This window comes from Asterias rubens, chromosome 12 (genome assembly GCF_902459465.1).
Source record: "Asterias rubens chromosome 12, eAstRub1.3, whole genome shotgun sequence".
Classification (NCBI taxonomy): Eukaryota; Metazoa; Echinodermata; class Asteroidea; order Forcipulatida; family Asteriidae; genus Asterias; species Asterias rubens.
Window position 1 is genome coordinate 13,492,476 of NC_047073.1, and position 111,345 is coordinate 13,603,820.

Sequence of the window (111,345 nt, forward strand, 5' to 3'; positions counted from 1 at the left end):
ATTTGACTGCAGGATTGCCGCTGCTTGTTGGTCTCTTCATTATGCAAAGAGACTCTTAGAGACCGTCTTTGTCCATCGATTCTCCCATGCAACTATGCCAATCCTCAACATCTTCAAGGTAATAATAATAATGGCTTCTTATATAGCACCGATATCCGTCACAGTGATGCTCAAGATGCTTTAACATACATTCATAAATACCTCAGACGGTTTTGCTATTCCTATTGGTGGAGAGCACTTTATTGGTGGAGAGCACTTTATGTGGGGGTGTTTAAACGGTTGATAATAATAAGCTTGAGCTGTTTATAACCGGTTGTTTTCGGATACATTTAGATGCAAACTATGCGCTAGTCTTGGTGCAGGACGTTTCTCCTTAAAGGCAGTGGACACTATTGGTAGTTACTAAAAATAATTATTAGCATAAAACCTGATTTGGTAGTGAGTAATGGGGAGAGGTTGATAGTATAAAATACTGTGAGAAACGGCTCCCTCTGAAGTAACGTTGTTTTCGAGAAAGGAGTAATTTTCCACGAATTTGATTTTGAGACCTCAAGTTTAGAATTTGAAGTCTCGAAATCAAGATGTGAAAGCACACAACTTCGTGTGACAAGGTTGTTTTTTATTTCATTATCTCGCACCTTCAACAACCAAATGAGCTAAAATTTTCACAGGTTTGTTATTTTATACATATGTTGAGATACACCAAGTGAGAAGACTGGTCTTTGACAATTACCAATAGTGTCCACTGTCTTTAAGGGCGATGCAGGTGCTGTTGGTGAGTTGGCCGCACTGTGTGAAAGAAAAACGAGAAACGTCTTGCACCAAGCCTAACTACGCCACAAATGCATTCAAAAACTGTCTCAGTCATAAAAATGCAACACACGTACAGAGCTCGTTGGAAAACAGATTAGTTTTACAGAGTTTCTTACTTTATTCTGCCTTTTAATCATTCGTATGGGGGAGAGGTTGATAGTATAAAACGTTGTGAGAAACACCTCCCTCTGAAGTGACGTAATTTTCGAAAAGGAAGCAATTTTCCACAAATTTGATTTCGAGACCTCAGATTAAAAATTTGAGGTCTCAAAATCAAGCATCTAAAAGCACACAACTTCATGTGACCATGGAGCGCCACGGGTGTTTTTTTCTTTCATTAATATCTCGCAGCTTCGACGACCGATTGAGCTCAAATTTCCCCAGGTTGGTTATTTTATGCATATGTTGAGATACATCAACTGTGAAGACTAGTCTTTGACAATTACCAATAGTGTCCAGTGTCTCTAAAGTGGCTGTCCCGTCATTTGATGTTTCTTGGATCCGCCATTATATTGTATTGTATTGTATTTATCTGTTTGGATGAAAGTGTCATAAACATTACCATGACACTACAGAGTTATATAAGGCTTCTATTCTCTGCTGTCCCCAATTTGAGGCTTAACACGCAAATGGCTGACCGTGCAAATGGCAAAAAAGGTTCTACAAAACCACTTTAATGTTCTACTTTGATTTTGTATTTTCTTGTATTTTAGAATAGTATTTACTACTGGGGATTTGCTGCATTTGTTGCTTACTTCGTTAATCATCCTCTGTACACGCCGCCAGGTAAGCAAGTATGCTTAGCGCAGAGGAGCTTGCTAAGCAAACAAAACTGTCACATTCTCGAAAACCGATACTAGCTCCACCATGTGTTGCAAAGTAAATTATTTGATAAATCTGCTGTTTGAGTTGGTTATATGGCAGCATTCCCTCGTAAAGGGTTTGGGTAAGTTTTGTACAACAATAAACACATAAGTCCACACATTTACATATAACTTACAGGGTTTGAAGAAAATGATAGAAGAAAGCTTCCCTTAAAATATTACTTGCTGAGGTGCTGTAGTTTTTGAGAAATAAGTAAGACAATGTCACAAAAATATTTTTGTATAATACTTCGGTAAATACGTTGAACTTGCTAAAATAATTTTTGGAAGGGCACCAAGACCATGGGCAATAGAGGCTATGACATCCGTGGACTGAGTGAAATTCTAGGCCTGAGATTAAAATAAACACTGCAGTAACTTCTAATTTTTTTTTTCTTGAATTCAGCTGGTGGAGATATTCAGGTGTATGGTGGTCTTGCTTCCTTCCTGGTAAGCTCAAGAGTTGGCGCATAATCATTTCTAAATTTCCCCTTCAGGTTAATTGTTGTGAGAGAATGCAGCAGTGTTTTGATGACCTTGTGCAGAATAGACTTTTATTATGGGGCAGCCATCTTGCATTTGTCCTGCATTGGTTGTCATGGCCGAGCAGTTTAGAGGTCCAAATTCAAGACCCATTTTCATGGCTCTGCTTATTTACCGCTGAATTCTGTGCTTGCGTTCACAGTTCCCTGCTCACTGTTCAATGGTTGTTTTTTTGCGCAAGCTGTGTAAGCGAAGAATGCCTAGTAATGTGGAGTTCGCACGCACACAAGCAAAAATTCCCTGCTTACCCGCGAAAAAAACTTGACGTGAACACAGAATTTCCTGCTTCCGCAACACCGATTCCTTGCTTACGCTAAGCAAAGCCGTGAAATTGGGCCCGAGTTGTAAAGGCATTGGGCTTGATTTCTGGTATGACACTTCACTACGATTGCTTCTCTTCATCAATGGTATAAATAATTAGAAAAGCCTTGGAGCGCCATGGCAGCTCAGGGCTGTATATTCCCCCAGCCCAGGGAGCTGCGAAAGATTTCAGGAATGTTATTTGCCCAGTGACCATGGCAGTAAAGTAAAGTGCATTGGTACGTAATTGTACATAATAACTTATTATTATTATTGTCTAAATCAGTGTAGTTAAAATGAGGCTGTAAGGGCAATCAGTCTGGTGCAGTTTTGGTATTGGTTTGAATCAGTATGTATTATTAATGTTGTACACAGGGAACCAGAAAAAAAATGGTGTCAGCATGATGAAAGTCTATTCTCTAGTTCCATATTATTATTTCAATCATGCTTTTTGAGTATTACTTGTGTTTATTGCTAAGCAACTATTTATTGCTGTCTATTGCTAAGCAGAAACTGTTTGTAATGTTGCTGTTGTTTTGTTGTCCAGAGACCTTAGAGAGCCCAATTCAGTAAAGCTGTCAATCGCCCAAAAAAAATTGCATAGCAATGAAAAATCTTGCTTAACAGAAACAGATTACCAGCCAAAATACCATGTAATGTATATTGTATCTTACTGGTTCCCTGCTAATATTTGCCTAGCAGACACAGCTTCATGAATACAGGCAGACTTACTGGTAGTCTACTTTTGCGTAGCACCTTTGTGTGTTTAATGGCTTGATAGCAATAATAATAACATTTATGAAGTAGGAGTAAAAAATAAAATATATATTGATGAAAACCATGCCTAGATAATGTAAATGGGTACCTGTAAGGGCAGAAATGGTTCCTGTAATTGATTAAGCTTAGGCATATTTGTGGCACAGGCTGTATACTCCCCAGGGAGCTGAGGTGGTTTAAAGGCAGTGGACACTTGGTAATTACTCAAAATAATTATTGGCATAAAACCTTTCTTGGTGAGAGGTTGATGATATAAAACATTGTGAGAAACATCTCCCTCTGAAGTTTCAAAGTTTTCAAGAAGGAATTAATTTTCCACGAATTTGATTTCGAGACCTCAGATTTACAACTTGAGGTTCTGAAATCAACCATCTTAACGCACACAACTTCGTGTGACAAGGGTTATTTTTTCTTTCATTATTATCTCGCAACTTTGATGATCGATTGAGCTCAAATTTTCACAGGTTTGTTATTTTATGTATATGTTGAGATACACCAACTGTGAAGGCTAGTCTTTGACAATTACCAATCGTGTTCACTGCCTTTAAGGAATGAATTAAATGGCCAAGTGACCAGGGGTTATAATGTTGGAAGCGCTTTAAGACGCGGTGTAAAAGCGCTTAATAAAAACTGGTTATTATGATTAAATCTGTGCAAATTAAATCAACTCAAATTCAGTGAATTAAAAAAATATATAAAAAAATACTAAAAACGTTTTGCTCCTGTACTTTGACAGCTTTGTGAGTACGGAAACCTCTGCATCCATGTGGCGTTCCGTAATATGCGCCCAGCAGGAACCAAGGAGCGTCGTATCCCACAGCCCACCGGTAACCCAATGACGATGCTCTTTAGTATGGTTAGCTGCCCTAACTATACCTACGAGGCTGGCGCTTGGATTAGCTTCAGTATCATGACCCAATGTCTGCCAGGTAAAATGGAATCGTTCACAAAGTCTGTAAAATAGCGTTTACGTGAAATGTTAGTTTTAAAATATCAATAGGTCGTAGCAGTATCAGGCTTAAAACTTTGATATTGAACGAGCACAGGGAAAACTTTCTGTATCCTGCCACCATTTTTCACAAGTTAAAAAAAAAATATCAGTTAGGTAATTTAGATACTAATATATTTAAAATGTGATGGCAGAATAAGGAAACTTTTCTGATCACCGCAATTACCCTCTGGTGAGGGGCATGCTATGAGGAAAATGTTACTTTGTATTGGCACCTTTCAGAGGGCGCCAGAGCACAGGGCACCTGTGGAACACAAAACATAATGTTGGAACACAAAACATAATGTCCACAAATTTACGTTAAACTTACTCAGTTTGAAGATAATGATAGTAGAAAGCTTCCCTTAAAATTTTGCTTGCTGAGGTGCTGTAGTTTTTTGAGAAATGAGTACTAAAACAATCACAAAAAATAATTTTCGTCTCGATTTCAGTGAGGCAACAATTATTCTGTATTTAAAATCGTATTAATCAGTGGTATGTTATGGTAAAATACCATAACTGGTTAATTCGTTTTTACATGCTAAAACTTAAACTAAAATAATTTTTGTGACATTCTTTTACTCATTTCTCAAAAACTACAGCACCAAAGCGAGCAATATTTTAAGGGAAGCTTTGTATTATCATTATCTTCAAACTGTTTAAGTTAAATCTGTGGACATTGTGTAAAAAGTACCCAGACACTTTAAGGGGCTCTTTAAGCATAATTTATAAGAAATTATTGTTATTATTATTAACCACTCTGCCATGAAAACCTTTTTAATGATTTTTTGTTGTTTTGTTTTTCCCTTCAGCACTCTTATTCACCATCGCTGGATTCTACCAGATGTCCATTTGGGCTCTCGGAAAACATCGTAACTACAAGAAGGAGTTTGCATCTTACCCACGAGGGCGCAAGTCAATCGTTCCTTTCCTACTCTAACTCTTCCTCTCCTAAACGTCTCCATCCTGGGTCGATCAAAATCAATAATGTTATTATTTTTAACTTTTCAAAATGGTTCTTATATAATTATGATACAAATAGCCCATTGTTGAATGATTTGAATCATGATTTTATAAAACTGTTAAGCAGAAAAAAGGCTTGACAAATTTTTTTCCTAAGCAAATATTAAGTGGGGCACAAGACACAACAATGCAAGCTCAATGTATTATTGGTTGGTAACCTGTTTCTGCTAAGCAATACTATTCTTTGCTTAGCAAGTTTTCGTGCTTACAGGGTTCATGAAATTTTGCCCTGATGTATGTCAGGTCTGATCTGAAAGTTTTGACGAATAATACATTGAATGTTGAATACTATTTGCAGTTTCTAAGTTGTTTGAAGCAATTATGATATTGATTGTATACAAATATGATTTGACAAAAGTGCATATAGATCCTTCTTCACTGCTGAAACTTGCTAAGCACAGAAAAATCATGCTTAGCAGAAACAGGTTATCAGCTATAATACCAAAAAGTTCACAAGTGGCGTTGCATCCTGCGCATTTGTTTAGTAGCAAAATAATTTGGTAAGCAGTATTTCCTGCTAAGCAGCATTACGAAAGTGTGCCGTGCTGTACAGGCTTTGTACGCACAGAATTAGTGTTCAATTTGTATCCCACGTCAAGAAAATGTTTTGTACAGTTCAAAATTATTCCAGTATTGTGACAAATTAAATCTTATTGGAAATTGTTTGATACATAGTTACTGTTTTAGGGGCCAATGGTTTAAATTTTTGATAGATGTTCAATTTGCACCTGGGATTAGGAATAATATTATATGTTACCATTTACAGACGTGTATAAGCACTGTATTCTCAGTACTTTCCCCATTCCTGTGATAAAAATCGACAGGCATAATTTTAGGGTGGAATTCAAACCCACAAACCTTTTAATTCTAGGGCAGGGACGTTGTGCTACTATTATTTAGAATTATGTGATTTATACATTTTCTATTGGAATCTAAAGGGTTTGGAATAAAAAGTGCAAGCCAGAAACTTAAGACAGGACAAGTCAGGTCGTCTTTCTCAATTCAACATCTTTGTCTCACAAGAATGATGTTCAAATGTTGAGTTTGAGTCTCACAAAATAACTTTCAATCAAGCTGAGTATCACCCAAAACAGAAGAGATAAATCCTCTCTTAGTGTTCTTTCAAATAAAACTGTTAAGATGATAAAACTGTGTTCTCATTGTGATTCTAGTCTCTTCTCATTTTGATTCTGGTTTTGTAAATAAAGTCCTGGTCCAGTAAAGATTTTGAGCTGCATGTCCTGTGGATTTCACCCCCAAATTGAGGCCCGGTTGTTCTATCTATTTTTCATATGATCAGCGGAATTATTAAATAAGATTGGAGAAAATGAACTCTTCCAAAGACTCTGTACTAAGCCTGGGCAACTAGTGAAATTTACTTCTCGACTAGTTGCGCCTCAAATAATCACTAGTCGCGACTAATTTTTAATTCCCAAGACGCATTACGGCATAATGTTTGCCACAGGCGCAATAGTAAAATTCACGTTTTTGAAGGATTGTATCACTGATGTTTGATTGTGTTTCATGAGTAGATTATGTTGTCAATAGTCGTGAGCGACATAATTGGTTCACCAAACTGGTAGTCGAGTCTATGTTTGTTTGCAGTAGTCGTGGCGGTATGATAAACCAGGTAGTTGAAAAACGGTAGTCGAGTCATGACTATTAAGAAATCGATAGTTGCTACTATGACACTACTAGTCGCACTAGTCTCCCAGGCCTATTCTTTACAACACTGAAAATGCACATTCTAAGATTGTGTTTATTCTTTCAGCTGAAGAAAGATGACAATGAGCCTTTGTTGGGTGTGTCCAGGGATAACAATGGGTGATGATTAACCCATTGTTTTAATTTGACCATCATGTAATCACATTATGAAAGTGGGGAAAATGTCATCCCTTTATCTGTCTTAATTATCTTCCCATCAAGGGGAGCTTGGCAAACTCCCATAAATGGATAATGATCACCTTATCCGTCTTAAATGACCACCTTATCCGTCTTAAATGACCACCTTATCCGTCTTAAATGACCACCTTATCCGTCTTAAATGACCACCTTATCCGTCTTAAATGACCACCTTATCCGTCTTAAATGACCACCTTATCCGTCTTAAATGACCACCTTATCCGTCTTAAATGATCACCTTATCCGTCTTAAATGACCACCTTATCCGTCTTAAATGACAGGGATCTCCCAGTTAATGGGCGTATGGGGGTAATTATGTCTCCAACACTACAAGTTTCCCACTATGAAGATCTTTAAGACATAGTTTCAGTATAACGATTCTCCAATACACCTTTGCATGGTTGTAATAAGTACATTGTGGATAAAAAAAAACAATCTCAATTTGGGGTTGAACGAAGACAAATTTATAAGAGCGAGATTTTGATTTACATGCTGGTGCTCACAACCAACTGAGCTACTAGCTTTATGTTGGTGGTTTCCCTATTACATCTGAAAAGGAAGAAATAGGAGCAATAAGGTTGTTTGTTTTTGTGTTACCCAAGGGGCATATTGAGAAGCAGTTTTAATCTGTCTTTCTCTATTCTACTACCGCGGAGTAGATTTATCGGATGTTCGGGAGACTTCTCAGTTCTGAAAAGAACCGTCTAGTCCTGCTTTTTAACTACTACCTGTGCGAAAGTTCTTGAATTGGTCTCAACGTTTCGTTAATTCTTATTATTAATAAATCCACCAACAAAATTATTTCCACATTTTTTTCATCAACATGTGACAACTGAAAAATTATTTCCACATATTTTTCATCAACATGTGACAACTGAAAAATTATTTCCAAATATTTTTCATCAACATGTGACAACTTTATATGACTAAAACGATTTAGCCGACAAATGTGTAATCCAATTGTTTTCCCAAGCCGTCCCACTGTAAATAATCCAAACAGGAAATTTAGTGGAACTTTGTAATTGATCATCAATAGATTCACTGTCTGGCTTAATTACTCATTGACACTGAAAGTGCTTGGAAGAAAAAGAAAATAATAATCCAAGGTTTTTAGCTTTGAAAGGTTGACCAGGTGGTACGTTTTTAGCTATAATCCTTTAAGGTTTGGAAGTTAGGGGTCTGCCTCAAACAGAATGAAATGTTTGAATGTTGAATAACGTTATTCAGAAAATGTACATAATTATGCACTTTATCTATATACACTGGGCTTTTATATAGCCCCATTTCATTTAGATCACAGCGCTTTAGCAAGCATACGTGTACATTAGCATTGCAAATAATACAACAAATGAACAAAAGCAATTTACAGAAAAAACTAAGGAAAAAGATGTTTTTTAAAATGTACTCCTTGAGAATGTCATGAGGATTTAGGGTCTACCACAAATAGAATCAGAGGTACTGAATAAGGGAATAAAAGGGAAGTGACGAGGTCTTAAGCGGCTAATTTGATGAATGTTGAATAATGTCATTCATGAGACATGCTGCTTGTGGATAATGACATTTGAGTGATTTAGGGGTCTACCTCGGGTCATCCCTTTAGATTCATCCACAATCATCGCCTTCCAACAATACAGAGATAAGCATGAGAAATGAGATGATGTCATGTGACTGTCATGTGACAAGCTCCTATAGCAGATAATCACATCTGATAAAACCAAACCAAATTTATTTTAGTAGTCTGGATTTGTACAATCTTGACTTACATGTAATGACCATGCAAACTTGGAATTTGTATGTGTTTTTTCAGCAGATTCTTGCAAGGACAAAATGGTGGTGAATAAATAATTTGTTGCCATAGTTTGATTTTAATTGTAATTTGTCAGTTGATGTTGAGGTGTTGTTTTGGTTTCTATGCATTTTCCCACTTTACAAACCACTTATCAAGATTGTTTCAAAGTCGAGGACTTGATTTGTAATTATTCTTTAAAGAGAGGGTATAACTTTCGCTTATTACTCCAAAAATTAATCACCACAAAAAAGCACTTTACATGGTAAGACGCTCTGTCGCTGTTGATTATGTATAACTTAATTTTAAAAACAATTCCATGTAAAGGCTAGGGATGAGGTGTTGGAGAGAGAGGAATTTGAAAAACTCAGATTGTGTTTTCTAATTATGGATTATTATTCCTGCGTGGACAGTTACCCCTCCAGATTCTTCACAAAATCTTAAAAAACGCTACATTTTTACTTGAGGTTTTATGGATAATACCAATCAAACTCTCTTTAAAACCCAACAAAGGTATGCTTTCGTTCCCTTTAGAGGTAATACATTTATTCCAAAAAACACTCCTTGATTAAACAAATTGTTGTTTAACATTGCCAGTTACTTGTTGATATTTTGCCAAACGTGTTTCGGAATGTCTGTTTTTCATCTGGCAAAAGATGGAAAGATATATTGCAATTGAGATTGTTGGGCTGTAACCTGTTGCTCGGTCGTTGTGGATAATTACAACATTATGTGCCTCAGATTCCAGGAAGTAACAGGTTTAAGTAAAAATTATTAACTGCTTCCTCAAAGTTACTTCAGTCATTAGAAAACCGAGAATGTTGTCTGTAAAAATCTGACTGCAGATCCTGCATGTCCACAACAAGATGAGTTATAAATCATAGGGTCATGTTGTCACACTTAGCAATTTACTTGCAGACAGTTCCAGGGAATCTCCAAGAAGTAAAGACTAGTCTTATCTCGAGTTAAGACTAGAGTCCTAGGACTAGTCCAAAGTTATCTTTGTGAAGTTGACCCCTGGTAAGTTGGTCCATAATGAAGGGGCTGCGGAAGTAAGCCAAAAAGCCAGCCATTTCCATGGGGGAAAAAAAACAGTCAAAAATCTGAACATTTTGTTAAAAAATATAATGTACATTTATGTACATTTCGTTTTAATAAATTCAACAATCCTTTTCTTTTCTTATGGAGTATAATATATACAATATATTGTAGTTATAAACTAAAGGGTTACTTTGCATAAAACAGGTTTTACAAAAATTATGTTTAAACCAAATACTACGAAATAAATACAGCTCATTGCTAAATGTTTTTTTTAATGCCCTTCTAACGTTCCTTTCTATTAAAGCCATTTTAAATCTTTTGAAGAATACAAAACAAATCACTTTCGAGCTTTATGAATATCATGCGCCAATCATGAATTAAGCTACATGTTATAAGTTATCACACAAGCGCGAGTGGAATACGGAAAAATATAGTGTTCTGCATCTTTGGCCGAGTTGGATATGGGACGCAAACGCGCTATATTTTCCGTCTTTCCACGAGCGCGCGTGTGGTAACGTATTTATCTTCAAGTAAACTTGGCGTGTGACATAGAACATGCATGGTAGTGATATTAGCCGTGCAATATAGGTTTTTATCACCACTCCATTCTGCCAATCTGATTGGAGGATTAGCGCGTACTTGAAGATAAATAAAGACGTTAAACGTCAACTTCACATTCTACCCTCCCACGACCTACAGGTAGAACCATTTTAAAGTTTTCTATGCACAAAAGTTTCCTTAAAGCATGGAAGTTTTTTTTTTACAAACATATAAATATACAGAGCTGTTCATTTTCAGAGACTTCTTTGTGGCACATAACACATTAATGTCAGTCCTTTATGCACTATGACCTTTGTCTATAATTTTTAAATGTAAAAAATCACTTTGGTTCATGCTAACAAAGTTTTTAACCACAACACTGACCTTAGCTTTCTCAAAACTTAATACAAAGATAAGCTCTTAGATAGAAAATAATTACAAAGTCTTCAATTCATGACTATAAGATGATGTTTGAGACACTTGTTAAGTCAGCAGCTTGTATGATTTATGTACGTGAACTTGTACTTACTTTGTACAACAATCAAGGAGATATTTAGAAAACACATTCAATATAATGTTCAGAATAATAAACAAACATATACAGACCCTTTAATTGAAATAGTGCCATCATTTTGACCACCACAAAATAACCTCAAAAATGTCTTTCCTTGGTCTTTTGAGGACTGAAAACATTAACCATGAACTTCAATAAGGTGTTTATTTGTTTGAGTTTGTTTCCTTTGGTAGTTGTCAAAGACTAGTCTTCTCACTCGGTGTATCCCAACACAAGCATAAAATAACAAACCTGCAAAAATTTTAGCTCGATTGGTCATCGGAGTTGCGAGAAAATGATGACAGAAAAAACACCCTTCTTGGACGAATTTGTGTGCTTTCAGTTGGGAATAAAAGACTTCTAGCTAGAAGTCTTTTATTATTTTAGTGAGAAATTACCTCTTTCTCAAAATCTATGCTACTTCAGAGGGAGCCGTTTCTAACAATGTTTTATACCACCAACAGCTCTCCAATGCTCGTTACACAAGTCAGTTTTCAAGTTAATATTTGTTTTGAGTAACTACCAAACGGGTACCTTCCCTTTAATTGCACATGTATTAATCCGTGTTAAATAGGTAAAACATTTGTTGTAAACGTTTTAAAACAAATTATTTTTAGCCATCTGTGAGTGATACCCTGCTCATTACTTAAAACAGAAGTTTGTTTAAAAAGGTAATATTTTCTGCTTAAGCGGCTCTATGAAATTGAGCACAAGTGATTATGTATACGCTTAGCACAAACATATTAATCTGCAAGTGGAATACTGGCATATGATACTGGCCTGACGAAGGAGGGTGGGGGTGACCACACCCCCACCCTAAATTCTTTGGACATTGGAAGAAACTATTTTGCTCAATTTATCAATACATGTACAAAGTATTCAGCGTTGGTCTGGAATTACGTCCAACTGAGGACAAGTCGGTTTGCACTTTGCAAAGGGCACTTCAATTGGAGAATCTTAAAACATACTGGAAACTCTTTAAGGGGCATCAAGGCCAAGCAAGGCCAAGACCAGGGCCTTGAGACCATGTCTCTGTGGTCTGTGTATAAATTCCAGGCCCTATGAAATGAGTCATAAACCTAAAAAAAAAAAAAAAAAAACAGTCAGCTTAAATCATTTCCGGTTGAACTATTGAAAAATATCCTATCATTCTGGGATTAAGCCAATATTCAAAAGTTCAAATACCCAGATACCGAATAAAGGCCCGTTACTCAGACACTGGATCAGTTTTACCCTGAACACAGTTTCTGTATTGAACAAGAACGCTTTTAAAATACAACAACTCTGAAAACACACATCATGCATATAACAAATTACATGTTTGGATATTGAAAAAAAAAAGCTAAATCAATTTAGCTGTTAATTTAAAACACACACTTGATGACGCTATTTACAAAGTTAATGTACTATTCAAAAGTTTACTCATTTTAAGCATTTGTACTGTACATGAAGTACATGTATTTGGCACCAATTGCAGCTTGGCATTTTCTTTGATGCATAACTTGTAACTTAAGCACCCTACACGCACCCTTTCCTTTTTTATTAACCCGAAAACGGCTCACACCAAAATGCCCAAGATCTGACCTACATCCACTCTATATCAAAAAGGTCAAAGAAAAGGTCATGACCTGAATTTACATTTTCCTATGCTTCTCATAATAACATAGTATCTTAAAAGAAATAAAGAAATAAATAAATAAATAAACAAAGTTTATAAATTTTGGTTTTACCAAACACAGATGGGTATTAGCACTGTATACTCAGTACTATACCCAAGTTCTGTGAAAAAAAAGCACAGGCAAATTTCTCTGGTGGGATTCGAACCCACGAACTTTGCAATTCTAGAGCAATGTCATACCAACTAGACCATCGGGAAAGCCCGGTAGCTAGAGGCAGTTTGAAATCCTATATTTTAGCAGCGGTACAGCGGGTATCATCAATGAAATCAAGTTTATGACATAGGGTGTCCTTTACCAAGGAAAAAATGCCCTGGTGCCCTTGCCCCTTCAAAAACGAAGCATACAGGCCCGAGTTGGACTCTCTGCATGACCTTAGACATGCTACAAGAACTGTGACAGGCAATACTGGGCCAAATTGCATGGCTCTGCTTATTGCAAGCAAAGAATTGGCAAAAACTTTCGAAAACAGTGAACTTTGCGCTTTAACAGCTTGCGCAGAATTTAGCTCCTGCACAGTAAGCAGATAACAGTGATCGTAAGCCCATAATTCAGCAGCAAGCAGAGCAATAAAATTGGGCCCATAAGTGTATATATAATTAAGTGTATATAAAGACAATTTACTGGCAGCAAGTTAAAGGCAATCTCCATAAAGGAAATTCTGTAACATTTCAGTTTTCTCTTTATTTCCCTTTCTTTCCGAAGTGTTATCTTTTAAATGTTTTCATCCAACATATCCAAGAAGGTAGCTTTCAGACCGTTTTCTCAGAAAAAAACAACAGTAATTGTTACAAATAAATAAGATGACCAAATAATTAAATAAACAAATATACTAATACAAAACTAAATGAATAAATGATCACCTCAAGGGAGATTTTTTTTTGGTGGCAGTTATCATTTCTCTTTACAAAATTTAATCTCTTATCTTCATCAAAGAATTTCAGGTCTGTTTAAATCAACACTGTCCATTAGTGATGATATAAACTTTTGTTTTTACAGACGAAATAAAATATATTTAGTGTGGATGCTTTTCACAACAATCATGTTACAATCAAACTATCTAGAAACACTTCTTGTTGACGTTTGATCATGAAATAGCCAAATGTGTTCTCCCTCATTTAAATTAGGTAGACCAAAAAAGTGAAGTTTACTAACGGTTAGCAGTGTTAATGACATAGCAACTGTGCTAAGGATTCAACGTAAGCATCAAACCTTTACTACACCCATTGCATTACAACACAAAGTTCCACCCACTCAAACCAGCCTGTTCAGTTACATTGTACTGTTAAGTTTAACCAGCATCAAACATCTGATTATGAAGTGTTCTTTTCTCCTGAACAGGAAGGGCATAAGGTAGCGTCTCCTGAGACTGAATAACGATTCTTACTTTCTGATGTGGTTGTAAAAACTTGTCTTGGGAGTTGATGAAAACACTCTGGCTGCTGAAACAAGATGCAAGTCCTTGTGTATTTCCACAGTCACCAGAAAGATAATCTATGTCGGTTATTTTAAAACCACATTGGACGAGTTTGTGTAATAGTTCTACGGAAGGCAATCAGATATAACTTCCTTTGTCGACTTGTTAAGGTAATCAGGGAAGACGATATCAAAGTTGACGATCATGTCTCCTTTGCGCGAGGGTTGCTTGGGTAGAGGGAGCCCTTCCCCACTTACCCTCTTTGTTGAGTTGGGCTTGATGATTTCATTACAGGCTACAGACATTGTGCCACCGTTAATAGAGGGAACGCGTAGTGTGGTTCCTACAAGGGCCTGGAAGGAAAAGAGATAAGAAATGGTCAGCGTTTGTTTGAAATTTGTATCTTGGTTTTTTCTTTTTTGCCTGTATGTTCTGTTTTTGAAAGGGCAAGGGCACCAATGCATTTTCTCCTTGATAAACCTCAAGGGCAACTTTTGAGCAAATTGTAAATTTCTACTAGAGCATTTCAAGGGCACCAAGGCAATGACCAGGGGGCATGGAGTCGATCGCTTCATTGTCTCCATGAAGTGCCTGTTTTTTTAAAAGTTTTGTTCTGAAAAAGAAGAATCACAAGGGAGTCCACTGTTTTGAAAAATTCTCGGAAGAATCTAATGTATGACAGACCCAGTAACTGGCGCCCAGCTGTTCCGCTGTTGTTGCGGTATCGATACAGCTGATGTTTTATGGATGTAAATCAATGCCCGTTTAGCAGAACACTGTTAAAAGTTAATGGTTGAGTGTGCGCACTTCCTGCAGTAACCAGTGTGCCAGTAAACTGCAGTTGATTACGACGAAACAGCAGGGCATCCGTGAATGTTTTTGATACTAAGTGCAGAATATCTTTGGGGACTTAATACTTATCATCGTTTCTTTGATGATTAGACTTAAAAATCTCAATTAAAAGCACAGAAAATGATCGCGAGTACAATGAAATGACTGATGATTCATCTTTGACATTTGAGAATCTAGTAAGCGCTTTTCAAGCTCTTTTTTCCCCATTTTTTTTTTTTTGGGGGGGGGAGGTATCTTTTGTAGCTGGGTTGAGAAAAATCATAGCAAATTGCTGCAGGTGGCAGCTACTACAACCGATAAAGTCAAAAGTTTTTAAAGTTTTTTTTAGTACTGCGCCCCAGCTACTGGGTCTAGGGAGAACCCTGACGTTGGTGTTACTGTTGCTTACCTGTTTCAGTGAAACCTTGGCTTTGTAGTGCAAATTACTACCATCTCTCTGAAAATACTGATGTGGTTTGTCCTTCAATGTGAATACAATATCCGCTGGTATTCTGTTCGGTGACTGGTCGCCTTCTTTGGGAAATGTTATTTTTGTTCCAGCTTTCCAGCCCGGCTTGACGTTGATTTCTAGTACTTTGTCTTCAGTCTTTTTACAGCGTCCATCAGGATTCAACACTTGTCTTGAGATCTTCATTCTCTTTGTACATCCTCTGTTAATGTCTTCGAGGGAAACTCTGAGATCATGATGAACAGAAGGGTCCTGCCTCTTTCCGGCTGATTGCATACCTGGCATCCTTGGCATTCCAGGCATCCCAAACCCAGGGAATCCAAAATCATCGTCAACGTCCATCGGGTCACCTCCAGTGGAGGTCGAGAATATATGTTGACCCCCTCGTCCACCACTGCTTCCTGGCCCTCCAAAGTTCATGAAGATCTTGAACGGGTCCTCACCGCCGAAGAAACTCTGAAATGTGGCATTGGGATCGCCATGATACGTCCACTTGAAGTTACCACCACTTCCACCCCCCGATGCTGGGCCCGACCCTCCCTTGAGACCCTCCTCACCGTACTTATCAAAGATAGCTCTCTTTTCTTTGTCGCTCAAGACTTCGTAGGCCTCTGAGATTTCCTTAAATTTTTCTTCCGCACCTTTACTTTTGTTTTTGTCCGGGTGGTATTTGAGGGCCATTTTACGGTAGGCTTTTTTGATGTCATCATCACCAGCCTCACGGGCCACGCCAAGAATTTTATAGTAGTCCTTTCCTCCCATTGTTCTGCTGGTAAAGCTGATTCAACTCAATGAATAGAAACTTTTCAAGTAGAGACCTAAATGAACGGATGAAATGAGAAATAAAGTTCCATTATACAATTTATCATTTTTTATGTTCTTTTATGTTAAGAAGGAACTAGGCCTATAAATAAATAGTAAGCTTTCGGGTACATTCATGTGTAAATCTCTTATGAGTAAGTGTTAGTTTGAACTGTATACTCTGCTTGTCTTTGAAATGAGCCGGCTCGGTCGGTCTCGCCATTTCAAACAGTCAAGCAGAGTATACTGTTTGAAGCGTCGATACCGAACTGGCTCTTTTCAAAGCCAACACTCACTCATAACAGATTTATTGCACATGGTTGTACCATGGTTGTACTTCTAGAAACTATTATAAGGCTCCCCCGTGAGCGGCTCCCCCGTGAGCCTTATAGTTTCTAGAAGTACCAGGGTTGTACCCGCAAGTTTACTATTTATTTCTCCACACCATACAAAAACAGCAAAGCTTCAACAATAGCAGTTCTTATGAAATTGGTCCCTGACACCACTGTCCACAGCATGTCTGGATAATACCGGTCGTTGCTAATTCGGGTTAAAACAACCCTTTTTTACTATTAAGAATACAATTTTTTCAACAGTTTGAAAGTGATTTAGAATTATGCTCTGTTACACCATATATTTAACGGTTGACTTTGGTTCATTCAAACGACAAAGGTTCTTTTAAAGTGCATTTCAAAATTTGTTGTCATGAGTTGTCATGAGGGGTCGTGAGTTGTCGGTATTTAGTGCGACCGGGCCTGTGTGTCAGAACTCAGAAAGAGGGTCCTATTTCGTGCTCTTCTGCCTGGTCACTGGCACAGTTGCACTGCAGGTCGCACGGATCATCATATTCATATATGAATTTGTGATAGTGTTCTCACTGACAGGACTGACTCACTCATGCTATTTCACTACATAAATAATATCAGTATCAGCTAGTTTATCATGAACCAATTACTCGAAATAATAAAAACAATCAACCAACATTACCTGCTCTACTCAACTGTGGTTGAAATACCGTCGCTTTTCAACTTCCGGTTTCAACTGAGTTTTGACTGAATCGGTTTAAAACCCACAAGAAAACACCACCGAAATCTCCACTGTCCCACGTTGACTTTACCCACTAGTTGTCTATCCAAATTGACCGTGCTGTCTTCGATCTAGTGTCACTTGATACTAAAGAACCAGCCCGATTGTTACCTTTATATATTGACAAATAAAACTTCCGGACTGTCGTAGAAATTTCAGGAAACGCCTAATGTCACCGACGGACGTGTACTTTGTGTTTATAATTATTTCACTGGTGCTGCCAGCTGATGAACTCAGTGATAATGGAATGGAGTGGGTGATTGGGACCAGTGTATTCGAACTTTCTCGAAAACAAGGATGATGTCATAGGTATTCCTCCACAATTTAGACTTGCTTTTCAGTCGTTTGGCCAATCGCCCCCTCGCAGACCTCCCTATTATTTGGGGTTAAAAAATAAAAATAAAAATAAAAGTAGGCCAATAATAGGCCCTCTTTATTTTTGTTTTTATGCTAGTGTATATTTGTATTTTGTTCACCCCGTATTTTCTGTGTGTAACCTAATTAAGTTATTGGAAGAGTTTGCCTTGAAAAAACACAAACAATACATTGGGGGGGGGGGGGGTTACTGGCAGTAACGCTTCTCAGATGTGCAGTTCCATCATTTAAACCGCTTCAATCCGTTTCGGCATATTGAATATTCAAAGGTGATATAGTTTTGTTTGCTGGATTCAAGTCATCTAGGTCTAATGGGATTAAAACAATCAACGCCCCCCCCCCCCCCAAAGGGTTTTGCCAAAGAGTTGCAAAAAGGGGTATCCGGGAAGTTTGGTTTAAAGGCACTGTACACTAATGGTAATAAGTCCAAATAAAAAAAAACTACTTGTAAGAAGCAATGGAGAGCTGCTGATGAAACGTTGTGAGAAGCGGCTCCCTCCATGCTCTGAAGTAACCGTAGTTTTCGAGTAAAGTAATTTTCTCAGTGAAATATTTTAATTTGATTTCGATACCTCAAAATCCATTTTGAGGTTCCGAAATCAAGCATCTGAAAGCAAACAACTTTGTGTGACAAAGGTGGTTTTTCCCCCATTATTAATTATCTCGCAAATTCGACGACCAATTGAGTTCCAATTTTCACAGATTTATTATTTTGTGCATATGTTGAGATACACCAAGTGAGAAGACTGGTCTTTGACAATTTATTATTACTAAAGGTGTCCAGTATCTTTAACATGAACAAACTCAAGGCATGGGAAACTTAAAACTTACACTTGTTGTTTGAATATAAAAGACCCAACATAATTTTTTAAAGGCACGCGTGAACCTCAAATTTCTAGCAATTAGAAAAGAGAAAAAACCCTGAAAATAACAAACATATAAAGTAAACAGTTGCACAGAAAAGGGGAACAGAAAGAAAGACCCAAAATATAATGTCCTTTAATAACATGAAAAAACACATAGGCCTACACAAAACAGTTAGGCCAACAAGCTTTACTTCAAAATTTAGAGGGGTGAGGAAATAAGTGAATATTCAAAGTTTACTAGTTTTCTGTTATCTGTTTAATTCTATTTTTATAAGAGATGAATTTTACAAATCAAAGAACAAAACTGAGGCGAACTGGCCAAGCCCATCCACACCCCATGCCTGCAGGCATTTTATTTACCTGAACAATAGAATTGCCATCCTCAAAAATGTTCCTGATTTGTTGTTAAGGATTCCCATTTTTGAATCGATCTAGAAGAACATTCCCCATTGAAAATCACTATTAAACGACATTGGCAATTTTGATGTTAAGAATAAAATGCTGCCCGCAGACGGCAGACAAGCTATTTCCCGCCAAGACACTGGACTTTTACAAAAAGTACATTCAATGGAACGTGTTCACTTTGGAATGTCACCCCATAATCACCACATAAAGATCTTTTGTTATGCAAATTAGGAGTTTTACAGGCGCTGTTTTCGAAGACTCATTATGGGAGAATACAGTGTGGCATTTCGTGTCGTGCAATGGTGGAGGATGGAGTACAACATGGGCGTATCTCTCCCTTCAACGTGGGACCCGTTAGACATCTCGTTTCCTCCGGACGAACTTTAGTTGTAAAATGTATCAAAATTCATATTTTTGTGTATTTTCAAAAATATTTCGGCAGTACAATGTAGAACCAGTTGTGATATTCTCTATTAGAGGCAGAACCAAGACTGTCAGCCCTATAATATCTTATCCGAAAACCGTTGCATTTCATTTGTCACGGGCCACCAGAAACTAACGTTTTTTTTTTTTTTAACGTTGGAGTTGAGAGACTATTGCATGAATGGCTGGAGAGAGCTACATGGGGGAGCTGAAGCCTACCTGCTGCCGATAAAAACTACACTACTACATGTATACTAAAGCCGAATTGTTCCAACTACTTTCGACGCTAGCTTGTTGAGGTAATGGCTCATAATAATTACATTTTTACCAAAATCGTGAACGTAAAGTGTCCGGTAAGCGCTAAATAACTCCTTTGAGCTCAAACTGAACATCGATTTGCCTTTCCAGGTCAAAGACGGGGAACGACAGAGGCGGTGAGCGGTGGAAGTACCGAGCCGGGAGGAGTGAAGACTCTCGGGAAAACGGACCACAGGTCAACAGGTAGAAAATCGATTAAAATACTATTATTTTATTCCCACAACAACGAATACCACACCGGCATGCATTTTTCTTAACCAACAATCCCACAAAAGAGATTAACACAATCTTATCCTAAGTTTACTATTTGTTTATAGTTTCTTCCTCTGATTCTTTTGTTCGTTCTCCTCAACATGTTATTTCGTTTCCTAATAGGCCGGTTTCGTTTCCGTATAAAAATATTATTAAATTTCAAATGCGTTAAGAGCCTACTTCTTTATAACAAATCTGAAGGGTCATACCGCTTCCATCTTAGGTATTTTACAAAATATATCCTGTGCATTTCCAAACGAATTTTACATCATATTTATTTTATTTATTTTAAATCTTTAGACATGCACAATAGTTACAAGTTGTACAGGGGCTGTCAAGGTTAAAACAAAAGTATAAAACTGTCATCAGAAGATGTGTAAAACCAGACCCCTGCCAATGATAAAAATATAATTATACAATATAAAAAGGTGATTGCACTGTGAAACATTTAAAATCACACAAAAGAAGAGGAAAAGTTTCCGTATGGCGCCACCACTTTTTCATTCGAAATAAAATAATATAGTATCTAAATTTACCTGATTGATATATCCCTTTTTGTAAAAATGAGTGAAAAAGTGGTGGCGCCATACGGAAAGTTATCCAAAGAAAACATTAAAACACAAGCAAAACCAGACTATTGAAAACAAAAACTGCACCCACAACAAAACACCGCATCCTACTGAATTAATTCTTACATGCCAAGCTAACGTATCTAATTTTTTCAGTTGATTGGTTTTACCCAGTAATTGATTTATTTTCCTATATGTCTAGCATTTTAAGGCGTAGAAATACCCCGACTTAATCCAGATACTTGCATTTTACAATAATGTTTACATCTAGGTGACTTCTTTACATGCCAGCTATTGTCTAAGATAACTTGAGTTCTTTAGCCACAATAATGAGTATATTATTTTTCTAATTAAAAATCTAAGTTCTTTATGGCACGGGTACTTTAATCAATAATCCAATTATAGGCTAGTTATGTGGAATGGTCCATTCTGATATCAAGGAATTTGACTTCCCCAATCAATACACTTTGAAGAATTTGACTTCATAGTGATTAAGTGGTACCATCAATATCCCTTTTCCTAAAATGGTATTTGTTCTTCAAGTAATCATCTCGTTCCTCAACATTTTGAGAGACTGAAACAAATTATTTTGTAGAAACAAAATTGTATTTTTATTTCAAGGCTTAAAGGAACACGTTGCCTTTGATCGGTCGAGTTGGTCTTTGAAAAGCGTTTGTAACCGTTTGTTATAAAATGCATGTGGGTAGAAAGATGTTGTAAAAGTAGAATACAATGGTCCACACAAACATGCCTCTAAACTGCACGGTGTTCCTTTTACCTCGTCGACTAACACGGTCGGCCATTTATGGGAGTCAAATTGGCCGATCGTGTTAGTTCGCACAGTAAAAGGAAAACCACGCAATTTTGAGGCAAATTTGTGTGGATCATTGTATTATACTTTTAAGACATCTTTCCAACCATATGCATTTTATAAAAAATTGTTACAACCGCTTTTTATAGACCAACTCGTCCGATCCAAGGCAACGTGTTCCTTTAAAAGTATTTTTGAAGAAGAAACAAATTATTTATAATAATTTTACGAATTTTGGTTACCTTTTAATTGTTATTTTATTTTTATTTTTCAGGTGCTCGGTACAAGAGACCTACCAGATGAGAGTTAATCTTGTGTGTGGGTTTTGTCTATGGACCTTGACGTACATTGGAGTCCACCAAAGGACCAAGGTAAAGAGAACTTTGCCGTATATCCGACCTCCACCTTTTTTAGTTCTCTTTTGCGATTTGCAAAAATATTTTTATTATTTTGATCTCTTGAGCAACTGATAGTAAATACAATCAAGTAAAGTTTATGGAGAAAAACAATATTATTATTTTTACGGCTTCACAGTGGAAAACAAGTTTCAGTCAATAGACCTTATGCACATGACGTCATTTCAGTAGGGCGCCCTCACCTAGAGGTCAAAAGGAGGTTGTTCATAGGCCAATCCTGTGCGCCGCGCGTACAAATCTGTGCGTTTCGATTGTTTCGTCACCGTTTTTCCACTAAGATGGCCGCTTGATGACGTCAATGCATAAGGTATATAAATGAATTAAATTAAATGCACATGAAACCATCTCTAATGAGATTGTTCCCCAAAAGAATCAGTGGTTATTTAAAAAAATAATTCCATTGACCTTTCTATAAAAAAAAGTCCTGTTCATGTAAGTTTTCTGCTTGTTCGTAACTTGATAAAAAACAAGATTTGTTGGATTTGAAAAAGTGATAGTGGAGGTCGGATAACGCAAGTTGACCTTTCAAGATTCAAGATCAAGGCAAGATGAAGACTGCAAAGAGTAAGAGAAGATCTAACCCGTTCTCTTGCAGAGTCCCACCCCTCGTACTGCCCATTTCTCCCAAGAGGTTCTGTGATTTTGTTGATGTTGTCCTTGCTTGTGCAGCTTTCAAGGTGACGTCACACATTCTTGGTATTTCTTGATGTGCATATTGGTCGAACCCAATGATGCTTTTTAAAATATAGGTGACTAATCTAACTGGAAATCTCGGTCAGGGTTGATTCTTCAAGACATCAGATGTCATGTTTATAATATTGTCATGATTTAAATCATTTAAAAAAACTTAACACTATGAGTACCAAATCAAAATAACTTTTTGATATTAATTCTTAAAAAAAAATATCAGTGTTATTTTCAAGAAAACAATAGGCTCTAGGGTAATGAAACATTTAAAATTAAATTCTACACTTTCCCCATACTGTGATTTGTAATCTACGCACAACACCCATCACACTAAGTGTGCATGTTTTATAGGGTAATCATGCCGTCAAATTTGTTTAGTCCAATTGTACATTACATGGAGGTCCTGGAAGTGGGGGCTGGGTGAGAATGGGCTGAGCTAGGGATCAGAGGCTTTCGGGAGAGGTTAACAAAAAATCACCATTCATTTTGATGTATATTGTGTGATTTAGGAGTATATTGCATAAATAATTTAGACAAGCTAAATTAATATGAGCATATTCCTATTATCAGCGTATACATAAATTTAAATTTTTAACTCATAGCATAACTGCCTTCGCGTCGGAATAAATCTGACTTAAAGTGTATTCACATTACTCCTGTCAAATCTGCATTCATTATTAATATTGATGACCAATAGTTGATATAGGAGTGGTAAATAGATAATTTAGTCCAGCTAAGTTAATATTTACATCTTCATAATATCAAATATTGCAGTCAATTCTGAATGTAGACATTCTAAACTGAGCAGGAATAACATGAAAATTAAATTATTTGTTTAAAATAGATAAATAAACAATAAACAATAATTATAGCTTCGTCCAGTAATAATTTTGATCAAGGTAAAATAAAAATAAAAATATGAGGGAGGGGGAGTCTTATGGGAAACCCAGGTCCTGAAATGCTATTCATTTCATATATGAGGGCTCATATAGCAAATAACTTCCTTCAATTGCTTAGTTTTGAGCGCTGCGCTGCGACGAAAGGAGGGGAAAAGAAGACATGCAACAAGAGGAAAAAAGAGCAGATTGTCCCATGGAGTAAAATGATGTCGGTTGCCCGTATGGGTTTGAATGAATGGTAAGACAGCACAGGCCTAGAGATAAGACTAATAACTACTCTTTTAGCAGGTTGTCTGAAGTTTGATAGACTGCAACATTCATAACTCTAAAGTAAAAACCTTGAATTTGTTAAGAACAAATTAATGGTATATAGGCCTACACTTATCACTGAAAGAAGGGCGTTGACTCAAATATTTCTGACATTGTGCTGGCTGCAGCTTGTAACAGTAGCCCTGCAGTACCTAGCTTAATTGAACTGTGTTGGTTTGATCAGTGTAATAATTCAAAAGATCAGCTAATGTACAACAAGGGTCAATTGCATAGAGCTGCTGAGGCAGTTAATATTGCTCGCTAGCTACCATTGTCTGCTCAGCAAAGAGCAGGTTACCAGCCACAGATTATATAGGCATAATTTGTTGTTTTGGCTGGTATAGGCTGGCCTACGCCTAACTTTGTTCTGGCGAGCATAATTTTGTTCCTCAGCCAGATTTTGTACTTAAGCACCTCTGAAATTTGAAATTTTTGTAATTCATCAGTCTTTGTGAAATTAAAGATGCTATGTCAGATTTTTGGCCGATTTGACCCAAAAATTTTGATTTAAAATTCAATAGGTAGGGCCTATTTGATGGGGATCGAGAAATTTACACTTCATTTGAGCCATTGCCCGAAAAAGTCCGCCAATTATTAGTAGCAGTGAAATAAAGTGCTCAAAATTAGATTTTGTCGGGATCCCGACAATATATCACATGACCAATTCTTATGTGTTTTATAAGAAACGTTTTAATTTTGTTCATGGTTCCTGACCATTAAAAGTAAAAGTTAAACTTTTTTTCGTTAGAGCGGGTGATACTCTTTGAAATACCATTCACTTAAAAAAAATCTATTTTTTTATGTTGGGGGCCAAAAATCTGACATAGCATCTTTAATATTTAATAAAAAATTGTTAAGTTACAACACTAGCTAAACGTTATCGAGTGAGCCATAAAGCAGTATGAGAAAGCAAATCTAAAATAGTGTAAGCCTACACCTAATTTTAAATTGTTATAAAACTTATTCTTTACATTAATTGGGTTGAAAAAAGTGGGACTTGAACCTGCGACCTCCGGATTAACATGCTGGGTGCTCCACCTACAGAGCTATTGGGCCCTACTGTTGGCGGTTTCCATTTTGTCAATATCTTTTTGTGGGTTGCCACTCTGAAACATACACCCTATAGCTGTAACTGCCACTCTATTAGTGCTCTTTGTTCAACCCAAAATTATTTTGAATTTACCCATTTATCAGTTCCCTTTTGTAGTTTAGTACTTGGTATTTGAAATAAAATTTGTTAAAAGTTTTAATTAAAGGTAAGCAATGTCAGTTATACATTTAGGCTTAAAGTTGTAAATTTATGGTTACAGTTAAAACAATTACTTAACCTGTTTTATCTTAGAAACCCACAAGCTCAACAGGGGTAGAATTAAGTACACTTTTCAAAGTGCCAACTGTCTATAGATAATACACTAACCCTTATAATCGTGACATGTATTGCTAATCCTATACCCCAACTTAAACATTAGCCTATATGATCCAAAAAGCCTTTGGCCTGACCTGTAATCACTAACCCTAGCCCCCATAGAGCCCTTCCAATACCCCAAACACGTACCCTTCCCGTACCCTATACACATGTACTAGTCTAGGTTCCTAGACCATTGGTGTTGCGTGGTCACACACAACCAACGTTCCGATTATGCACGGCAAAAACTGTACACGCTTGTAATGAACGAACGCTAGCGGGCGCTCTGTTTCTCTGAGCACAGGAAATCAGAGAAACAGAGCGCCCGCTAGCGTTCGTTCATCACAAGCGTGTACAGTTTTTGCCGTGCATAATCGGATGGTTGGTTGTGTGTGACCACGCAACACCAATGGTCTAGGAACCTAGACTAACCCTAACCCTAACCCTAGCCTTACACTAACAATGACTCTATATAAACCTCAGCCTGACCCTAACCCAAATAATTATAAGCATAGCCTTAACCCTTAGCCTGAGCCTAACTCTAACCCTCTTACCGAACTCAATACATACAACCCATAACCACAACCATAAATCGTCAGCCGAGACTAAAGCTATACCCCTAATCCTAAGTCTACTCTAAGCGTATCCCAAGCCAAACCCTGCCTCACAATGATAAGGGTAAGTGGCGGGGTTATAAGGTTATCTAGCTCTCTTAAAAGAGTGAAAATGAGCACTCTTTGAAGAGCCATATGAGGGACAACTCTTTTTCGAGTGGTCTTCCAACCTTTTTAGATTGAAGTTTGCATCTTTTTGAGTGATTTTTCACTCTGTCCTGGAATGAAACCCCTCTAAACTTTGAAGTAACCACCACTCCTTTTAAAGAGCCATTTGAGGGACAACTCGAAATGTAAAGAGTGGTGTATTTTTCACTCTGTTACATTTTTATGTAGAGTTAATGAAGGGTCGGGGTTAGTTACCCAAACTATCCTTAACCGACCCTAACCCTAAAACCTTAACTCTTGCCCCAAGATAAACCTTCACCCCAACAATGAGCATAACTATAACGGTATACCCTCGCCCTCGGATCCTAATCCTTCCTTTCGATCTCAATTTAAATGTTTTAGCGCGAAGCTATAGGACCTGACATCCTGACCCACCTCTGATCATTAGAGTAGTCCTTACTCTATGCTCTGATGGCAGGTGACAACAAGATGGGCATCATCGCAGCCGCTGGATTTGCGTTCCTGATCTATTCGAAAAAGAAACGGTATGTATAGACTTTATAGTGATAGCCAATGTAGGCTAGGCCTACGCCTATATTGATGTGAACAAAAAAGTGAAAAATGCCCGCGTTCAGACATGGTCTCTGGCGCAAACTTGGACATTCCAGTGATGTGTTTTGCACGTTGTTGTGTGGCCCATTTTGAATATCTCTTATTGGTTTGCCCGCTGCTGGCGTGCTCGCCTTTGACTGATCCGCATCGTGGTGGTGAAGTCAGTATTAGTTTGGCAGAACGTCCTTGAAAAATGAAAAGGTCCACAAACTCACAACACGTGCACAATGTCCATCATGCTGCAAACAAATCCCCGGGTAGCGATGAATAGGCCTAATAGCACTGGCTCGTCGGATAAATTATACAGCCCCTGGTTTTGCGAGCTTCGTTCATGCGGAGAGAGTAAGTATGGTAGTTTATTGATTAGTCTGCTTTTACTTTAGCAATTATCCATCGACTCAGGACTTGGTGACATCATGGGTATAGGGATAACATGTACTTTATGAACCGGGATTTCCATCCAGCGTCGTGTATACTTATAGTGATGACAACCATTCACGTGTTCATTTTGCTGTGCTCGTTTTCATTATGCCAAGGAATTTATGGTAAGTGAAATCTAGAGTCGCTATACGGACAGAAAGAGAATCCATTCACCATCACTCATGACATTTCAATATAAATATTTGTCCAGGGATTGTTGTCATCATGTGAAGTCATAGGCCTACGTGGTGGTGATAAGTAGTGCGGGGCGTTCAGTATGTTCATGTCTGCCTTCCTCCTCCTAAAAATGCGAAAAGATCGGCACTGTGACAATGGACGGCTAGGCTACTTCTAGAAACTATAGGGCTCCCACCAGTGAGCTACGGGGGAGCCTTATAAAAAGTTATAGTTTCTATAGAAGCTCTGCAACACGAAGGGTGTGTGGTGGGCTCGAACGAAGTTGGGAAGGGGAATCCACCAGACTGCAGGAATTGTTGTAGCTCAGAATCTTGACTGGATTGGGGTTTTATTGACATTTCAAGACCAGGGTCCAATTTCATAGAGCTGCTAATCACACAAATTTGCTTAGCATGAAATTTCTGCCGAGATAAAAACAGGACTACCAGCCAAATTTAGACATGATTTTCAAGATGAGCAAACAACAGCTGGATACCAGTAACAAGCAATATGCAACAAATGGAGATTTGGTTTGTAATCCTGTTTTTATCAAGGAAGAAATTTCATGCTAAGCAAATTTTTGTTCTTAGCAGCTCTATGAAATTGGGCCCTGATGATAAATGAAAAGAGACTGAAATCAAACAAGAAAAAACACTGAGGAACATCTATAACTGTTTCATTTGAACGAAATAATAAATACTGAGAGAAGATGGATCTGCAAACATGAAAAAATGTGTGAGACACAAACTCGAAATTTGAACATCATTCTTTTGAGACAAGAATACATGAATTGAAGGGGAAAAACCAAGACCGGGGACATGTCCTAGGTCTTGAGCTGCTTGCCCGACCACTGAAATCATTGCCTCGGGCCAGTGCACCGTTGTAAACTTCAACCCCAGTGTGCAATTAATACTACCTGTAACTTAAACTTAATTGAATTAGGTTATGCAAGGCCAGTGTTTTTATCCAGGTTGCTTTAAGCCTTAATTACAGGTGATTCAATGATCAGAACCAAGGCCCTGCATTATTTATAATATGGTCGCTGCAGAACCAAGGTCGCATAAATTTAAATAAAGTTGTAAGCTTTTTTATAAGGTTCCGACTTTCCATAACTCATTCATTTTATTTCATAACATTTCAATGTGTGAGTTATAACTCAAAGCAATATGAAATTTCTCCTTATTTTCAACTATACTAAATTAATGTTGAAAGTGTTTACATTTTAGGGGTTTATTCCCTTTCAAAATCTCATCCTTAGATTGTATTGACTTGCAAAATTAGTCTTGTTTTTCCTTTTAGCAATGACTTGATTATCTTATTTTTGAATAATATTAAATAATAATTTTTTATTTTATTTTTAGTTTTTATTTATTATCTTATGTCTCCCCTGATCAATCTCTAATTCCAGAGATAGATTTGTTATTTTTGTATTTTTTTTGTTTTCTTTTTTTTTGCAGGGGGTGGCCACTTCTTGCAAAAAAAAGAAAACAGAAAAAAACCAAAAATAACAAATCGATAGGGGTTGAAATCCACAAGGCTTGTAGCTACACATTTTTACTGGAACATAATTAATTTTACAAGAAAAGAATCAAAAATTCAAGTTGAATTTGAACGAGCTCTCAGTGAAGACGCTACTCAACATTTTTACTGTTCAATCCATAATTTTCTTCTGTTCAAGATATTACACAGCGAGGTATTTTATTCAAAGGAAAAAAAACTGACTCATTGTGAGGGTTTACTTGCCCCACTTTAAAGGCACTGGACACTATAGGTAATTGCTTAAAATAGTTGTTAGCATAAAATCTTACTTGTTAGTGATCATAAACAGTGTGAGAAACGGCTCAGTCTGAAGTAACGTAGTTTTCGAGAGAGAAGTTGTTTCTCACTAAAATACTTTTAACTTAAAAGGTTTGATTTCGCGACCTCACAATTTGATTTTGAGGTCTCGAACTCAAGCATCTGAAAGCACACAACTTTGTGTGACAAGGGTGTTTTTTCTTCCATTTTTACCTCGCTATTTCGACGACCAATGGAGCTCAAATTTTCACAGGTTTGTTATTTTGTGCATATTGTTGAGATACACCAAGTGAGAAGACTGGTCTTTGACATCTACCAACAGTGTTCAGTGCCTTTAATTTCAAGCCCTGATCAGCCTGTTCTCATACGATATGTGTATCAATAAATCTCACTTCCAGCTTGTGTTATTTCCCATTCCAGGAGCAATCACTTCACTATCTCAGGCGACAAAACCAAATGCAGGACAACCAGTACCTCTTCTCTGTGAGGCAATGGATATGCCTTCAGTTCCTGGTCCCAATGCTCTGACCTTAACAGGGTCAGATGGGTTAGAGGTAACGGCTTCGGAGACAACTGTCGTCGCCAGTAACAGGAGGGTGACAACATTTATTGTAACGGTTGTGGATCTTGGCAATGAGTTTACCTGTTCTCTGCTAGACTCTGATGGGACAACAGTTGTTGATCGTCAGACCATCTCTGTCAATGTCTATGGTAAACGTTTAATAACAAAATGTTTAATACACTAAACAAAAACTAGTTGCTACACTACATGTAAGTAATGCTTAGATTAATTTGTAAAGGAGAATGGTTAGGAGAATTTTTTTCACTTAGAGGGGAAGTTAAAAGTTTGGTTATCAATCAATAAAACATTTATTTCCACATTCACATCACATGGAAGCATCATCCTAAAAGCCGAGGCTTGTGGCGGATGTGCCCGTTACAAGATTACAGAACAAACAGGAAAACAGCACTAAATTAGCCTTGCTCAAGGCAGTCGAATTATTCACTCCGAAAAAACCCACCCGTATTCACTGTGCGTAACATCGCACGACACGATGCCCCCATACACTATCCGCATGCGTCGGCCGTCAGGCCGACAGCCTTGTAGGATCTGTGTTGAAGCCACTGACCTCATTACTATAATAGGCGAAGAGTTCCCACGGTCAGCTCATTACCATAATGCCCGCGAAAGACGAGACATAGACCTTTTCGCAAATACCAATGCGCAAGCGCAGACTGTTGAATGAGGTGCATTGTGGGATATATGGATCAAATTTGGATACCAGCTAGACCACAATGCACCTAATTCCAAGCTTTACGCGCGCGCCCCGGTATTTGCGAAAAGGTCTATGTTTACATCACACACCACCACCACGGACGCCCTATAGGGTCACAAGGTCGTGATAAGGGAAGTGCGTGATTGGACGTCAAAATGAATAATTCATTTGCCTGACGGCCTCCGCATGCGGTTAGTGGTACTAGTGCGGATGACTTATGTGCACAGTAGTCGTACGATGTGACAGTGTGTGTACGGGTGGGTCATGCGGTGTGATCGCATGCACCACGCACAGGGTACACGGGTGGGTTTACAGCGGCGTCTTTTCGGAGCGAATAATGCGACTGCCTTGAGCAAGGCTACACTAAATAGACGAATAAATAAATACATACCACTACGGTAGATAACTACACAAAGGTTTAACCATGATTAAACAATGTTATGACTCATAAATCATGGCAAGAAAAGCCTTTTGTTAAAAGGTAGCCTACAGCAGTGATAAAGCGTTTTGAGAAACATTTCACTTTGAAGTAATGTGTTTGTATAAAATGGTTTATATTCCCAACAATTTTAATCTAAGAAGCGTAACATGCACTCTTCTCAGATCCTGGTGTTTGTGGTACATTGCCAATTTGTTTTCTCAAAAGTTTGGCCGTGTCCGAAAGGGCGACTTCGGCTACAGCTACGGCTAGATCGCGCGCATCTGCTATTCTTCAACACTGGTAGACGCGCTGATCTAGCCGTAGCTGTAGCCGAAGTCGTCGTTTTGGACACGGCCTTTGTTTAATAGTGAAACTTGCAGACGGGTGCAACAAAATGTGCCTATTTTACCTACATAAAATGGCACCGGAGTATTTTACATATTGTATGTAATCTAAACTTTGTGATCACTCTTTGCTCATCATCCTTTTTTTCTTCTCTGAAATACTAGTTAAAACTTTTTGTTTTTAATAAAGTTCTGCCATTCTTGCAATCACCGCCTACAATTGTCTTGGACTACCTCGTAAGCACTGAGCTGACCGTCTCTTGGCTACCATGGGCAACGGACGGTCTCGGCGATGGACCTGTTTTACGCTACGAAGTCGTTTATCGTAACAAGACTAATGTAGAGGGTGATACTTCATATGACTACAAGCTCGGGTTGGATTCGAACCAGACGACAACGGCAAGAGTCACAGGGCTTCGCACTGAGCAGGAGTATGACTTCGCTGTGGTGGTCGTGCGAGAGGGGGAAGGAGGAGCAGGGAAGCCAAGCAACAAAACAACAATAACAACAAGATGTGCAGGTAGTAAGAAGCCAAATTCTTTCAAATTCTTGACCAGATTCATAAGGGTTGTCCATTAAAACTTCAGTAAAGACGTCAATTTTTACCAATTCCAATAAATAGGCCATAAGGCTAAAGTGTATTTTCTCATCCCATTCCGGAACGGGACGAGAAAATACAGTTTAGCTGGTCTAAGAGAACTCTGTGGGTGTTAGCAAAGTAATTGCCGGAGCTTTCGATAGAAAAATAACAAAAATGTGAGAGAAAGAGATGACTTGGCCCCGAGAACAAGAAACTGATTTATAGCCAGTGCTGGGTGGTTTTTTTTTTCAATAGAGTTTGGTGCAAGAAAATCATCCCTTGGACTTTTTTAATTGTCATTTCTTTTGTTTTTTAGTGCCAACATCGGCACCTATAGTTGTCTCTTTGACTGCCATTGGACCAACCGAGCTGCAGCTAGTGTGGAGGGTAAGGACCTTATTTCTCTCCAAAAGTAGCATTCAAAAAAGTACTGAATTAGGACCTTATTTCTCTCCAAAAGTAGCATTTTAAAAAGTACTGAATTACAATGGTCGGTGGTCCAGTAGTGAGTACACAGTGCTTAGTACACATCAGTGTGAGGGCATATCAAATAAAATTACATTTATTACAAAGTAGCCATTCAGATTAAAGCGTTATTCTTTTATTTTTCAAAATTGTTTTCATACACCCACCATTTCAAAGTTTTGTTTAATTGACAGACTGTTTGATACACTGAAGTATAAAATAATCCCTCAAATGAAGCAAATGTTTAAGATCAATGTCCCCCAGCTCAGGAATTTTCACTGTTTTTCCCAGCAACATTAAAGTTAACTTGGGAAACAGAAAACACAAAATCACCCCATCCCCCCTCTAAAACTACATTAATTACTTCAATGGGTGTAATTTCCAACAATGTTGCATAATATCAACCGCTTTCCAGTACTCTTACCACGTTTTAATGGTAGTTCCTTTTTTCAAAGTAATTACCAAAGGTATACCTTCCTTTTAAATAAAGGCAGTGGACACTATTGGTAATTACACAAAATAATTATTAGCATAAAACCTTACTTGGTAACAAGTAATGGGGAGAGGCTGATGGCATAATAGTTTTCGAGAAAGAAGTAATTTTCCACAAATTTGATTTTAAGACCTCACTCAGATTTAGAATTTGAGGTCTTGAAATCAAGCTTCGGAAAGCATACTTCGTGTGACGAGGGTGTTTTTTCTTTCGTTATTATCTCGCAACTTCGATGACCAATTGAGCTCAAATTTTCACAGGTTTTTTATTTTGTGCATATATGTTGAGATTTGCCGAGAGAGAAGACTGGTCTTTGCCAGTAACCAATAGTGTACAGTGTCTTTAATAAAAAAAAAACATGTTTGTATTCTTTACCTTAGTTGCCCCCTCCTTCAACCTGGGGCTGTCGAAACACACCCATCAGTATTCTAATAAACCTTAAAGAATCCTCAGAGGATTATTTTGGATTCCCAGTCGCTATTGAGACGGCAGATCCTCCTGGTGTCTTCAACGTCACTAATCTCTTGTCGTGTACTACGTACGATGTTCAGTTGTATTACACTACGAGCGCTGGGTTCAGTCCTCCTAGTGAGGTGATAAATGGCTCCACACCCAGAACAGGTAGGGAACCAAACAAATCTATAAAAGGGTGAGTTGGGGCTTGAACAAAGAAAAATTTACTTGAGAGGGATTTGAACCAAGGACCTCCAAATGTGTGTGTCGTGCTCTACCAACTGAGCTATCTTGTTGGCGTTTTCCCGATTCTGTCATTATCTTTGTTTGGGGGTGCCAAGCAAAACCATTAACTGCCATGTAGCCAGGGATTATATGAAAGTTAACAATCACAACCTTGAATAAAGTTGTTGGTTCAAATCCTGCTCTAGGACATTTTTCTTGTTCAACCCAATTTTCTTTTAGGGTACTAGTTGACATTTTTGCCCCAAAATTAGTGAGATGAAATAGCTGAGTTCACATATGGAGAGGAATTGTTTTGGGCGTCCACAGACTATGCAAATAAGTCTCATGATTATTGAATCTCTGTGAACATCTGGGTTTTTAATTATGATGGAAGTTAACTGCAACTGACTTCCTCGATGTTCATAAACACAAAGTTTTTAACAATTTATGGTACTTCGTTCATTGTGATAGCACCATGGCATGCAGTTTCCTTGACATTTTAATGTAATTATAAAAGCATGAAGATTTGTCCTGTTGATGTTCCTAACAATTTGTTTCCAAACCATTACTACAGCGCCACCAAGAGCAAGACTCTTCAGTCTTGGCAATGCCCAAGATGGGGTCGGACTTTTCGCTCAATGGTCACCACCCGAAGGCCCAGCAAAACGCTGCGACACCGGCATGTACCACGTCCACTACACACTGTTGAGACTCGAGGCATGTGATACGGATATAGTGTCGCCAACCACTTATGTCAAGGTTATCGGTGATGGCTCTACGAGTACTACACTTGATGACTTGGTTCCGTACGCAACCTACAATGTGTCGGTCGTTTCTACTAATGAAGTTGGAATGTCAGATGATCCAACCAGAACATGGACAACCGTCGCCGCATGTAAGTTTTTCAACCATTTAAAACAGATTATGGTTCTGCCTAAGTTAAATTCTCAGTCATTTTAGACGGCCATTAGGGCTTGAATAATTACACTCAGTTTGCAGGCCAGAGGCCAGATAAAACATTTAAACAGGAAATTTGACATTATTTGTATCATAATTTCCACAAAAACTCACGAGTTAAAGACTAACAAGTTTTGAGATGTGCCCCCCCCCCCTTTTTCACACAAAAAAATGATAAAAATCAAGTGCAATTTCAAATGCAAAATGTTATGTAATTTTCCAACGAGCTGTGTACAAGTTGCTCAATGGCTCGTTTGTAAACAGGATGTCACAGTGACATGGTCTATACAGCTCAACAATTATCTCAGCCCAATATAAAAAAATAAGGAGTGAAAGTTGACTCTTCCTGGTATAACCAAGATCAAGAACAATCCAATATGAAGATCATGCTTTTGCCGAAGCTGCTCTTGCCCTGTGGAATACGCTCCCTGTCAAATATTATCACTCGACAACTTCAAGAGGGAACTGAAGTCATACTTGTTTACATAGACTTACTTTTGATTTCATTTAACTACAACAAAAAATACATGACTCTGTATAATGATATATACATATGGAGTTGTTTACCCGAGGGCCTTACCATTTCATAGCTGGAGGGGTGTTGTGTTGAATCATTGAACAATTATAATTTTTGCATTTATTTTACTTTTTGACCAAAAAGTGTTTATGTTTTTTGACCGAAAAGGTATTTATGAATGGGAATCAAAGTGTGTTGAATCGGTTTTCAACTAGTGGTTTAAACCCGCCGAGGCCTGGTTCTTGAAAATTTACCGCAACTTCGTCGCGGTAAAATTATCAAGAACCAGGCCTCGGCGGGTTTAAACTACTAGTTGAAAACCTCTTCACCACACATTGATTCCCTTATTATTATTATTACTCTGGTACATCCTCGTCCACAAACAATCATTCTTATCTCTCTTTGCATTTGTCCTAAAGTTGCAACAGTCCTACCACCCGTACAAGTAACTGATGTGACAGCTAGATCATTTATCATCCGATGGGTACGCATTCCATGCGAAGATCTCCATGGTGACTTTACAGCGTACAGATACTTTGTGACTAACAATAAGTCAGCAGAACAGACTTCAAGCTATATTTACGATATCGATGTCACAACGGAGAGGTTGATGTATCGGACCCCGTGTTCACCGTACGATATACAGATGACTCTGTATAATGATTTGGGGGAAGGAGATCGAAGCGAGAATGTCCGAGTTACTACTGATGCAGAGGGTAGGTCTCCAGCATTTAAAAGGAGTTTTAGTAATTACTCTATGAGTTACGATAAAAACTTACTTGGTTGAGCACCGGAGAGTATGTTGAAAAAAATATACAATTTGAAGGAAATTTATTTCAACATAGCCTTATTTGTACCATAGTAACCAGTTGTGAGCCGAGTGTGCACATTATTGCATAGGCTCCGATTTAAGTTTCATCCCTTCTGGTGTGTGGTGGCCGAGGGGTCTATTATTATTATTGTTATTCACCATTTTGTTTTTATTTCAACTCCCACAGTGCCCCCGTCTGTCCCGAATGTTGTCGCAAGCTCTGTTGACGAAAATCCTTCCGAACTCAGCCTAACTTGGGATGAGCCACAAAGTTGGTGCCCTATCGAATACTATAAAGTCAGCTATGAGCTTGTGAACAAGTTCATGTGTGAAACTCATGATGAAGGTGTCCACATCGTGGCTGGAAACGCTACCCAGTTATCCTACACCATCATGGATCTCTTTCCATTTTCTACGTACTTTGTGTACGTGGAGGGTTTCACAGAAGGCGCAGGCTTCGGAATGCCTGGAAGGACTGTTCAGGACACTGCGGAGAAAGGTAATTTTTCCTTTTTTAATTATCGGTATGGAAATGCATTTTAATTATTTCATTTTTGTGGTTTCTTCAGGGTGCAAATTGTTGAAAATTTAACACATACTAACCTATGGAAAGGTTTGCAGTTACACCACGTAATGATCTCTAATGAGTTGGGGTGGTTCTGAAAGAAACCGTTGGTTTCAAACGATTAGTTGAAACCATGCAACAGTTCTTTTCAGAACCACCCCAACTCATTAGAGATAGTCATTACATGGTGTTACCGCAAATCTTTCCATATCATATTTCCACCATGCAAAGTTTCGAATTCTACTTACTATCCTGTCTTCAGTTGCATAATCGTAGGATCTTCTTTCCAGATCTCCTTTCCAGATCTGACCATCTTCTGGTCCCCTAGTTTGTTAGGGGAAAAACTTAACGATATCAGGCACAATTGGGTTTCTTTTTAGAACTATTAACTTCTAGTCTAAATTAAAACTATATGGGTCGTTTATGTTTTTGAATATTTATTTTGTGGTGAATTAAGACGGAAGGCTGGTCGAAGTAGAACATTGAAGAGGATAGCTGTGTTGTTAAAGCAGGGCTCGAAATACCAGAAGGAGTAAAACACTTATCTACAGAGTTTTATATTTGAGCAGTTTTTGTCGGAACAAGCTCTAACACCAACAGAAGATTCATATCATTTGTCCTATAATAATTCAAAACTCAACAGAATTGAAAGAGTCAACCAAGTGGTTAGGCTGCAGGACTTGCAATCGCAAGGTTGTGAGTTCGAATCCCACAGTGAACCGCTGATTTAACAATGACTAGATTTAATATTGTCATCTAGTTACCTAGTTACTGAATCACAGTTTCTTGATTTGTGCAGTTCATAATCATAGACGTTAAACCAATGTTTGTATGTGAGAGATTGGCTGTTGCCAGCTTGGCGTTTCCCCCTGTGGGAGTTTGCCGAGTTCCCTTGTCGCTTGTTTGTTTGTATGTTTGTTTGTTTGTTTGTTAAGCGGGGTGTTTGTTTGTTTGTTTGTTTGTTTGTTTTATTTCCACTTTGTACAACAACAAAAGTATATTGGTTACAAGTAAATAAATAAATGTGTAAGTTTACGGGCCCTTGCAGTCCAGTGTATAGAATTTGAACCCTGAAAAGGGAGATTATTTCATGTCCGGAATTTTGTTGTTTTGTTTCCCTTTTAAATAGCTCCAACAGCAGCACCGGATAGGTTGGAAGTTGGTCAAGTCTTTCGGAGAGAACTTTCATTCTCTTGCGGCTACCCACCATGTACTGCTGGAGGAAGGTCTAGTCGCATTCTCGGTTTTACCTACAACTTGACTGACCTTGTGAATCCTGGTAACCCGTCTATTGTGATAGAGGGTGAGAACTCTCGTCAAGTCTTTGACGGTCTGGTACCTAACACACGGTATTCTCTACAAGTGAAGCTACGAACCAACGCTGGTGATGGTCCATACAGCGAACCTATTGAAGCTACCACATTAGAAGATAGTAAGAGAACGATTACTATTATTATTTTATTCAGCTAAAATATGCAACAATCATACAGACATACAAGTACTTTTAAAAGGTAGTGGACACTATTGCTAATTACCCAAAATAAGTATTAGCATAAAACCTTACTTTGGTAACGAGTAATAGACTCTAAGGTTTTCCAATGGAAATGCCCTTTGGAAAGTGGAAATGGCCCTTCACCTCTCAAAGATGAAATTCGAGGCCTGGTAGACCTAAAGCTTTCCAATTGAACAGCCCGTTGCAAAGTGAAAATGGCCTTGCCCTCTAAAAAAAACGAAACTCTGCAATGTATATACGCATGGCCCTGTAAAGTATCTTTACTGACATACAAGTACTTTTTAAGGATTAAAAGTAATTTGTACCCAAGAATTTATTTTCTTTTTTTCTTTTCCTTTTTGTATGAGAAATATTACTTTGAAAAAGAAAAAACCTTGAAAAGACATAACTGAAATTGTTTTGTTTTTATAGTTTATATTCTGAAATAAATTTAATGTTTCAAAGGCATTGGTAATTGTCAAAGACAAATATTCTCACTTGGTGTGTCTCAACATAGGCCTACTCTGTGATAATTTGGACTCAATTGGTCATCGAAGTTGCAGAAGAATAATGAAAGAAAGGACACTCTTGTTGCACAATTGTGTGTTCTTACAGATGACAAAAGGCTTCAGGGCTAATTTTTTTTAATATGTTGAGAAATTACCTCTTTCTCAACAACAATGTTATTTCAGAGGGAGCCGTTTCTCACAATGTTTTATATTATCCACAGCTCTCCATTACTTGTTACCAAGTTTTTTTTTGTTTTTTTAGTAACTAGCTACAATGTCCAGTGCCTTTAAGATAAATATGCATCAGGTTTTGGATTTGAGCATTTGTTCTTACCTTTTGTTTTCCAAAGGGCCAGGGCCACCGTCAAATGTAACCATTAGTGAAATAGGAGAAACAACAATGACCGTCACGTGGGAAGTACCTATTGAACCCAATGGAATTATCACCGCCTACGAGGTTTGTATGAAAGTAAAACCTATAATGTTTGGGACCTTTACTCAAACTGGATTGAAAATACAAAAAGAACAGAAACACTGAGAATCTAAACATATATATTTTGCTGTAGTTTTAATTTTGTTGAACATTTGCAGAGAAGAAATGCTTAGGGTCGAAACATCGAGCAATGAACTGTTTTTTTATTTATACCATAGGTTCTTTTGGATAAGCAGTTTGGCAACAGCTTGTGTTGCCGCAGGCCCGTAAGCAGGGGGGCAGAGGGTCCGCCTCCTAAAAAAAACATGCCCACCCCACCCCTAAACAAAATCCACATTCCCCCCCTCCCCCCCCAAAAAAAAAAGTTTAAAAATAATTATAATAATTCCTGGTTACGGGCCTGTGTCGCCGTGTTATATAATTCTTGACTCCTTTCTTGCAGGTTTATTCTAGAGCTATAGAGAAACCTTACAACCCTTCCTTCACATCACCATCTTCTTGGGTGGGTTCCCCCTTGCTTGGACCCTCTGTACTCTCAAACATCATTACCCAACTGGATCCCGGTACAAAGTATCAAATCCTACTGACAGCTCGGACTGCGGTTGGAACAGGGGAGGACGCCTCAGTTGAAGCATTTACAAAACCCAAAACAGGTGACAAATATAAAAAGTCATTTCAGTAATTCAGTAACATTCATTTCAATGCTGTCATTCAATACAAAAATGCAAATTTATGTCGAAATTAGAAAAGCAATATAGTATGAGGTATGAAGTACACACTGTTTAAATAAAAAGCAGCAATTGAATGAAGACATTTAGGTGAAGGTTAAAGGCAGTGGACACTATTGGTAATTGTCAACATATGCATAAAATAACAAACCTGTGAAAATTTCAGCTCAATCGGTCATTGAAGTTGCGAGATAACAATGAATTAAAAAACACCCTTGTCACACGGAGTTGTGTGCTTTCAGATGCTTGATTTCGAGACCTCAAATTCTAAACTTGAGGTCTCGAAATCAAATTTGTGGAATATTACTTCTTTCTCGAAAACTTCTCCAATTCAGAGGGAGCCGTTTCTCACAATGCTTTATACAATCAACCTCTCCCCATTACTCGTCACCAAGTAAGGTTTTATGCTAATAATTATTTTGAGTAATTACCAATAGTGCCCAGGTCAAAATTCTAGTTGAACCTAGTTAAACTGCGTTTAACTGGAATTAGTTGAAAACTAGTTAAATACAGTTAAAACCAGTTGGTTTAATATGGAAAATGGACAGACACCAACTGGTTTATAATTTAAACCTATAGTTCAACACAGTTAAACCTAGTCCAAACCAGTTGGTTAATGTGGAAAATGGACGAGTTTGGTCACTATCCAGTTGAACCAGTCGACCCCAGTCAACTGGGTTCAACTGCAATTTTGACCTGGGTGTCAACTGCCTTTAAGCGAGATGCTTTTAATCATCACTAACCAATGGACAGACAAAAATTTAGTACACCATGGGTATAACCAAGGTTTGGTAACATGGACGTAGGACAAATGAAGTAATGGGATATTTAGCTGGGATATTTTAATAGAGGAAAATTAGCTTCAGAGATAAAGAATATTAATTTGGGTGTTTAGCCGTTATATCCAAGATAGATGAAAGTCGTGTGCTAGTGGCATCCATTAATGCTTTATACCATTACAGCCCCTTTCACACGAGAGCAATTTAGCAAGGGTTCCTTGCGAAACTGTTAGCAATGCTGTACAATTTTACAAAATGATACCTCAGGCTCATGTGAAAAGACAACAAAAATAGTGCTTTACATTACCATGGATTGGTCACTTGCACAGTATGATGCCAACTCACTAAATTATTTATTGACTGATTTAGATTTTGACTTGATTTTGATTTGGTTTGATTTATGGTTTATGGTTTATGATTCATGATTTGATTTGATTTGACTTGATTTGACATGCGTTGATTTGATGTGATGTGATGTGATTAATCACATCACATCACATCAAATCACATCACATCACATCAAATCAACGCATGTCAAATCAAATCAAATCATGAATCATAAACCATAAATCAATTGATTTGATTTGATTAGATTTGGTTTGATTGATTTGATTTGCTTTGATTTGATTTGATTTGATTTGATTTGATTTGATCCGATTTAATTTGATCTGATTTATGATTTGATTTGATTTGATTTGATTTGATTTGATTTGATTTGATTTGATTTGATTTGATTTGCTTGTAGATATTCCTAAACCAGCCCCACCTACTGTAGACACATCGACCTCAACTGCAACCACTGTCGCTATCTCGTTACCCAATGACGAGGATGACACCTATGTGACGTAAGTATAATAATAATGATAATAATCGTTTTAATTTTACCCATATACACCGATGTGTGTTTTCACTGTATACAAAGTACTTTCCTGATCTGTAAAAAAAATCAGCGGCATATGTACTGTAGGTAATATTGTTTTGTTTTGTTTTTAGATCTCTCTAATTTATTTTATCGTTTTATAGGGATAAATGATGTACCAATGTTTTGAATCTGCTTTCAATGTATTTTAATCTATCGTTGTTTTTGTAACAATTATGTAAAGTGCATTGAGATTATTTTATGATGTGATGCGCTGTATAAGAATTAAATATTATTATTTTTTGTTACTGGTCTAGATCCTACCTCATAGCTGTGAAAAAGACATCCAATAAAAGAGCAGCAGTAGACATAGATGGTGAGGTATTCGGTAGCTATAATGAGAACCCAAATGCCTACATAGCTGCTGAGATTGCCAAAGGAGACAAGACCAATAGTTTTGTTGTCGGAGACGGTGCGATGTATGGGGGCTACCTCAACGCCCCACTTGTTACGGGGACGACGTACAGTATTAGAACTGGATCAGCAAGTAAAACAGATACAGTAAGTTTATCCATTCATCATGAAGCACTTCTCCACTGTATTGTAACTTTGATTGGCTATAATTAACCTTCCCTGAATGGGTTTGGGTACTTTTTGTAGTACACAAAGTTCACAGATTTACATTAAACTTACACGGTTTGAAGATAATGATGGTAGAAGGCTTCCCTTAAAATATTATTTGCTGAAGTTCTTTAGTTTTTGAGGAATTAGTAAAACATTACACACAAATTATTTTAGCATGAATTTACCAAATCTGTTAAATGGTTTAACATGCCAGAAATTAGACCAAAATTTATTTTGTGACATTGTTTTACCCATTTCTCAAAAACTACAGCACCTTAGCAACTAATGGTTTAAGAGAAGCTCTTTACCATCATAATTATTCTTCAAAATGTAAATCTGTGGACATTGTGTTTTGCATCAAAATCACTCAATGCAAATAAATTTACCGAAAGGTTTGTCAAATCCAAAAGTTCTCATCTTATGAAATTCCATGTAAAACTGCCCTCCTTATGGTAACTGTCCGATTTTCCTCTTTCAGCCGCAGATGGCTCTAATTTTTAAACCTGTTTACTTACAACAAATGTAAAATGTTTGTTTTCCTTTTTAATTTTTATGTAAACATATTTGTAATAACAGTAATAATAAAATATATATATAATTTACTTGACAGCTTTTGATTAGGTTCTTCCACCAATTCAGAGATCTTTTTTGTATTTTTTTTTAACATTTTGACTGTGTGATTATTTTGTTTTGTTTTTATAGGCCTCAATTGTAAGTTGGAGTGAACCACTAACAGCCGAAGGTATAATACTCAACAAATTATAATAAATTTTCAAAACGTTGTAAAACATTGTTATACTCCTTGCTGTCGAGGTGCTAGCACTTTCTATGACAATTGGCTCTTGTTATAAGAGTTCTGCGAGTGAAGAGTACATTCTGAAGTCTCGAATTTCATTTCTGCTTTGTTTTTCTTTGTTTTGCGACTATTTTTTGGAATTATAACATAGGTCCTTTTAGTCGGTGAGCAGTTGGCAACAGGTTATCCTATTTTCTCATTTAAATGTTTTAGTGCGAAGCTATGGCTCCAGACCACCAGCAACTATGAGACCTGACATAACTGACCCTCCTCCGATGGCAGGTGACAATAAAGTGGGCATCATCGCAGCTGTAGTCATTGTAGTTGTTCTACTCGTTGTTGTTTCTGGATTTGCAGTTCTGTTCTATTTGAAAAAGAAAAGGTATGTAGCAGGTATGGAATCTGTTGCCCCTGGCCTTGCCCTTGGTGCCCCTTCAAAAGTTTTCCATAGATTTTCCAGGGCAATTGCGATTTGTTGAATGTAAATGGACTTGCCCTCTCAGGGGAAGACGAGCAGAGTATATACTGTTTGAAACGTCGAGACCAAACCTTTTCAAAACCAATACTCGCTTAAAAGAGAGTTATGGTTGTACCCGCAAGTTTACTATTACTTATATTTTATTTTTAGTAATATAATATTAAAGGCAGTGGACACTATTGATAATGCGCCTTATTTTTGACCGCGCGAGGGCGCTATAAATAGTATTTTTATCTCTTCCGGGGGTATACGCGATTCGCCCTGCACAAATCAATAGACGTTTTGTCACTTTTGTTGCGCCGTAGTTTCAATTTGCTTTAGAGGTGGATTATAACGGCTCTTTTAAAAGTCTTATTGTCTGTGATGGATAAGATGTCTATGGTGGTAATGTGTTCCAATCTTTAATAACTGTTTTGGGTATGAATGAATATAACCCCGGAAGTGATTGAGAGCCTTCACAGTTGGTGTCTCTCCACATACACAGAAAATAACAAACCTGTGGAAATTTGGTCTCAATCGGTCATCGAACTTGCGAGATAATAACGAAAGAAAAAACACCCTTGTCTCACCAAGTTGTGTGCGTTTAGATGGTTGATTTCGAGACCTCAAATTCTAAACTTGGGGTCTCGAAATCAAATTCGCCGAAAATTACTTCTTTCTTGAAAACTATGTCACTTCAGAGGGAGCCGTTTCGTACAATGTTTTATACCATCAACCTCTCCCATTACTCGTCACCAAGTAAGGTTTTATGCTAATAATTATTTTGAGTAATTACCAATAGTGTCCACTGCCTTTAATAATAATAATGTATAAGATGTTTCAAGATGTCTTGAAACATTTCCAGTAGCAAGACCACTCTCAGTCAGTCTTCTGATATTGTACCTTAAATGTTTCAGAGATGCACAAGAGCCAGCCAGCACAGTTGATCAAACCCAAATGAAAGAACGAGAAGTGGAAATTTAGACTTCAAGTAAGGAAGAGAGACACGACTGAAGGGCGGAAGACCTGAGAAACAAACTTTGTATAGGTGAGTCAGTACTGGATCAAACATCTCTGTCAGCTGACCTCCCTAATACTTTGTATATAACTCTTGACTTGGCGTGTCGTGAGTCCGAGTTGCTGAGTCATCAGGGTGGGGGTTCGAATCCCAATCATGACACTTGTGTCCTTGAGCAAGACACTTAACTGTAATTGCTTCTCTTCATAAAAATAATAATAATAATAATAATAATAATCGTATTTGTATGCGCCTTTTTCCAAAGTATACAAAGTGCCAAGTATTTCCTGCAACCTGAGTGGGACGAGGTTTTGAGTTGAGACCTAATCCTTAGCACCATGTACATGTACTGGTTTACAAGGCGCTGTGGCGCAATATGCTGCCAATCTAGCCAGGATCACTGGTGCAAACCCTTTCTGTTTGGGTTCATTTACGTGCGTTACACAACTGACAGGACCAACGGTTTTACGTCCCATTTAAAGGACGAAGCAATGGCTAAGTGTCATCCTTTTAAAGGACACAAGTGTCACGACTGGGACTCTAACCCAGGATTATCCTGGGTATTTGTGAGTACCTGTGAGGGCAGAGATGGTTCTTGTGGTTAGCTTGTTGCGCTTTGGCAGCACAGGCTGTATACATGTACTCCACAGAGAGCTGAGACGGTTTGCAGGAATGTCATGTATGGCCCAGTGACAGGGGTAAAAATGTGTCAAACACAATGATTATTGTGAAAACCAAATACATACAAGCAAATCGAAAGTACTTGATTTTGAGGCAAAATTTGTGCCGTTTTTGTTGCCATTTTTGTGCAACTCAAAAATGCCTATAGAAAATGGTTTTAAATGTTATTTGAAAATTGTACGTACCAATGTACATAAATCTTGTTTTATCAAATATCAATTTAATCACAGTGAAGCTTGGAGAAAAAAGTATTTGTTATTTTTGAATGGGAAACAATCACCCTAATACATTTTACATTTGAGACTCATGAATTATAGTCAAGTACATGTTAAAACATTCCTATCATTACCACGAATTATAATTGTAAGCCACAATAAAGAAAAACAAACCTTTTCTAACAAGTTGTTCTGGGCCAAAATTTACAGTTTATTAATTTTAATGCACAAAAAACAAAAACAAAACAGTAATTAACATTATCTTGTTGTAATTTTGGTAATTTGTGTACCACATTTTTTGTTTATCTTGATATCTTAGTTATTAATTGATTTTGGATTATAATGATGGAGGTTATTACGCATAGTGCCTGTGATGGATTTCACAAAGATAGTACTAACTTAGGACTAGTCCTATTAAAAACTTGGGGCTAGTCCTAAGTTTGGACGAGTAGATCGTCCTAACTCAGGATATATTAAAGGCAGTGGACACTAATGGTAATTAGTCAAAATAATTATTAGCATAAAACCTTATTAAATTGGTAACGTGTAATGGGGAAAGGTTGGAGGTATAAAACATTGTGAGAAACGGCTCCCTCTGAAGTGGAGTAGTTTTTGAGAAAGAAGTAATTTTCCACGAATTTGATTTCGAGACCTTAAGTTTAGAATTTGAGGTCTCGAAATCAATCATCTGAAAGCACACAACTTCGTGTGACAAGGGTGTATTTTTCTTTCATAGTTATCTCGCAACTCTGACGACCAATCGAGCTCAAATTTTCACAGGTTTGTTATTTTATGCATATGTTGAGATACAGCAAATGAGAACACTGGTCTTTGACATTTACCAATAGTGTCCACTGTCTTTAACTCTTTGTGAAATTCACCCCTTGAGACCTTCGTATAGTTACTGCCTTCTTTACTGTAGTTTTTAACACCACCTGGACTTAATCACCATTGTATAACCACAGTAAATTGTAGAGTTTATAGAAGAATATTTAAATGGAACTGTTTTTTTAATTTGTGCATTTGCTTTAAATAAAGGTTTAAAAAAAAAGTAATATTATATTTTACTATGCTGTCATGCGTGGCTTTTAAAAACTTTTTGACTCTTTTTTTTCCACCACTGTCAACAGCACTATATGTGGAAGTCTACTAGTTTTGTACAAACCGCTGTTTTACAAAAATGACCAATTAATCAAAGACAGTATTGTGGCCAACATAACCGTATGATTGGTACTCAAAAGACTGTACATGTATATGGAAGCATATATTATATGTGCGGTAGCTGGTCAGTGGTCACCCTCCTATTTTTTATTGTGATCATCATAAAGCTTAATTTAAAAGATCACCTAATAATACAAAAGTGTTTTGTGACTATCAGCTGTAGGAGTTGAGACTGTCAGTTTCCCTTGTGGTTTATTACAAACAGTCGAATCCCATAGGTGATCCCTCTGCTGCCACTTCCTATACAACTTAGTTGTATTGTGAATTTGGGAATGATCCCTGGCTATAGACCGTATATTGAATATGACGTCACCCGTTAAAATATCTGCCCTTCAACATGGCGTCTGTGAGCGTGGGTGTGTGCGTGCATGTGCCGTAGAAATCAAACTGGGAATGTTGCGTGCTGCGTGCTTCATCGATTCACGCTTTTGGAACTGCATACGGTTTGCCCTACAAGATGGCGACTTTCATAGCAATACAGGGGTTATTCAGTACGGTCTATACACAACAGTTACAAGTTGAATAGCTTCTGACTGGCACCATTTAACAAAGATATTGACATTGTAGGGAGACCCCGAACATTAGGGATTACCTCGGTTGGAAGAGCGCATGACACTATTCCAGTGGTCAGGTGTTCAATCCCTCTCTAACATTAATAAATCTGTCTTCGTTCAAACCACAGCTAATTTTAAAGACTATAAGAATATCAGTGTCGATTCTGCCTGTCTTCTGTAGATAAGGCTATATACAATAAAAGTACAACTACAAGTAGCTTTTCTGCATTATACATTATGACTATTGGAGCTCAAATCCAGAAATGCAACGTAGAGAATGTTAGTTGCATCATGGAGCATCAATAACATGGAGCACAGAGAAAAGTTTTCAATGCATGGATTTTTTTGTGCGTAGCCTTTGTTTTCTATACAAGCGAGGTATAATGAGAAACTGATAGTATTAATTATACAAAAGATTTCATAACCTTAATGACTGAGATCAATTTTTAATACTCTCACACCAATATTAACATATATGAAATTTTCATAGATATGTGCATAATTTGGTTATAACAAGAAGTCTCACTGCAGTCAGAAGTGTGCTTGTATGGGCGTCAAACGGTGAGTGGGAAGTTCGAAATGGCTAGTTTTTGTCCAAAATGAGTTTGCCAGTCGAAATTTCACTGGTCATTACGGACCCCAACAATTAACGGGGAACTGCGCCCTCTGCCGCCAGATTGTTCATCATATGAATCGTACCATAGAGTATCTCTGTCTTTACTCTATGATCGAACATGAGCTGGAGACTAGAATAACCCGCGTTATTGAATTGCTTCAAATGTTGTTATTCCAGATGTTTACCATGTGCGTCCACCCGAAAGCGTCCGATCGTAAAAACGAAACGGGGAATGGATTCAATATGACCGAAGATTCAACATTTGCCTCTCGGATGTTATTATTTCAGAAAGAAGTCGTCTTTTTGTTTACTCATAATAGGTACAGTGGATCAGTGCCACGGCGTAGAGGGAGCTGTTCTGATATGTACAAGTGGCAAAGTTGTCGGTATCAGTGTTCCAGACAGCACGGCTGACCATCTGCTGGCACTGGCCGCTCACCGATCCAATGAACACCTGAGTGGCTATCTTATAGCGTGGTATCTTCAACTCCTTAACCCTCATCTTAATTTCCTCGGCGATTCTCTGGGTGAAGATGGAGCAAGTCCGCGGTTCATATCGCGTCTTGTCCGTCAGGTTCGCTTCGAGGACCTGCTGGGCAACTTTCTCGACTACTCCGGGGGAGAATTTGGTTCCGGTGTCCGGGTTCATTTTGAAAGTGTTTTCGAACCGGACCAGTGGTTTACTGGCTGCAGCTGGGGTATCCGAAGATCGGACCGTAGCCACACGGAAGTTTGGGTTACCGAGGGAGTTGGAGTAGGCTCGTGACAGACGCCGCCAACGGCCAGTGCCGCCACCGTCGCCTATCGTAGACAAGCTGATGGAGCTTTTACGTGACACGACGGACTGGCGACGGGACTTGACACTACCATCCTGCTTATTAAATTGCTCCAAGTTCTTTTCGTTTAGGGTCGCCATGGTGTTTTGTATCCCACTCTAAGAATCGTTTGAGGTGTAGCTCTTCAGAAGCTGCTCGTTGTTTGAGTCATCAAACTGGTCGTTATAATCTCTTGTAAGCTCGTCAACCCATGAAGATGTATCTATGATGGATAACAAGCACTTTCTGAAAACAAAATAAAAAGAACACGAAATAAGTCAAAAGGACACGTTCGATTGCGATTTTGCCAAAACATTTAACGAACTTTACCCCGATGCAAATATAACATCTATTAAATCGTTCCGCTCGCCGCTGTTAACATAAAGAATTAGCTATATCGGGCAATCTCGGTGGTCTAGTATTGGTGAGACGTTTGCTCTAGATTGGCAAAGGTCGTGGGTTCAAATCACACCCGAGTAATATGCCTGTGAGTTATGATAACAAAACTCGGAAAATACTGAATATTCGTACGCATCAGTGTAAGGGTAAAACCAAATTCTTTATTCCAGGTAAAAGGCTTCAGGTCTGAAGTATTCTATTTTTTAAGTGGGAAATTATCCCGTTTCTAAATCTACGTTAATACTTACTTCAGAGAGAGCAGTTTCTCACAATGTTTTATGCTATCACCAGCTCTCTATTGCTCGTTACCAAGTAAGTTTGTAAGGACCTTTATTTCGAGTAGTTACCAATTAGTGTCCAGTGCCTTTAAAGAGAGTGGACACTATTGGTAATTGTCAAAGACCAGTCTTCTTATTTGGTGTATGTCAACATATGCATGAAACAACAAACCTGTAACAATTTGAGCTCAATTGGTCGTTGAAGTTGCGAGATAATAATGAAAGAAAAAACACCCTTGTCACACGAAGTTGTGTGCGATTAGATGGTTGATTTCGAGACCTCAAGTTCTAAACTTGAGGTCTCGAAATCAAATTCGTGGAAAATTACTTCTTTCTCGAAAGCTATGGCACTTCAGAGGGAGCCGTTTCTCAATGTGTTTTATACCACCAACCTCTCCCCATTACTAGTCACCAAGAAAGGTTTGATGCCAATAATTGCTTTGAGTAATTACCAATAGTGTCCACTGCCTTTAAGTTATAGGAACAAATAAGGTCGGCACATTGATAGCAATTAATTGATAGCAATACAAGTACATGTCAGTGCAGGGCCTAGATGACAAAATGTCGGCTACCATTTTACAACTAGTGAACCATAACGTCAATGCCAAAGGGTTGTAAACATTAGGTTACTATATCACAGTAAACTGTGACTACGGTTAGACATACCCAATATAATAGTGAACCATAACGTCAATACCAAAGGGTTGTAAACATTAGGTTACTATATCACAGTAAACTGTGACTATGGTTAGACATACCCAATATAATAGTGAACCATAACGTCAATACCAAAGGGTTGTAAACATTAGGTTACTATATCACAGTAAACTGTGACTATGGTTAGACATACCCAATATAATAGTGAACCATAACGTCAATGCCAAAGGGTTGTAAACATTAGGTTACTATATCACAGTAAACTGTGACTATGGTTAGACATACCCAATATAATAGTGAACCATAACGTCAATACCAAAGGGTTGTAAACATTAGGTTACTATATCACAGTAAACTGTGACTATGGTTAGACATACCCAATATAATAGTGAACCATAACGTCAATACCAAAGGGTTGTAAACATTAGGTTACTATACCACAGTAAACTGTGACTATGGTTAGACATACCCAATATAATAGTGAACCATAACGTCAATGCCAAAGGGTTGTAAACATTAGGTTACTATATCACAGTAAACTGTGACTATGGTTAGACATACCCAATATAATAGTGAACCATAACGTCAATACCAAAGGGTTGTAAACATTAGGTTACTATATCACAGTAAACTGTGACTATGGTTAGACATACCCAATATAATAGTGAACCATAACGTCAATACCAAAGGGTTGTAAACATTAGGTTACTATATCACAGTAAACTGTGACTATGGTTAGACATACCCAATATAATAGTGAACCATAACGTCAATACCAAAGGGTTGTAAACATTAGGTTACTATATCACAGTAAACTGTGACTATGGTTAGACATACCCAATATAATAGTGAACCATAACGTCAATGCCAAAGGGTTGTAAACATTAGGTTACTATATCACAGTAAACTGTGACTATGGTTAGACATACCCAATATAATAGTGAACCATAACGTCAATACCAAAGGGTTGTAAACATTAGGTTACTATATCACAGTAAACTGTGACTATGGTTAGACATACCCAATATAATAGTGAACCATAACGTCAATACCAAAGGGTTGTAAACATTAGGTTACTATATCACAGTAAACTGTGACTATGGTTAGACATACCCAATATAATAGTGAACCATAACGTCAATGCCAAAGGGTTGTAAACAGGTTACTATATCACAGTAAACTGTGACTATGGTTAGACATACCCAATATAATAGTGAACCATAACGTCAATACCAAAGGGTTGTAAACATTAGGTTACTATATCACAGTAAACTGTGACTATGGTTAGACATACCCAATATAATAGTGAACCATAACGTCAATACCAAAGGGTTGTAAACATTAGGTTACTATATCACAGTAAACTGTGACTATGGTTAGACATACCCAATATAATAGTGAACCATAACGTCAATACCAAAGGGTTGTAAACATTAGGTTACTATATCACAGTAAACTGTGACTATGGCTAGACATACCCAATATAATAGTGAATCATAACGTCAATACCAAAGGGTTGTAAACATTAGGTTACTATATCACAGTAAACTGTGACTATGGCTGACATACCCAATATAAAATACAGCATAACCGGCGATTGATAACCAAATTTGTTTTTCTAAACAGGTTTCCCTAAAAGGGTCGTATATATTATCATGCCCGAATAAACCGGGCCTTGACAACCACGCTTAGGTTGTAAACAGTTATTGTTTATGGCATTACATTGAACCTAATGCGTTTAGCGCTGCTTGTCGTTGATATTGTACTTTACATAAAGGAAGGACGAAGGCTTATAACTTGATTTGTAAAAAGCCTTTTGTGCAGTGAATTCAAATTGTGTTTCGGTTCCAAGAATTGATTGACTGGAATCGATCTTGCTTGTGCTGATAGGACAATGACCGCGTCTGTTAGCCAAGCAGGGAACATTATTGTGCATTGTACTCAATAGTACATGTCAATAGTACATGTTTCTGTATAGTCATTGGACAACCTGACAAATTCTGGATCTGGATATTGTTATACTCCGATAAAAACGGATCCGCATCGCATCAGAGTTTTATGACCTGACCAATGACCTACTGGAAATAAAATAAAGTGTGCTTTAATCGCTGTCTTGAAGGCTTCATAATCTTTTAAATCTAGGATATTGTGGGGTAGTCCGTTCCAGTGTGGTATAGCCCTCATAACATCCGTGGCACTGCGATAGAACCATGGATGAAGGAAATGGAAGAACAAGTCTGTTGCCCGATGCAAAATTTAACATCTATTATATCGTTGCGGTACCCGCTGCCAAAACATAGGATTTGAACTGCCTCTAGCTACCGGGCAACCTCGGTAGTCTAGTTGGTAAGACACTGCTCTAGAATTGCAAGGGTCGTGGGTTCGAATCCCATCCGAGTAACATGCCTGTGATATTTTTTCACAGGACTCGGGAAAGTACTGAGTATACAGTGCTAACACACATCGGTGTATGGGTAAAAACAAAAATTAATATTCTTTATCCCCGATGCAAAATTTAACATCTATTAAGTCTGTTGCTGTTGATTTTTTTTGTCAGAAACAGAAGAAGCATGACATGGCACTAATGTAATTAAGCGCATTGATATGTTATTGCAAAATGAACTATTATTATCAATATCCATTCCTCCAGGTCAAGTAACTAAGATCTTGACCTCGGATCGGAACATCAACGGGTGACCGAGCGCCGCTGCATGTTCACGACCTTTCGTGGAGTAAATAAAGGGGGGGGGGGGGGGAGTGGTCTTAAGCCCAGTGCAACTTCCTGCGAATGCGAAGCAGATTTTGATGTCGCGCTGCCCTTTTGAGTGAATGTTTGCAGTGGATGGAACACCACAGTTCAATTGTTGCGAAATATCCGTTGCGAATTTTGTGAAGTTAAAATTTGTATCGCATTTGTATGAACCGGGCTTTAATCGGAAGGATAACATGAATATGTCTTCGTGTTAAATCAAAACTTTCATCGAGGGCACAAGATTTAATCGGAAGACGTCCACCCAACTTGTCATAATTTTACAGCTGATATTTTAGAATAACTGTAAAATTAACAGTAGGCCCTTTAATGAATAACAAACCACGAGGGAAATTAACTAGGTAAATTTTGAAAGAAGTATTTACTATAAACCACAACAAAGGAGCTAGTTTTATTGCTCCGTGCTATAACAGTCCATTCTCGAAATAAAGGTTTATCCTCGAAATAAAGGTTTATCCTCTAAAGCGACACATGCTGAGTATTAATGTCTAAAGAGTGTTCTCTAAGATCATCTCAACCAAACACTTTAAAAAATAAAAATATCAAATAAAAATAAAAACAAAAACAAAACATCAATCAATAATTTTATTTAAGATTTTGCAGTGACAACTGACAATCTCACAAATATAAGTCCCTGGAAGTACAAATTGTATGTTAATTGTTTTGTGGTGGCACCATGTGTATAGTATCTACTTCTGCTGGGTAGAATATGCTCTTTTGATAACTTGTCTTGCTATATAATTATTTTACAAGTACTTGTAAAGGTATGGGATTTAAAGCATTGCATGGTGAGGCATCAATAAATATTTGGTTTGCGGTAGTATCATGTGTGTATCTACTTGACAGGTAGTTTGTTTTTCTTCACAGAACTGACTTGCTTTCTATTCTACTACCGCGGAGTAGATTTTCGGTATTCGGGAGACTTCATAACTGAAAAGAACTTTCCTGAGCGGAAGGTAGAAAATAGACTGTAACTTTTATTTGATCGTTTTTAACTTCACTAACGCGGAGTGAGTTCTTAATATTGGTCTTAACGTTTCGACTGGCTTGCTATAGTCATCGTCAGGTGACTGTACTATAGTCACGTACTTTAGTAAATGGTTGCAGTGTGTTTGCAAAACGGAAACCGTAGACTATGGCCGTGTCCGAATTGGCGACTTCGGCTACAGCTACGGCTAGATCTGCGCGTTCTTAGTGTTGAAGGATAGGCAGACGAGCGCGATCTAGCCGTAGCTGTAGCCGAAGTCGCCGTTTCGGACACGGCCTATAGACCTAGCTTTATCATGCTGCCTCCATCTTGGTCATGTACCTCGTATCCAATAACAGTAATGAATGCTAATGATTATGATTTTGCAAACAGGAACCAGACTATTTTGTTTTTCCAGCCTCGGTTTGTTAACATTATTACTAGTTTGTTTACTTATGGGAGGCAGATCCATGGACCACAGTTTTGCTGTTGTTTCTCCAAGCCCATCTTGAAGTATTTTTGTATTGTCATGTATTGTTGAAATGGCTGAATAAATAATAATAATAATAATAATAATAATAATAATAATAATAATAATAATAATAATAATAATAATAATAATAATAATAATAATAATAAGTAGGATTTGAAATTATAATAGTGAAAATTGATATCAATGCGAGAAATTCAAGATGGCTGCACCATAATAAAGGTCTATAGTACCGTATGTCCGCAACACCACTATGCTGCTGGCAGCCACTCGTTTTGGAATTACGCGTTAGGAGTATGGAGGTTTGTTTTTAACTGAAGAATCACTGGCTGTTTTCCTTCATCCATGGTATTGTGTGTGCTCTGTAGACAAACTAATTAGGCCTATAAGAGTGACTACAGTTGGTAAACTTGTTTAATTGAGAGCCAATTGAATAGCATAATGGATAATCCATTCAGACGCCATAAGGCTTCGACTGTTCCGATTGTTACATACATGGGGCGGGATAAAGTGTATAAATTAATTCAGTTGTTCCCATGAAACACCCGCCTGTGAGAAGACTAGACTCATGTTTTCTTGAACCTTTCTTCCCACCTTACTTACGAAGCAACGTGCATGTGTGTATAGCTAATTAGCGTTGGGGAAGCTCGGACAAATAATAGAGTGTTGAGCTCGGCAATGCAGGGAGTTTTAGTCCGAAACGTTTGTGAGGACATATGGTCATTCTCAATGCTGAGAACAATCTTTTTAAGTAGGATTTGAAACTGTGCAGGGTGGAAATACGACATGGAAAGATTTTCAGTAACACCATGTAATGACTATCTCTAATGAGTTCGGGCTTTCTCCAGAAGACGATCAACTGATCGAAACGTCGAGTTGAAACCAACGGTTCCTTTCAGAACCACCCCAACTCATTCAATAGTCAATACATGGTGTTACCGCAAACCTTTCCATAACAATCTTGTTAGTAGGCTCTTCTTGGAGTCGGCACATCTTCAGTGAAAAGATTAAGGGTGTTTGTTTACCAGGAAGAGTCGATAACCAACAACCATAACAAATTATGCAGCTTTTGTTACTTTTCTGTCATACTCCACGAAAAAGGTGTCTTTTCTAAGAAGCGAGTTTTTAAACAGATTACAAAAACTAGGTTGATGATACTTTGATACCGGAAATAATCTAACATTATTCGACTCATACCATTACAAATACTCCAGTACTGGGGTATTCGGACAAATAAGATACGTGTTTTTAAGTACAGAGACATGAGATAGTTGGGGCCTATACAATTTACAAACTCAAAAGCTGCAGAGAATTCACACAAATCCTTGCGACATATTTTGGTACAGAGCTAACTTAACAACGGGGTGTCCCTACCGTGCGTTCAAGACCGTATCAAACTGTGTCCAAGACAAAACTGAGGAAGTTTCTTTCTCAAATGGTGTCCTTTTCTGAGAAAGCAGACTGTGGCAGACATGTGTTTTCAAACAGATTATAAAGCATTGTCAGTTTGGTGTAAAACCAATCGATGATATTTTTGTCACAACTCCACAGAGACACGAGATAACAGTTTGGGGCCTATACAATTTGCAAATTGAAAAGCTGCGTAGAATTCACACAAAAAAATCCAATCGTGAAATATTTTGGTACACAACTAAAAATGGAGGACGTCCCTACCGTGCGTTCAATATATTATGGATACCAGGTTCTGTTTCTCTAAGAAGACCGTATCAAATTTGATGTCCATGACAAGCAAAATGAGAAAGTCGCTTTCTATAACTAGTAGGTCGCTTATTATACCCCTGGATTCGCTTCGAAAGGGTGCACCCCACACTAAATAGGAGAAAACAGAGCGTCGAGCTCATTAATATTGTTTGCGAACCCTCAACAAAATATTCTATATGAGACAGATTTGAGAGCCCCAGAAGGGTTTCAGTGTAAACAAAAAAAATGCCCAACTGTGACCTGGGGGTGTTGACTTCCAAGTGTATTTTTGATGACACTGAGGCCTAAAAGATTTGTTCTATTCGCTAATGACATTCAAGATTGATGCTCGGACCATGCTCGGACGTTCGGAAACAAAATTACACAAGGGAATAACTCGACGGGTCCAGGGACTCCCCATATCAAATTTAGCAGAGGATTAACTTCAAGAGTCCATGAATGATAATTATCAATTTACTGTTCCAAGCTGTGAGACTCCTTAGTATTTTTCGAGTATTTTTTTTTTAATATTTAGCATTTTTGCATTGTAAGCTATCGGGGAGTATATTTAGTGGGGTGCACCCGATAAAGGATTCTAAATATAAAACGTTGTTTGTTTTGACAATAGCAACGGGTCATGACCTTCAACTCGACATCCAACTCTAGGGCAGTGTGGTTGCTTTGACAACAGGAACAACCTTCAATAAAATCTGTGGCCGGATTTGAGACGTTTTTATGGGTGGCAATATTGTTGACGAGTCACTCCGTGGCTCGATTTGTTTGAGGGGAAACTGTTGTTGACGTACTTCATGGTAATAGGGAATCAGGAATAAGGCGGTTTATTACCGGTGTATTGTCCGTTTGTATGACCCCGCACTGTAAAAACTACGTCCAGAGTTTAAACACAAATGTTGTTCACCTTTTGAATTTGTTTTTATGACAAACATCGTTTCGAACCACATGCTCGAATTGTTTGTTGCATTGAAACACACACATGAATCTAAACATTGGGTTATACATGTTAAAAAGCGTGTTTACAAAACTTATGCTTTGAGATGTGATGTAAATCGAAAGTGATTTTAGAGTGTATTTAGAGACAACCATCAATTTGTAACTGATGTTTGGAGCTTTGCATTGTGATCGATCTCCTGAAGACGAGCATAGTATACTGGTCGAAACGTCGTGACCACACCAGCTCTCCTCGGTGCCAACACTAGTCTTTCAAAGAGAGTTTTTATACCCGCAAGTCTACTATCTATAGTAACATTTCCGTAATTTTGAAACATCTTCGAAAATCATTTTAATGGTAATAAAATCAAGAAACGATTCGCCTGTTAAAGGGTGAGGATCAAAATATACGAGAGAACAAAGAAGTTAACTGGAGTTAACTCCAGTGTCAATGTAATGTACCACTTTATACATGGAGAAGAAACTAAAAACACGGAAAACGGTTTATACTCACGGGGAACTCAGTTGGAACTTGTACAAAATCCGTCTTAAAACTTTCTTGAAAGAACTTGCCAGGGCAGGCAGGAAGGTTTATAAGGAGACTAGCTACACATACAACAATTCACGGGGTAGTTTACCCTCGCAGGTGCCAGTACGGTATAATTCAATTCCCAGCACAAACAAACAGGCTGACAACAAAGCAATTCAGGTTTTATTTAGCAACCACCTTTTCACTGGACAGGTTTGTTGTAATGGTCCACTCTGGTAGTTTGTGACACGTTTTGTGTTAGTTTCATCCTAGTCCTATAGTTGCTGACAATAATCACTTTCTTGCACCATGGTCCCACGGAGAGCCTAAATTGCCCATTTGGCCCCGAAATGCATGTATTAACAAGGACACACAGTGACGCTCTACAACAAGTCACGAACCCCGTTGCACGGCGTTGGTCGTTACCATAGAAACACTGTTTTACACGCGATTTGTTTTCCAGTGAGAGTGTTCACGCATGAATCATGGGTTTATTTAGGCAAAATAATTGCGGAACAAAAATATTGCCTTTACACCTCTTTTGTGTGTCATTCCTCAATGGTCATGAAGGCCTATACCCCTACCTGCGTGGTGGGTAAAAACGGCCCTGTGTGTTCAAAGGCATTGGACAGTATTGTTAATTACTCAAAATAGTATACAAATTATTATTGACTGCTTCGAGTGCTATGATTAAAACTATGACTCCCGAGGTGATCCCCGGAGCGTTCAATTTTCCCGAGGCGAAGCCGAGGGGAAAATAGAACGCTCCGGGGATCAGCGAGGGAGTCATAGTTTAAACCATTGCACGAGTAAAAGCAGCCAATATTTGTTTGATAACACCCCAAACATTTCTAAATACTGTACAGACTTTACAGACCTGAATGCTACAATCCACGGACGACGCGAATACAGATTGCAAAAACTTCTACTGTGCTCTGCATGTAGTGTCATGTAATCCGAAATGGTTACAGACCATTAATTTATAATCCTCGTACACGCAACGGACGTCTGGGTACTGCACGCCGTGTGCTATAGTCTTTCGGACTAGCGCACGGCAAACCGATGCACTTACACACGGCCGTCGTCTAGCAAAACTAAGACATATCATGTGACGCGGTCTAAACCAATGAAAAGGCAGAATATTGGTAAGGGGTGTTATAATTGTTAATAGCAACATTCAATGGAGGGCTGTTGATAGTATAAATCATTGTGAGAAACGGCTCCCTGTGAAGTAACTTAGTTTTCGAGAAAGAAGTTATTTTCCACAAAAATATTTGAATTTGATTTCGAGACCTCCAGAATTAGAATTTGTGGTCCCGAAGTCAAGCATCTGAAAGATCGTAGATCGAGAGTTATTGTTTGCTAAATTATTTGAGTGTTGGTCACTTCGCACCCAAGCCACTTCGTACCAAAGTCACTTCGTACCCAAGTCACTTCGTACCCAAGTCACTTCGTACCCAAGTCACTTCATACAAAGGTCGATAAACCCAATTTTGTTTTAACCGTTTTATTCAATGAGTGCCAGCTTGCGATAAGCTTGGTAAGCCATGCCCCCTAAACGACTGGTTTTTAGCGAGTCTAGAACACCATAAACCATCAAATTGCTTTACTGACCCTTTTTAATACACCTTAAATCGAAATGTTTGTTTTATACCTATACATCCTGTGGTTGTTTTTGTACAGTTGAGACAATAATAAAATAGGAATAATCAGCGTTTAAAAAAAAATTCAAATAAATGAGCAATAACAACAATATTGTTAAGAAATGGAGAATTGTGGTGTTGCAAACTCAATAAACAAACAATAGTCTTTCAATTAAAAAATACCTAAAAAATGTTCTATATGACTCGTATCGTAGAGATATCCAATAAACAAAACAAACCTACCTTTCAAACGTCCGTTAATAGCACTGCATTCTGATTATTCAACACGTATTCGATACAGGGAATGTGTCTTCTCGGGTGTGCTCCTGTATGTCAGCAACCGTCACACAATAATGACTTGTGGCGATCGTCGTAAACATATCAAATATGAATATCTAAAGCATGGCTTAACAATACATACGACAATGGTCCATTAGGAATTACTCTATTACGTCTACAGTGAAAGCTGTGCTCTGAATGGATACAAAAAAGTGATATCAAGCCTGCGTGGCAGGTTGTTACCTAGACTTGACTCAAGTCCCAAACCCGTGCCATGCCGGCCATCGCCAGAAAACTTGTTTTGTGCATGTCCGCAAGCGGGACCAGCGCGCACCGGTATAACCGGGCTTGTTTGCTAGTAGGCTACTGTAGAGTGGCGCGATATGCTTTAAAGGGAAGGTACACGTTTGGTAATTGTCAAAGACCAGTGTCCACACTTGGCATATCCCATCATAAGCATAAAATAACAAGTCTGTGAAAATTTGAGCTCAATTGGTCATCGGAGTTGTGAGAAAATGATGAAAGAAAAAACACCCTTGATGGACGAATTTTTGTGCTTTCAGATGGGAATAAAAGACTTCTATAGCTAGAAGTCTTGTATTATTTCCGTGAGTAATTACCTCTTTCTCAAAAAATAAGTTACTTCAGAGGGAGTCATTTCCCACAATGTTTTATACTACCAACAGCTCCCCAATGCTCGTTATTAAGTCAGTTTTTAAGTTCATATTTGTTTTGAGTAATTACCAAACGTGTACCTTCCCTTTAAGGACCTCTCACGCGAGAACGAGACTTGAATGAAGTCTAGTTGTTACCAAGCCACAAGTCAGTCATGTGTAACAGGACAACAGGAGCACAGGACCCCCCTTAGGCGTTCATTCACTCTTTGCTTAATCCTATAATCGATGGTTATCCTCTTGACAGCCAGCTTATCGATTATAAAAGTCTATCTTGTTTGTTGTTACTGACTAGTGATTTTAGGATTTAATTCAAAAGGCCAAGCTGTTGCTTGTAGGTTTTCAGCGTTGAGGAAGTGACTTTTATGTCATTTAACAATTGGACAAGGATAATGGGAGTTTCAAATTAAGTAAGTTATCTTCAGACATGATTAAATGACCCTCTGAACATTGAGTTGTAATTTTTATAAACGAGGCTATACTTATTAAGAAAGTTCTTTATTTGTACGTGGTTTGCGAGAGTTCCTCTCTGTTGATCACCCCCCCCCCCCCCACATCGTGGATATTCTGTACCCCAAGCATAACACGGCAAACTCTAGGTCGATCCGTGTCCATAATCACCTTTCACCTACATTCATATGCAGACGAACGAAAATGCTTACATTATTTTCTTGCAATTTCGACGACCAATTGAGCTCAAATTCTCACTTGGTTGTTATTTTGTGCTTTATGTTGACATACACCAAGTGAGAATAATTGTGACAATATCACCAAACATGTCTATGGGTGCGTTCGTTTAGCTTCCCTGGGTCGACCCCGGTACGTGTGTGGCGGATTTTCTTTTCCCAGGACGAACGTGGGTAATTATCTGCAGACGTTCATCCTTAAAATAAAATAAAAACCGCCACACACCGGGGTCGACCCAGGGAAGCTAAACGAACGCACCCTATATAGTATAGAGGGCGCAAACTACCAATCTGAGCAGATGTGCCTGAACATCTGACGTCACACAGTTGCAAGAAAATAATGAATTAAGAAAAAACCCACTTGTTGCAAAAATGTGTGTGCTTTCAGATGCCTGAGGAGAGAGGCTTCAGGCCCGAAGTCTTTCTCAGATTAAAATAATTTAGTGAGAAAGTACCTCCTTCTCAAGGTTTCTTCAGAGGAAGTCGTTTCTCATGTCTACAGCTCCCCGTTGCTCGTTCAAGTAGGTTGTTATGCTAATATTTTTACCGTGTCCCGTATTATACTCAAAATAATTGTCGCCACAAAAACTTACTTGATAACGAGCAATAAGACATCTGTGAGAAACGGCTCCCTCTGAAGTCACGGATAGCCATTTGAAATGCTAGTATAATTTAAACTTTTGAGTAATATCATCAGCTTAAACAAAGCAAATATTTATATCAAATATAGCAATTAGTATAAAGACATATCTGCATATTATTAATCATGCAAAATCAAATAGGCTATACATGAAGATATATAATATTAAAGGCAGTGGACACTATTGGTAATTACTCAAAATAATTATTAGCATAAAACCTTACTTGGTAACGAGTAATGGAGAGAGGTTGATAGTATAAAACATTGTGAGAAACGGCTCCCTCTGAAGTAACATAGTTTTCGAGAAAGAAGTTATTTTACCACGAATGCTCGAGACCTCAGATTTAGAATCTGAAAGGACACAACTTTGTGTGACAAGGGTGTTTTTTCTTTCATTATTGAGCTCAAATTTTCTCAGGTTTGTTATTTTATGCAAATGTTCAGATACACCAAGTGAGAAGACTGGTCTTAAACAGTTACCAATAGTGTCCAATGTCTTTAAAACAAATTAACACAAAGATAGTATCATAAATCACTGCAACATAATTTTAAATTTGAGTTTACTTTGTGGAATCCTTAAAATAATGTCATCTGCTCAAAAATGGTGTGACTGCAAACTATAACGGTGCCACTATGAAAAAATACGTTTATGTCTGCATAAAAAATGTTATATAATCAATTAGTAATCTCCTGTATTAAAATAACCACCGAGTATTTAGTTAATAACGGTTTAAATCAAAATAATCACAGTTGTAACCAACAAACATCTAGTTAACGTCGGTTTACATAAAATGACTAACTAAAACCACCAGGCATCTAATGTCGGTTGTGCAGAGCTCTGCAGCTCGTCTTATTTCTCGTATTAGGAAACATGAATCGACGTCTCTTATTCTAAGAGACATACACTGGATACCCATTCACACCCTCGCATTTCATTCAAAATATGGTTGTTGGCTTATGAATGTTTTTATAATTTTGCGCCTCCCTATTTGATAGAGCTGTTAACACTGTACACATCTTCTAGACATTTTCGTTCAAGAAGAACAAATTGTTTGTTATTCCACCAGTGATGACCAAGTCATTATGGTGAACGCAGCTTCGCTCACACTGTCTCAACTTTATGGAACAATCTTCCGGAACATTTAAAAAAACATTGACTCCATTGTTAAAGACCTGCTTTAACGAAAATATCAAGTCGTGAACTTTGCTGAATTTCACTTTAAATTTTTTCAATGAATAAGGAAATCGAGTCATATGATTATAAATAGATTTCAATTGTGTAAAAAAACCAATCATTTCGAACGCCCTTATCCAGCGCTTTTCTGAGAGGTTTGCGAAAAGTCCCATTACGTAATCACTCTCAAAACGTCATAGTTGGGAGCTCCAATTTGTAAAGCCGCTTTGTTACAGCGTGGAGGTATAACAAAGCAAACTCCCAGACATGACGTCAGCGGCATTGTCCTTTGTATCGTGCCGTCAACGGCAGAAGTGTTTGTTGTTTTTCTAAACCTTTAGGTTGGGGCCTGATTTTTTGTTCGGTAATTAGCGGTTTAAGTTTGAGATTGCTTTAAAGACGCACTTATTTAATATTTAATTCATCCATTTTTGTTTGTTTCCCAGTACATCTTGTATTTTGTATTCTGTTTTGTTTTTCTCGAGAGTGCATATAGGGACACGTTAAATTACGTGTGTTATGCGCTACATAGGATTGGTTAATTATTATTATTATCGAATTATTTACTAGTAACCCGTTAGGCATCTCATATTTAATGTCGGTTTACATAACTTGTCACCACCAGGCATCTATAGTTAATGTCGGTTTACATCAAATATCATAAAATTAGTACGAGTGTATAAGCCCCTAACCACCCACGTCTTATGTGGGTTTCCATCAACTAACTAACTAACTAACTAGTAACAGGCATCTATGTTAATGTTGGTTTACATAAAATCACTAACTATAGTAACCACCAGAGGCATAACGTTAATGCTGGTTTACATCGTATCTCTTGACTACCGGAAACCACCAGACATCTAATTGTCATCGAACTCTGGCTTGATGACGCTGAAATTCTCATAGACTGCTGACAACGCGTGTGCCTATAAAAAACAAATAACATTAAACACAGCATTATTATTATCTGTGACAGCAAGCAACAGAGACATGAATGACGACTATAACTATAACCAAGTAACCAACTAATAGAAGTTGAAACAAAATAACCAACCACGTAAAAACCACCATTTAGGACTTTTATCATTGTGCGCTTCCATAAAAACAAAACAATAGACGATGTAAGAAACAATATCATTCCGCCAAAACATTTTCAGGGATACATGTTTTTTTTCTCGCAGAACCATCAGAGTTATTATCGAGAGCTTCTTTTTGTATGTTTTTGTGACATATTAATTTAATTTAAGGATTTACCTTAAAAACAGTAAACACAATGACTTACTTTATCAACTGGAACATTTCCTGTTTTGTTCAGCACTTCAGTGATCTCTCTGAAGCTCGGGCGCTTGTTTGAGTCTTTCCTCCAGCACTTTAACATCAACGCATAACTGAGGAATTCAAATACAAAAAAACAGTTATGAAATATTGTTTCTATTCTATAAACAATAAGCAAAAACGCCGAAACAATTTGTATAACTGTTTCAGATTGAACACAAACGAAATGCTTAGCATAATCGACACTGCACACAATGAAGCAGTTTGTTGACTTAAAGGATGATGAACTGTAAGACTATCCTACAGCTTATACTCTCTCAGAAAATAATTATTAATTAATGGAATGCTAGGTGGCAGCAGACTTACCAGATGTACATGGGTGCACCCCAGTAAATAAAAGTCCTATTCAACCAACGCTAAATGTTACATATTCAAAAATACACCAACAATATTTAAAAGTCCTCATTCATTCACAACAAAAACACAAACATGCAGTGACATCTGAACTTCAGTTTTCTTTTCTATTTTTTATATGGGTAGTCCGGGGTCCCCCGAGCTACGGCCGTCGCAAAAAAGAAGAAAAAAAACGTTACAAAGGTGATTACTTCAAAACCCAGAAGCAGCCATCTTGGGAAAGGGGTCCTATCGCTTGTGAACAAATTAGCACAATTTTAGTCGGGGCCTGGCTCACCCAAACCACCCAAAATTGTGAGTCACTAACCCCAGGATACAATAATGGGCCATTATTTCAACAATCCCTGAAAATGTTGGCCCTCAAATCTGTCGTTTACAGAACATTTTGAGGGCCTACAAATTATTGATGAGGCTCGGTGCATTGATTCAGTTTCTATTACACTGGGGTCACCCCCCTCGAATGCGGACATAACCGAGAACAAGTTTGCTGCCACCAAGCGTTTCAAAAGTAATCCATTATAGGAACAGGTTGTCTAGAGAGTCTCTTATTCTGAGAGTATGTTTAATTTGTTTTCAAATGTTTATTTCTAGTGGGATTTGATGTCTTTATTATTCTTACATATCTTCCGGGCAGTTTTCAGGTTGAGGCATCCGGTATCCATCCAGTAAATGATCAGCCAGGTTTTTGGTTTGGATACCAGGGTAGGGCGTTCCACCTAATAAGAGGTCAACACAAATGCTATTTTATAAGGTGGTTATTTTATAAATCGTTTTTTTTTTTTTCTCTCTGAAATTCCACTGCAGCAGACCAAACGCATTGCATGGTTTAAAGCCATTTGAAACTTTCGGTAAACAGTATTGTCCAAAGGCCCACAAAATAACAAACCTGTGGAAATTAAGGGTCAACCGGTCATCGGGGTCGGGAGAAAATAACGGGGAAAACCCAACCGTGTTTCCGACGTTTCGCCGTGTCATGACACATGTGTTTAAAATAAATCCGTAATTCTCGACAACGAGAATTGATAATTGATTTACCGTTTTCTCGAAAAGTAAAACATTTTATGGAATAATATTTCAAGAGAAGTCTTTCACCATTACCTTCTGTAAACCCTGTAAGTTATTTGTAAATCTGTGAACTTTTCTTCTGTGCCGAAAGTGTATAATGGCTTTAAAGGCACTGGACACCTTTGGTAATTGCAGATCAGTCTTCTCACTTGGTGTATATCAACATTTGCACAAAATAACAAACCTGTGAAAATTTGATTACATTGGTCGACGAAGATTTTTAAAACCTAAGTTAACAGTTCAGTTTATTCACATTCTACTCATCAAAACACATAATATCTTAGTGACAAAAGCTTTATTTTGAAAAAAATACCCCTTCCAGGTGACTTAAATGTTTTTTTTTTGTGTTTTTTTCAATCGACTTGCTTACTAGTACCATGTTCAGCGTCATATATAAGGGTTAGTATTATTATTATGATCCGGTCAAGTATGACGTTTTGAAAAGGGTTTTTTGTGAGGTATGTTGGGTAGATGGGTGCGGTCCTAATATGGATTATTATCAAACATTATTTTAGTGAGTATAGTGCTTTACCAGTATACATACCGAATGTCACAATCTCCCATAGTAGGATTCCATAGGACCATCTATATTTTTAAAAAAAATTAAGAATTACAAAAAAAATGTGTACATGCAATGAATATTTTAGCATGAACATAAATTGCAGTAACCAAATTTAGTAAACTTTCATAAAGTTAGGAAAATAATGCTCATATTTCCCTTAAATATCACAGTAAAGCTTAGACATTAGACATTCTCATAGGTTTGTACAGAGGAATATAAATGTTGCTTTTCGGTATTTGACATTTGACATTCATATAGGTTTGTACAGTGAATGTCATATCGACAAAAAGCAGCATTGATGTTCGCTGTACAAACCAATATGAATGTCCAGTGTCCAATAACAAAATAACATTCGGCAACTATAATGTATTCATGTAGCTCAGCATTCCTTGTCTGCTTCAACGTAATGAATTATTCATGAGCGTTAACTTACACGTCACTTTTAGAGACATAACGTCGATGCGTCAGGGATTCAATGGCCAACCAGCGAACAGGAATCCGGGTCTACATTACAAAATAGGCACAAATGAGAACAATACATCAATGCATGTTGTAGTTTTATGGTTAAAGAAATACATATTCACACCTATGAGTAATAGTTTTAATTTAAAATTATGCACAGATGAGAACAACGGATCAAGGCATGTTTGAATAAAAATAATAATAATTTATATTTAGATTCCTTCGATTCCTTAACAAACGTCCGGTCTTCTAGAAAGTCCGAAATCAGAAACCTTGGCGACCAACTCTCCCCCAAGAAGAGTGTTTCTCGCAGCCAAATCACGGTGAATTATGATTGAAGAAAAGCAAACCCACAACTATGAATTACGATAATATTTGAAATGGGCACAGATAAGAACATTGCATCATTGCATGTTATAGCTTTATGGTTAAAGAAATGCAAATTCACAACTATAAATATTTACAATAAATATTTAAGATATCGTGCCTTCGTACTGCAGTGGGCCAAGAAGAGGAACAAAAAAAATATAATTTTTTTTTATAAAATCAACACAAAATGAGACTAATAAAATGATCAGTAGTTTTCCATCTTCAACCATTTACCTTAGATTCCTGAACATAGACGTCCTCTCCTCTAGAAAGTCCGAAATCAGAAACCTTGGCGACCAACTCTTCCCCAAGAAGTATGTTTCTTGCAGCCAAATCACGGTGAATTATCTACAACGAACAATAATGCATTGTTTTCATGTAGAAAAACAAAATCTGCACATTAATAACACGAAATGTATAATGGATTTGGATACAACGTAAACACACAACTTACTCCTGCGTCCGAGAGATGTTGCATTCCTTTAGCAATGTCTTCACCAAACTTCATCAATTGTGTCATAGTAACAGGAGAAGCTTTGTATTTAGACTGCTCCCGTTGTAGCTGAATTGGGCGATTTTTACGCAGATAGTTACGAAGGTTATCGCCTGGAACAAACTCCAATGCAACGTACAAAATTCCTTGGTGCAAATGACAGAACAAAATTATTACTATTATTTTTTTTTACAAATAAAAAAATAAAAAAGCACATCTTTAAACAGGTTGGTGGTGAACACAATACTTTACTTATAAGATCTACTAGGCCTTTGGTTCAACACTCAAATTGTATAGATTGCATGACATCATACAAATTTAAAACTATTCAAAGTTTAGCTTGAACGAAAGAAAATAAATTGGCTTAAAACCTACCATCATGAAAGGACGCCCCCAAGAGGCCAACAACATTTGGATGTGTTGTGATTGAAGTCATTGTCTGAAACTCCTTCAAGAAATCATCAGCAGCGGTCTTTGGGGATCCACCTGAAGATCATAAAAACAAAATGTGTTCAAAATGTAAAGCCCATGAAAGCATTAGGATGTGACTCATAAGTAACAATAATAGTACAAACTGCGCCATATAGGCCTACAAGGCAAGAAAAGGAAACAAGACAAACATCATTGGCCGAATTTTGTAAAAAAAATAACTTACAAAATTAATTTGTGTAGTTTGACATGGATTGATTCTTTATTCTGTTTCTATAGTGACAAACTGAACTATTACTGACCTTTGAGGATTTTGATGGCTGCTTTTAAGACTTGTCTTTTCTTCTTAATTCCACCAAGACGTACTTCTCCAAAGTTTCCTTTCCCGAGTATGGTATCTTCAACAATCAAATGATCCCATTGAATTTCCCAGTCGCCTGCCCAGAGTGGAAGACCGACGTCCTCATAGATGTCTTTATCGTCATTTAAATGTACAGCGGTTGATGATTGGTTTCTTGTGACAGTGCGATCCAAATCCTACAAGTCATTAAAGAGAAACTGACCGTTTGGATAATCACTCTTAAAATTATGGCATGACCTTTTGGTTAGAAGCCTACTGCAGCTTTCGACAGTACAAATCATCTAGAGAAGTATTTCACTTCGATGTAATGTGGTTATGTAGGCCTAATAATATATCAGTTTTTATTCAGACAATTTGAAGCTGGGAGGCATTACTGCATACATGCCTTAGATTAATATGCCCTATGTATTAGGGATTACTCTTCCTTCGTTGACATAATTCAGTCCGGTTTTTCGGCGATATCAGGGCGAATTTCTCACATGTTTGTTATTAATATGTAGGATTGAAACGTTTAAACTTTCCATCAACCGAAGATATAGTTTTCCTTTGACGCCATTCAATTAACTATAGTCTAAAACGCATAACCTTAACCGTTTTTCTTGTTATTCGTTGTCGTGTAGTTTGTTTTTGGTAATGTGAGGGTTTTGTTCTGTTAGTTCCTAATGAAGTGCTGACGGTGGGGAATTGAACTGGTATGCCGCTACACCACAACAAGGCAGGGTAAGAATGAGCAACACAGCAAAGATTTTGCAGTTAACGATATTATCTCAACATACCAATGTGTAATACAAACTTTCTGTACATGAATTACTAAAATTAAAATAATGTCTTATTTCGTCTTACCAGTCCTTCATTGGGTCCACTAGAGGCAGACAGAAGAATGTTGCGGTCTTTTCTCCTCCATTTTAGGATTAAAATTGGAACAACAATTAAGACTATAAGACCTAAGATGATAACTGGAGCAATCAATGGGTTTGCAGTTGGCGCTGAAGAGAGAGCTGAAAAAAAGTAAATTTAGTTTAGTGAATACTTATCTTGGTTGGCGACCCTGTTTTTGTATTATTCACCGGTAGAATGCGCTCCATAAACTGTTTGAGAGACTCACTTGGAAGGACTGGGCAAGTCTACAAATTTGCATCGTGTGATAATATCTCTTCTCAAGAAATTTGTAATATCGGCAACTACGTCAACAAAACTTGAACGTCTCGTATCACAAGACTAAGTGAATATCGACAAACCAGAGTTAGTGCCAGGGTGGGGGTCTTCTGGACTGTATCAATCATCCCCTTACAAACATTTCAGAATAATCATAAAATAAATGAAGACAACGTATATCTTAAATACTCAAATAATCATAAAACTAGTACACCTGTATCTTTACCTTGTACAGCGACTGGTTGTGAGTAGGTGACTGTAGCATACTGTATAAAAAAAACACACAAAATAAATAGTACAATTTGTAAACTTGTATGTAATGTTCCTGGGTAAAAAAGCCCGATCTGTATATTCATGTAAATGTGAAGCGAGTTTGACGTCACAAATTGCCCGACGGAGCTCCCAAACATAGTTGTGACGTCAAATTTGCTACGCATTCGCATTCGCAGGAAGCATGATCAGGGCTTAACAAGTAAAGTCGGGATTGACAACGAATTGAAAACTTCGGCTGCACGATCAAATCATGGGAATGTATTGATATGTTATGATATGTAAATTTTAGAAGTTTGTTTGTATAGTCTTACCGTTCCGTTTCCACGGCTAACCGCTCCAACACGAATGTCGTATGTTGCTCCTTTGTCTAATGGTGCATTGAGGTAGCCTCCATACATTCTATCATCTCCAACTACAAAAGAGTCTTGAACCATCTCTTTGGATAGTTCAGCTGCAATGTAGTCGTCCTGAGAGTCCTTAGAGTGGATGGGATCGAGAGCTTCTCTCTTCCTCTTGGATTTAGTCTTCTTTACATGAATGACGTAGGATCTATAGCATGAAGAATAAAATGAAGAGAATGTATCCATTTGGTTCAATGATGTTACACTGGTCAGAATTGACTAGGAGGCCTGACCCGTTTTCATGTGAGCCCAACTCAGGAATTAGTTAAAATAAATCTGGGACTTTGCTTCGGGTTCTTCCTCCGTTTGATCCATTTCTTAGTCACTTTGACTCAATACGGGTCATACTTATGTTTTTGTTGTGTCGTTCAAAAAAATGTATTATGAATGTTAAAATTATTGTTGAATAATACTTACGTGATGTATACGTCATCAGGGAAGCGGCTGAGATTGATAGTGACCGTAGTATCTGTGGCGTCGCTTGGATTTGAGATTGGTACCGGGGGTGAAGGAGGGTCTAGAATTGCATACAATGAAAACATTAAAAAGTAAAACAGTCGGTTTGCCATGTGGTTTATTATTTCTATTTGAAATGAAAAGCTGCATCCCTCAAGATTATCCCCTGGCTGCCGCTTCCCAGGTTGTGTCGTAAACTTGGGTGTGATTCTTAGTTACACGGCAGCTATATATAACGGTTGCATGGCTTTTGTTTTGCACCCCATTAAATTATATATTGACCAATTAGGGAGACCACCTTAGATGTTCAGTTGGTAGAGCACCGGCTCGTTAATCCCGAGGTCATTGGTTAAAGTCCCGCTCAAGTTTTCTTTATTCAACCCCAATTGTTTTTCTCTATAACACGCTTATAACTGGGATTTGAATCACACAAAGCAATGATCATTAGCCTACATAAATCTATTTAAAGGCAGTGGACACTATTGGTAATTACTCAAAATAATTATTATCATAAAACCTTACTTGGTGACGAGTAATGGGGAGAGGTTGATGGTATAAAACATTCTGAGAAACGGCTCCCGCTAAAGTGCCGTATATAGTTTTCGAGAAAGAAGTCATTTTTCACAAATTTGATTTCGAGACCTCAGATTTAGAACTTGAGGTCTCGAAATCAACCATCTAAACGCACACAACTTCGTGTGACAAGGGTGTTTTCTTCTTAGTTTCATCATTATCTCGCAACTTTGATGACCGATTGAGCTCAAATTTTCACAGGTTTGTTATGTTATGCATATGTTGAGATACACCAAGTGAGAAGACTGGTCTTTGACAATTACCAATAGTGTCCACTGCCTGTAACAAAGTTTCAAAACTAGAAGCGAATCAAGTGAGTTCAGTTGCTGAACAACCTTCATGAGAACTGAACCTGTACAAATAATTGAAAGTTCATTTTCGGATGATGGTTGAATTATTCATTAGCGAGTCTCGTAAAGAATAAGTATTTTCTTACTTTCCAGTGGTTTAGTAAATACTTCGAGTACCGCTGCATCGCTGGTGAACATTTGGTTTTGTGCTGAAATCTTCAACTCATATCCAGTTGTTGGTTCGAGATTGGTTATTGTAGCCTGTAACTCATTTCCTAGTTCCTTCATCATGTACGCAGTATCTGCAGTAAAGTCCACCTGGTGACGTTTCTCCACAGCTCTGTACTCCACCTATAGTCAGTGTGTTTGGAATTGAGAGGAAGTTTAACTCGTGTCCATCTATGTTTCAAATACGATCCGTAAAACCTGAGTGTAACATTCTCTTTTTGTCAAAATAAACAGAACGATAATTAGAACGTTAACAATCACAATGAACTGTGTTTCGAAACAATGTTTACAAAGGTAGGGCTTTTATTAGTCTAAGACACGATTTGCCTTTCAAGCGTGTATCACTAAATGACAAGAATAGTCCAGGATAGATTTGACAAAAATTTATAAATTGAAAAATATAGTAATTTGATCGATTCGTATATGCCTCACAGTGAGCGTTACACAGAAACCCCATGTGACATCATTTACATTCTTATAACTTGGTGCTCACAATTTGTTCGTTACGGGAAATTAAGCTCCATTAAAGCATTTCAAAAACCCAGAAAGTATACACATCCATTTTAGTGAGCGAGTGTTAAGCCTACATTAAATTACTTGGGTCATGAAATTTAATGATTGACCAGTTAATTTGCTTGGGGAATTTAGTAAAAGTACAACTGGTTTGTGCATGATCCCCCTTAACAAAGTCCACTAATTGAAAAGGAACTACATGGTGTAAGTTGTCCGACGAAAAGGATGTGCCTTTTAGCCCCTTTTTTTAATGGAGAATTCCCGTAATAATGTGCCTACAGCATCATATGTTTTATAATGTAGTGACATTAATTAATGACGAGTTTTTATATGACGATTTAGGCCAAAATGGTTGTTTAACGAGATCGAAAGTTAAAATACTGCAAACACGATACATACGATGTAGTTCATGATTTGCCCATTTGGGTTCATCGGTGGATCCCATTGCAAGGTAACTGACATCTCAGTTTGATCCGTCGACCGAAGATTCTTGACTGGACCAGGAACTGTGGATACAATCAGTATTATCAAGCCAGTCAAACGACAAAATCAAATACTTCAACTAGTATTTTGTAATGATTTTTTAATGATGTTAAATATTGAAGTTTGTTGTAGTATTTAATTATTGAATACTAATGTCACTAAGGACGGTTCATAAGTGAACTTAAAGGCAGTGGACACTATTAGTAGTTGTCAAAGACTAGCCTCCACAGTTGGTGTATCTCAACATATGCATAAAGTAACAAACCTGTGAAAGTTTGAGCTCAATCGGTCATCGAACTTGCGAAAAAAATAATGAAAGAAAAACACCCTTGTCACACGAAGTTGTGTGCGTTTAGAGGGAGTCGTTTCTCACAATGTTTTATACCATCAACCTCTCCCCATTACTCGTTACCAAGTAAGGTTTTATGCTGAAAATTATTTGGAGTAATTACCAATAGAGTCCACTGCCTTTAATCACTGTTGCTCACAAGCCCGATGAAGCCTGTAGAGACAAGGGTGCTTGCTATGAGAACCAGAAACACTGGGGTCAACACTACTCTTCCAGAATACGTGTTCTTGCTTCTTTTACGTGTACTACCAATTCTAGTACACCAAGCCTACGACTTAATGTTCTATTGGAAAGGCGAAGCAATTATGGCTAAGTAGCTTGCTTAAGAACAAGTACCACGACCGGCACTCGAACCCCTAGAAACATCAGAGCTCCGAGTCCAGTGCTCTTAACCTCACGTTCACGACACTCTACCGAATGGCAATACATTTTTTTCCAGTTATACTTTGATCTATTGATTTCGATAGATTCTATATAAACTGGGAAATCTTTAAAAAAATACTTGTCGCGAGTTCTTACCGCCAATTTGTGCTGTGCCATTAACGGCAGCACTCCAAACACCGTTACCGACAGACGTCTTGGCACGAACCTAAACATAAACAACAGGGACACAGTTTTCCAAAAAAAGTATGAGATAATTAGAGACAATGGTCACCTGTTCAATTCTCACATTGTTAATTTTCGAACCTTGATGAGAAACGTAAAAAGACTCGTGTGACAGATTGACAAGGGGAAAGTTTTATTTGCAACTAGTTATCCATATAAACAAACAGATATTCACATTAATCAACTGAAATATAACACCCCAACACGTGATGGATGCTTGGTTGATTTATTTGAGAATATATTTATCTTATGTTAATCAAATAGTTGCTCAACATAAATTGTTTTAAATTAGTTTTGAAATAATGTAGAAATGGATGCTCTCCAAACATTCGTAAGTCATTACATCTCGAGGCGAACAATCAACATGCTTGACAAAACGGCATTTCATGTAACAGTTTTCTTCTTTTTTATTCAAACGATATATATACCAATATGGTAATAGAGTAATTCTGACTGGCACCCCAGCACGTTAATCTAGAGGCTGTTGGTTCAAACACCGCTCTATAGTCGGTGTTTTTGTTGTTAAAGTAATTAAAACACGAACTAACCTTGATGAAGTAATTTACATTTGTCATGAGGCCCTCTATGCGATAGCTCAATGACGTCACACCAATGTCTCTCCTTATGGTTGCTGGTGTTTCATCTTCCATGGATGGCCAGTAAGAGATATCATAGTTGAGTATGATTCCATGTGGAGGATCTGGTTTTTTCCACTCAACTGTTATCGAACTCTCATCAGCGCTCTTGACTTTGAAATCCATCGGTGCTGGAGGAACTACAAAATATGCTGAATTAGTTTGTTTTGGGTCGAAGCTCTGGAAGTTCAATCACTTTTATTGAGGTTTTGAGATAATTGACTGCAGGATGATGACATCATAAACGTAGAACGACGACATCTTGAGATGACTGATTTATCTCGGGATGATGACATCCTCGAGTAAGATGTTGTCTTCCTGATATAGTTTACCTTTAAGGATCTCAACATCAAGAAAGTAATATTCCAACTTCCTAAGGTAAGTTACATCCTGAAAATAGGCTTCGTCCTCTTCAGATCTGGAGGTAAATTTTTATCAGGAAGATGTCACCCTACTTTTAAGATGTTGGCATCCTGCCATAAAATATCTCGGGACTGTGGCATTTTACTTTTTTAATGTCGTCTTCACTCTGCGATAATTATCTCCGAATCTTAACAAGTCAGATGGCATTTCCAGAGAGCCGTGCCAGACAATGCTAAAACTCACTAAATTCCCTGGTGCACACCTCTTGAACTGTTGTTTAAACCGAGGACCATATAACTGTCGTCCAATGTGTCACCATTTTATTTGAGAGTTTGTCTCAATTTAAAGCGATAGGTGTTTATTCACAGCACTTTTAGGGTTTTCTACGTGAAATTGGTCTCATATCATTGCTCTGTTTAGTTAGGCATGGTTTCCTTAACTTACCTCCTTCTGTCGTTCTTGTATTAAGACTGCTGCTAAGCGGCCCCATACCCTGACTGGTGTTGGCTGCAACTTGGAAGCTGTAATCAGTGTATGGTATTAAACCACTAATCATCACCATTCTGTTTGAGCTATCGGTCAGGCCTTCTACATTGTCAGGCATCATTGAGCCTACTTGAGTCAGCTTATATGTGTACCCAGTGATGATACCACCTCGATCTCCACATGGTGGCTCGCTCCAAGAGAAACTCAGACTGGTGCTGGTGTCAGAAAAACTCATCAAATCAGTTGGAGCAGCAGTTGGCTCTATAGTAAACAATGTATTGCAATAAGTAAATAAAACGAAGAGTGCCATTCTAGGTTCTTGTAAACCCATCCACAAGCCAAACAGACTCTGGCAGTCGATCAAGGTTTCTACTAGTAATCCGAGAGCCGGTTACCTATTTACTTGTAAATGCACAGTAATAGTGAAACGTGAATGGGTAACTTTCTCTGTTTCTCACTATACCACTTAGACAGAAAAACCTTGTCAGGTTCAGGGCAAATGGTCAGACAAACGGTAAAACTGTTCGCAAGGCAACTTGCTCTACTATTTAGGCTCCTAGTGGATGACACCTATTCCTACACTGAAGTGGGGGTAACCCTGCCCAAATCAGTTAAGTTCAGCCCGCACCTTGAAGTGGATGTCTGGCCTTGTGATGTTTCGGCGATATCAAATTAACGAAATAATAACAACGACTTCCTATGAATACAGACGTACGGAGTCAATCTTCTCCAATAAACACATTGAGTACAATGTGTATGCTTCCAGATGTCTTTCTCAGATTCAAATATTTTAGTGAGAAATTACTTCTTTCTCAAAAACTACGTTACTCCAGAGGGAGCCGTTTCTCACAATGTTTTATACTATCAACAGCTCTCCGTTGCCCGTTACCAAATAGGTCTTTATGCTAATACATCTTTTGATATGTTCAGCGCCTTTTTAAAAAGCGGTGCTCTTGTGGTGACATATTACCTGACATATCAGTGGTAACTTCCACCGTTTCTTCTCGTCCATACGAAGAGCTGCCAACTACTTGAACTTGAACTCTTACGATGTAAGTAGAGTAAGCATGAAGACCTAATATAGAAACTGATGTTGATGTGCAGGGGCAATCTGGCGGGGTGGTGTACACTGATGATGGTGTTATTTCATACGATTCACAGTTGTCTAAGGTTTTCAGTACGTATTCCACTTTGTAGTCAATAGCTCCACATATTGGTTCCCATGCAACAAGAATCTGCGATGGACTCACAGTCGTCACAGTTAGGGTCACGGGGTCTGGGTCTAGGCAGGTGAGGAAAAAAAACCGTACCAATATGAATGGCTCGTTGAAAAACATAGCGGCTGTTAGGCATGTTGTGTTGAGAGCTTACTTGCAGCTGATAAGCTGAATTGTGAACGGACTCGCGCGCTGCATTTCTGATCAGCAGAATAAGGGTTTGAGTCTTGGTAGTAGCACTTGTGTACCAGAGCAAGATGCTACATAATTGCTTTGTCCAGGGAGCTAGGATTGGTAGTGCATGTAAAATAACCCAGAAGACTTATCGTGGAAAAGCAGCCTGGGTTAACCCCAGTGTTTCTGTTTCACGTAGCAATCATCCTTCGCATGTTTCCTCAGGCTTGCAACTAGCTACAGTGATTAAGTCCACTTATGATGTATCCTTTGTTTCATGACAAGAAATATATAACAATAAGAATAAAAAATAAAGGTTTTAAATAGCGATAAAACTGCCATGAGAGCTTAATATAACAAAACAAAGGGTGTCGTGGCCGAGTGGATTAGAGCACCGAACTCAAGCTCTGGTGCTTCTGTTAAGCAGAGTGTGGGTTCAAATCCAGGTCGTGACACTTGTTTCCCTGAGCAAGACACTTAACTATAATTGCTTTTCGACACCCAGGGATAAATGGGTACCTGTAAGGGCAGAGATAGTTCTTGTGATTGTTTTAGCCGAGTAGCGCATATTGATGTTGCACAGGCTGCATACACCCCATCAGGGAGCTGAGATGGTTTAAGGAATGAATTAACAAATCATAAAATTGGGTAAATAGTATACACATTTTTATATTGATCCATTGCACAATGCTAGCTGCACCTCCGAACAATGCACGTCTACCATTTCCACAACTTTGTGAGTCAATTCCTTCGTGTACATTTTGACTCCCAAAATGGCCGAGAGGATAGGCTCTTACAGGCGCTGTGCACTGTACACTGAGTCAATGAATATATAATTTGTATAATATAATTATACAGACATACCTGTAACATCCAGAGTAATTGCAGATGCTGAGGACTCGGGACCGATTATGTTGTTATAATATATAGGTGCGATATAAACCATGTACGTAGAAAGTGACTCGAGATTGGACAAATACTGAGATGTTTGCCCACTGGAGGGGTCTGAAGCTGATGTCTTTACTGGAGATGTAATCTCACCGCATTGACCTCTGTTGGTCAATTCATACGTCAGTGAGTACCTTGAAACACACGGATCATGCTCCCATGTAATTGTCAAACTTTGAGGACCATGTGAAATGACTCCAAGACCAAGCACTGGGTTCTCATCTGTGGGGAGCAAATCAAATTTGGTTATCGAAAATGACAACTTTAAATCGAAAATGACAACTTTAAATGTAGTAGCCGAGTTTCACAAATGTTTGTAGACCCTTAGGGTAGAGACACTTTGGCGTGGTGGCCAGGCCCTCGGGCCTTTCTATAGCAATGGACTCGAGCTCTGGTGTTTCTGATAAAGTAGAGTATGGGCTCGATTCTCGGTCTTGACACTTATGTCCTTAAATGTAAGGGTATACCTTGTTATTTTTCGGTAATCCATTTTTTGTTTGTAAATGCACAGACAAAGTTAATGCACAGAAAAAAGATGAACAGACACACACACAATCTTACTTGAACATTGGCAGTTGCTCCCAAAATATGTTGTGGATGCACACCCTGTAAAAGCACAGAGCGGAACACAAAGTCAGTGACATGGGTAGAAGTCAAGTTAATTGTAAGATTTCATCATTCCATAGCTGTACACTTTGTATAGTCTCACTGGTATTTGAAGTAGATGTATTGTTTGATTCTCTGCACATTTTGTTGCAGTTGTGAAATTGCCTCACTGCAATAGGCCTGAACGCCCATAACTTCATAATTAGATTGTGCAAGTCTCATACATTGTAATCCTTAACGCATTAAAGCAATGGGCGTTGGACCAAAGTGGTCCCAACAATGTTTGAACACAAGCTAGAATTGTATACTTTCTTGTGTTCTCCTTTCAAAAGTTGCTTAGATACTGAATTTGAATTCATAAGGAGTGATTCTGGTTACTCTCATGTAGACCAGCAGATACCGATCAAAACGTTGAGACCATACCACCAGATCTCGTCAAAGCTAACACTCCTCCCAAAAGAGACTCACACATGGTTGTACCCCAAACTTCACAAGACTTTTTAAAGGCACTGGATACTATCGGTAATTGCTCAAAATAATTGTTAGCATAACAACTTAGGCCTACTTCGATTAATGAGGAGATTTTGGTAGTATAAAACATTGTGAGAAAAGGCTCCCTCTGAAGTAACGTCGTTTTCCAGAAAGAAGTTATATCTTGCTAAAATATTTGAATTTGATTTCGAGACCACAGATTCTGATTTTGAGGTCTCGAACTCAAGCATGAAAGCACCGAACTTCTTGTGACAAGGGTGTTTTTTCTTCCATTATTATCTCGCAACTTTAACGACCATGAGTTTACAAATTTTCACAGGTTTGTTATTTTAGGTGTATGTTGAGATCCACCAAGTGAGAAGACTAAAAAGCTTCAAACTTTTGGAATGTTCTGTTAATTTTTCTTCACCTCCACCTCCTCCGTTGTTGCACTCTCCGGTATCCTTCAGACACGCCCCTTGGTCTTGACAATGGCACGTTTGCTTACAGTCTGCACCATACTTCCCATCTTCGCATTCTAGTAAAAAGTCAAAATACAAACACGAATTGATCTGTAGAGATGGGTATCTTCCTTGCCCTATATAGGACTCTTTCTCTGTACGATAGTGTAAGGCCGACAGGGCTAGGTATCTTCCTAAATACTCTAGAATCAGAAAGAATATTATGAGGGGTTCTGAGTAATCGTTTTATTCTGGTTTATGTCATGGCTGAGTGGTTTCATGCATCTGGCTCAAGTTCTGGTTTCTGAGTCATCAGGATGTGGGTTCGAATCCTTGTCAGAACAAAATTACGAAAGATTAAGTATAGACCTTCTCTTCAACCGGGGGTACGTTGTTAACTGGAGGGCACAGATGGTTCTTGTGATTGAGATTGCTTGGTGCGCTACATTCCTGATATTTTGGCAGCACAGGCTGTATACTTCAAAGGTAGCTGATATGGGTTAAGGAATGACATAAACGGCCCAGAGACCAGGGTGAAAATGTTGGAGCGCCATGATGTCACTCAGATTGAGCGCCATACAAGAAGCCAGTATTGTGTTATTGAGCCTTCAGATAATACCTTGCATACAGTCCAGTCCCATGTAGCCAGCAGCACACGAGCATCCATAAGGATCAGGAAGACAGAATAAATGACCCTGGCAGGCGTTGTGGTGTGGATCATGACTATCAGAACAGCCGTATTGAGCGTCCTTACCAAACACATGACGACCATGAACTGAAATGAAATGAAGATCATGTAGGATTTGAGGCATCACAAGGTGGAGGTATCAATATATATTTGGTTTGCGGTAACACAATGTGTGTATCTACTTGCTAGGTAGTTTATGTTCTTTTGAGAGCTAGTCTTGTTATATATTCTGCTACAGTGGAGTAGATTGTTTCGAATGTTTGAGAAATTTCAGTTACAGACAGAATTTTCCTTCTAAGACTTATTAACTACTACCTGGGTGGAAGGTAGGAAATTGACCAGGACTACTTATCTCGCTAAGTGGATAGAGGGGACACTATTAACTTCAATGCCGCGGAGCAAGTTCTTAATTAATTAGAGATCAGTAAAACATGATCACATACATGTTTCTTGTGTTTCACATCAAATACCACAGCAAAAAAAACAACTTCGTGAAAAAAAAAAAAAAATTCTTGAACTTCATACACAACTTCTTGAAGTACCTTTTCTGTCAAAACTGATGTAGGAGGACCCTGAAATCTCAGGCTACAATTGTATAAAGATTTTGTTGTGCGTTTAACTTTCTTACCTTTTTCGCAGTTATCTCCGCTGAAACCCGGAGCACAGATACAGGTTCCTGTCCGATCACCACATATTCCTCCATTGTAGCATCGACGACATGCACCCAAGCACATCGGACCCCACATTCCTGATGGGCAAGCTGAAATAAATGTAATTGACAAAACGTATGATTTCAAACAAAAGCCACATCTATAGTATACATACAAAGTATTTAAGTTAGTAAAATGTTTTTGTTTAGATGTCAAACAAACCTCGCACTATGAGTCTCATTATGCCGTGACGTTGTTGATCTTCTTGGCCGTCCACGAAGCAGCTATATATCCCTTCATCTGATTGGACAACACTTGGAATAGACACAGTGAGCTGATTGTTCCATCTATCTATTGTATCTCCATGATGCTTCCATCTGACGTTTACATTGGTCTGTGCGTTATATGATACCATTGTTAATGTGACCAACTCGCCTATATTTACTGTCAGTGTTCGCTGCTCAGGAAGAATATAAACATCGCCGTCTGAAATCAGAAAAGAAGAATGGGTCACTGTTAGAAAATGTATTGTTTTCACTCACAGCTTATATTTATTATGTCTTATGACTTATAATCTTACCGTTATTAGGTAACAGTATAGTCTGTATCCTGGTGGTGCTCCTTCCACCTTTAGACACCTCTGAGTAGAAGACACCGACCCTGTCTATCCCACCAGCCTGGGGTAATGTCAGAGACCTTGCTGCTCGGCCCAGTTTAGGATCATCTACTTGACTGGATCCTGCAGGAAGTCCAGTATTAGTTCCTCCTGTTATCAATTGTCTGCCAAATGAAGCACTAGCCGTCAAGTCACTGCATCCTTTGTATGCTGTAATGGCTGCTTCATTGTCTTCAGTCTGACCAATCAGAGGAATGTTAGTCACAAGTGTAAAATCTATTCCCATACCTGTAGAAACAATTATAGAACATCTGTTAAAAAATAAACTGTTCTTAGAATGAAAATTGTTCCGTTTTAGTTTTAGGGTTTAAACACAAATTTTCAGAATACGATTCAATTAAACAATGTTTGAGAATCGTTGGCAAGACAACGATGTTATGCGACATTCTTTTTAGCGCTATGAATAGGCCTACCATATATTTGATTGTGTTTTAAGTTGAGTTAAATTGTAAAAAATTAGTGTGATACTCGAACAGAACATTGAAGATTCCTTGTGTATCACTGCGACAGTATGATCCTTGCTCTATGACAATTATGATCAAGTTGTTTACAATGTATCTTTTCTTTTACGGCACAGCTCGTTCTGTAAGAGAGTCGAGTACTAAAATATAAAGTAACAAGTATAAAGTTGCTGCAGTATCTGTCTGTACAGTGCAACAACAGGTTTGAAGGTTTGTCTTTGACGAGCGGTCTAGTTTACAGAATTCAAATTCCGGCGTTGTCAATACTAATTTTAACCACAATTTTCTTTCGGATGGGACGTAAGCCTTAGGTCACGTGTGCTTTTTAGTGAACGTAAGTGACCCACTCATATGTGCTTAATTATTTTTAAATCAATAGTTTGTACTTACACGTGGATACTTCGGAGGGAAGTACTCGTACCTCAGCCAATGTCAGGGTTTCGGTATCGGGAATGTCGACACTGACATACCGCGAGAATCTGGGTGGATCACACATGAAATCAATCCAGGCATCTGATCTGGCTTGTTGTCCGGTTACTGGACTACCACACGCTGGATTATCAATGACAACGTCACTCAGACCAGCTCTTACAACAGCTCCCACTAATCGTAACTCAACAAGTTCTGTGAAAAAAAACCCACCCCGAAACAATAACATTGATATGGGATTTGAGGCATTGCATGGTGAAGTATCAATTGGTTCACGGTAACACGTGTGTACATTATTCTTGCTGTGTAAATTATGTTCTTTTGAGAACTTGTCTCGCAATATATAGAGTCTTACTATGACTAACGGATTAAACAAACACTATTTGGACGAATTCAATCTTTGCATTAACAATGTGCTTTATTCTCTCTTCTCCGGTTTTTCACTCCTGTCTGTGTAACCTTACACGAGGTCAACTCAATTGCATACTACAAGTGTGATCATGTGAACACTACATACTATCAAGGTGACAATTTTTCAGAATTCAGGAGACTTCCCTACTCCTGCTCATTAAATACAACCTACCTGTGCGTATTAAACTTCACTACCGCGGATTGTGTTGTTAGTTATCAACGTTACGACTACTTGCTGTACACACATTACGGTTCATGTGGACTAGGCCTTGGCGACTGGTGCGACTAGTGTCTACTACAAAATAGTCGCGAGTATTTCAAAAATAGTCGCAACTACCTGTTTTGCGAACCAAGTGTGTCGCTCACGACTATTCACGACAACACAATTTACTTACAAAACACAATCAGACATCAGGGACACAATCCTTCAATCCTTTCAGCTTGAAGTTTACTAAATTGCGCTTGCGGCACACGTTGCCACAATGCATCTTAAGATTTAGTCGCGACTATTTGAGGTGCGACTGTTCGAGTAGTTAATTTCACAAGTCACCCAGGCCTAATGAAATCCGAAAGTTATCACGAAGCTGCAACACTTTCAAACTTAGTTCACAGATTTCGTTTAAAAAATAACAATTTGTAACCATCAACAAACTTGAATTTTACAATATAGAGTCACCATGAATTTACATTATGCAAAATGAAGACATTATAGACGATGTGACCTCTGACATCACTCGAAAACCATAACATGATTCGCGCGCATACCGCCGGACAAAACCATTATTGTGTTTTGGCAGCCAGCTAGAAAGTGTAATCTTACCATGACTACGCGTCTTTTTGCCCGGCGAAACATGACGTATACAGTGTTTTGTCAACAGAGAGCGGTTTGAATGTAAACACAGGTCACATCGTCTATACAGGTGTCAAATATTACCTCGATTGTGTTTTCTGTTCATAACTCTGATTTTGCCAAGACAATATTCCGCCACAAGATCCACCTTCCACCAAGGGTTCAGTTCATAACCTAGAAGAAAAACAATCGGACAGTTGTAAGCAATTCACATCAGATTACTCAACAACCGAGATACTGCTGTATCTAAACTGAATATATTCTGGTGAAATTCGATTGAAGCCAGGGAGCAAGAAGGGTTTTTCACAGAGGGGTTGGAAGTGTTTGGAAAGTTGCCCCAAATAACACTGAAACGAGGTCTATTTACATTATGCAGTGTGACTTGGTTACGACTTGAGATTTGCAATTTGATGTGATTACTTTAAAGTTTATATTTTTTTCAGTAAACACATTTTACTTGTTAAGTCCTTTGAAAATAATTCATTCAAGAAATACCTTTTAATAAAGTATCATTTCCTGGGGCAGCGTTTGTACACACTCGAATTATTACCAAACTTAATAAATTTACAGACCGCAAAAGGCACTTGGATAGAGTGAACGAGGAAGTTTTTTTTTCTTGTATAATGGTCATTGGTCACAATGTTGCCACCATTGCTAGTTTTGTAACCTAGAGATAAATTGCAATAGACCGATTGCGCTACCAACGTCACGTGACATGGGATGGGTATTACACACCAACAAACATGGCGTACTGCATATCAACGTGCGTTAAAAATACATGATTATTGTTGCATTTGTTAGTTCAATCGAGGTTTTTTTTTTTCGAAATCACTGAAGAATATTCTGGAGTTAGTACCATGAGACCTTATCGGTGGCTGAATAATGCCAGTAATGGGTAAACACAATTCCACCAACTAGGAAATTCTACTAGAACGGTCACGGAGGATGTCATGTGTTTGTGCACGGAAAGTGTGTTTTTTATTTTGCTGCCAATATTTTCAATAACAGTTTCCTACGGTCCATCGGTACGAGTCTTCCCATGTCTTTACTGTGTAGCTGTGTGTCTCTATACCCATCTCAGGTCACTGGTGATCACGTGTCTATTTGACTTTCAAAAACTTCATATATAAGGCCAGGTAAAAAGAGAAACATGTTTAGCGTCCCCTTCTTTTGTCCCTTTTTTATGATTTTTTTTTAATGATTTTTTTTTTAATGGAAAAAAGGGATATATTTTAACGGTCTCATCAAGAAAATACTTTACTTAAAAAATGTGTCGGGCAGTCATTAAAAATAATGGTCCTCTTCCTTCCTTTTTTAAGTATGTTGTGCTTTCTTCAATGTCTTATCCAGCATGTTTCATTTTTATTGTGAGTTTGAACAGTAGAAAAAACAATGGATTTTTTTAATTTAAAAAAAAATGGTAGCCATCTTGAAAATGAAAAATAAAAAATAAAAAGCCCCTCCTCCTCCTTTTTTTTTTTTAGAAACCCGGACATGTTTGTGTCAGTCTTAATCCGGATTCTATTTCAAAATGTCTCCGATCCGAAATGTTTCGACCGAAGATCACAGTCAGAAACCTTGATTGGACTCCTGTTCAAAGACCGAGTACTGAGCCAACAACCTGATCTGAGAACTTTAACCGTGCATTATACAGACACGTTGAATAGGAACTGCTGTATACCTGTACGGCTGAAGGTCAAACCTGACCAATCTCCATCCAGAGCTTCCGAGGCAGGTCTCATTTGATTGTTTTGACTATAAGTTGAACTTTGACGACTTGGATTACCGGACAAAGGAAGAGCTGCATCAAAAGAAACATTTGCAAAAAGAAGTGCACGGGTCATACATTAGGACTGAAATTATTTCGTCCAATCGAGAATAAGGGGGAAGGTTCTTCATGCTTTGGGGCAGCAAGGCAACATTGTAATGTGGAAGTATTGCCCTTGATGGTACAAGCATGGAATTTGGCACGCAGTCAGAGAACAATAGCTGGCGGTAGGGGTGCGCTGTACTCCTTCTTTCGAATTGTGTCATTCTAGGTCATCAGATACATTTCGTAAGTCACCCGCGAATCCACCACTCTCTGATTTTGGTAGCTAGGAATTTAGGTAGAATAACAATCAGTTTTCAATATTAAAGCCATTGGACCCTTTCGGTAAACAGTATTGTCCAAGGCCCACACTTCGTGTATCACAACTTCTATAGCAAATAACAAACCTGTGAAAATTTAGGCTCAATCGGTCATCGGAGTCGGGAGAAAATAACGGGAGAACCCACCCTTGTATCCGCGCGTTTCGCCGTGTCATGACATGTGTTTAAAATAAATCCGTAATTCTCGTTAACGAGAATTGATATTGTTTTACTGTTTTCTCAAAAAGTAAAGCATTTCATGGAATAATATTTCAAGAGAAGTATTTCACCACTACCTTCTGTAAACCCTGTAAGTTATTTGTAAATCTGTGAACTTTTTGTTTTATGTACCGAAAGAGTCCAATGGCTTTAAAGGCTGCAGTAAGTTGTTTATTCTTCCTATATTTTGTCATAGGGCAAATCTGTGACGGCCCTATAGAGCAGAACATTTGTTTTCTTATGACCACTGCCTACTGTGTGCCAAATCCTTCGTCTCTACCAGAAGGCACATCCCATCACCTACATCTGGTGTTGTCAGCAGCAGAGTGTGGGTTCGAATCCCGGTCCAGACACGTGTGCCTTTCTGAGCGAGGCATAATTGCTTTATAACAAGTTGGGAAGGTTCTGTTCGAGCAAGGCTCCAGTCCACTACGTGGATGATACCCTTGCCTGCGATAATCGTTACCCTCCTCCGCCGTAGGGAGGAGGGTAACGTAATCCTTCTCCGCCGTCGGGAGGAGCGTTGCGATAACAGCAACTACGTACTTGCCTATACACAGGGGTCAAAATTAACACTGGACTGCAGGCCTGATGAGGAGGCCAGTGATTTAAGCGTCGGGCCAGTAAACTCCCGACCGACAAGCCCGGTGGTCTTGTGCTTTTCAGTTCAATAATAATGGGCTACCTCTGTAAACAAAATCTGATAATATCTTTCAATTCTCTTGAGTATCAAAGTACGCTTTCATAAGACAATTGAGATCTACATGTTGCTTTTTATATGTCGCTTTTTATGAACGAGGGACGTCCCAAAGCGCTCCACATTATTACCCCTGGTCACTGGGCCTTAAATCATTCCTTAAACCATCTCAGCTGTGGAGTATACAGCCTGTGCATCAAATATGCGCCACTCGACTAAATCAATCATTAGAACCATCTGTGCCCTCTAGGGTACCCATTTACCCCTGGGTGGAGAGAAGCAATTATGGTTAAGTGTCTTGCTCAGGGACACACGTGTCACGACCGGGATTCGAACCCACACTCTGCTGAACAGAATCACCAGAGCTTGAGTTCGTTGCTCTTAACCGCTCGGCCACGACACCCCACCATGTGTCATGATCTTGTCCTAATTCAACGCCTTTTGATTTTGGTTTTGTAAAGTGAAATTCTGCTCTAGTAAACATTTTGAGCTATACAACCCCTGCGGTCGTCTGTTTTGTTTTACCCCCAAATTGGAGCCCTGCTAGATACAGGCATCCTTTTTAAAGGGAACGTTGCCTTGGATCGGGCGAGTTGGTCTTTGAAAAGGGTTTGTGACCGTTTGTCATAGTATACATCAGATTAGAAAGATGTTTTAAAAGTAGAATATAACGATCCACACATGCCTCGAAATTGCGTGGTTTTCCTTTTACTTTGAGAGCTAACACGGTCGGCCATTTTGTGGAGTCAAAATTGTGACTCCACAAAATGGCCGAACGTGTTCAAGGCAACGTGTCCCTTTTAAAAGCAACTTCGGGCGAGCGACTAGACATTGACGACACCGACTAACCAGAAACCATAGAGCTCAGGGAGATTTACTATGATATCGAACCATGCACGTGATCATGATCGATATGGTCAACTCGATAGCTGCTTCAGTTTCTTGTCAGTCTAACCCGAACTTGCTTCTTTAATAATTAAAGGATTGTGAATGGGGGATAACCCCCTTTCAGCTTCACTCCAGGCTAGGTGATCACTTCCCAAGAACACGTGAGAATCCCGCTAAAATAAATGACTTATTTTCTGAACTAATGTGACTTGACTTTATGATTTATCTTATCAAGAAGATTTACAGAAAACCAAGAATGTTTTCATTCACAATGTTTACTCACCAGCTAAAAAGGTGTCTCCACTTCCACTTTCAGTGATTTCTTCAACCATGACCTCGGCAAGCGCTAAGTCTGTTGTCGCGCCCTCATCGGTTGTAATATCAAAACTCACGTAGCGAGCGATGGCGATTGGGTCTACAGTGAATTCAACGACCACTCCCTGTGCAGCTTGCGCCCAGGTTACTGGAGATCCAATCATTGCGTTCTGGAGATGTTCTGAACTCAAACCAACCCGTAGTACAGCATTGAAATTACTTCTGATATTGTGGATTATTGCTGTTTAAATAAAAAGCAACAAGTCAAGGACAAATGCTATGCTGAGGAAATCACTCCATTACGTCAGATTGACCCGGGTCCCTGGTTCCTGACCCTTGTACGGTCAATTTTATGAACCGGAATCTAACCGAGATATTTTATTTTATTTATTTATTTATTTATTTGTTTCTTATTTACCCTGGGGAAACCTCTTAGTGAAACGCTGTTTTTCAGAGGTGCTCAGCAACTACATACACATTAAAATTTTAAAATTGTATTAATATAAAAAATATGTTTGTTAAAAAAAAAAAAATTAATATTAAAAATAGAAAAACAGCCAAATTTAAATAAAGACTATGGATAATTATACTACAACACTCAACAGCACAAAAACTTTACAACAGGCAAAATACATTATAGACAATGATTAAAATTCTGGTCCAGCCAAGAAAAACACCACAAGCCCCATATATTAAAAAATCAAATTTTTGTATTGAACTTTAATACTTGCTACAGTGCATGGCAAGGTATTTTCAGTGTAAGGGGGAGTTTGAATGAGTTGACCCCGCGAGCAGAAAATGTTCGTTTACCTGAGTTGGTTTTAAGTAGTGGGGGAACTAATTCTAACCTTGTGAGCCAGATCTGGTGCTGTATGAGTGGGCAGTGGCGGCATAATTAAAAACATTACAAAGTTGAGGAGGCAGTGTAGAAGTAAGACTGTTATATACTAAAATGTTTAAGTGAAAATTTCTCCTGGCACTTAAAGGGTCTATGTAACTTTTGTAGGACAAAAAAACACAATGTCCACAGATGTACACTAAACTTACACAGTTTGAAGATAATGATAGTAGAAAGCTTCCCTGAAAATATTACGTGCTGAGGTGCTGTAGTTGTGGGGAAATGAGTAAAACAATGTCATGAAAATAATTTTCGTCTCATGAGACGAACATTATTTTAATCATTTACAAACGTATTTTCATGACATTGTTTTACTCATTTCTCAAAAACTATATACAGCACCTCAGTAAGTAATATTTGAAGGGAAGCTTTCCACTATCATTATCTTCAAACCCCGTAAGTTGAATGTAAATCTATGGACATTTTGAAAAGGTACCCAAACCCTTCAAAGACTCTCATCCAAGAGTAGATAAAATAGTGATGTAACCTCCGTCGGCATGGATGGAAGGACAAAAATACGCTCCCACTCCACCTAACTTATTAGCCTTTTAGCCAAATCTCCCCGCGATTCCAGTGGCACTGGCGGTATTCTCTTGAGACTGCTGGCCCCGAATACAGTCCCATAGAAGTCGACAACCAGTAGTTCGCGCGAGAGCAGTATTTGATCGCAACAACCTGAATCATTACGTCACCGCCACAACTCGAATATCTCACCGCGACAGACCATTATTAAACGACTTGTCCGCAAATCTATAATGTTGGCTGCCCTGAACACAATAATTCGGGGATTTTTTTCCCATGGTCTTCCCGTCAAAGTAAAGGGGCAAACTCCCGACCCACAAGAGGGATAAAAAAAACGCCAAGCTGCCAACAGCCAATCTTAGATCCAATACAAACATTGGCTTAACGTCTATGATTATGAATTGCATAATTCAAGAATTTGTGATTTAGCTACTAGATGACTCTACTTATACTACTCGTCCTTGTGAAATCGGTGGTTAATACGTTTGGTAGGAATCGAACCCACGAACTTATAACGCAAATCGAATGTCGATGCAGTCTAACCACTCGACCACGGTGACCAACGTGTGAATATAATTATATCATTGGTTATGCTTGTGAGTTAAAGCCTTAGATCACTCACCATAATCATCATCCCTGTTTGTCAGAGTAACCGTCTTGAGGCAGTAGGTTTCTCCAAGATCCACTTTCCACCACGGGTTGGCTGTCCAGTCTGCAAGAGAGTATAGACTTGATGGTTAATGGTCATATTGCAAGTTATTTTAGGCCCTACGGTAGTTTTGTTTGAATGGTCTGAATCTGAATCTATAGTTAGCAAATCATCATGGAAACATCACAATAACATTGTGGGGTCGGTGGGGGTTGGGGTACCCTGAATAGAAGACGGAAAACACACGCAGCCAGGTAGGGACTGAAAACTCAACTGGGGTCCAATGAGGTGACAGGCAGGAAAAATAACCACGAGCCAACCTGTGACTGGCCTAGTTATTCCATACAATCAACTTACTAACGCCTGCATGGTCCAATGCCACCACACATACATATTGCTTTCGATGTGCTATGAATATTTTTGATTGACATAAAAGGAATTAATGATGAAAACAACAAGACAAACACGACAGTCTTTATTCCTCTCACATACAAACATGCTGTGCCATTATCAATTTTAATGTAATTTTTGTGTGTGAGAATAGTAGTATAGTAGGCATCCGTCCGTCAATACTGACGATGGACTGCGCCCAGGGGGGGGGGGGGGGGGGGTTGTCCTCTCTCTTGCAGCTGCGGCTGTGGCCGAGAAGACCGATTTGTGCATGGCAGTCTCTGCCACAGTTGTTGCAGACATACGGGGAGGGGGCTGACACAGGGGTTGGGGCTGCTACTCGCAATTTCCTCCTCTGCCTCTTCTGCTGCAGCAAGGAAGTGCGCCTCTCTTCAGCGTGGTGGGCCCCTGTGGCAACTGTCTGCCTCCAGGCGCTGCGTTCTTGAGCAGCTTCCTCCCAGCTGTTGGGGTCTATGCCTGCCTGCCTCATGTCGCGTCTACATACGTCCTTGAATCGTAGGTACGGGCGACCACTTGGTCTGGAGCCTGATGAAAGTGCGCCATAAAGGATTGCTCTTGGCAGCCGACTGGCGTCCATCCTGTGGACGTGCTCGAGCCACCTGAGATGGCGCTGGCTCAACACGGCGAACATGCTGGTGGAGTGGGCACGTTCTAGGACTTCAGTGTTTGGAACTTTTTCCTGCCATGTGCCCAAGACGCGGCGTAGGCAGCGCAGGTGGAAGCTGTTCAGCCGTTTTTCTTGTCTGATGTAGGTGGTCCAGGCCTCACTGCCGTATAGCAGAGTGCTGGTGACGCATATGCTTGGTAGACCTGGAGTTTTGTGCGCACGGCTAGGTTCTTATTTAGCCACACTCTCTTTGCCAGCCTGTCCATCACTGCGGCGGCTCTGGCAAGACGGGTGCTCAATTCTGCGTCAAGTGACAGATTGCTGGAGACTGTTGACCCGAGGTACGTGAAGGAGTCCACACAGTCAAAAGTCGTGTTGCCAATACAGATGGAGGGTGGGTTTTCGACATCTTGGGCCATGATATGGGCCTTCTTGATGCTGATGGTGAGGGCAAACTCCTTGCATGCGTAGGAAAGCCTGTCCACCAACTGCTGGAGCCCTGTCTCTGTGTGGGATGCTAGTGCAGCATCGTCTGCAAAAAGCATTTCGCTGAGAATATCGATCAGCAAACACACACTTTAACTACAAACGTATAATAAGAAAACGTTGAGGTCTTGCATCGTTGAATTCTATACTTTTTCGAGCTCACTACTAATTTCTTAATTTGGTGAGAATAATAAGTTCTCAAAATAATACCAGGAAAGTAACACCAATATAATGAAATTCTGGCTCATGGCTTCAAACTACATGTATACGCTTTCAAAGACAAAGAATAACTTCGGTGATTTATTTGTGAGTTTAGCTTTCGTAATTTTATTAAAGTGCTAGTGCCATGATCCTCTAAGGATAATTTTGTTCCCGCAGTTAGCTGGGATAACCTCATGTGATGAAACGTTCACGTCTGTGGTATTGAATGCTGATAAATTTCCCTTTCTAGACGATACTGTAATATCTCTATGCTGCTCACCATAGTTCCCAGCAGCCTAATTTAGAATAATGAACAAACTTACCCGAGAGGGCTAATGTGGCAGGATCCCCATCTACAGCTCTACCAGACACATGAATACCCCTTGTAGTGCTTTGGCTGGTAAGACTGCCGTCCAATACAAGACCAACACCTGGTGACATTCAAATGGATTGTTTTTGTTTAAGATGTTCACTAAAGTTTTGTTTTTGTATATGTTTAATTTGTTTTACTTTTTTTTAATATTATTTATTTACATACAAGTAATCCATACAACGTATGCATTTTGTAAATGTTTTTATCAGTGCCCGGAACCTTAACGCTCGGTGTACTTTCTGTTACATTATAATACTGTTTACATGTACATGTACTGTGGTACCTATCATAGTACAATAGGAACTTCCTGGTAGGTCTACCTCTTCAGTAGGCAACAGGTATAAGCATTGTTCAGGCCTTGAGAACATTTTTCAATTTTAACGTTTTTGATCGATTTCGTAACTTTTAAAGAGACCATCTCTCTTGATGTAAAACAGTGAAAAACACTCGTTTTGTTCACCATACCACTCTTACAAAGAGCCATATGGGGGACAACTCTTTGTAGAGTGAAAGACGGGTACTTTCAACTCGATTAAAAGTGAAGTTCGTTCCAATTTCACTCAAAAGGAGTGACGCAGATTGAATTTAACTCCAACAGAGCGACATTAACACCACTCGGACAAGAGAGTGAATTTTTCACTCTTTTACATTATGAGAGATTGTTTATTTCAGTTTCTTTCGCAGTGTCAAAATGTGAACTTGGAACCACTTCAGAAATTGTGTGTATAAATTACCAATCTCCTTTTAGATTGTAAGAAGTTTACGTTTTCTCTGTCTGCAATGTTCATGTCGTCATGGTTTTTCTTCTTATGTGAATCCACGCTCTTTGCAGATACTTTAGGAGGGTAAAATTGTGCCTCTCTACGAAACATGGTCAGCTCGGCCCAATTTCATAGAGCTGCTAAGCACAAGAAATTTGCTAAGCATGAAATTTCTTCTCTGATAAAAACAGATAATCCAGGTAATCCTGTTTTTATCAGAGAAGAAATTTCATGCTTAGCAAATTGTTGTGCTTAGCAGCTCTATGAAATTGGGCCCTGCGTAGGGTACAAACACAAGCTACCGGTATATACCATTTAACTTGTGACATCACATTTACAAAATAGAGCCACATAGCCTAAATTTATATTCACGCAGCATGAGTTGTACACAGTCCATGGAAAGAACTCGACAACATCTTATATTTTATGAAGATTGCACTGTCCAATTTGTTTAAAGCAACTTTTGGTGTGAAGTAAAGGGGGCACATCTCCAAACTTGTTCAACCGTTATTTTTCTTGAATTTATGGATGACAATTATGCCCATTATGACCAGAGTATCTTGCCTTCCAGAAAGGCACTGGAATGTACAAGATCATTCTTTCTACACAAAATAATTTATAAGGTATACACCTGGCTATAGATAACAGTTAACTATGTAAAGGCTGGCTCACACTATAACGAGCTACGTTAATGCAGACGGCCGTAAAAATCAGTCGCGTCCGTCGGCAAATTTTCAACATTCGGCAAAAAATTCGTTGTGATTCCATTCAGATTTCGTTGGAGATCGCAACCCTCATTTCCGTGACACAGACGGCCGCACCTATCAGTCGATTGACGTTTCCATGCCGTGCGGTTCCGTCTCTATTCATTTTGAGGTCGTCACAATTCCCTTGGTAGTCATTGCCTGAGTAGATGACCAGGGCCCATTTTCATGGCTCTGCTTACCGTAAGCACAGAATCGGCGCTTACGTAAGCAGGGAATTATGTGCTTACGGCATGCGTATTTCACGGTATTATTCGTTTACCTATTTATAACGATTCTTTCCCAATATTATTAGTTGCACTGACGTCATCAGTGTTGTAATTGGAAAAAGCTGATTGTTCTGCAAACGAATACAACACGTACTCCATTATTACCATCCCTCAATATCCCTCCATACATCAATACTTAGTTTTTAAAACCTCTCAAAATTGAGTGGAAACAAAACCTATTAAAACCCACCAAGTCAATCTTCTTAGAATTACCCTCAAACTCTAGATTCATTCAAAATATAAAGTTTCCGCAATTGACGTTTTTGCAAATTGTTGATGGGATTTGATAAGTATACTTACCAATATTTAGACAGGCGAGAACAACAACCAATGACGTCAATCCTAGTATCCTTTGATGAGCCGACATGATGACTTAGCGTTAAATCCCAAGCATCGTGTAACTATAGAGTTCTGCATAAAATGTTGAGATACCAACTAATAGAAACAGTTTAACTCTGTAGTCAAAATGGAGAGCCACACTCCTCCAGTGAGTTGACATCAGTTTAACTGTTGACGACTGCAAAGCTTTCAGTTCGGGTTAGTCTGTACACATGGATCTATGCAGATAAATTGATATGTGGTGGTACAAAGCTGACCAAAAACCTTAACATGCCTCAATGCGTAAATTAAATGAGACTGAAAATGTTATTTTTACCCTTTTCTTACCGTTAATATTTCCCCTTATACTTCCTCCTGTTTGTCTAGTACTTAGCCAGTAGCTTTGAAATTAGCAAAAACAACGTCATACTTCCATGTTTATCTTTCAATATTATTACAAAAAGATACCAAAAAATCTAACAAAAATAAGAGGTGTTCGGGGTGTATTCCGAACACATAATAAAACACGAAAATAATAAACTTGGAGTGTTTCGGAAACGTGTTTGTTTCATAATGACTGCAAAGTTGTTGTTGCTGCCGTCGTCGTTGTCGTCGTTGTCGTCGTCGGCACCGCCGCCGCCACCGCCGTCACTGTCACCGTGGTCATTGTTGTGTTAATAACCACAAGCAGCCTACACAATAAAAAATCTTATTGTATAACTATATTTTTATTTCCACCAACGTTTGCAATAATGGAGCTTTCATTATCAACGCTCGTACTTTTTTGCGATTTCTACTTTAATTTACACAGTTTGAATTATGACCACTTCTCATTGACATACGTTTCCATGTAGCCTCGTGGCGTAGGTCGAGTTGGAACTTTGGACGTATTTAAACTTTACGAAACATCAGTATACCCTTTCTTCTGTGATTTGATTGCTTCGGGCTATGGCGCTATAGGATGAAGTCCTATGCAGTTTAACAAGCGCTCGTAAACATCCAACAAAAACACTTGTGAATGCTACCAACTACATTAAAAAACGAAATAAAGTGATTTTCTTTTGCAAGTTCGCCCCCAAACAAGACCAAAAGCCACATTCGCCATAACAAAAAAAACCAACACTTTAGGTATTGTAAAGGGGTTATACAAGAAGAAAGCAAAGATGAAAATAGCTCAGGGGAGCTGAAAGTAGGAGTTGATGGTCCACTTAAAACAGTCCAGGATGGAGGGAAACATACACCAGTCAAGGAGTTCCAAAGATATATAGTACGCCAGCTGTTGGAATATTATGTCTCTTTGTTCTAATCCCAGCAAAGCAGGGGATGGGTGAGAGGAAGCAGACACACTCTTTATGGGGGAACTAGGTTGGACACACCGATGACACATTTACCATTTATGTGGAAGAGACAAGGGCTGGCTACAGACCTACAATCATGACCATTGAATTCTACGGATCCGAAAAACCCCAACAAGCCCCGGGTCGAAAACGAGAACGATAAAAGTGCAGGCCCCCGATTGGTTAAAGTGCTCCACGCAGAATACGCCCACGCTCATTCAACCAATCGAGGGCGTGCATTTTTATCGCTCTCGTTTTCGTTCCCGTTATCGGGGCCTGTGTGATCGGGCCTAAACAGTCAACTTTTCATCACGAATATGTTGAAATACAATTTTCATCACAAACATGTTGAAATATAATTTTGGCGCACTTTCATTCCAGTCAGTGGCCCACTGTGCTACGGTGGGAAAGAGAATGTTGATTCCAACCCTTCACCGACAATATTACAAAGTACTACGCGTAATAATCGGGAATAACGAGAGACCATGGTTGCATAGAGGCATAATCCTACACTACGCTCCTGCACTCTATCTATGAAAAAGATAACTCAATTTTACTTGGTCATTATGTTGAGGAAATACCTCAATCCAAACCATTTCCTTCAAAACCATAATAAAGACCGAGTTGATAATGTATGCTACTTGACAGTGTAATAACGAATGACCGTAAAATGAACCATTGAGGTGGTATACAACGGTGTACATATGCAGATTGGTATAGTACAATAATATTGACTGCCCAAACTGAATAGATATCTGTATAGCTCATTCATATCATGTATAATGCATGAGTCCATACACTAGACCTTGCAGTCTCAAATTGCACCATTGAATGTAACGTCTGTATTATCACTTCCTTGTGCCACTTCGCCATATAAAATGTAGTACGTTGAGGCCATAGTCGATAGCTCACATGTGAAAATCAATGTTGCCTTTCTGTTTTTTCTATAATAGAAAAAAGTCAAGACTAAACCGTGCGGTTCGTTTCTGATACCATACAAAAACAAGCATCTTTTCCAAGTTTTCTTTGTTGTACTGCTCTGTTTTCTTTCTGTGTAGGATAGCCACACTGCTAGGTAAATTCTTGAACAAACTGTGTTTTTCATTTCTATAATGTCTATTAAATACACTGGGCACTATTGTCAAAGACCAGTCTTCTCACTTGGTGTATCTCAACATAATGCATAAAACAACAAACCTGTCAAAATTTGAGCTCAATTGGTCGTCAAAATTGCGAGATAATAATGAAGAAGAAGAAAAAAACCTTGTCACACGAAGTTGGATGTGTGCTTTCAGATGCTTGATTTCGAGACCTCAGAATCTAATTCTGAGGTCTCGAAATCAAATTAGTGGAAAATTACTTCTTTCTCGAAAACTACGTTACTTCAGAGGGAGCCGTTTCTCACTATGTTTTACACCATCAGCCTCTCCCCATTACTCGTTATACCAAATAAGGTTTTATGCCTAAATGATTTGTTTGAGTATTTACCAATTGAATTAAGTTTGGTAGGATAGGCCCTATGCAACCAACATTGACCGTGACGTAATTGCTGTAGGGGAAAGTCCCTTCCTAGTAAACTTACTATTGTTACATAAAAGAACTGTTCAACCATGGAGGTATAGCTATAGGCCTATACAGCTCCATGATTCAGCGGCCGTAGATGCAATATGAAGGTCGTATTCGTATATGCAGCTAACTACGGCTACAACTGTAAATCTATGTTACTGAAAAAAACTCATTTAACATTACTTGACCTTGTTAGGGAAAGCTGGATCAAAATGATAAGTCATTTAAGTGTAAGCATTGATTAAAGGAGCATTTTTGTCAGAATAGCTCAAAATACTTAGAGTGCGAAAATCAAGCAACATTTTGAAGTGTGTCAGTTTGATGTGACTTAATATATCCCATAAATAACCCAATGTATTTAGAAAGAGATGTTATGTAGTAATTTGGCTCCCATCCCTGTCCTTAAAGAGATATTTCTTTAAAGGAAAATACAGAATTAATAGTACACAACACATTGCAATTCAATTGTGCAATGACTTGAGAGAAAAACACAAACCATCCTGCAGTTGGACTATCATTAATAGGAAAACTGATAATTAGCAAACATAAATAAAACAGTGCCATACAATGTAAATGTGAGTTTCTATTGGGGAGATACGGTTACATGACATTACAAAACATGCCTCAATGGAATCGACTCAAAGGATCAAAGACCTCCATTAAAGCTGATATTTCCCAAAAGTAAATAGTGTTTTTCCAAAAAAAATTCTGCTTTTATGTTATGATAGAAGTATACCGGAGAAGGTATCCTTGTGGTACTGAAACAACGCTGAAACACAAACACATATGCTACGTATGCCAAACACAACACATTTTATGCTCCTTCAAATTTCACTTTCGTCACAAATAGTTCCATGTTTGAAGGACAATATGTAGTCTAATATTAATAATAATAATAATAACAGTATTTATAAAGCGCCAAATTGCCAAAGGATACAAGGCGCTGAGAAGGAATGAAGAGGGAAAAAGACAGAACAAAGAAAAAGATGACCAGCTACGAAGAGGCAAAAAGGTGGGTTTTGAGAGCACGTTTGAAGGCTGGGACACTGTTGGAGCTTCTGGTAAGGGTAGGTAGAGAATTCCATAGTCGGGGAGCAGCAATTGAAAATGCCCTATCACCTGCAAGTTTATGGGTTTTGTGAACTGAAAGGGATTTACCAGTAGTAGAGCGAAGAGAGTAAGAAGATGTCTGGAGTGAAAGGAGAGAGGAGAGATAATCCGGGGCACAGTGATTGAGGGATTTATATGTGTGGACCATTGTACGGAATTGAATGCGTTGGGCAACTGGAAGCCAGTGTAATTGCTTGAGAAGTGGAGATGAGTGAGTGAATTTGGGCAGCTGAAAGATAAGTCTGGCACAGCGGTTTTGGAGCCGTTGAAGGCGGGAAACATCTTTCTGTGAAACACCATTCAGGAGGCAGCAGCCATAATCCAGCTTGGACAGAATTAAGGCACGGACAGCATTATGGCAGGCGCTGAAATCAAGAAACCTCCTGATCCGGCTTAGGTTGCGTATATGCCAGTTAAGAGAGCGACAGAGCTGAGTAATAAGTAATATTGTTGATTTGGTATTCATATTTCATTAAGAGTTGACAACTGAGTTGACAACTGAAACCCTATACTATAACATGTACAAAGTCATCTAAAATCAAAAATCCTATACTATCAGTATCACCAAAGAAGTTCACTGGGTATTAGGCATTTTTACGATTAGGTTCATTTTTAACTTACTTTTTTTTCATTTTGGGGGGTTTAAGACTTTTCTTAAAGTTGTTTTTAAAAGTTTAAACTCATGTTATTTTTCCAAATAAAATATTGCTGAACAAGCAAAGTAAGAGTCTGGTTTACTTAGCCAAAATTATAACAGTCTTTTGACTTAAAGGCAGAGGACACTATTGGTAATTGTCTTCTTACCTCGTGTATCTCAACATATATGCATAAAATAAAAAACCTGTGAAAATGTGTGCTTCATCGGTCGTCGAAGTTGCGAGATAATAATGAAAGAAAAAACACCCTTGTCACACAAAGATGTGTGCTTTCAGATGCTTGATTTTGAGACCTTAACATTTTAAATCTGAGGTCTTGAAATCAAATTTGTGAAAAATTACTTCTTTCTCGAAAACTACATTACTGGAGCCGTTTCTCACAATGTTTTTTACCCTCAACCTCTCCCCATTAATCATAATCAAGAAAGGTTTTATGATAAAAACTATTTTGAGTAATTACCAATAGTGTCTACTGCCTTTAAACCGTTTTGTTTAGCAAAACATGTTGCCGCAGTTAGTACTCCAAACTATGATTGCTAATGTCAAAGATACGCACACCTTTTACGAATGATTCATTGCTGGGAACCGTCCTAGCTGACAAAAAAATTAATAGAAAAAATTTAAATAGGAGTCTATACTTGTGGATTGAGCGGTAATAATAGATAAAGATTTATATTTGTTTTTTCCTTGTTCTTGACACCCAGCTGAAAAGAGAGGGTGGATTGTTTTATCAATGGAGATGATACATATTTTGTTGTCCTTTGTTTCCGAATCTAATTATCGTCTTCTTGTGTGAAAGTTGTCCGTGTTTGTATAAACACGACTAACAACGCGTTATACTGCAAACAAACAAACACACAAACAAACAAACAAACAAACAAACAAACAAACAAACAAACAAACAAACAAACAAACAAACAAACAAACAAACAAACAAACAAACAAACAAACAAACAAACAAACAAACAAACAAACAAACAAACAAACAAACAAACAAACAAACAAACAAACAAACAAACAAACAAACAAACAAACAAACAAACAAACAAACAAACAAACAAACAAACAAACAAACAAACAAACAAACAAACAAACAAACAAACAAACAACAAACAAACAAACAAACAAACAAACAAACAAACAAACAAACAAACAAACAAACAAACAAACAAACAAACAAACAAACAAACAAACAAACAAACAAACAAACAAACAAACAAACAAACAAACAAACAAACAAACAAACAAACAAACAAACAAACAAACAAACAAACAAACAAACAAACAAACAAACAAACAAACAAACAAACAAACAAACAAACAAACAAACAAACAAACAAACAAACAAACAAACAAACAAACAAACAAACAAACAAACAAACAAACAAACAAACAAACAAACAAACAAACAACAAACAAACAAACAAACAAACAAACAAACAAACAAACAAACAAACAAACAAACAAACAAACAAACAAACAAACAAACAAACAAACAAACAAACAAACAAACAAACAAACAAACAAACAAACAAACAAACAAACAAACAAGCAAACAAAAAAACAAACAAACAAACAGACAAACAAACAAATCAAACATTTTCACTGGTAAGATAATTTCAAGCCATGAGTGTGAACACTCAAAATTAACCTGTTCAAAAACGGGGATAACTGAACAATATTGATATACATTACACTTTACTGTATCAACGTTGAATATGTTGAAAACACCAACTCAAATACTTTCAAAATGACACTGAAAGCAGCTATTGATCCCTCTGCCAGTGCAATTTTATTGCGCCAGATCTATCACTCAAAAGTTTGTTACGGATACCTGACCTGTATCCGGGTACCTGCCCTGTATGGTATCCTGACTACATCCATGAAGAACTACAGCAGAACCTGACTATTTTTCACGTGAGAAGTCCGTCGTCTGCTAGGTTTTCTGTTTTGTTTTAAATTTGATTTTTCAGGGACAAGAACTACAAATTAGCCATTGTTGCAAAACGTTGGTGAAAATGAAAAACCAAATAAATGATATATGTTTATTTAGTGCGTTACATGTATCAGTTAGCTGGCTTATTTAAGCATTTGTACATTACTCTGCGTATGAGTTTAGTTAAAATCTCGTTTTCCCTGGGACTTTCTAAGAGAATCTGCTTGGGAAACATGATTTAAATTTGGAGTGGCAAGGTCGTATACCCGCTGGATTTTTTATAACATTGACTAGTCCGCTGTCTCAAGGGAAGTCACTCGTGTACAAACAGGCCTTATATACCTGTATCATGGTGTGGTCATCTTGATTTTACAACTCATTGTTAGCAAATTGAGGCTGGGCGAAATAATAGTCTGGTGCCATGCGCAATGAATGTTGCATTCGTTACTGTTGAAACAGGGACAATGACCCAGATGGTGACAGCGTGATAAAGGTCTATAATAATAATAATAATTAACCATTCTTATATAGCGCATAACACATAGAAATCAAACATGTCCCTAAGCGCTTCTGAGAAAAACACAACAGAATACAAAGACAAGACGTACTGGGTAACAAATAAAATGGATGAATTAAATGATAAATAAGTGCGTCTTTAAAGCAATCTTAAACCTAATAATGGAATCAATGTTTTTTATGTGTTCCGGGAGATTGTTCCATAAGGTTGAGGCAGTGTGAACGAAGCTGCGTTCACCATAGGTCTATAGTCTGTCTATAGTCTGTCGTGTAGTAATACAATTATTTGATACACCTAATCCCCACCCATGCAAACATTAATGGGTGCACCCCTGGAATGGTATAACATGCAATTTGTTGACTATCTGGAAGACTGTGGGGTTGCAATCGCTTAGTCTTACACTGGCATATTGACTTGTATAATTTAGATGAACATTGCATGGTTGTATCATAACGTCAATGGAATTTTGCACACTATAGTGTGCAAAATTCCTTATTTCCTTATGTTGTGCACCGTTATAAATACAACACCATACTTTGCAGTCGTTCTGATGCAAACACATTTCTGAAACAAACCAGGTTTTTCCGTGTTTTATTTATAAAGTCTCTTTTTGTCATATCAAAAGACCAACTTGAACGTATACAGTTGATTTAAAAAATGTCAAGGTTATTGGCCGAGAGTACTAGTAAACAAGAGGAAGTTTAGGTGGAAATGAAATTCAACGGTTAGAAAAGGTACAATGAGTGTAAAAAGCAGTAGAATAGTGGCTGATACTGAAAGTTAGTCCATTACTGCAAACGGTGGTGAAAATGGAAAATGACATGGTAAGATATTTCCTTGTGTATTTGTTGTTATTTTAGTCTCATTCAAGTTACGCATTGAGGCCTAGGGTCGAGTTTTTGATCAACAACAAAGGAGTGAAGCTTTGAACCAGCACATATCAATTCATCTGAAAAGATCCATGTACAGGCTGACCCTAACTGAAAGCTTTGCAGTCGTCAACAGTTAAACTGAAGTGCAGCTCACTGGAGGAGTGTGGCTCTCCATTTCGATTACAGAGTTAAACTGTTTCTATTAGTTGGTATCTCAACATTTTATGCAGAACTCTCTGATAACACGATGCTGGGGATTTAACGCTAAGTCATCATGTCGGCTCATCAAAGGATACTAGGATTGACGTCATTGGTTGTTGTTCTAGCCTGTCTCAATATTGGTAAGTAAACGATTTGTTGCTTGCAAAAAAAGCAAATTTTGAAACTTTCCATGTTGAATCAATCTATGTTCAACAAATACTAAGAGAAACTTAAAAGAGAAAACTTGATGAGTTTTTCACTAAATCTTTGTGTTGGTATAAATAGTGTCTTTTTGCAGAACAGTTTTTCACTAAATCTTTGTGTTGGTGTAAAAAGTGTCTTTTTGCAGAACAATGCTTTCAGATGACAGCACTGGCAATGTTTAGGGTCTCTATAATGTAAGATCAATGTTGCGAAGATATTTGACAACATATTCACTCATTCATATTTTCTTAGTGCACCAATTGGTTATGGCAATATTGAGAATTTTGCCATGTTATTCTACCCAATTTTGTACACTTAAAATGTTTAAATAAAAGGTAAAAGGAAATTGCCAAAACTGTCGAACACGGTTCGTTTGTAACTCGGTCTACGATCGTCGGAAGGATAAAAGGTTAACGGTGGATTGTCACAACTGCAACACACCTAGACTGAACATCTGACGTCACACTTCGAGGCTCGTGAATAAATATAGAAACTATCGATGGGGGCGCTTTTCTTTAAAAAAAAATCTTCCAAATGCACTCTGATTTGATGCAGGGCACCTTTGAAGGATTTGGGGTACTTTTTGTAACACAAAACACAATGCCCACAGATTTACATTAAACATACACTGTTTGAAGATAATGATTGTAGAAAAATACTTGGTCAGGTGCTGTAGTTTTTGTGAAATGAGTAAAAAAACAATGTCACCAAAATAATTCTCGTTTCAGTTTTAGCATGTAAAACGTACTTACCAGTTATGGTATAATTACAATAACTGGTTAATACGTTTTACATTGCTAAAAAAATGTTCATCTCACTGAGACAAAAATTTTTGTTGTGACTTGTTTTACTCATCTCAACAACTACAGCACCTCAGCAAGTAACGTTTAAAGGGAAGCTTTCCAGTATCACTATCTTTAAACTGTGTAAGTTTATTGTAAATCTGTGGACATGGTGTTTTGTGTCATACAAAAGGTACACAGACCCTTTAAAGTAGCATATTGGTTGACATTGTGAATAATTATTTGTTTGCTAAGTTTACCAAGTTGCTGTTGGTTTGTTACAGAAGGGTTTCAAGGTAGTAAAAAGAAAGTCGTGTTAATTATATGACTTAAAGGCAGTGGACACGTTTGGTACTTCTCACTTTTCACTTCTCAACATATGCATAAAATAACTAACCTGTGAAATTTTGAGCTCATTGGTCGTCGAAGTTGCGAGATAATAATGGAAGAAAAAACACCCTTGTCACACGAGGTTGTGTTCTTTCAGATGCTTTATTTCGAGACTTCAAATTCTAAATCTGAGGTTTCGAAATCAAATTAGTGTAAAACTACTTCTTTCTCGAAAACTACGTTTACTTCAGAGGGAGCCGTTTCTCACAATGTTTTATACTATCAACAACTCCCCGTTACTCGTTAACAAGTTAGAAATTTATGCTTATAATTATTTTGAGTAACCAATAGTGTCCACTGCCTTTAAAACTAATGACAATACAAGCTAGTGCTTCAAAGCGTTTTATGCCACCAAATTTGAATATGAGAAGCGTTATTGTCAGTAACATTTCTCATGTCGTATATTCCTAAAGCGATTATTCTTCCTGCGTGATGAAAATACTCGGATTTGTTACGATATCTCAAACACGCGACCACCTTTTGACATGACCCACTTTGTGTATCCCAATATATTATGCATAACATTTAAAGGCAGCGGACACTATTGTTAATTCCTCAAAATAAATATTAGCATCCAACCTTATTGGTTACGAGTATTGGGGAGAGGTTGATAGTATAAAACATTGTGAGAAACGGCTCCCTCTGAACTGACGTAGTTTTCGAGAAAGAAGTAATTTTCAACGAATTTGATTTCGAGACAAAATTAATAAAACAAATCTACTTGATTTCTAACATAATAGTTTGCAACAATTATTCCGTACATGAATTTATGGAATTTTACAAAATTCACAACAACTAATTTGACAATGTGTTTTCTTGTGGTTTTACGATCAGAGCGACAAACCACATAGGCTAAGCAAGAATTGAAGGAAGGGAATATATTTGTATTGCTTTTTCTTGTAAATCTTTGATGTGCAATTTTTTTAATACATTTTTAATACATTTTTTTTGTGTTTTTCACGAAATCAAGCATCTGAAACCACACAACTTCGTGTGACAAGGGTTTTTTTTCTTTCATTATTATCTCGCAAGTTTTGAGCCCAAGTTTTCACAGATTTGTTATTTTATGCAAATGTTGAGATACACCAAGTGAAAAGACTGGTCTTTGACAATGACCAATGGTGTCCACTGTCTTTAACAAAAAAGATAAACTGTGAAAATGTGTGCTCAATATTGGTGATAGAAATTTAAAAAAAAATAATAATGACAGAAAAACTACCCCTCGTTGCATAGTATTGTGTGCTTTCAGATGCCCGAGAAACGCCTTTTTCGGATTCCAATTTTTGGGTTAAAATATCTATGAATACATTACTTCACCCGGTGCTCTTTTCCAAATTAGTTTCTATAGTCATTGAATTTTTTTAGTAACTACCAAATATATTTCATTTCATTTCATTTCATTTTATTTGCCAGCAAACATGGAAAAACATAAACATGTATTAAAAAATTGCACATCAAAGATTTACAAGAAAAAGCAATACAAATATATTCCCTTCCTCCAATTCTTGCTTAGCCTATGTGGTTTGTCGTTCTGATCGTAAAACCACAAGAAAACACATTGTCAAATTAGTTGTTGTGAATTTTGTAAAATTCCATAAATTCATGTACGGGATAATTGTTGCAAACTATTATGTTAGAAATCAAGTAGATTTGTTTTATTAATTTTGTTTTTTTACCCATACACCGATGTGTGTTAGCACTGTATACTCAGTACTTTCCTGAGTCCTGTGGGAAAGTACTGAGTATACAGTGCTCACATCGGTGTATGGGTAAAAACCAAAATTAATATTCTTTATCCCCGATGCAAATTTAACATCTACTATAGATTAGTTCTCATAGAAACTTGAAATATCAGTAAAATTCTATTTTAATTTGGGATTTGGGAGAAAGTGTTTCACATTTGGCATGATTTTTGCGGTAGCACCAATATATTTTAGTCTCTTTTTAATGAGTGTTGGTTCTGAAGTTAATACAACTTTTGGTGTACATTTTGCATGTGTAAATCGGAACACGAAACTCTGTCTCAGGTTTGAGTCAGATTATATTCAGTCTTGCTAAGATGTGGTTACTTGATTAGGATTAAGTACTGCTGGGTGTATAACCCCCACTCAAGACGGAAATTGACATAGTATCTATTGAAATCGACTTTCTCCGTGGTGGTGGCACCACCCCCAGCACCACTAGTGACACCCCGTTTATACCATGCAGACTAGAGATAGCAGCAATGCGCTTATGGTTTTCCTCGAACTCGCTTGAAGGCAAGTTACGGGTGCACCCCACCAAATAATCTCCCATAGCACACAGTGCAAAGTGCTACATATTCAAAAATACACGAAAAATACTTAAAAGTCTCACAGCTTTTAACTTGAAAGGGAAAATTATTGATTGACTCTTGAACTTTTATTCTCTGATCAATTTTATATGGGGTTATTCTCCCCCCAAGTAAAAACACCCCATCACAGGTCTAATTTTCAAAACGTCCGAGCATCAATCTTGAAAAATGTCCCTACACCTCTCAGCCATTTATTTCAGGGCCTATGTCATCCAAAATACCTCAAGCTGGAAGTCAATAACCCCCAGGTCACAATTGGGCAACATTTTTAAACTGAAACATTTTCTGGGGCTCTCAAATCTGTCGAATATAGAGTAATCTCAGGGCCTACAAAATATTAATGAGCTCGACGCTCTGTTTTCTCCTATTTGGTGGGGTGCACCCTTACGGGGAAAGGGCCTTCCCACATAGCACTAAGACTCGTTGCCCCGGAATTCACCTCCTGAAAACTTCAGACAAATGCACAACATCACTCTCTTGAATTTGCTTTCCCCAACCATTGACTATATACTAACTTCTACTACTAGACCAGTGTCTTTGTTTAAATGGTTTACATGAAAAGAATTTATGGCCTTGCAATATTTCGAAATTTGCAGTCTAATAATAACATGTTTTTTTCAACACTGTTGACACTCGAGCTACATGTTGTGTTTACCAATCAGAGCGTGAATTACGTCATATGAACACGTTCTTATACCACCTTCTCAATTCCATTCCACAACTTCCATTGTGTTTTAATCTGATCGTCATAAGGGGATCTCCCTTTTCGGCCACCGACTTTGGATAATACAGTCATTCTCTTGTGACTGGTTTTGAAGACTATTATAGGCCAACATAAGGACGGGAGTAATTGTTCCTTGCTGTATACAAACTGTGGTGTAAAAAATTGTACAACGGTGTCTACGTCGTTCACACTCACTAGCTTAAGGCTTGCTCACATAGTAGCGACAAAGTCCCAACGAAAGGTGACGAACGTGATAATCGCAAATCGTTGGCAGCAAAGCAACGGCAAAAGGGTGAAAACAAAAATTCGCTGACGGGTGGGAACGACCTTCAGTTGATTGGCCGGCGGCAAGAAGTGGCGGCAAGGAACGGCGGCTGACGTTGGGTGGCAGCGACGATGACGTGACTCAACGGCCGACACCAGAGCCTCTGTGTGTGTGTGCGGGTCGTACAAATGTTCCATTTTGGCGTTTCCACTCTTCAAAATGTTCTGGGCCCAACATCATGGCTCTGCTTACCGCTGAATTCTGTGCTTACGATTACGATTCCCCGCTTACGTGCAAACGCCGAATTTCTGCGCTAGCCTTGTTAGCGTAGAATGCATAGGAACGCGGAGTACGCACGCGCAGAAGCCAAAATTTGCCGCTAACCCTTGAAATACGCATGCCGTAAGCACATAATTCCCTGCTTACGTAAGCGCCGATTCTGTGCATACGGTAAGCAGAGCCATGAAAATGGGCCCTGGTCATCTACTCAGGCAATGACTACCAAGGGAATTGTGACGACCTCAAAATAAATAGAGACGGAACCGCACGGCATGGAAACGTCAATCGACTGATAGGTGCGGCCGTCTGTGTCACGGAAATGAGGGTTGCGATCTCCAACGAAATCTGAATGAAATCACAACGAATTTTTGCCGAATGTTGAAAATTTGCCGACGGACGCGACTGATTTTTACGGCCGTCTGCATTAACGTAGCTCGTTATAGTGTGAGCCAGCCTTTACATAGTAAACTGTTATCTATAGCCAGGTGTATACCTTATAAATTATTTTGTGTAGAAAGAGTGATCTTGTACATTCCAGTGCCTTTCTGGAAGGCAAGATACTATGGTCATAATGGACAGAGTTGGGCATAATTGTCATCCATAAATTCAAGAAAAATAACGGTTGAACAAGTTTGGAGATGTACCCCCTTTACTTCACACCAAAAGTTGCTTTAAACAAATTTGGACAGTGCAATCTTCATAAAATGTAAGATGTTGTCGAGTTCTTCCCATGGACTGTGTACAACTCATGCTGCGTGAATATAAATTTAGTCTCCAGGCTATGTGGCTCTTTTTTGTAAATGTGATGTCACAAGTTAAATGGTATATACCGGTAGCTTGTGTTTGTACCCTACGCAGGGCCCAATTTCATAGAGCTGCTAAGCACATCAATTTGCTAAGCATGAAATTTCTTCTCTGATAAAAACAGGATTACCAGCCAAATTTTCATGTGATTTTCAGGATAAGCAAACAAAAGCTGAATACCAGTAACAAGCACTATGTAACAAATGGAAATTTGGCTGGTAATCCTGTTTTTATCAGAGAAGAAATTTCATGCTCTTAGCAAATTTCTTGTGCTTAGCAGCTCAATGAAATTGGGCCGAGCTGACCATGTTTCGTAGAGAGGCACAATTTTACCCTCCTAAAGTATCTGCAAAGAGCGTGGATTCACATAAGAAGAAAAACCATGACGACATGAACATTGCAGACAGAGAAAACGTAAACTTCTTACAATCTAAAAGGAGATTGGTAATTTATACACACAATTTTTGAAGTGGTTCCAAGTTCACATTTTGACACTGCGAAAGAAACTGAAATAAACAATCTCTCATAATGTAAAAGAGTGAAACATTCACTCTCTTGTCCGAGTGGTGTTAGTGTCGCTCTGTTGGAGTTAAATTCAATCTGCGTCACCCCTTTTGAGTAAAATGGGAACGAACTTTACTTTTAATCGAGTTGAAAGTACCCGTCTTTCACTCTACAAAGAGTTGTCCCCCATATGGCTCTTTGTAAGAGTGGTATGGTGAACAAAACGAGTGTTTTTCACTGTTTTACATCAAGAGAGATGGTCTCTTTAAAAGTTACGAAATCGATCAAAAACGTTAAAATTGAAAAATGTTCTCAAGGCCTGAACAATGCTTATACCTGTTGCCTACTGAAGAGGTAGTCGAACCAGGAAGTTCCTATTGTACTATGATGGGTACCACAAAACATGTACATGTAATAGTATTATAATGTAACAGAAAGTACACCGAGCGTTAAGGTTCCGGGCACTGATAAAAACATTTACAAAATGCATACGTTGTATGGATTATTGTATGTAAATAAATAATATTTAAAAAAAAAAGTAAAACAAATTAAACATATACAAAAACAAAACTTTAGTGAACATCTTAAACAAAAACAATCCATTTGAATGTCACCAGGTGTTGGTCTTGTATTGGACGGCAGTCTTACCAGCCAAAGCACTACAAGGGGTATGCATGTGTCTGGTAGAGCTGTAGATGGGAATCCGGACACAATGGCCCTCCTGGGTAAGTTTGTTCATTATTCTAAATTAGGCTGCTGGGAACTATGGTGAGCAGCATAGAGATATTACAGTATCATCTAGAAAGGTAAATTTATCAGCATTCAATACCACAGACGTGAACGTTTCATCACATGAGGTTATCCCAGCTAACTGCGGGAACAAAATTATCCTTAGAGGATCATGGCACTAGCACTTTAATAAAATTACGAAAGCTAAACTCACAAATAAATCACCGATTGAAGTTATTTTTGTCTTTGATAGCGTATACATGTAGTTTGAAGTCATTGAATTGAATTGAATTGAATTGAATTGAATGGTTTATTCGTCAAGTATATAAAAATACATGAAATTTACAATCCTATTGTACAGCAACATATAAAATATTAAAATGTAAAATTGCACAAGAATTACCACAATACTACATAAACAATAACCTTAATGTGAGTTAAAAAAATGAACGTTTATAAAAAACAAACAAACAAACAAACAAACAAACAAACAAACAAACAAACAAACAAACAAACAAACAAACAAACAAACAAACAGTTAAACGCTAAAGCATGATTGGGTAGTGGACCCCTCCCCAAATTAAAAGAGGCCAAATTGCACAGGAGATGCCAGAAAATCAAATAAAACAATAATAAACAATTAAGACAGTACATAGGGCTGGATGCATTGCAGTTATCTAATAAAATCACAGTTAAAATTATGGATAGCAATAGGTAAAAATGAGTTCTTGAACCTGTTAGTCTTAAGGCTTAGTTGTCTTAAGGCTTAGTCATGAGCCAGAATTTCATTATATTGGTGTTACTTTCCTGGTATTATTTTGAGAACTTATTATTCTCACCAAATTAAGAAATTAGTAGTGAGCTCGAAAAAGTATAGAATTCAACAATGCAAGACCACAACGTTTTCTTATTATACGTTTATAGTTAAAGTGTGTGTTTGCTGATCGATATTCTCAGTGAAATGCTTTTTGCAGACGATGCTGCACTAGCATCCCACACAGAGACAGGGCTCCAGCAGGAGAAAGTTCCAAACACTGAAGTCCTAGAACGTGCCCACTCCACCAGCATGTTCGCCGTGTTGAGCCAGCGCCACCTCAGATGGCTCGAGCACGTCCACAGGATGGACGCCAGTCGGCTGCCAATAGCAATCCTTTATGGCGCACTTTCATCAGGCTCCAGACCAAGTGGTCGCCCGTACCTACGATTCAAGGACGTATGTAGACGCGACATGAGGCAGGCAGGCATAGACCCCAACAGCTGGGAGGAAGCTGCTCAAGAACGCAGCGCCTGGAGGCAGACAGTTGCCACAGGGGTCCACCACGCTGAAGAGAGGCGCACTTCCTTGCTGCAGCAGAAGAGGCAGAGGAGGAAATTGCGAGTAGCAGCCCCCACCCCTGTGTCAGCCCCCTCCCCGTATGTCTGCAACAACTGTGGCAGAGACTGCCATGCACAAATCGGTCTTCTCGGCCACAGCCGCAGCTGCAAGAGAGAGGACAACCCCCTCCCCCCCCCCCCCCCCCCCCCCCCCCCCTGGGCGCAGTCCATCGTCAGTATTGACGGACGGATGCCTACTTCTCACACACAAAAATTACATTAAAATTGATAATGGCACAGCATGTTTGTATGTGAGAGGAATAAAGACTGTCGTGATTGTCTTGTTGTTTTCATCATTAATTCCTTTTATGTCAATCAAAAATATTCATAGCACATCGAAAGCAATATGTATGTGTGATGGCATTGGACCATGCAGGCGTTAGTAAGTTGATTGTATGAAATAACTAGGCCTGTCACATGTTGGCTCATGGTTATTTTCCCTGCCTGTCACCTCATTGGACCCTGGTTGAGTTTTCAGTCCCTACCTGGCTGCGTGTGTTTTCCCTCTTCTATTTACCCCCCCCCCCACCCCACCCCACAAATGTTATTGTGATGTTTCCATGATGATTTGCTTACTATAGATTCAGATTCAGACCATTCAAACAAAACTACCGTAGGGCCTAAAATAACTTGCAATAATATGACCATTAACCATCAAGTCTATACTTGCTTGCAGACGTCGCAGCCAACCCGTGGTGGAAAGTGGATCTTGGAGAAACATACTGCCTCAAGACGGTTACTCTGACAAACAGGAATGATGATTATGGTGAGTGATCTAAGGCTATAACTCACAAGCATAACCAATGATATAATTATATTCACACGTTGGTCACCGTGGTCGAGTGGTTAGACTGCATCGACATTCGATTTGCGTGGGTTCGTGGGTTCGATTCCTACCAAAGATATTAACCACCGATTTCACAAGGACGAGTAGTATAAGTAGAGTCATCTAGTAGCTAAATCACAAATTCTTGAATTATGCAATTCATAATCATAGACGTTAAGCCAATGTTTGTATGGGATCTAAGATTGGCTGTTGGCGGCTTGGCGTTTTTTTATCCCTCTTGTGGGTCGGGAGTTTGCCCCTTTACTTTGACGGGAAGACCATGGGAAACAAATCCCCGAATTATTGTGTTCAGGGCAGCCAACATTATAGATTTGCGGACAAGTCGTTTAATAATGGTCTGTCGCGGTGAGATATTCGAGTTGTGGCGGTGTCGTAATGATTCAGGTTGTTGCGATCAAATACTGCTCTCGCGCGAACTACTGGTTGTCGACTTCTATGGGACTGTATTCGGGGCCAGCAGTCTCAAGAGAATACCGCCAGTGCCACTGGAATCGCGGGGAGATTTGGCTAAAAGGCTAATAAGTTAGGTGGAGTGGGAGCGTATTTTTGTCCTTCCATCCATGCCGACGGAGGTTATATCACTATTTTATCTACTCTTGGCTGAGAGTCTTTGAAGGGTTTGGGTACCTTTTCAAAATGTCCATAGATTTACATTCAACTTACAGGGTTTGAAGATAATGATAGTGGAAAGCTTCCCTTCAAATATTACTTACTGAGGTGCTGTATATAGTTTTTGAGAAATGAGTAAAACAATGTCATGAAAATACGTTTGTAAATGATTAAAATAATGTTCGTCTCATGAGACGAAAATTATTTTCATGACATTGTTTTACTCATTTCCCCACAACTACAGCACCTCAGCACGTAATATTTTCAGGGAAGCTTTCTACTATCATTATCTTCAAACTGTGTAAGTTTAGTGTACATCTGTGGACATTGTGTTTTTTTGTCCTACAAAAGTTACATAGACCCTTTAAGTGCCAGGAGAAATTTTCACTTAAACATTTTAGTATATAACAGTCTTACTTCTACACTGCCTCCTCAACTTTGTAATGTTTTTAATTATGCCGCCACTGCCCACTCATACAGCACCAGATCTGGCTCACAAGGTTAGAATGAGTTCCCACTACTTAAAACCAACTCAGGTAAACGAACATTTTCTGCTCGTGGGGTCAACTCATTCAAACTCCCCCTTACACTGAAAATACCTTGCCATGCACTGTAGCAAGTATTAAAGTTCAATACAAAAAATTGATTTTTTAATATTTTTTTTATATGGGGCTTGTGGTGTTTTTCTTGGCTGGACCAGAATTTTAATCATTGTCTATAATGTATGTTGCCTGTTGTAAAGTTTTTGTGCTGTTGAGAGTTGTTGTATAATTATCCATAGTCTTTATTTAAATTTGGCTGTTTTTCTATTTTTAATGTTAATTAATTTTTTTTAATAAACATATTTTTTATATTAATACAATTTTAAAATTTTTAATGTGTATGTAGTTGCTGAGCACCTCTG

General features: G+C 38.2%; 5 protein-coding genes and 1 long non-coding RNA gene across 8 annotated transcripts in view; 2 read left to right on the top strand and 4 right to left on the bottom strand.

Moving 5' to 3' along the window:
• Window positions 1-6,461, top strand: part of LOC117298065 (probable very-long-chain enoyl-CoA reductase art-1) — a 10,514-nt gene extending 4,053 nt beyond the window's left edge. Inside the window, exons 7-11 of the mRNA XM_033781294.1 lie at window positions 13-118; window positions 1,527-1,599; window positions 2,083-2,126; window positions 4,033-4,225; window positions 5,097-6,461. Of these exons, the coding sequence (XP_033637185.1) occupies window positions 13-118; window positions 1,527-1,599; window positions 2,083-2,126; window positions 4,033-4,225; window positions 5,097-5,224 (544 nt within the window). The 3' untranslated portion in view covers window positions 5,225-6,461. The remainder of the gene's footprint in view (window positions 1-12; window positions 119-1,526; window positions 1,600-2,082; window positions 2,127-4,032; window positions 4,226-5,096) is intronic.
• Window positions 5,644-7,400, bottom strand: LOC117298066. The gene is made up of 2 exons (XR_004519941.1): window positions 7,360-7,400; window positions 5,644-7,293 (listed from the first exon to the last, which is right to left on the bottom strand). It is a non-coding gene; the product is annotated as an uncharacterized LOC117298066 (long non-coding RNA).
• Window positions 7,401-13,464: 6,064 nt separating this feature from the next.
• LOC117298067 (dnaJ homolog subfamily B member 4-like) lies at window positions 13,465-17,567 on the bottom strand. Its single transcript, XM_033781295.1, has 3 exons — window positions 17,311-17,567; window positions 15,463-16,340; window positions 13,465-14,575 (listed from the first exon to the last, which is right to left on the bottom strand). The coding sequence occupies exons 2-3, from the start codon at window positions 16,282-16,284 to the stop codon at window positions 14,348-14,350; spliced, it is 1,050 nt and encodes a 349-aa protein (XP_033637186.1). The 5' UTR covers window positions 16,285-16,340; window positions 17,311-17,567; the 3' UTR covers window positions 13,465-14,347.
• A 9,087-nt stretch (window positions 17,568-26,654) lies between these two features.
• Window positions 26,655-45,019, top strand: LOC117297916 (receptor-type tyrosine-protein phosphatase F-like). Of its 2 annotated transcripts, none has more exons than XM_033781098.1 (16): window positions 26,655-26,820; window positions 29,293-29,583; window positions 31,105-31,434; window positions 31,811-31,881; window positions 32,833-33,073; window positions 33,705-34,025; window positions 35,024-35,320; window positions 35,603-35,914; window positions 37,110-37,412; window positions 38,332-38,438; window positions 38,857-39,067; window positions 40,667-40,766; window positions 41,098-41,341; window positions 42,107-42,146; window positions 42,414-42,582; window positions 43,575-45,019. In XM_033781098.1, exons 1-16 carry the CDS (start codon window positions 26,706-26,708, stop codon window positions 43,639-43,641), a joined length of 3,219 nt encoding a protein of 1,072 aa, XP_033636989.1. In that variant the 5' UTR covers window positions 26,655-26,705; the 3' UTR covers window positions 43,642-45,019. The 2 variants fall into 2 exon arrangements, with proteins under 2 accessions (XP_033636989.1, XP_033636990.1); XM_033781099.1 differs by lacking the exon at window positions 26,655-26,820 and adding an exon at window positions 26,863-27,023.
• A 359-nt stretch (window positions 45,020-45,378) lies between these two features.
• On the bottom strand, window positions 45,379-58,895 carry LOC117297861 (tctex1 domain-containing protein 1-B-like). Of its 2 annotated transcripts, none has more exons than XM_033781027.1 (2): window positions 58,403-58,895; window positions 45,379-48,023 (listed from the first exon to the last, which is right to left on the bottom strand). In XM_033781027.1, the coding sequence occupies exon 2, from the start codon at window positions 47,876-47,878 to the stop codon at window positions 47,270-47,272; it is 609 nt and encodes a 202-aa protein (XP_033636918.1). In that variant the 5' UTR covers window positions 47,879-48,023; window positions 58,403-58,895; the 3' UTR covers window positions 45,379-47,269. The 2 variants fall into 2 exon arrangements, with proteins under 2 accessions (XP_033636918.1, XP_033636917.1); XM_033781026.1 differs by lacking the exon at window positions 58,403-58,895 and adding an exon at window positions 56,502-56,667.
• A 3,008-nt stretch (window positions 58,896-61,903) lies between these two features.
• Window positions 61,904-86,308, bottom strand: LOC117297778 (tyrosine-protein kinase receptor Tie-1-like). Its single transcript, XM_033780927.1, has 31 exons — window positions 86,113-86,308; window positions 84,549-84,794; window positions 83,577-83,696; window positions 81,980-82,069; window positions 80,596-80,829; window positions 79,649-79,972; window positions 79,291-79,554; window positions 79,047-79,178; window positions 78,350-78,505; window positions 77,700-77,807; window positions 76,754-76,798; window positions 76,109-76,414; window positions 74,824-75,135; window positions 73,812-74,114; window positions 72,918-73,144; window positions 72,283-72,352; window positions 71,331-71,437; window positions 70,337-70,541; window positions 69,289-69,388; window positions 68,782-69,019; window positions 68,424-68,463; window positions 67,886-68,040; window positions 66,984-67,218; window positions 66,628-66,738; window positions 66,214-66,398; window positions 65,994-66,107; window positions 65,362-65,432; window positions 64,911-64,951; window positions 63,921-64,017; window positions 62,895-63,000; window positions 61,904-62,538 (listed from the first exon to the last, which is right to left on the bottom strand). The coding sequence occupies exons 1-31, from the start codon at window positions 86,306-86,308 to the stop codon at window positions 62,473-62,475; spliced, it is 5,004 nt and encodes a 1,667-aa protein (XP_033636818.1). The 3' UTR covers window positions 61,904-62,472.
• Between the last annotated feature and the right edge of the window lie 25,037 nt (window positions 86,309-111,345).

What these genes read in the sequence shown, in the direction of transcription:
- LOC117298067 (XM_033781295.1), bottom strand. Translation starts at nt 16,284, where the DNA reads ATGGGAGGAAAGGACTACTATAAAATTCTTGGCGTGGCCCGTGAGGCT. An exon ending in CCAAGGTTTCACTGAAACAG is followed by an intron (nt 14,576 to 15,462) that starts GTAAGCAACAGT and finishes TTTTCCTTCCAG; the next exon opens with GCCCTTGTAGGAACCACACT.
- LOC117297861 (XM_033781027.1), bottom strand. Translation starts at nt 47,878, where the DNA reads ATGGCGACCCTAAACGAAAAGAACTTGGAGCAATTTAATAAGCAGGAT.
- LOC117297778 (XM_033780927.1), bottom strand. Translation starts at nt 86,308, where the DNA reads ATGATTGGATCTCCAGTAACCTGGGCGCAAGCTGCACAGGGAGTGGTC. An exon ending in TGGCACAGCACAAATTGGCG is followed by an intron (nt 71,438 to 72,282) that starts GTAAGAACTCGC and finishes TTGTATCCACAG; the next exon opens with TTCCTGGTCCAGTCAAGAAT. An exon ending in ATTTACTAAACCACTGGAAA is followed by an intron (nt 69,389 to 70,336) that starts GTAAGAAAATAC and finishes ATGCAATTCTAG; the next exon opens with ACCCTCCTTCACCCCCGGTA.
- LOC117297916 (XM_033781098.1), top strand. Translation starts at nt 26,706, where the DNA reads ATGTCCATCATGCTGCAAACAAATCCCCGGGTAGCGATGAATAGGCCT. An exon ending in AATAACAACAAGATGTGCAG is followed by an intron (nt 31,435 to 31,810) that starts GTAGTAAGAAGC and finishes TTTGTTTTTTAG; the next exon opens with TGCCAACATCGGCACCTATA. An exon ending in TGAACCACTAACAGCCGAAG is followed by an intron (nt 42,147 to 42,413) that starts GTATAATACTCA and finishes TAAATGTTTTAG; the next exon opens with TGCGAAGCTATGGCTCCAGA.